The sequence below is a fragment of the Mya arenaria genome, chromosome 17, assembly GCF_026914265.1.
Source record: "Mya arenaria isolate MELC-2E11 chromosome 17, ASM2691426v1".
Taxonomy (NCBI): Eukaryota; Metazoa; Mollusca; class Bivalvia; order Myida; family Myidae; genus Mya; species Mya arenaria.
This window is the reverse complement of record NC_069138.1, coordinates 21,592,282-21,736,460: the sequence shown is the minus strand read 5'-3', so window position 1 is coordinate 21,736,460 and position 144,179 is coordinate 21,592,282. Positions and strand designations below refer to the sequence as shown.

The 144,179-nt window shown below is 33.4% G+C and overlaps 1 protein-coding gene and 1 long non-coding RNA gene across 4 annotated transcripts; one reads left to right on the top strand and one right to left on the bottom strand.

Annotated features, from left to right (window-relative positions):
- The first annotated feature begins 4,263 nt into the window (after positions 1 to 4,263).
- Positions 4,264 to 11,358, top strand: LOC128222878 (uncharacterized). Of its 2 annotated transcripts, none has more exons than XR_008259243.1 (6): positions 4,264 to 4,278; positions 4,547 to 4,613; positions 7,192 to 7,346; positions 8,423 to 8,506; positions 10,152 to 10,268; positions 11,247 to 11,358. It is a non-coding gene; the product is annotated as an uncharacterized LOC128222878 (long non-coding RNA). The 2 variants fall into 2 exon arrangements; XR_008259244.1 differs by having other exon boundaries at positions 10,152 to 10,272; positions 11,247 to 11,335.
- Positions 11,359 to 56,094: 44,736 nt separating this feature from the next.
- Positions 56,095 to 113,214, bottom strand: LOC128224808 (uncharacterized). 2 transcript variants are annotated; one of them, XM_052934872.1, is made up of 7 exons: positions 113,046 to 113,214; positions 99,168 to 99,230; positions 64,868 to 64,976; positions 64,096 to 64,228; positions 60,099 to 60,170; positions 58,876 to 58,983; positions 56,095 to 58,154 (listed from the first exon to the last, which is right to left on the bottom strand). In XM_052934872.1, exons 3-7 carry the CDS (start codon positions 64,956 to 64,958, stop codon positions 58,025 to 58,027), a joined length of 534 nt encoding a protein of 177 aa, XP_052790832.1. In that variant the 5' UTR covers positions 64,959 to 64,976; positions 99,168 to 99,230; positions 113,046 to 113,214; the 3' UTR covers positions 56,095 to 58,024. The 2 variants fall into 2 exon arrangements, with proteins under 2 accessions (XP_052790832.1, XP_052790833.1); XM_052934873.1 differs by having other exon boundaries at positions 58,876 to 58,968.
- Positions 113,215 to 144,179: the final 30,965 nt, after the last annotated feature.

Below are 144,179 nucleotides of genomic sequence, written 5' to 3'. Positions count from 1 at the left end.
GTCTATAATACCGTAATTTAACATTAAAACTGGTATATTAATGACATTAGTTTTAATCATAAACTTGAAAAAAAAATGCTTCGGGGAAATCAACACTAATTGATGCGTTGAATTATTAGCTAATGATAAAAATCACATCTGGTCGTAAATAAAATTATGCTATCAATTAGAAACTAATGCTTAATAACTGAAATTAAAACGACTACTCAGACACATCTTGGATTTAATATCGTTGATCGCGGATATTTCGGTAATATAACCAGACGAAAAATAAATGTTACATCAATAAAACTATCTCAAATTTAGTCATGGTATATACAAATTTGGTTGGTGATGTTTTTATTAAATACTATTTGCATATTTAGTAACATTATTATTATTATTATTATTATTATTATTATTATTATTATTATTATTATTATTATTATTATTATTATTATTTTCAACCCTTGCAGAAATACCTGAAAAATAGATGAAACCGAAATTTGAAACTGGCTTTCTTCACACACTTTGTTTGGCAATGTTATCCTGGTGCCGGATGGTATACGAAGGCATTGGACTGGTGTGTGTGATTTTCTTTTATCTCATGGCCACAACCTTCTTACTTGTTCCCACGACTTATTGTGTCGCTGACAAGGCAAAGTAATACTGTGGCCACGAATAACTTACATATCGTCACGACTTAATATGTTCGTGACCACGACATACAGGTAAAAGAATCGTGCAAATCCGGTCACCTCTGTGCCCACCGGAGAAGGTCGAAGCTTCGCTAGTTGGTACCTTTCGGATGTTTAATTATATAAGACACATACATTTCTGTGATTTTGCGCACTTGTGCCAAGTAATACTGACATGACTTGTACAGCAGCCAATATAAAATGCCTGTCTGACCTTAAAGTGATGTTCGTACATACTAATAGATCTAAACGTGTTCCCTGCGTGTCGATATTATTGTTCTAAAGAGATTAAAATATCCATCTATTGATCGGAGAGGTAAAGAGCAGACACAATAAATGACATTGTGTGTCTTCCGGAAATATTGTAGTTATTGTAACAAAATCCTTAGGAATCAGTTTAACTTAATGATTCTTGAAATTCATATACCATAACACCAGTGTATGGCGATATTGCAGTGTAGTCTTGCCCTTCAGGGTGCAGACATACTCTCTGCTTCACAAACGAACTGAAACACATAAATAAGTTCAGAGAAATCGACAGTCGCACTCAATAATGGTTAAAGATGCACTATTACTCCAAAATCAGATTTACCACAATTATTAAAATTGTTTTAATATTCCAAAAATGATAAATTAATGTCGAAAAAATGGTTCTTATGAAGGATACCGAGTTTAATTTGAAAGAAATGTGCATAAATCATGGTATTTCTACCTTATACTATAGCAGACCACAGTAAAATTTTAAGCATTCACTAATCATTTAATATTTTTACGCTTTCTGCTATTAAATACATCATGTTATCTATAATTAATGTTTTGCATAAACGCATTATTAAGTAAGTAGTTAAAGGTTTATCAGTCAATATTGAAGTTTGTAATACATGTGTATGTATTGATTTTGAATAAGAGTGTCACTTTAAATTTGTTTTCCTAGATATATGCTTCCATACAAAATAAAGAAATACGTCAAAACGTAGACAACCATAGTTACAATATGTACAATATGGAAACAAAGCTTGGACTACCGCATTACATACTTTCTGGCCAAAAACATACGTCAGTAGGGTAAAAAGGGGACTCTCGCGGCCATCTTTGGCGGTTTCCCGCGTTAGCGGCCATCTTTGGCGATTTCCCGCGTTAACGGCCATGGGGACTCTCGCGGCCATCTTTGACGGTTTCCCGCGTTAGCGGCCATATTTAGCGATTTCGCGCGTTAGCGGTCATATTTGGCGATTTCCCGCTTTTAGCGGTTATGTTTAACCATTGTTTAAAATCCAAGACAAAGGGTCATTGTTTAACTGGGTCTCCATTGATAACAGTATTCATTTCAATATAAGGGATATAAACAATAGCATTGTCACACTAACCACATCAGTGTATTGTATGTCAAAGGACAACTCATCCAACGTTTCTAACATAGGGTCATCGACCTAGGATCTATTTAATGGCATTGTTTTCCCTCATCAGACGATGGACTTATCATAACCTCCACCATCTTTATATGTGATCAAACGGATTTTTTTATATGTAAGATCACAGGTCATTGACAAACAAAAGTTCATCAGAACCCAGCCATCGCGTGATCGAAAGTGATTTCAAGAAATTGAATGACTAAAGCCTGACCGTTTAGTGTCAATTCGTACAACAACACCATATCTAATAGCCACCCAATTACTCTCCAACGTACCCATTGTAATAACCTAAAAGTGAAGACAGTTAAATGAGCTGCTGATGGCTCAAAAGACGAGATTGTCGTTATCATATATCTAGTTTATCATTCAGGGTGACTAAAGCTCTTCCACTGTGGTGAGCTATCACAATAAATCACTTATTAAACCATTGTCAAATGCCAGCGCTCGATTCACTGGACTCTGTTTATCATTATGGACACCTCCGTTGAACCTTACAATGACATGAAAGTTTTTCAAACAACTTACTAGATAATCTTTTATTTTGACCACCAAAAGAAGGTTTTGAAGATATAACAATTTTGTCCTCTCTTAGCTTCTTTTGAGTTTCACTATTTTTATTAAATCGGTAAAGGATTCACACAATTTCTTTATCAAATAACCTCATACCTTAAAGGTATGATGTATCGTTTACATTTCATTAAATCAACCCTACAGAAATGTTAAGATGTGTTCGATCTTATTTTAATGAAAACGTGAATGTTTTTTATTATTTATTTTTGTGTATAACTATTTCATTCCATTAATACAATATTTTAAAATTTAACAAGACCAAATTGAGATTTATAAGTTGAGGACATGTCTGACGAGCTATTTTATACCATTCCGGTATGTTGTATCAATAAATAAAATATCAGACAAGATTTTAATATTTATTTTCTTATAAGTACAATGCAATGCAAATACAAATAAAGTTGATTATAATTGAATTCAAACAATTTGTTTAACAAAGATCATACATTTTTATTTATTTTTTTATTTATTTTAGGTTACATTTCAACAGTAGAGCAGTAGATAACATCACATGAAATTACATGAAATTAGATGTAATTTGGTATAAAACATAGAAATTATATGTCTTGTATCTTATAATGTCCATAAGCATATGATTTAATTCCATCTTCTAATAAAAATCTTTTGTCATCAAAACTAGATAATCCTACTTTGCTGATTGTTTCCAGATAAATTTTATGGTTATGACTTCTTAATGAATGCATTGTTGAGTGCATTTGAGAATTATTAAATAATACATGTTTATAATCATTAAGAGTCAATGATTTTTTAACAACCGCTTTTGATATCCCTTTTGCTCTTTTCTCGTCTATATCATCACACTTAAATGCATACATTTTCGATCGCAAACCGCAATATTCACTAATACATTTCTCATTTGTTTCACTTTTCATTTTTCCCATTACTTTTTTGTTGAAGTCACTATATAAAAAATGATCTTTAGGGAAATCTGAAGTGTCAAACAAATGTGAATAGGCCAACATATCTTGGAAAATGTCCGGTGTTGTACATGATACTAAAAATGAATCTGTGTCCGTTAATTCTAGCTCAACGTTGCTACCATACACATTTTTCAAATGATTATAATAAAAATCGTACATGGTATATTTGGACAAATCAAGGATTCTCATTCCAACAAAAATTGGTTTATTTAATTTAATTTTTTTGCGACTTAATTCAACACCAACAAGGTCTTCAGAAAAAATCCGGTGCATCTTATAAGTGGGTTTGGATGACACCTTCTGTAGTCGTTTTTCTGTATGAACAAGTTCTACGGACCGATGCTTCCGAAGATTTTCCATGGTTTTTCCTGAAAGTAAACAAAAATTTTGGTAAGTAACTTTTCATCATGTAAATCTTTACTCTGAACTGCCCAATATATGTTTTTATGATGGTATCCGTCGTTATCTTAGATACCTGTGTTTTGGATGAGGGATATGAAAATGGGACCGAAAAATACACTTTTTACTTGCCGGTAGTTAGTTTTGGTCAGTTTTACTTTAGGTTCCTAATTGTACATGAGCACTTGTAAGCGTCTGATTAAAGATGAATGAAATACCAAAAAGTGAAACTACGCCTGACAATTATTGAACAGTTGTTTTTGTAGATAAGTATTAGTGGTATGGAAGTGACAATAAATTTATTGTATAAATTACATACGGGCAGATCATACAAAAATGATAACAAGGTAATAATTAACACGAACCCCCCAAAAAACAACAAAAAAAAACAACAACAACCTTACCGAAGACCGAGTTGTTCATGAGTTTAAAGAAGTTCTTCTCGAAAGCAGTCTTGGCTTGTTGTCGCATTTTGGTGTTGAACTCAACGTAGGGTTTCATGAAAGCCTCTTGTTGGAACACTTTATGTATTTTTTTTCAATTTTAGACCGAGTTGGAGATATAGTTGCAGGTTGCGATAGTGAAGTACATAATTCTGTTTGTTTTCTAAAGTGGTGAGTAATTTTTCCACCTTTGCTCTGGGTGGAAGTTCCTCACTGTTGTGTAAATGTTTCAACACATGTTGAGCATAAGGAGAAAATTTTTCATTGGGTGTGAATTTACGTTCCGGAGCTAATGGGTAGTCGTTATGTCATGTAAATGTTTTGGATATTCTAGATCTACTTCTAGAATATACCCCTTAGATCCATCCTCTGGTATTTTTTCAGGTTCAAAAGTATCAATTTCTTCCTTCTCTAAAAACTTAAAGAAGCCTGTTGGTAGTTGTTGTGACATACTGTAACCATAAAGATTATTGATATCATAATAAGCTAGAAATGAGGTTTCTTTTGTAGGATCATAATCATTCAAATACTCATTGTTTGCTTTTTTGTATCTATTTGATAATTGACTAATACCACCTCGAATACCTTTTTCGATAAATAAAATTTGATCACTCTCTGTCATGAGCCCTAGAGTGACTTCAGTCATTTTCAACATTGCCTGCCAGCTCAATCCAGGACTGGTGTAAAAGTGACAAGGGTCTAAACCATAACACTTCAGTGACATATCACGAAAATTTTCAAAAACATCAGCTAATAACAATATGTCTGTTTTTAAATAGAGATCATGGTATTCTCCAAGACTTTTTAGTTTAAATGTTTGATATACTTGCTTTGCATGTTCATAGTCTTCTTTTGATATATTTTCCTCAGTCAATGAAGAGTAAAAATTCTCTATTGCTGGAAGATCAGCATCTTCAAATTTATCCCAGTCAGTCATGAACTCGTAAGGATAAACACCCTTTCTTAGCAGGAGGTTTCCATGATCTTTGATTTCTGAATGAAAGTGATGGAAAGACTGTGGGCCATTTTGAGCTAAGTTATCTACAAGGGTCCCAAGAGATGAAGGGAGAAAACCCAAAGAGTCAATAAACCTAAGATTTCCAATACTAAAACTGATATACTTTTCAACTGACTGTGGGATGCAATTGATTTTATAATTTTTAAATGTACCAATGCTTTGACAAAGCAAGTGACCATCAAAATTTTTAAGATTGTGGAAGATGACTGGGATGAAACTGGGTTGTTTACCGGTACATTGTAAATTACAATTCATATGTGCAGCTCCTATGTATTTCCCACTTGTGTGATCATGATGTCTTGCTTTCTTTTCCTTGTTACCAAATACTTTTTGACATAAACAACATGTGTTTGCTTGTTCGAACTGTTTTTCTTCACTTTCCTTTAAAACTAGGGGTTTGATATTTTGCATATGTTGCTGTATTTCATGACTTTCTCGTAAAAGACATTCTAACAATTTTTTGGGTGCATCTGGACCTCTGTAGATAACAGTATCTTTGGTTAATTTTGAATCAGTTGAAATAACTTTATATCCAAAGGAACAGGGTTCTAACAATTGATTTTTTGATGTTGAAGCTGTTTGGTTGTTAGTCTCTATTGGTTTATTTAATGTTTCAAAATCAGCCACAATAACATAAGGGACACGCAGTGTTTTTTCATTATCTTTAAATTCAAGAAAGCAGTCTACTCCTGATGGAAGTTCAATTTTTTGAGCATCATGGACTTGACAGTATGAAAGGTGATCATCTAATAAACTTTGTTTACTAAATCCATGGAGGCAATATCGACAATAGTAATATGCACGATGTCCTTTCTTACCATGACTAAGAAACCTGTTTATGTTTTTTATAAGCACATAATGTGAACTGTTTTCTGATTGCAAAAGCAATAAGTCAATATGATGGAGTCTGTTTTGGCAATTTGTAATGCGTAGTGGAAGAACATCATTGTCTTCAAAAGTAAACACATTTACAGACAAAAATAGGTTTTGCTTCTCAAATTGATTTATTTGATTCAATGACATTGGAAACAGCAGACCTTTTGTGTTTAATTCATTTTCAAATTGTTCATAATCACTCACCAGAGGGGAATCCAAGGGATGAAGGGATGCTAAACAACACCATAGAAAGCACTTTTGGTCAAGATTTCTTATGTTTAGTAAACTTTGATAGTTAATAAGAGGCTTTGGTAGCTCTACAAAACTAGATCCGGACACTGGAGAATATTTCACAGTGTGCACAGTTATACTTAATACTTGTTTGAGAACCCACCCAGAGCTTTCTCTTATGTACTTTTCAAAACTTTCAAACATTTTTTGAAATGCTTCATTTAAGTTGTTTTCATCAAATGTTATCAAATTTAAACTTCTATAACTCTTAGATCTAAAATGTGGAGTTGATGTATTGTCTCCATCTTTTGTGTGTTTCACTAGCTCAACCTGCACTGATAAATACCATTTAATAGGATACAATTGAAGTCTTTTTTCTAAAATATTTTGAATGTTTTTATTGGCATTGGCAAAAAATGCCAGCAGATCATATTGTTCATGTTGATTTGGTTGTATGGTGAAATCTTGAATGTTTTCATTAATAGCATGTTAATAACTGTGGTTCATTGTTGTAGATGATGGTGTTCTTGCAGTGGAAGTTGGTGTTGATGATGGTGTTGATGATGGTGTTCTTGCAGTCGAAGATGGTGTAGATAATTGACTGTAGTTGTGTTCATTTTGAAGGTGCGAACTTGGAGAGAGCGGTGTTCTTGCAGTAGAAGATGGTGTAGATAGCTGACTGTAGCTGTGCTCGTTCTGAAGTTGTGAAGTGGTGAGAAGTCCTGTTGTATGATCTACATTGCTTGTTGAAGAGGAGCTTTGGGTGTCGCTGCTTGGAGGTATTTGATTATATGGAGTTATTTTTCCACCAGTTTGTTGATGTTTTCTAGACAAGTGTTTTTTAAGATAATCTTTTCTTTTAAATTTGTCTCCACAAACTTCACAATTGTAAAAACTTTTGTGTGTGAGCGCATGAGATATCAAAGAAGTCTTGTTCTTAAAGTGTTTTCCACAAGTATCACACTCAAATATTTTTTAATCCAATTTTATCCTTTTTTGTCTCTGATATTCCTCATATTCATGCGCATATTTTGAAGTAAGGTAATCACTAAAACTTTGATCATCCATGTTTGAAGGTTAATGTTAAACTGATCCCACTTCAAGTCAGAAATGCTTTAAATATTCTACCTTTTCCCGCTTATACATTGTAAACGATCCACTTTTCTTGGGTTGGTTTTTTCCTAACAATAGCTTTTGTCGTTTTAAGCTCAATTTTCATTTTTTTCTTTGGTGATTGTTCTGTCTTTGTAGTTGTTCTTTTACGACCTTTTGTTTCTAATAAATCTTTTGTAGTAGGCCATGCTTTTTCAAAAACAATATTTGATCGTTTTACAAACTTTTTTTTCTTTGGATTTAAAAGTTGTCCTCCTTTTTGATGTGAAGTATCCTTAATATCTCTTGTATCATCGTTCAATTTATTATGTATTGATGATTGTTCCAATTTTTTATGATGAAACTGGTTATTGTTATCACTTTTTGTAAATTCCTTCCTCATATGTTCATATTTTGATTTTGAAATCAATACTAGTTCTTGAGCCATGACTCACAAGGTTGTATTAATAAAATAAATTGCTTAAAATGTTTTAGGAGGAGAGCTCTTCTCTTTTTTTGTGAAAGCCCTTTTACCACAAACTTACGAATGACATTCCTATATCTTTTCAATGACTTTTTGATATTGTCGGAAATTTTTAGATTTCCAATGAGAATATTGTAAACCACTTCCACAATCACACTCATTTGTGATTTTGTTAATGCTTTTATCAGCATTTTTTTGTCGATTTTCACTTGTGTTTAAGAGAAATTTTAAAAAATACTTTTCCTTTTCCATTTTTTCACTCATATTTTTCTTTTTCAGGTCGAAAGACAATCAACGTCTGAGAGGGAAATATGTTGGTGCGCAATTTATACAACTTGTTTGAATGTGGGCTTACATCAACGAGTAAGTAAGAGTATTTGTTTTGTGTTGCTTTTTTATAGGCATCCATAAAATATTTTAAATCACCTGGAAACATTTGACGAGCAAGTGTTTGAATCTGAAGTTGGTCTCTCTGGTTATTAAACAATACAAAGTAATGACTATTCAGACTAATAGTTCGGAAATTCTTTCCTCCAGAAAACAGATTTTGTACCACAAAAAACACTGATTTTTTTTTGTGGTGACTATAAATCGTAAATAAGTTCACAATGTCAATACTTTCTGAAGCCTTTTGCACTAAATCATCAATGACTAAAATCTTAAATCCAGAGTCGTATGCCCAAAGATCCATATCTTCTTTAGATGGTAAACCTTCAAAGAATTCTATGTTTTGCACATGTGGTTTCATGCTGTCATATAATGGTTGATAAGTTGAATAACAGTAAATAATTTTTCTTGGAGCATCATTAAACATGGAATTTGCACTCTTAAAAAGTTCAAAAAGAAAGGTAGATTTTCCGCTTCCACTCGCTCCAGCTATAATGCAAGTAGCTGGACTTTCAAAGTTCACAACAGTGTTTGTCATGATGTTAATACGAAGACTTCAGCAATATAAATGATCTTAAGATTGAAAAACAACAACACTTTTAATGTAGTTATACATTTTTATTAATGCTCTACATGATTGGTTAAAAACACATTTGTACACAGTCATTAAACATGCTACTGACATAATTGTATACACATAAATCATTACTATGAACATCATTGGAAAACATATTTACAATATCATAAAACAATACACCATTCAATCTATGAATCAAGAAAAATAAACAGTACATTCCACACACATCACTATACAAACTTTGTAATTGCTTTGAATTTGTTATAAGTGATGAAAAATTTGATGTGTATTGAGGGAAATAGTCATTAAAGTAGTTGACAGGCATTCCATAACTATCAAAATATTCTATGGTGGTAGAGTTTGGAAAGTCAAAAGTACCCCCATTGTTTACCTGTCTTTGTATGATCATCTGTATTTGCTATAAATCCATATAGAATATTCATTTCTGTAGGAAGTTCATTTGCTGCATAAACACCAAGTACAGACTTTCTTAGCAAAGGGAAACAATCTAAACAACACTGAATTTGAGATGTATTCATTCTGTAATTATGTCTCTTTGTGAATTGATTTGAAAAAAAGCAGGAGAGCTACTATGTACAATACAACTTGTTGTATCTGTCAATGATGTCTTAAACTGAACCTCTAAACGCACATTGCCTGTTTTAACAAGAGAAAGAAATGTGTTGTCATCTAAAAAGTTTGGTTCTAACTGAAACGAAAAAAGTGTTGATGATTTGGCAAAGTCCTCTCTATTTATATCCAGTCCTGAGTTTTTACCCCACTGTCCATTTGTTAGAAACATGTTTGTGTAGGCTCTCATAAAAGATTGCCCTTCAGATGCATCAAAATTTAATTTTAATGGGCTACCCCACACTGGAACACCATCCACATATAAACATATGCTTTGAATGTTACAGTTTAAGAAATGAAATGGATTGGATTTATAATCACCAGATAAAGCCTTTGATTTTACAAATGCCACAACTACTTTGTTTGGTTTTTGTCCTTGAAACAAATTATCCCATGTAAACATTGTACTTCCAGCAGCAAGACTTTGCGATCGACACTCTACTCTGTCAAATGGATATTTAGCTGTGCTGTTTTTCAACAACTCTGCATGAGCTACAATAAGAGCTGGATTGACTCTTACCTTCTTTGCTAGTAAGTAAATGTCTATAATCTTTATTTTATAGTTGGGAGATGCATCCCCTGCTGATAAACAAAATGCTGGAGAGCTTCGGTATAATTTCAATTTGACATCAACTTGATTTAGTAAATAGCGTTTAATAGTAAATAAACTGTGATATATTGGTCCTTGAAGCTCCAGAATCTTGGAGCCTGTAATGTATCCTGATCTTAAAAAGAGACCATTATTACCAGCGCTGGCATCCGTAATATCTGCTCCAGTACTGTCATTATCATCTTTAATATATAATTGAGATAATAATTGCGAATGGCTAGCATCATGACCGCTGTGTAACAAAGTCTGAATCATTGCATTATGTGGATTGTAATTTGAAGAAATTACAGCTTTGTTTTGTAATGAGACTTCAGTGGCTGAAAATAATGCTTGTAAGAATAAATTTACAGGTCCCACTTTAACACATGTAATATCACTACCATCTGGATTAGTAACTTTTAATTTCACACATAATTGTGTTCCTCGAAGATCGAGATAGTCCATTGAATTTTGTCCACTTATTTGGAACTCGATAGGAGTATCATCTGACACTTGTGATAAAGGTCGAATTTCTTGGTAATGCACATCACTGACAGCAACTTGTGTAGGTGGTAAATCAAATAATAATAGTTCATTTGGAACACCCTCAGAAAATCCATCTTGTAAAAAGTATGACATTTTTAATAAGTGAATATGTCCTGGACTGGTCTTGAAGTTTTTCTGTTCACTTTTGTAGCACCGTTTTTAAAGTTTTTTTTCTGTAGTTTTTGATGTCTTTTTCACGGATTTGATGCTTTTTTCAATCCTTTTTTAACGTTTATTTTGGTGGTATTTTGATCTATTTTCGCTGTCTTTCCGTGTTGTTTTACCTTTTTGATTGAACCCTTAACGTTTGACTGATTGGATGATGTATGCGAAAAAGATGATACTTCAGGTGTTTTTATACCTTCTCGTTTCAGTTCGCTTTTCGCTTGATTTACAATTTGCTGTGTGGGGGAAGTCACGTTCAATGTCAAGTCATTGCTCTCTGCGGAAGCCTTATGAGGTATGGCAAATCCTTTACCAACCTGTGATTTATTTTGTTTAAAGTAATTAATCCATTTTTCTGGGTTTGGTACATACAACTTAGAGCGATTCATAATTAGGGTAAAATGAGTAACGTTTGAAGTGAAGTGTGAGGTAGACCGGTGAATCAACAAATGTTGCAAAATTGTTGTCTACTGTCTTTATATCAAATTCCATTTCCCGAAACTCTGTTTTATTTAATGGTAAATAAAATGGAGTATCAAACACATAACTCCATTTTTTATCGTAATTTTTTTCCACTCTTCTCAGTAATGCGTGTTCACTGCCATTTACAATGCTTTCTTTAGATATATTCGAATAAATAAATATGGTGTCAGTTAAATCCTTCTTTTTAACTTTATAGTCTGCTTGTAAACAGATTTCTTTTAAAGCTACTTTCCAATATCCATCAAAATGAAGTGGTAACTTCAACTGCACTTTAAAGCTATACGGTTTATTATCAATAAAAATATCATTGCTCTCATTGTCTCTCACAAACACATAACGTTCCATTATTATTGTTCTTGAACTTGATCTGCATCAATCCAGCTATCAAATGATTTTGGAAATCCTTCCCATCGAACAAAATACTCTAATTTCCCTTTGACTTTTCTCTTTTTTAAAACTTTATCAACATACCAAAGACTGTCTGCATCTTTATCAACAGGAATTATTTCATTTTGATTCACATAACCTGATATTGGTTCTTTATTCAAGTCTATGATCTTATACAATGGAAAACCTTGTTTGAAAATCTTGCTCTTTATTTTAAAAATTCTGTAGTATATTGTTGTTGATAAGCTCTTCTAAAGGGATGTTTCGTGTAACTTAATCTAACCAAATCACCAACTTTATATTTAAAGCGAGGAGGCGTTTTGGGGAATTTTTTAGGTTTTAGATACATTTTACTCCAAAGTTGTGTCTCGTTTTTCTTTGTAACATCACTTGGTGCTAATCCATCCAAACTCCGATGAGGGGAATTATTGTAACTATTTACAATATCTTGAAGGTGATCTATATATCTATAATTTCGCTGATATCTTAACATTCTAAATATCATACCGCGAAGGGTACGAATGACTCGCTCTGCATAGTTTGCTTTAGCGGTGCTTTGTGTATTAAATAAATAAACTCTCTTCTTTTGCATAAACGCTTTTAATTCACGATTGATCAATTCAGAACCTCGGTCCGTTCTTAACTTTTTAAACTTATGAACACTAAGAATATCCTTGATTGCTGACAATACCGTGTTAGATTTTTTATTAACTAAGGGTCGAACGGATAGAAAACGTGAAAATATATCTATAACAATGAGTAGGTATTTAACTCCATCATTGTATTTAGCAATGTTATCAACTGCCATTAAATCCATATCACCCTGATCGTTCATACCCGCCACTTCAACACGTGGTCTTTTATATGTATGTCTCGCCTGACGTTGAATGGCATACGAATCTTGATTGTTGAGCCATTTCTGTATGAAATAAGAAGTAAATACTCTTGGATAGTTTTGGTTTAATATCCTGTGTAACTTTTTTGCACCCAAAAAGCTGCCTGCGTTTTTAGAATCAAAATAATATTGTGATAGGATATGTTCCTTCTGCGTTTTATCCATGATTAAACATGATCATCGTTGTAAGTAGTTTATATTATGGGGCACATGGGTTGTTAATTAAACTAAAGCAAGGAAATGAAAACATGTATAGATATAAATACATTTATTTGAAACTAACATGTATAAAATAAGTCAGTATATGATCATACAAGCATATACATACAATGACATACATGTACATAAAGTGAATTAAATATTTATGTGAAACATGCAAAAAGGAAATTCGTGAAGTAATAAATATAACAAATCATTTTACGCCACACAATGTCAGAGTTTTTAATTTCTCATGAATTCTTCTTTTGAAGAAAAAAATGCAGTAAAACATATACAACATTGCATAATATGTCCATTTTGTTGTGTTGTGAATATTCTTTTGCTCAACGTGATGGACGAAACAATCGATCTTCAATGCGATTGATTGTCAACACCATTCTTTTTATTTTTTCACACCACCGCTCGGTTTTCATTATCTGCAGATAGTCATTGCTCTCTAGCAAATGTTTGTGTAAATCAATCATTTCAGAGGTTCGGTCCACGTCCATGATGCTCGGGATGAGTCAATGGAGGACGAAGATCGGGTGTCCTTATGCTGCCATGAAATGTCGTTTTTATGATGTCCAATTATGTTCAAAAATAAACAACTTGGAGAATGTGTTTTATGTTCTAACAACGACTCGTCTCCTTTCTGCCACTGATGTAATCGCAAACCGCAAGAAAAACACTCTACTGTGTCATTTCTGCCAGTATAATAAAATCCTGCTGAAAATAATTGGAACTTGTTTAGTTCTATTTGAGGTGGCCACATGTCGAACGTTTAAAGTCTGTCTTGAAAGAATAGCATGCTTGGAGAACTATATTCAAACTCTAATAGTTTTGAAGTTGTCATTTCGACTGTCCGTGTAAGAATGAAGCCAATAACTGAACACTTTCCTTCATATCACAGAGAGTTTCAAAAATATCAAATGGTAATTGAAAACTTTGGTGACCCTTTTTAAATATTATTTTAATGCGTTGCTGTCTCTCTTTCACAACTATGACAAATTTATCACCAAGTGTGCATGTAATTTCCCTTCTTATTGGTGACCAAGAGACATTTTCAAAACCAAAACCTCTCAAATATGTCTGCAACTCGTTAGAAAAACGTATCTGAGCTTGAGCCATTTTTTAAACACTTTAGACAACTGTTAAAGCACAGACTTACAATATCCAATTTGTTCGGTTTGTTATATAGCACTATTGACAATCCAAAAAAAAATGTCTTGGACGTTGATTATTCTCGTACTATGGGCTCGTCTTTAAGTCCTGTATATGCGGTTAAAAAGGGAATGAATTAACATCTATCCGGATATTCTTCAATCTCTTGATGGCTATTGTACTGATCAACTATGGTTTGAAAATTGTTAGTTTGTCTTAAAAGTGTTACCATTTTCTGATGACTCTCCTTAACCCACAAATATATACAACGAGCTTCACTATCTCTTGTCCAGGGTAACATATTACCATTCTCATCCCAAAAGGAATCAAACATTCTCCTGTTTGAGTCATATGGTGTCAAATTATAACTCATATTAGCCGGTAAAACAATGGCTGCCAACTTCAATCGCAAAAAGATTAATACTGTTAATCAATGGAGACCCAGTTAAACAATGACCCTTTGTCTTGGATTTTAAACAATGGTTAAACATAACCGCTAACGCGGGAAATCGCCAAATATGACCGCTAACGCGCGAAATCGCTAAATATGGCCGCTAACGCGGGAAACCGTCAAAGATGGCCGCGAGAGTCCCCATGGCCGTTAACGCGGGAAATCGCCAAAGATGGCCGCTAACGCGGGAAACCGCCAAAGATGGCCGCGAGAGTCCCCTTTTTACCCTACTTACGTCCCTACGTAGACAGCGAAGGTAACGATGTGTGCATTTAGGAAGCTTGATCTACCGGGTTACCTGTATTTTAGCCAAGGAAATATTATTAGCCAGTTCGCCTTCATCAATTATAACATTTTTTGATTAATAGTCATGACATCATACATGAAAAATGAACGTACATTTTTCACTACAAATGTTTGCCTACGATATTAATTTGGGCCAAAAGTTATAATACTTTACTTATATATTGTTCGTATAAACAAAACATATTGTTGGAAAACTTTGCTTTGTCTTGTTGTAAAACACACACGAGTATGTAACGTGATTATCTAGATACTTGTTTAAAACGAAACACACTTTGACAAAACGTCAAAATATATGTCAGGTCAAACAGCGATGAGTTTGTAAACTGTAATGGAAATTTATCCAAGGCGTCTTGTGCATGATTCATGGTCAATTAGCCTGACCTTCTGCTTTTCTCTACGTCAATGTTCACATTAAAGGAGCACAATTTGACTTTTTATTAAGACAAAAAGCATATGATTTAGGTACATATTAAAAATATTTCCCTTTATAAATGCTTTTTCAATTAATAGCTACATAGCCATAAAGTCTCCAATTAAAACGCGCAAAGATATTGCTTCTCTGTTGTTATCTGTAAGTACCAAAATGGTATTTCTTTTTTATTATTAAAATTATTTAAACATGATAATTCATTAAATTAAATTGTATTGTAAAGAGCCAATTTTGCAAAAATGCATGCAGTGATTTAAGACTGCTGACAAAAATTCAGATTGAAACTTTTCATATGTATGTTCAAAAAAATGATGTTTTATGCTTTTCTCTTAAAAAGTTAATAACCCTTTAGCCATAAAACATAAAGAAAACCTTTTCGAACGGATATATGAACAACTGCGATTTGATCTTTTGTCAGCAGTCTTATATATTTTTTTTCAGATATTTATAAAAAAATTGGCTCATTCAAATATAAAAAATAAAAACAATGTCAAAACGGTTTATCAGTGAATGTGCAGCTTTAATACATATAATTTGGATATTGTATGTCACAATAAAAAAGGCATCAGAATCATACTATAAATATTAAGTGAGCATGATTTGAACTTACACGTGAAAATTGTCACATTGTGTACTGTGAAGGGACGTGGTCGCTGTGTTGTGATTAACGAAGGAGAATTTATATGTCTGGCCATAATTGACATCCCAAACCGCGGAACAAACTGAGAAATTAGTCTTTTTGAAGACCATCAACTGGGTTGTTTATATAAGCTGCTTTCAAAGAGACTGCTTGTTTCTTTGAAGAATAGCCAAGCCATTTGATCATCAGATCTATTTCTTCTTCTGGAGAAGCACCTATGTCTGTACACACAGCCTTGAATGTACATTTCCATGATGGATATGTCTCTGGTTGTTCATTAAATTGAGAAAGTCTGGATGTTAGTATATCTTTCTTCAGTAAGAACTTTGTAAAGTCACTTGTAGATGGAGAATGTTTTTCGGGTGGGGGTACAAATTCACGTGCTAACGCATCTAGTGGTTGTTTTATAGACTGCTGAACAAACTCAGCTGTTCTCACTTGCGGATCTGAACTAGGTAAACCATCAAACTCTGTAATGTCATCTTCAAGGTCAGCTTCTGCCAAAGCCACCTCTTTCTTATCTTCAAGAAGTTTAATGTCAATATCGAGATTTACTTTTTGGCGTAAAGCGCCTGCAGCGCGAATTTTTTCTTGCTACTCAAGTTGAGCTTTCTTTCTCTCTAGCTCTGCTGCTTGTTCTGCAAAGGCAACTTTGGTTTTGGCAACCTGTTATCTAAGATGACTAGACTTGGTTGATACACGACTTCTTGATCCAACCGATGAGGTTTCGTACTTCAGTGTCCTTAATTTATCAAGAAAATCATTGGTCACTTGTCTATTATTTGACGCTGTTTCTATAACAGTTTTTAACAATACTTCACTCTCTGGTGTTCTCAGTTGGTTCAAGAATCTCTGAAATTCTGTTGCGACGGCATCAAATTTACTAAATTGTTCAATTACTTTGGTTTTGATAGTTTTAACTTGTATTTTATCACATTCAGAACCCAACTTATCACTTTCTTCAAATATTCTAGTAAGAGGGTCCCACTCATTTTTAAGTCTTGACTCAAGTATCTGTATTCTTTCCTCGTAGTTAGCCATAGCTTTGGCAGTCAATTTTCTTGATCGCTTTTCCGTCATGAACAGAACGGATGACAAATCTTGCTCGTTTAGATGACGTGTAGAAAAACATTTTTTTACTGTACTGCCTCATATATATGCTGAATATACTCGAAGCAAGTATTAACCATTTCCCAAGGTGGAAAATATAAAACGAGAGGTGGATTAACTTCGTTTATTCCAGTCTTGGTGAACACATGTACGTTTGTGTGTGTGCGTGGTAAAAACTGTAAATATACAAATAGAATGTATCACTAGAATGTCAACATTAAATTACATATAGTTTTGCCTTTCATGATAAATGTATACTTAACATCTCAATGAAGATATAACGTCTTAAGTACAATCCTTATCACTAAAGAAATTAAATCTAACAAATAAACATTTTTCTAATGATACGAAAGTTTTGAGTACGAATGCTTTCGACAGAAAAATGACGATTATAAAAAATATCAAGACGAATTAAGCAAGACATTTATAACAACAGTCAGGGAGTTTAAAATACATACATTGTTGTGAACGTCCAAGCATCTAAGGCCAAACAGGACCTGAATTTACGGTAGAAAGGAAACCAAAAGCCTCGTGGTATAATTTACCAGAAACTCCAAAAAACTGTGCCGAATAGCGAAGGTTACACACAACTAAATTAAAAGAATCAGCATACTGTCTATTTTGGTTATTGGTTTTGATTTATAGCCTTTTCATTTCTGAAAAAATCATTTCCTCTTTGGAGTCATTTTTCTGTTAATTTTAGGAATTTACTTGGACTTTATACTCACTGAGAATTTAACAACATGCTTCATTTTCACCAAGGTTTAGAACCACTCGTGTCAGGATATCACAGGATTAAATTCCAAACGTTACAAAAAAATCCAGGATGTTTCTAACAGTTTCAGGACATTTAATATGTGGGCTCTTGGTTCATATTCACTTACAACTTGAGTCTGAGTCAGAGACTTAGACTCCAACAACTGAATTTTTATGTGTTTCAAATGATCTTAACATAATATTTTAATACAAAATATGTGTGTTAGATTGTATACAGATTATTTGTTACATGAACAGCAGATTTAGCACCTTTACTTCTATAATAGCATTTTACAACACAATTAAGATTTTGCTTTCTTGAGTTTGAGTCCAAATTGTGAAAGAACACTCCTTTTAGTTGTTAACATTTCATTTAATCAAAGCTTTTTGTTGTCTGTGGCATACGGATATTATGTTACGCGAGAACATTTTCATTTAATACGATTTTTGTAGTTTAATGCTTTTACAGAATAGATAAATACTCTTTTTTTTGTAGTTTGATCGAAGGTTTCGTCAATGTAAACAAAATATAATGACAGATACCTAAAAATAAATAATTCCATTACATTAATTTTAAAAAGAGAAGAAGATAAATTAAATTGAAAATTAATTTCACAGATAAAGTGTTTTATACGTTTTTGAAGAAAAATCGTTCCAATATCTCGGTATGATTGAATATGTTCCTACGTGGAAGGTAGATTCTCTAGATAAATGCAAAATAGAATCGTATTTATTTAAATCCAGGATTTGACGTTAGAGGGGGCGTATCTTAGGCGCGTAATATTTTGACTCTCCATCAAAACTGAAATTAATTATGTTTAAGGCGTTGTCAGAGTGGATTAATTTTGTTTAAGGCGTTGTCAGAGTGGTTTAGGGTAAATTTTAATATTTTTCACAGTCCGCTCTCCATTCCAACTCAAATTTCAGATGTTGCTGAAAAACAAGAATTAATCTCATTCCATATACTTTTTAGTTGTATAATATTTTTGTCAGTTTCAGAGTATGATCACAATTTATTTCATGCATACCGGTGAAAGAGTGAAAAAATATAAGTGATTGATAACTTGATCATTTCACTCTGGCTCGAGTGAAGTGATAACCCTTGCTCATTCCACTCTGGACAGACAACTCTGGACTAATTTTCCCATCTTTTATAAGATTTTCTTCCCTTGACTTTGAAAAAATACATGTATATCACAAGTACATGTTTGTTGTCGTCTGTAGCTCAGTAATATACACATCGAATCGTATTGAATTGTCAAAATCAATTATGCAATACTAGTAGTTTTAATAAAACAAACATTTTTTGCGATTGATTATAACTATTAAAAAAGAACAAGCTTACCAATGTTCGTATGTATGAACTATTTCATGGATCATACTGTAACAATTAACTCGCTTGGTAGGTATCGGTTGAATATTAACTTGGCCACATGTGCAAGTAGAGTTGATAGATCATTTCTTCCTACAAACTCTAACCGCGTACATGTATGCACAAGCATTTTGAGTTTGACCAATTTCCTGTTTACATTTATCAGTTCAACAATTCATTTTTCTTTTTAAAAAATTTCAAAGTCTGCGCTGAAACTAATTCGCTGTCTCAACAACAAAACATCCTTCGGCTGCACTAAGCATTAATTCACCCAGAAAAAATACCGTCAGATCCAGAGTCTAAGAGCGACAGTGACTATATATACACTACGAAAAACACTAAACACAGACTTCCGTTGCTTTTACGAATACACACTTAAGTCCATCATTGTTAATTTAAATCTGTTGAAATTGTTTTTGAATGTACAAAAATGTCACATGCTCAAGTTTCATTGAATTGTATTTCTACGCGATACATTTTTTTATTTTCGAAATGCTTTTGTTTAAATACTTGTTTTCTGCCTCATTAAATGTTAAAAATGATATGTTTCGTTGATGGAAGTAGGGTTTTATCTAAAATTAATTTCAATTCAAACAACCATTTCCATTAAGTGTGGAACTTTCTTTTTAGTGGACGGACTGCTCGCGCGAAGTGGAGGAACTTTGACATAGCGGTTATGCGGCAGTCACTTCCCTTCTCAAATAGGCCACAGAAATTTACACTAGCGGGGAAATATATTGAAAAAAAACACACGATATATGCATGAAATAAAAAGAAATTTTGTTGAATTCAGTGTAAGATCGTATTTTCTTTCACAAGTGGTCACAGAAACAATATTTTCACGAGTGGCGTAGCCACGAGTGGAAATATTATTTTTCTGTGACCACGAGTCTTACACTAATTCAACAAATATCCTCTATGTTTTTCACCTCGTGAAAACCAAAAAGTAAAAATTTCCTTCAGGGCAACGCAAATCGTGAAATAAAGCTTTTGGCGCTCACTCGGTGAAATAAATTACTCAAACAAACAATTATTCTCTCTCTATGAAAATGCTATCTTAATTCAAATTCCTTAATTTCATGTCTGGTTCTCCCGTAATAATTCGAAAGGACAAATAGATAAATCAATTTTAGAAAACATTCCATTTCTGTAAAAGATAATTTCACTCTTGGGAATCATTTTTCTGCAAATTCTTAGGAAATAACTGGGACATAAAATTTTAAAGCTCACTGGGAATTAGACAACATTCATCCTTTTAACCAACGTTTTGAATCACTTGTGTCAGGATAACAGATGATTTAAAACAAACGTTACAAGGAATTCTATGTTGTTTCTAACAGTTTCATGACAATTTGATATGCGGGCCCTGGGTCCGTCTTCACTTGCATTATGAGTCTGAGACTCAGGCTCCAAAAACTTAATTCTTAAGTGTTTCAAAATATCTGTTACATAATTATCTATTACAAAAGATATGTGTTTTATTGTAAAACATATCATTTGTTACATGTGCAGCAATTTTTAGCATCTTTGCTTGACTGATAACATGATTACAACAAAATCAAACATAGGCTGGAGACTTGTGTTGATAATGCCCATGTTTTATCACTCATATGGTGTTTAAGGTGGGTAGACTTAACATCTCAATCCATATTGTGACAGAATACTTTCATTGTGAAGCATTTACGTTCAGTTATTAATAACACCATTTCTCTTTGTTTTGTTTGACGTGACGTTGTTCATCAGCTTCGGATTTGCAACAGCCTTTTTAATACTTGTCATATATTTGTCTTATAAAGATACATCTTCAGCACAATCAGTTTCGCATTTCCTTTACATATCTGCCTTTTCATTTTCTCGATTTTCAGTAGAACGTCAAATTTATTTGGTGTTTTTGATGCATTCGTCAAAATTGATCTACGTAATTTTAATGAAGAGGCCATTTTTAAAAAGCACCTATTATCATTGGCCCACACAAATATGCAAACACCAAGCTTGGTTTTGCCTTCTTGGTGGAATGTTGAATTAATATTCATGGGAAAAGGGTAATAGATCAAAATTAGTTACTGACATATATATATATATATAATATATATAGCCAGACATATAAATTCTTATTTACTTTTCTCAACGACCTCGTCTCTTCATTATACATTGTGTGGAAATCTTTACATGCTTTACGTGCAGGAGTGTTAATGTAATAAAATATAACATCTTTGCATTTTCTGTGGCTTCAGTGACCATTTATTCTATCTGGCCAATATTGACAGCCACTCTTATTTTTCGAAAAGGGTAACCCTTTGGCAAATATGCAATTAATTGCTTCTTTTTTGCAATCCTAAGTTCATATTTCCTATCTGGGCAAAAACTATTATGACTTGTTTTCATCAAACATAAATCGTGAAGTTTAACACGGGCGAGGATCTTTAGATGTTTCTCTGTTATTCGTTTTAATATAACAAATGATTACGTCTGAATAACTGTGCATGTTTAATTTCGTATATAATTACGAATTCAAAGATCATTGTTAAATCATATAACATGTTTATAGTTCATCATTTAAACTCAGGTTAGGTTATAGTGATCAACAACGATGCTGTTAAATATTTAGGTATTGTCACCGACCTCGTTAATCACTTAAATGTTTATTCCTTTTTTTTTGTCATAAATGGATATTTATAAACGCAACCCTTTTGCCATTTAAGTTTAATGAAGCCATAAATGATATTACAAGTGCATCTTTTACTTTTTCATTTCCTTTAAAGATGCCATTTTCCAATATATTCATCCTGAATTCAAGTTGAAACTGACTCCTCATAACATTTATTACTTATGTTATTGTTATCTGTCACATGACATTAATGGATCGCTTAAATATAGAATAGCACTGATACATTGTGATACATTGGACAATACAGAGAGAACCCAAGTAGATGGCCTTGTTCATGGACAATATTGTAACAGATTATCAAACATTAAACGACTGATTCAATGCTAATTATTCATTTATAAAAAGAAAATGAGTGTGCGTATAATTAAATTATTGATCAATATAAAATAGTTAAATATGAAATCACGACATGTTTTGTTTTCCTTCAATTTAATATCCTCAAAAGAGGATGACGTGTCTGGCAGGAATATATTTATCTTGACTATCAAATCAAATGGGCATTAGGATGTATTGGTCTTTAAATGGTTCATTCTTGCTATCAACAAACTTTTTAAACTATGTTCTTGATGTTTTTTAATTTGAAAAAAAAAAATGTGTTCTCCTTTCTTTCTTTTGCAACAACAGAATCGATGAACAAACGATGAAAACAAATCTTAATATATTCTGCAAAATATCTTAAATCATGAAAAACTTCCCCTTATATATAAGACTATCCCTGAAGTGATTATTGATATGCCACAGATAAAAGGTACATAAAAAATGCATTTATCCACACATTCATCAATAAATTAATCATTACTTATTTCTAACATTCCATTACAGATGCTCCGTTGTCGGTTAAGTTAGAGCAGCAACATACAAAATGGGCTCGATAAAATGCGTGTATATGAAACATTTTATTCAGAAGGAATAACTACAATGTGGCACTATAAAGCAATAATCAAGATTTGTGTCCCCTGGTTAAGTTTAGATTAAGTGTACAACAAAAGTCTTGTTTTTCCTAGATTAATATATGTGGCCAAAGCCAAAACATGAACAGATATTTCTATAATTGTTTTAAAGTATATTACTTTAATTAAAACTGCAGGGAGTAGCCCAGTAGTCGAACATAAACCATTTTTAGACGCAAAAGAAACCAACCGAGAATGAACTACAAAAACATATAAACACGATATGCACAACTACAAACCCAACTCGCGGATCACACATTCATCATAACATTATGAATGTTTTGTGTCAAGATGTTTCAGACTATCCAATTAAGAATGAGCTGTGTCAGCTTAGGGATATATTTTCAAATTTATCAAAGTTATTGACTAAATAAGTTTAAAAATGCTGACTAAAATTCATTTTCTTGTTGCTAAATGAAAATATCCTTCTTTAAATAGAAGCATTCTTAACAAAGCCACACTCATTGTTGATTGGATAATGTCAAACTGTTAAGCACCTAAAAGCATTCATAAGTTTGTTGAGTTTATGCTTAGTCTGATGATTTTTGTTGGTTGTGTTGGCTTTACTATAAAATACCTTCACATGTATTAAAGGATACAAGTTTATTTTGAGCCTTAAAATAGACAAAAATATAGTGTTCGTTGTCATTCTAACTTTCACACTGTGGAAATTCCATGACTAAATTTGACTAACATTGGTGTTACTCCCTGCAGTCTAAAATACTCGAATGTGCAAGGTGCTGTGTACCTGTTACCCCATCAAGCAGATTTTAAAAACGATATGTTTGTCTTGAATAAGAAAAAGCAAATCGATTTAACGCATTTTATCGATTTTTTATCTTCAGAAAGATTGATGCCTGTACTACTGTTTCAGCAGTTCGCTCCATAGACGCTAGTATAGATAAACATTAGAAAATAATACATATTTAAGGGCACGTTACATTTTAGCGAGATTGCAATGAGTCTGTTATCCAATGAAGTAGAGTTTGCAGAAGCCAGCATTTTTACTCATCATGTGTACGTGAAAACAATAAAGCAAATCGTTTTCCTTGAAGCTATGCTGGAGCATGTGTTTAAATTCAATGTTGTCCTTAAACAAGAAATCAAAAACATTTTTGGAATAATGTTATCTCGATTTGCATCAACGGTGAACATCTATTATACGATATGTTCGTCCTGACTTAGAGACAGCATCTCAATTTAATGAAGTTCGTTCCATGTTCCCAGTGTATACAAGAGTTAGAAAATAATTAATATTTAAAGGCACGCTACTCTTTCGCGAAATAGACTTGAGTCACTAAAGTGACTACTCGTTATGACATAAAATAAGAGTGATACCTCTAACGCAATGGGAGAAGTTTGCTTCAATAACTCCTTTATATAGCCATATTGTATCGAAAACGACGCAACGCGCTACTACCCTTCATGATGGTAATGTAGTGCGAGTGTCAGAGTGATACAACCTTAGGTGGAAGTAGTATGCGCAACATTTATTTGCTAAATTAAATTTGCTAATTTGCATTAATTTACTACCTCCCGCCCGACCAACCTATTGATACTATTAAGAGACTATGTTAACTATACCTTCAATCATGAATATATCTCTTTCCAATGCACCAGTCAATTGTAACCACGCTCACTCCCAGGTCCGGGGAAAAGCGGGGACTTCGACTTTCGGTCCAAGCAAGCTCGAGTAAGATCCCCTGCGGGGACGAACCGCTGTTAATGCACTAGTCAGCCCCCGCACCCCAGGGACCATAGGTAAGGCCCATTCCCTGCTATTTTGACGCGAAGACAAAACCACTGCATTCAACCCGGCACTGCGGGGCCACCTGAAAGGTAAAAACACGGCCCATTTTCCCGGCTATCCCCGGTATACACCCGGACCTGCGGGGGCGTGTTTTTTGGCTGGTGCACAAGTGCGACAAAGGATAGTTTGATATCCACTATCAAGGAAAAGGTGGTAGAAAACAAAAACAAATAAACGTGAGATAACATTGAAAAACGTCCCTGTCTGCCTATTGTCGCCAATGAGTGATTGCATTAAATGACATATCAACCTAATTAAACCATGGAAACTACAGTGGAAGGCCAGCAGTCTAAACTTCAGCCATTATTCTGTCTATAACTATTTATTAATTACGATTCGTCAAAACGCATCCATCGAGACGCTTTTTAGCATCATCCACATAGGCCAATATTATTATCATTTAACATAAAAGTGTTGTCAGATTCTTTGGCCTCAGTACTCTTACTAATAAGGTTGGTGATGATTAGTAGTTGTTTTATTAGTTTTAGTCAGTACTGAAATAAAGGTCATGGTAACCTCGTTACAACTTAACAACAGCTTAAGCTTAATAAGTTAACTTGTAAGTACCCTCATGTTAGCAGCAGTTAATATATATTGATATTCATGAACACCCATTTATTCGCGTTTTTGTTGCCTTGCATCAAAATTCACCTGGTTTTGTCTCAGTATTGCTAATATATTGCTTAACATAAACTGAATGAATACAGAAAAATAATGCTTGTGTTGTCGTTTCGCTTTGTGATATCTGATTTGTATATGTTATGCAAAGTAGCATTTTCCGAAAACGATCGGAAGATGAAAGATGGCTAGCGATATCAAAGTATATCATTTCAAAAAGTGGATATACGGAGTTTTCTCCACCTTTCTGTCACATTGAAGACGGTATCACTTCATAGGAGTGACAGAAATAAAAACGAGAAAAGACAAATAAGTAGAAAATATTTGCTGATTTCAGTGACGGAACGTAAATTATTTTAGGTCACGAGTGAAAAAAAATCATATTCTTAAGAGTGAAGTATAAAAAATATCAATATTATGATCAAGAGCAAAATCAAATACGATCTTACACTGAAGTCAACAATTGTCTGTTTCTTTTGTGCTTATTTTCGAAGTGTTATTTGTATTTAATTTTTTCTGGATAGCCCCTTATTAAAAGAATCATGCAGTTTAGAAAGCTGATGGCGTAGGCTCTTTATATATATAGTCATTTATATTCCCAGCTCGTGGAGAAATAAATCTTAATGTTTCTTTTATTGTTTATCAATAACTCGTTTTTAGTGCAAACATTTTATGACCATTCATTAATGGACTTTTATAAAAGCAAATAATATGTTCCAATTACTAACAGTTAAGCATGAAAGCATTTTGAATTGAAATTGAAATGGCATAAGTACATGACCAAACTAACACTCGCCTTTTAATGGATTGAAAATGTCAAACGAGTAAATACAACAGTACCAGAGTTTATTGGCGAATCGTCATGTTTGACATTTGCCATTTACACGCTTAACAATGAAACAAAAGAATAATACTTTTTACACTTTTAAAGGCAAAAACATATTCATATATTTACAAAAGCAATATCATATTTATATATAAGAAAATATAAGCACTATTATTACGCCCAAAAGAAGCAGCTGCGGCCTTCTAGCTGATCTTATTTCAATTTCATAGCACTATATACATACGTAGTTTTGTAAAGATAAATCCTTCTTTACTGCGATAAAACATTCAATTTAGCCATACTTGACCAATTATGTTTAAAACAATATTTATGTGTAAGTTCTGAATAGGCTGTACATCAAAGTAGAACTAATATTCAGATTCAACCGTATTTTGTGAACATTGTTTAAGTTTTCTGTTTTCTTTACAAATATTAATCAATTGACCAATCTTTATTTCCAGTGATTGGGAGAATATTCTAAATCTTGATGATTCTTTGCGATGGTTGTCATTTTCAACATACGCTTAATATTCTTCAGTTAAAAAATCTTATTTGAATCAACACTCTTTTGCTATTTTTTAAGGCGTTTATTTACCATAATAGAATGACAATAACCCATAATGTTTACCAAATCTGATCTAGCGGAGTAACAATAGAGCCTTTAATATTAATGATAAAGAAAATGTATAAAAGGGGAGGTAATGGCTCTGCTTGTTTAACACCAAGTGATTTATCAAACATATCTGCGTCAGACATTTAACTAGCATCATTTATACAAATCTTAACACTACTTTACTCAGATATTATCATATTCATCATCTTGGAGTCAACGCCAGATTTTGCTAATTTTATCTACAATGCATCATGGATAACACTATTAAATGCTTTTTCGTAATCAACAAATGCACAATATGGTTTATGTATGCTCAGAATAGTATTCTAAATTAATGCATGCATGATAAAAATACAGAAGTACTATGACTATTTCTAAATTCTAACTGCGATTCATATATGCATTATTAGTGTTCGCACCATACATCAACTCTATTTCAAAGGACCAATGAACATATCTTGGCAGTTATATTAACTAAAGTTATCATTCTATAATTTGACGAATCTGAATGATCTCTTTTTTGAAATTAGGGACAATATCCCCTTTACTTCATACCCCAGCATAGACATCATTCTGTTATATGTAATTAAATATTTTTCTCAAATACGGAGCAATAAATTCTTTGGAATCTGTCAAAAAACAATCAGCAACAACATTAAAGATATCATTGCTTTTATTACGTTGCAGACTTGGCTTAACAGTACAAGTTTCTAGCAGTCAAACTTTATTATCTATCAACATGTGTAGGAATTCTAGAATACAGCCTTTTACCAATGTAAAAAAATACATTGCTTACACGTGTTGTCAAACCAAGGCGACTGTTTTATGTCCGGTGAACTATTAATATGATATATTTAAATAGTTTTATTAAGTTTAACCATACATTATCTATCAGTGTAAGCAATTTGTCAATAAACGTGTTTAAATTAGCAGACTCAGTATCTGACCTCTGGCCTACCCTGGAATTCAAATCTCCAGTCACAAGTATATCTCCAAGTTGACCACAACGTCTTAAATCTTGTATGTATTGACTGTTGATAAGAGTGTCACTTTATGTTTTTCGAGGAAAGACATCATGTGATGATTTTCCTTATTTTTTTAATAAATCCAATCCTGCAACCAGTGCAAGTTTTCTTTTGATCTTTCTGTTGACATATTAACTTACGCAATGCACATAAAGAAGTTCTTTTCACAACATTGTGAATTCAATGGGAGTATATATTAAAATGACACTCTTATTCAAAATCAATACATACACATGTATTACAAACATAATTTTGAGTAATAAACCTTTAACTAATTTCTGAATAATGCATTTAAGGAAAATTTTAATTACTGATTGAAACCGTAAATTCAACAGCTGAAAACGCAAAACTATTAAATGATTGGTGAGTGCTAAAAGATAAAGTGCGATATATTATCCCCATATAAGGTATACCGTGTTTTCAACACCTTTCTTTCAGATTAAACTCGGTGTCCTTTATAAGAACTGTTGTTTTCGACATTGATTCATCCTTTTTGGTATATTTAAACAATTGTTTTAATTGTGGTAAATCTTCTTTGGGAATAAGAGTGCATCTTTAAGCGTACACAGTGTAGCTGAAATATTGAACAAACATGTACTTTGGATCAGAAGCTCGAAGTTTACTTCCAACAGACAATGTTTTACTCTGTTAAAAGTGTTGTACTGACCATGTTTGTTTTGCACCCAAAAGCAGGTTTCACGACTATTTGGAAATGCTTGAGAGTACCTTCATGTTTACATTTTATGTCTGTGATTGCTTTTTGACTTGTGGTCCTCTATCAAGTTTGTTCCAAGTGGACGTCTATTATCTCATTAACAGCAATGAAACTCAAGAAAACTAACTCGGGCCATATGTGTCTCTTTTACACAATGCTTTACAATGAAAATGCCAAATTACATGATGTATGTACAATACAATTAATGTTTACATTTTAGTAACCACATTTGAAGTAAAGAATGGTTTATGTAACAAGAAAAAACGGTTCTAATGTTATATAATATTTTAAACAATGTCAAAGTAAAACATTTATCACGTAAAAGGTTTAGGTCACATTATTTCTTTCTCTCCCTTCGACGTTGTTTAATCTGATACCAATTATACTTGACCTTGGTTGACTGCGAATGTCAATCGACAAAAACAAGCAGAACTTGTCATGGAACGGCTTCGCCAGTCGCTTCCATTCCTGTTTAAACATTCTTCCACTTACAAAATACAGGAAAAAGTTAAAAGTGAAATTACAATACAGCAACAACACCAATATAGTCTTGCACAAGTTTGTTCTTGCTTTAGCTATTGGAGACTCGTTCTCAGTGTTCCCTGTTAGCACAATAAATACGGTAAAAGGCAATGTGGTTAGCATAAAAACTCCAGACAAAACAAATAGCATTTTCGTTGTGGATGTTTCCCTTTTACGTCTTACACTTTGCACTGGTCTTTTTTTAACGGCGAGTGTAGCGAATATCGTTATATTTCCTACAATGACTGTTATCACATGAATGATATTTATTAGCATCATGACAACGTTCCATTTAGCTGAATAAAAACGATCAAAAGCATCGGTAGTCGGTGTGCAGCGGTTATAATCTCCTACGACCTCGCTGTTATTTCCGTGTCTGGACAGTGTTTCTAAATGTCTTCCAAACAAGTTGTGAGACGAAAATATCAAACACATTAATAAAAGAATACCAGAAGCTGTGCCTGCGTTTTTCGTTGAGAGTCGTGTTCTTGCAATAATGGGCCACTTGGTAACAACAACTCTTTCTACAGTTATAAATACAAGAAGCCAACCGGAATACACAGCTGAGGTATCCACTAGAAAGAATAAAACCTTGCAACTTAAAGTTGACTGATCTTCGAAACGTGTGCCAGTCAGTTCAAGTTTAAACTTTGGAAAATTGGACGACCACAAGAAGACAATGTCAGCGCCAGCTAAGGATAGCAAATACACGTTAACCGATAATTTTCGCATATTTGGTCGGGAGAGGATGATGATACTTATGATGTTACCAGATGTTCCAACTGCAATCTGAATGGCTGGAACAATCAACCACAACCAATGCTGGATGTGGCATTCGGTGAATTGATGGGGCTCGCAGTTGTTCATTGTTTTCTATCGAGCCTACTAAACATACAATAGTTTGGCATAGTACCGTCCCTTTATTATTTCCTTTTTTCTTCATGTCAAATAAATGTCAAACTTTAATGATTCCGACATGCAGAAAAGCTGGCGTATAAAAGCTTTTCCTAAGGTTTAAAGGGTGAGGAATTCTTTTAGCTGTTTTGTTGTCTAGAAGATCTTTCACGACTTCAATGTTCTTACATTGTGACATAAAATTAAAGCATTATACCCAGACATCATTGACCGCGTAATTTACATACTAATCTTCGGAAGTAAAACAATTCAATTTTCAGCATTTTCAGATATTGTAACGATTATGTCATATTCGCTTTGTCCTTTTTTTGACACAACCAGAATTTAATATATTGAATTTATTTATTTCTCATCATGCTTATCGCTTTCTCTATACTATTCTCTGTCACTTTCATATAAATTGTTACGTCCATTCATATCACATCATAGTATTGTTACGTTAAAAGTTGTTTCACATAGGTCATAATCATTTCATTGAGAAGCACTTGGTTAAACTATTTATTTTTCACATATGTATTTTCACATACGTCTTTTCACATACGTCTTTTCACGTACGTCTTGAATCGCACCACTCCCTTGTCGTGTTTTCCCCCTTTTTATTAAGCATAGCCCTTTATTAAACTATGTCCTCTTAAGCACGTTTATGTATTGTGTACGAATGTGTAAATAAAAACTGATTGAGACTTATAAAAGAATACCATTTTACGTGTGTGACATCCAATATATACAGGAAGGCGTAAGCAGTTTTCCTCATATTCCAGCTAAATCCTATACTTTAACCAATAGTGGCTGTTCTTTATGAAAACTTAGGAAAATATTCCATTCAATGCCAAACCTTAATAACGAATTTATGAAAACGTCTGCTTAAACACATCTAAGACATCGATGTATATTTGTTTTCTCCGTACTAGATATAAACTGCATCCAATTAGGTCTTAAAATAAAAGCTTTTTGACATGTGGCAGATCGTGCTATTTAAAATTCCAGACGACAGTAAAATGTGATGTCAAAAACTAGTTACAGAAAGGCTTCCACTCAGTATTTTTTATATATAATGTTCATACTTCGCCCCTATATATTGAACGACATTTTATATATGTTATTTTGCATTAATTCTTCGAGTAGCACTATGTTAGACTTTTTTGATATATTAGTCATATATTTTTTTATAAAAATAATTTCAACTTTTTGCCATAAAAATGTTTCGAGATGTTTTTTGTCTTTCAAAGTTCATAGTAAGCGGCCACTTCATATCTTTTCAATCCAGCCACTACGCCCTTTAGTTTAAATATGGTAGTGATAAATAAATTAGGTGGGATAGTTAGTTGTTATATATAGTGGCTGCGCGTTAAAGCATTTCAGTTTGTATGTCCTTGTTGATAAGCCTGCTCGAAGTTTGACATGTAGTAAGATGCTGGGCTGAAACGAGTGTGTTTAAATAAAAACAGTGCTACTTTACAGCATCGAACATCATTAACCGAGTGGTATGAGGATAATGGCTGCACATTTTAATGTGTAAACTTTTGTCTTTTTTTATTGTAAAGATATTATTAAGTCGCACACATGTAATACGTAACTTACCTCTTAACGGTCGTAACCTTGTGGAGGGCTATGAAAAACGCTGTGAAGTGTGCCAATCCGATGACACTTAGTCAGAAAACGTTCATATATTTATTAATGCACGTTGTTCAAAGAACAAATAACGTCATTTGCTTTGACATTATAAAATGCAATTTTATGATGTATTATAGAAAAAAATCACATGTTTACGTAGTTCAATTGAAATAAGAGATTATGTTCAAAGTGACTCGCTCATGGTTTTGGAACAAAAAATAGTTTTCCCGGTAATGCATCTGATAACACTTATTTAATCATTATTTTACTCTATAATATCGAAAATGCAGAAAAACATAAAGTTAAAGCATAAAAAAGTAGTTTGGTTTTAGTGGGATTCGAACCCACCCCGGTAATGTCAAGAAAAAAATAAACATCGGCTAGTCCACAGGGCCACCGTGAATTTAAAGATGGATATGTTGACTACGGATACATTGATAACATCTCGTGATAATGTCAATCAACTAATCTCGCAACACCACAGCCGTAATTAATTTTCTATCACGTTATAAACGCTAATAAAAATTGTGGTTTTCAAAGACGATATTTTAGCAAATATTAACATTTGCTGAAGGGTTCCAGCTTTTCGTATTTTTGTTTTAACACGCCTTATGATTTATCACACTTTAGTCAGTAATTACAAAAGTGCATTTTACAAACCATGAGCGAGTCACTTTGATATTATAACATCGTCTAGTCGAGATATTTTGTTTAACATCATATTTTCTGCGTTTGTATACGTAGTACATTATCGCTATTAAAGAATTATACATGATTTCACAATTCATATCTGTCTACGTTGGTATACACAATTTATTTAAAAATCCATTTAAACGCATTACCGGGATAAGAATCAAGTTTGTAGTTAATATCTTGTAGAATACTATAATATGTTTTATATGCTTAACAGTGGTTAATAGAAATTTCTGTGTGAAATAATAATGATATTTCACTGTTTCAAACAGTGAAATAACATATTGATATTGTTCACTTTTGAAAGCTTAGCCCGCTCTCACTTCCAAATCAAACGTCAGCCCGCAAAAGGAGAACACAGAATTCCAAGGACTGTATTGAAGTTAAGTTCGCATATAATTTCACACGCCCTGCTGACAACAATTAACGGTCATTTTAAATACCTTTTATGCATATAATAAACATATAGATAAATAGACACTTTTGCAAGCTTTAAGAGTTTCTCAGTAAAGTGGCTTATTAATTCAGAAAGAAGAGCTAGTATGATTAATAAAGCGTTCGTCTTTTGTTAAAAGCTACCATTTCTTATTACATTAGATTACATGTATGGATGATGCTGCTAATGGAAATATCATTGACCGGTTCTTAAACTTACCTAAATCTAGTTCATGTGAATTAAAAGAAAGATGGACTGATCAACTACAAACCAATAATTACCGTTTGTATATACACACATGCTTCAAGATGAACAACAACAGCATAATTTATCATTGTATCGCACAAATACCGAGTACACATCTAAATTAGAAATACAATTGCTAATCTACGATACCCATTACGATAGTATTGTTAATGACGCAAGTAATGCAATAAAAACTAAAGATTCGAGCCCGGAGGTAAAACTTTTCAACAGTAACCAAGCATCATACAGACAGGCAGACAGACAGACATAATTGTGTTTTGTTGTAAGACAAAACAAAAAATGCATCAGAACCATTAGATGCCATTAGATTTCTTGACGATGTTTTAAGCTTTCATTAATTCAATAATCTTATACATACTAGGGTTTCTTATCGGAAAATAGTGTGATCAACTCCTATCTGATATTATTCACAGGGTATAATATGACAAAGTGATAATCGTCTTCTATGTTGATAGAGTTCACGCGGACCTTTTAACTGTCGTTTCTACGGTTGTATTCTTCAGTGTATGTATACCACGTGATAAAACGCCATATATGCTACGTCAGAAGGTAAAACTTTGCTTAAAAGGATGATTTAAAACAAAGATACCTTCTTTTTTTCTACACCATTTTAAATTAAACAAATAATGGCAGTCTACGCAGCTTAAAAAGCCCCGCCTTCGTGTTATTACCGGAGATTGGTTAAGTGATTCGCTTCTTCAAACACTTCACATTCCTGTTTCCAAAATAATGTGTTGACATTGCTCCACCAGGCAGCTAGTTTGCGAAAAGGGTTGTCGAAGTGTTTTAAGAAACTTAACTCTCAATCAAACTCAGGTAAAAGACCGAAGGCGGGGCTCTGTAAGCGGCGTAGACTGTGCTCATGTTTCGTTTAAAATGGTAAAGAAATATTTAAGTTTTCTTTGTTTAAAGTTTTCACTTAAAGCAAAATATTCCCTTCCTACGTAGCATTTATGACGCAATTTCATCACGTGGTATACACACACTGCTCGTTATCGAATGGCAATGCATATTTTAATGTATATTTAATATGTGATGTATATATGTTGTATTGATGAGACTTAAATAAACTAATAAACTTATCGAGTTAAGGTGACACTGAAAGGTCTTGCTTTTTTACTGATTCAAACCTGCCCTTAGCGCTACCTAAGCAAGCACTCTCTTAATGTTGTCGTAAGTATATTGTCAGTATTAAAAATCGTTTTGCATCAAAGAGAGTGTTCACTTGTTTGTATCAAAGGCCCATACTTTTCAATGCATTACGGCGATGTAAGAACGAATATGGTTTACATAAAAGAGTTGTTGACTCGAGAAAATGTGTTTAAAGATATTCGACACATCAGAAAAGTCGTATCAGAATCCAGGACCCATATCATATTATTTATATTTTTCTCGTTGGGTCTGGGAGGTTTTATTCAATTCTAGTGGACTCGACTAGCATACATTGAGCAAAAATTCCTACTTCTCATGACAATAGATAAATAACTTAAGTTCAATTAGTAGAGGTGTACATGTGTACAGGTGTACCATACTTAATAAGTTCTTTTAGCGGATGAAACGAATTTCATTACTAATTTTTAATTCGTTACTATTTAATTACACTCTTATCATCTACTGCTTTCCTAACAAGATTTAAAGCAACTGCTTCAGCTGTACTTGTATATATTTAGATATTTTAGCACATTATCAAATAGTTAACGTTTACAAGATTAAAACAATTTCTTAAACACGGTTAACTTCAATAAAGTTCTGAACATTGTAAAATATTATTGCATCACATACATATAGCATATATACAATAAGACGTTCACAAAAAGCATTTCTCATATTAACAAAAATTGCCTCACCTCCTTGTTATCTGTTTAATCTAAAAAAGTTTTAACAGTAACATTGCAATAAGAATACTATTGCAAAACATATGATCGTTCTGTGCATGTCTGCTTATGTTGCTAGTTTGGGTATCATGCAGGAAGTCACGTGACTGCTGCGTACTCTATCCTCATAATGATAAAACCATAAAACAGTCTCAATATTTAATGTGAATACATTCGTTTGACAATATTTTAGATATTTAACATTAATTGCATTATCTCGATTTGTAAACACAGTAGCCATTATTACCCTTTATTTATTGATATTATATGTTTGCACCGAACGCTATTCACGTTGTGATGTGTACAGCATAGCTTCCTTGACAAATATTTAAATATTATTAATAATAACGATACATTCAAGTAATGCTGAAATTCAAAATATAGTAATTTATTATATTTTGATTTTCAGCATTACTTTAATGTATCGTTATTTAACATCATAACTTTTCATTCAATATATCGAACTAGGAGCGAGGATAAATATAACTAATGGAAAAATAAATTAACAGCAATAGCGAGCACAACATTGAAATCGCCGATTACAATTATCATTATTATTTCAACTAAATTGTCTTATATCGTTACATGATTAACGAATACAATCCGGATATAAAATATACAGTTCAAGGTAACCTCTATGTACTTTTTCCTAAATATTGGAGAAAAAGCTCAACTCTGTTTGATCTGATGTTCAGTCAATGTGTGTTTGGATTTTAACAATACTCGCGATAAGCCCGATGCATGAGTTCTAACATTTTGTTTTTGTTTATATGAGCTTTGTTTTAATCAATTGCTATTACTATTGGCCAAACGTAATGTCGCATAGTAGAGGCAAACATATTTTGTAACATGTTTACGTCCATTTTCCATGGAGTATGAAAGGTTGTTACTCCAGTGTTGATGCCAATACCCTTTGTTTGCTTAACATGATGTCTTTCATCCGCTTTGGTTATACATTCGCAACAATCATTCGAATATCTAACTCATATTTGTTACAAAAAGATGTATTTTCAGCACAGTCAACTTGGCTTCTTTTACATTCCTTCCTTTTAGTTACTTTTATTGTCTATGCATTATGTTAGAGTTCAATTTTGGCAATTCATGGACAATAGAACAGGCGTACCTCGGCTGCGATCGTCAAAATTGGACTCTTACGTTAATTCAATGAAATAGAAAACTAAAAAAAAATCTCGATTGTCATTTGCCCATACAACAATGCAAACACCAAGTATGTGCTATCTTATACTGCTGACACGAGTTAAACAAGAAGGCCTTGCTGGAAAAATAGACGGACAATGAAACTATTTTTCGTACATTGGTCAGAATTGATCAACGTAAAATTAATGAACAGACCATTTTAAAATTCCCCGATTAATATTTGCCCCCATAAAAATACCAAGTGTTGCCTTCTTTATGGAAAGCTGAATTAATTTTGAATTGAAAAGTGTTATAAATTAAACACAAATACCGCTATATTAACAGACAGATGAATAATTCAGTCTGTTCTATGTCTTGGGATGACTACAATGGCAAGACATATAATTCTTAAATGTTTATTTCAACGTAGCGATCACATCCTTTTTCAAAACACGATCGGGTAATATTTGCATTTTTTCTTATTTAGTACTTATGTTATTCTACTTATGTCTGTTCCATTGTGACAAAGCGTCAAGAAAATTCAAGTAGTATGCATTAATGTGTACTTTGGCATTGAGAAAACAAATGAATCTCAAGCGAATCGACCATGAATGAATCATGCATCAAACGCCTTCGGATGATAAATATTCATAACAGTTTATAATTAACTAACATGAAGATGGCTTTTATGTTTGACAGGAAAACACACCCTGACTTCCACACCTCAATCAGTGAATGATGTATTAACATTTATGCACCTAGAACTCCAGGGGTGGCTTCAATGGTATTTTATTTAGTATACTCAATACTGTAATCTCATACCAAAGAACATATATATTTATTTCTGGGAAAGGTTTTAAGGCTTCGGCAAATATTCAACTAATTGTTTTGCTTTGGTCATACAATGTTCATATTTTCTATCGAAAAACTAGACATCAGTAGCTGTCTCTATGGAATGATTTCATATAAATTAATTACGTCGGCATTACTAAGTATGTAATATTTCATATACTAATACAAGTTCAATGATTGCTTGAACATATAACATGCACATATTTAATCATTTAAACTTCGTTTCAGTGATCACCAACGTTTCTGTTAGATATATGTATATTGTTACCAACGTTGTTGATTGTGATGTTGTTATTGCTATTCATACTAAACCCTTGATCACTTAAACATGTCTTTCTTTTCAAATTGGTCATAAATGTATGTTTTAAACGAAATTCCATTGCCATTTAAGTTAAACGAAATCAATAATTATTTCATAAGTGGTTCTTTTACTCTGCTATATTCGTGTAAAGATACTCATATATCCCTCCTGAATTCAAGATAAAATGGCAATAAATTCACAATACGTGCAAAATATGTTCCCGACGTAAGTGCATGCCTATTTACGGGAACAATTTTTGTATTGCAATTGCAACATACGTATGAAGTTTTATTAGTCACTTGACATTAATTAGTTATACCGAGTTTAGCAACATCACAATGAAAATTACATTGAGAAGACCATGAGTATCAAAACAATATACGATGACCTTCTTGAAGGGCAAGCCTATCACAGATGTGCAAGCAATTAAGATTTCATACATATCCTTTCCGCTACCATAGCCGCCTAATGCAGACCCTAAATTCGGGTGTCCCCATTACCTCTATCATTCACCGGCGAACTACCACAGCAGTGTAAACCGTACTCAAATATTTGGCTTCTGATTACCGCTATCGTACAGCGTGGGAATACCGCTTATTTTTATAATCTTGTACATGTTTTGCTAAAAGCAGAGACTTAAATCTCCCGATTAAAATGCGTTAGCAATTAGGTAAAATGTTTATCAATTTTGAAACAGTACAAATTTATAACACAATTAAAGAAATTAATTACAAACATTATATAGTACATAAAATTATATAACATAACACCCTTATAAATCAAGTTTGCATTTCACGACTTAGTGACGTATACATTATCCCTAATAAGGTAATGTTCTAGTGAAAATGTACATTTTTCCATTTACTTAAACCCTTTAATAGACACATTAATACAATAAAATGCATTTTATTTGTTTTATAATGTAACGGCAATTAAAATATTCACTTATTAATAAATATGACATATCGGCATAACTACGCTCTGGTTGACTTCGGAAAAATACAAAACTCTCATTAATACTCTACGGATATGATGAATTTTGAACAAATGTAGGAATAACCGTAGACGTGTGTTGTAGTAATTTGATTGAAGACAATCATCAGTAGGTAAACGCACATGCAAAACAGCGCAATGGTAATCCTGTGATATGTAGGTTGTGGTAATTTTCATCTTCGGTATTGGCTACTTTTTATTGTTTATAAAACTACTATAGGCGAGTTTTGTAGATATGAATTACTTCTTTGAACAATGTGTTAAGTACATAAAGGATAATATTATGCATTAATACAATCTGGTAGTTCTAGCACAAACATTTCAGGTATATGTATTTCAAAATTGCCGGAGACGTTTAATGTTATGATCAATCTTGGAATTATACCACGTGTGCATGCATAGATACACTATGGCAGTTTTAACTTTTGTAGTAACTCGATATTTATGTCTGTTGTTTTCCTCATAAATACGCTACGGCTTGTATTTGATATTTCTAAAACAGCAATTTTGTACTACAGTACATAGTAGAAAAAGGTTTTCCAAAATATTTCAAAAGTACAATGCTTAAAAAGATGTTTTTAAGGCAACGTTGCGAAATGTTTTTATTATTTCAATCATATCATGCACGTGTGTGCTTGAATTGGAGTAAATTGAAAAAATCCACATAAATACTCTCTGGAATGCCAAGTGTGACTAAACTATGTATGTATAAATACGCTATTTTAGCCGTGCTTAATTTTAATGCAGACATCACATTATCACAGTTTTCCAGGCACGTGTCATTCTATGTAAACTTCAGTAATAAAACAGAAAGTGAAACTTATGATTTAAGAAGTGGTGTAACAATGTTTGTGTCTCTAGTTCATTGTTGTTTGTGTCCTTGACGTGTACCCCTTAACAGGGAGTATTTTTTACTGTTCGACTAATGGGCTTGTCCCTGTAGTTTTCATTATATTATACATATTTTTGTTTATTTTAGTATTTACACATGCATAGAGCGATTAAAAAGCAATATGTTTTTTTATCAAATAAATCAGAAAGGAATTAAAATAACAATTCTCTATCATGATATTTTACACACATGTTCATTCATTTCCTACATAAATGTATACTTATAGGACTAAAATCCAAATACGGATTCATAATTCATTCATATATCAAGGTTATAAAATGTATAGATCATTTATTTACATCATAGGAACTTGAGGAAAACATAGGGATAAAATCAAACATGACGAAAATCAATAATGATAATAAATTTTCTCCTATCAACAAAGAACACATGTACATAATTATATAATAGAAAAACATAGACCAAAACATAAATCAAAATATTTGACTGTAACCATTATATTGCTAGAAATATCGCATGATTTGTCACGGGAAACAACACCAGTATAATCACAGCATGTGATTAACGAAACGGCAACAGAGTCTAGTGGAGTTTCTGGTGTAATGCAATAGCATCGGTCTGTAAAAAGAAATCACATATTGATGAATATTTGTTATAAAGACACATTGTTAGCGACAATTGCATTGTATATGTGTAATTTCGAAAAATATGTCCTCATTTTAAGCATGAAATGTTTAATTCTGTAAAAAAAACATTAAAACAAACATTATTCGTCCCTTCAGGAACAAAAGGTTAACACCTGAACAACATTTTGTTATGATTATTTCATCAATACTATATTGAATATTTATTTTAATACATGATTGATCTAAACGGCGCTTACTTGTACTAGACTCTGAAATTTAAGATGTGCCATTAAACAGTAGAAATAATTTAATGTATGCATTTTCATGAACTTCAGAGGCCGTTCATTGTTTCGATTTAAGGGTTATTTCAAAATGCAATTATATAAAAAAACATATATTATTGAAAATGTTTTACATACATGAGTTGTTGTTTTCCGTTCCTCTGTGTTTCTGGAGCCATAGTCTTGTTGGACTTGACCTCCATTTGGCCTTTCCTAGAGGTAATGTCACGATACGAAATAAAACATTCCCTTAAATAAAATAACATTTCATTTGAGTTTTATTTTATAAACATTAGAATTATACTTGTGCAAGCTGACTCTGCACTGCACATCGCCAAAGAGGTCAGGTTAAAAAATGTCACTTGATTGTTTGGATTTCCTTATACGTGTGCTTTTCCCGCCGATAAGTTGTTCTGCAACCTAAAAACAGAAACATAAAACATTAAACAGCTGATTGATTTTAAAAGATGTTGTTCATGTTTCATTTGGGTGGTACATGCAAGGATCAATATGTTATTTAACCTGATTATGATTACTATTTAACATTCTACAGCCTGTTTGTAATATACTGTAAAAAAGTATTACCATTCTCTCAAACAGCTTATAGGTAGCCGGAGGGTTGACGCTTTATACATGATGAATCACAAGCTAGATGTCCACGGCAAACCACACACATTAGGTCCACAAATAAGCACTTTGCGTTGGTACACTGTAAATGCTGACTGTCTACAACACCTATGCCCTTTTTGAATTAAAAAATAACTTTGATGCATGTTTTTTCCCCACTTTCCTTTTGTATTTACTTCTTCGATCGGCTATTTATTATAGTATAGGATTGAAACATGTCATCGGGTTGCACACATGTTTTGATTATTCCCATGCAGTGGACATAAGCTTCCGGTCCGAAATATTTCATGCCATGTGTTCCCCTCTGCTGAGCATCCTAACTTTGCCATCTCTTTTCGTGGACTGATTTTGCGATTGACCAAGTGATATGTTCTTCCGGTGTTTAATGCTGACACGACTGTATAGATTTTTTTCCAAACGCCAGAGGAACTGATGTTTTAAACTTGTCGGCAAATACAACATAATCATCCTGTGATGTTTTCTCTTCAGTTCTCTACAACTGTTTGAGTCAACCTTACTTTTATCTTTCGACTTAAGTACGCCTGGTAATTCCTGAGATACCCCATGACACACGGAGCACCAACGATTCTTGAATGGTGACCGTGACATTTGATCATTGCTTCATCGACAGATATGTATTGATGCACGTTGTATTAAGTCATGCTCCTTTCCCATACAACTTTCACAACAGGGGTCACTGTGGTTCCAATGTAACCTTGATGCGACCTTGTGATATTTGTCCGGTTGGTTTATTGTCTATTGCAGTGGTTTTCATGGCAACTGTGACAGCTACTTTTTAATAGATATTCTGTTGATATATTGATATATTTGCAGTCACTATTGGTTTCCATGATAACGACCACGTATTAGATGTCCGGTTGGATTTATAAGAAAGTTATAGCATATATTTCAACAGTTTTAAAAGGAAGCGTAACTAGTGTTAAATGAAATTCAAAAGGCAACGTCGCCTTTGAAATGGGTTGTGTTATGTTGATTACGTATTATGTTTATACAGGAAATACCGTTGCGTAGTTTTGCATACTTCTAGATTCAAGAACGCTACCAAAGTGCAATTAAGTGACTGATTTAGTAACATGAAATGTCTACCTTATCAAGTTAACACACAGTCCGTTAAACAAATATCACAGTAATACCACTGCGCAGTTTTGCTCATTTCTTAAATTTAACAGTGATACCACAGCGTACTTCTGATACAAGAGGAGAAGCTTAAGCATGCTGTTTTATTAAAGCAAATTTACAAAAGCCAGAAGCGAATAATGTTGAATGGCGATTTTTAAAGAAATACCGTTGCTTATTTTTGCATGGTTATTATATTTGAAAGAAATACCGTAGTGTAGTAACTGTTTCTAAGACAAAGTACCATAGCGTATTAATGCTGTTTTTAAAATTCACAATCCTTCTTATTTCAATGAAAAACGTACCACAAATTTGTGGAAAATGTGCATTTTGCGGCTTTGGAACTGGACGTACCTACTTTTTCGGTACGTTTCAGTCGTCTACAGTATTCCTACAGTAAAACAGTAGCGGTAACCAGCACCCTTGAAAAATTGGTCTGCATAAGGCGGCTACGGTAGCGCGTCGATGTACGGTAGCGGTATTCGAAAGGATATACAAATATGAATTCATAAAAAATTTGTTGCATATTGATAAATTATCTTTTAATTAAAAAAGTTTAATGACAAAATTACTTTTTTTCTTAAATTCAATATTTTTTTAAAAGGAAATACCGTTTAAGTTCTTTGAATTTAGTTATACCTGTAAAGGGAATATCGTTTAAGACGGGTCTGGCAGGAACGCGTTTATCTTTACTATCAAACAAAGATAACCGTTTGGACGAATTTGTGTTGTAAACAGATTTTCTTGCAATCGAATTTTAATAGACAAAATTGGCGGATGTTGGTTATTTACCCTTTATTTCCTGTACACCGACATAACCTATTAACAAATATATAAAAATCTTTAATTTACTAGAATCGTGAAAATGCTTGCCCGGATTAGATTATTAATATGAAGGATATAGGATTAAACGGAAATGTAAAGCAGTTTTGCAACATTTACCAATAACAGCAATAACTTAATCTACACTCACTTTTTATCAAAATATGTTGTCTGTTATACGTATTTTGCAAATTATTTTTAAACACAGTAACAAGTAAAAAGGCCTCGGTATAAGAAGATCTCAATGGAGCCTTTTTACACAATCGTCCAAATAAATACAACAACTTTGAACATGGTATATACACCGTGATTATTTGCGTCTTAAATATTACGCCGGAAGGCAATATTTTGCTTCGAATGAAGACTTTAAACAAAAATAACTTTCCTATTCCTTCACCATTTTAAATTAAACATAGCGCAGTCTACGCTGTTTTAGGAGCCCCAGTCTTCGGTCGTTTACCAGAGTTTGATTGTGGATTTTCTTAAAACACTTTAAAACCTTTTCATAATACGGTCTCCTGACGGAGCACTATCAAAACATTATTTTTGATACGGGTTTGTCGAAGTGTTTGATGAAACTAATCACCTTATCAAACTCCGGTAATAAAACGAAGGCGTGGCTCTTTAAGCGGCATATACTGCACTTTGTTTCATTTAAAATGGTGAAGTAAAGGAAACGTTATCTTCGATTTAAGTCTTCATTTTAAGCAAAATGATGTCTTCTGACGTAGCATATATGACGTAAATTATCACGTGATATACACACACTGATATGTTAAACAGTAAATTCAGTATGAATAACAACGATGTAGACTATAAAGCAATTATCGAGATTTGTGTCCCTTTATGATGTTCAGAAACAAGTATGTAACAAACTACGTCCTTGTTTTGCCTGGATAAATATATATTTTACAGAAGCCAAAGACATGCTCAGACGTTTCTCAATCTTGTTTACAGATACAAATAATAATATAAACAAGCCCAATAGACGAAAATAAAGCATGTTTAGTGACTCAAGGTAAGGGCCAAAACGGTATAGAACTATAGACGAAAACATAAACACCACATACCCAAATACAAACACCGCAAATAAACCATAGACTTATCGACACAGCTTTACCGATAAATGAAGGGATTACCGTCTAGGAACGGTCAATGGAACCCGAGTGAACTGGAGGCTTAAATAAGTTCGCATGGCGCCATAACCACACATTTGTCTCCACGCGTTTCCCAACGTTTATCATTTATTACTAGATGAAAGATATAATCCTCATTTAGTTCACAACCATGCACAAACAGCATAGAAATTCGCTTGGCTTTGACCGGGCACTCAACTTCGCACTCGTTCCAACAAGTGAAGTGAAGTTTTGCATTAAACCAGCTTACGACTGATCAAACTCACATGGGTGTTTCTTGTTGGTAATGACTTTCTTTCTCTTATGTCATTGGTGACCTGTATAGTTTTCCAAATGTATGGATATTTGAACTGTCCGAATAAGAGTGAGGTTTGGCAACTGTATTGTGGTTTTATCGCAAACGTTTTCACTGACCGTAAAACACTATAATTCCAAACAAATATTGCATAATAATTTACCAATTAACTTGGTTACTGCGTGCTTTCAGTTTCGCGTTTGTATAGTATATCATGTCCCTTTCAGGGGACTTACATTCGTTTCCTTGTTATTAAATTGAGAAATATTTCCACAACGTCAAAATACATTAAAGATTGGATAGTATTTAACTCTTGCTCACGTAAAACAATTCGAAATTGTGTTTTATGCGTACAAATGCAAATTCTTTGCAATCAAAGACCGATTGAATCTTCTATCGTAATTTCTCAAATTATCTACACATTTATATGATAGAATACACATGCTATTTCTACCAAATTGAAACCCCCCAAAAGATTTAAAAGATTTAAATCTGCCTTTTTCGTTGGTCCACTTTCGCACTGTGAAAAAATATATGACAAGAAATAAAAAAAAAACATTGTTGAAAAAATAACTCAGTTTTTTTTATTATAAACGGTTAAAATCAATTGAGTTAAGAGTGATACCTCAAAAATTGTGGTAGCTGTTTGCTACATTAGCTCCAATATAGATGTAAAATGAAGGCAAAAAAAGATAACAATTATTCGAACATATTCCCTTCCCATTTTTTTTACTGTCGAATAATTATCTTTAAACTCGTCGTCATACTTTAAGACGAGGAACAAATACATATGTTTCTTTTTGAATAAGAAATATCCAAGGCAATCATCGTTTATCGGTAAAGCTAACCTGGTAGGTTTGTGGGATGTTCGTTGGTGTGCGTTTGTATATATAGTTCATTATCGTGTGAACCCTTGAGATATACCTCTCATATTTTCATTGTATTATTTTGACAACAACTATCAGGAGACAGAAACATGAGCCAAAAAGATAATTACGATAAAAAAAGGAAAATGATTTACTTCAGCTAGTATATGCACACAGTAGTCAAGAAAAAGTCATCGTCTCTCTTTCGTCATCAATGATTACTGTAAATTTCCTATCTACCTTATAAAACCATTGACACTACAACTTGGTTCGAGCAAAGTTAACCAAAATGTTTATTGATAGGTCAATCAATTACTATTAACCTATAAATCACCTGAAAAGGGTATGTTCACGAAGGTTCATTTTCAGCCCATCAATTTACAAAAATAATTCAAATCAAACGTAATCGCTTAAAATCTATGTTAGGATAAAATATATTGGCATTTTATAATGCAAATATATACAAAACGTGTTTTTCTTAAATAAAAAAATGCAAATTCTTAATAAACTATAGGTTTAGAAGGTTAAATTGGACATTTATTTAAGTCCAGTATTTTTCACGTCAAAAATATTGAAACAAGATACTATGTTTGTGAAACGCTAGGCAAAGACAAAATACGAACATTGGTTAAGGATAGGGCAACAGGAAAAATCAATAAAATTGTTCTCAAAATAATGAAAAATGACAAAAACACTTTTTTTAATCTATACCTAATTTTATATAATATTTGTGTATTGTTTGTTGAAAAAACAGTACTCATTTTTATTTATATTAAAGTTAAACAATTGTTTGAAACATCACAATGAGAATTTGCGGGACGTCGTTGTTCTTCACAATGAATGTTTGCTTCTATAATGCGACATGCATTTGGGGCAAAAGTGATAATATTTAACTTAAAAATCATATCAAGAAGTTAAGTTTATAAAGGAAGACAGAAAACATAGGTAAAACACATTGTTAGAAATACATAAACATGTGTCGGGGTTTTCGGGACTTTTATTAACAACGAAACACATATTGACTAAACGTCCACATATCCGTCAGATGAAAGAACATTGAGGTTGTATTCAAGAAGCAATCATGGTGCATGTCAGATGACATGTTTCATTATCAGCTCCAATAAACCTTTCCCCATTGAAGTGATTTAAGTGCCAAATTGAGTCTCTGGTGCATCTTATTGGCGATCGACCTCGAGTTATAGCAATGAACATTAATCTGTAATGTCTCCTTCCGGCTTATATCTGTTAGAGAACATGACGCGATTAAATGACAATGAAATTGCAATAATAATGCTAATTGTAATTGGAGTTGTCAGTATCGTGCTCGCTTTTGCTGTTTTTGGGATGTGCTGAATTTATTTAAACTGTAAAAATGCATTAGCTATATTTATCCTCGGTTCAGATTCGGTACATTTACTGGATTTATGATGAGGTATATTAATGACATTAGTTTTAATCATAAACTTGAAACAAAATGCTTCGGGGAAATCATCACTAATTGATGCGTTGAATTAACTAATGATAAAAATCACATATGGTCTTAAATAAAATTATGCTATCATTTAGAAATTAATGCTTAATAACTGAAATAAAAACGACTACTCAGACACATCTTGGATTTAATATCGTTAATCGCGGATATTTCATAACCGTAATATAACCAGACGAAAAATAAATGTTACATCAATAAAACTATCTCAAATTTAGTCATGGTATATACATATTTGGTTGGTGATGTTTTTATTAAATATTATTTGCATATTTAGTAACAATGCATATTTATTATTATTATTATTATTATTATTATTATTATTATTATTATTATTATTATTATTATTTTCAACCCTTGCAGAAATACTCTACCTGAAAAATAGATGAAACCGAAATTTGAAACTGGCTTTCTTCACACACTTTGTTTGGCAATGTTATCCTGGTGCCGGATGGTATACGAAGGCATTGGACTGATGTGTGTGATTTTCTTTTATCTCATGGCCACAACCTTCTTACTTGTTCCCACGACTTAGTGTGTCGCTGACAAGGCAAAGTAATACTGTGGCCACGAATAACTTACATATTGTCACGACTTAATATGTTCGTGACCACGACGTACAGGTAAAACAATCGTGCAAATCCGGTCACCTCTCTGCCCCCCCGGAGAAGGTCGAAGCTTCGCTAGTTGGTAACTTTCGGATGTTTAATTAGATAAGACACATACATTTCTGTGATTTTGCGCACTTGTGCCAAGTAATACTGACATGACTTGTACAGCAGCCAATATAAAATGCCTGTCTGACCTTAAAGTGATCTTCGTACATACTAATAGATCTAAACATGTTCTCTGCGTGTCGATATTATTGTTCTAAAGAGATTAAAATATCCATCTATTGATCGGAGAGGTAAAGAGCAGACACAATAAATGACATTGTGTGTCTTCCGGAAACATTGTAGTTATTTTAACAAAATCCTTAGGGATCAGTTTAACTTAATGATTCTTGAAATTCATATACCATAACACCAGTGTATGGCGATATTGCAGTGTAGTCTTGCCCTTCAGGGTGCAGACATACTCTCGGCTTCACAAACGAACTGAAACACATAAATAAGTTAAGATAAATCGACAGTCGCACTCAATTATGGTTAAAGATGCACTATTACTCCAAAATCAGATTTACCACAATTATTAAAATTGTTTTAATATTCCAAAAATGATAAATTAATGTCGAAAAAATGGTTCTTATGAAGGATACCGAGTTTAATTTGAAAGAAATGTGCATAAATCATGGTATTTCTACCTTATACTATAGCAGACCACAGTAAAATTTTAAGCATTCACTAATCATTTAATATTTTTACGCTTTCTGCTATTAAATACAATCATGTTATCAATAATTAATGTTTTGCATAAACGCATTATTAAGTAAGTAGTTAAAGGTTTATCAGTCAATATTGAAGTTTGTAATACATGTGTATGTATTGATTTTGAATAAGAGTGTCACTTTAAATTTGTTTTCCTAGATATATGCTTCCATATAAAATAAAGAAATACGTCAAAACGTAGACAACCATAGTTACAATATGTACAATATGGAAACAAAGCTTGGACTACCGCATTACATACTTTCTGGCCAAAAACATACGTCCCTACGTAGACAGCGAAGGCAACGATGTGTGCTTTTAGGAAGCTTGATCTACCGGGTTACCTGTATTTTAGCCAAGGAAATATTATTAGCCAGTTCGCCTTCATCAATTATTACATTTTTTAATTAATAGTCATGACATCATACATGAAAAATGAACGTACATTTTTCACTACAAATGTTTGCCTACGATATTAATTTGGGCCCAAAGTTATAATACTTTACTTATATATTGTTCGTATTAACAAAACATATTGTTGGAAAACTTTGCTTTGTCTTGTTGTAAAACACACACGAGTATGTAACGTGAGTATCTAGATACTTGTTTAAAACGAAACACACTTTGACAAAACGTCAAAATATATGTCAGGTCAAACAGCGATGAGTTTGTAAACTGTAATGGAAATTTATCCAAGGCGTCTTGTGCATGATTCATGGTCAATTAGCCTGACCTTCTGCTTTTCTCTACGTCAATGTTCACATTAAAGGAGCACGATTTGACTATTTATTTAGACAAAAAGCATATGATTTAGGTAAATATTAAAAATATTTCCCTTTATAAATGCTTTTTCAATTAATAGCTACATAGCCATAAAGTCCCCAATTAAAACGCGCAAAGATATTGCTTCTCTGTTGTTATCTGTAAGTACTAAAATGGTATTTCTTTTTTATTATTAAAAATTATTTAAACATGATCATTCATTAAATTAAATTGTATTGTACAGAGCCAATGTTGCAAAAATGCATGCCAACCAGTGATTTAAGACTGCTGACAAAAATTCAGATCGAAACTTTTCATATGTATGTTCAAAAATGATGTTTTATGCTTTTCTCTTAAAAGGTAAATAACCCTTTAGCCATAAAACATAAAGAAAACCTTTTCGAACGGAGATATGAACATCTGCGATTTGATCTTTTGTCAGCAATCTCATATCATTTGTTTACAGATATTTACACAAAAATTGGCTCATTCAAATATAAGAAATAAAAACAATGTCAAAACGGTTTATCAGTGAATGTGCAGCTTTAATACATATAATTTGGATATTGTATATGTCACAATAAAACAGGCATCAGAATCATACTATAAATATTAAGTGAGCATGATTTGAACTTACACGTGAATATTGTCACATTGTGTACTGTGAAGGGACGTGGTCGCTGTGTTGTGATTAACGAAGGAGAATTTATATGTCTGGCCCTAATTGACATCCCAAACCTCTGAACAAACTGAGAAATTAGTCTTTCTGTCTATATTTTGGTTATTGGTTTTGATTTATAGCCCTTTTATCATCAAGATTAATTTAACAGTATACTATATAACTAAACGGATCAAAAGTTTATATCGTGTTCAAATGTTCATTTGTTTTACTTTCTGTTGTGTTCATAACTTAATCCTGTTATATAAACTGACACTGTATGTTCTGTTGTATACTCATGAACATAAAAAGAATGATGAATGTTAATTGTATGTTTTCCGGTGTTAATAGAGTTTATCGCTAAATCATTATAGTTCACTGTTTCAAACAGTTAAATAGCATTTTGATATTTTTCACTGTCCGCCCTCAATAACAAATCAAATGTCAGATGTTTCTGGAAAACATGTAATTAAACTAATTTCATATACTTTTTAATTATATAATATGTTTTTGGCAGTTTCAGTGTAAGATCGCAATGTTTTTCATCTCTTGAACACCAACAAATAAATATTTCACTCACGGCAACGCCTCTCGTGAAATTTAGCTTTTTGTGCTCATTCGTTAAAATAAGTAACTGAAACAAACAACATTTTATCTCTCTATATATATAGGTATTCTTATTTAAATTTTATTTCCATAATTTCATATATGTCTTTTTCTTTTATCACAATTTAATAAATCATATTAGAAAACATTATTTCATTTCTGAAAAAATCATTTCCTCTTGGGAGTCATTTTTCTGTTAATATTAGGAATTTACTTGGACTTTATACTCACTGGGAATTTAACAACATGCTTCATTTTCACCAAGGTTTAGAACCACTCGTGTCACTAAATTCCAAACGTAACAAAAAAATCCAGGATGTTTCTAACAGTTTCAGGACATTTGATATGCGGGCTCTTGGTCCTTATTCATTAACATCTTGAGTGTAAATTTAAGACTTAGACTCCAACAACTGAATTCTTATGTGTTTCAAATGATCTTAACATAATATTTTATTACAACATATGTGTGTTATATTGTATAACAGATTATTTGTTACATGAACAGCAGTTTTAGCACTTTTCTTCTATAATAGCATTTTACAACAAAATTAAGATTGTGCTTTCTTGAGTGTGAGTCCAAATTGTGACAGAACACTCCTTTTAGTTGTTAACATTTCATTTAATCAAAGGTTTTTGTTGTCTGTGGCATACGGATATTATGTTTCGCGAGAGCATTTTCATTTAATACGATTTTTGTAGTTTAATGCTTTTACAGAATAGATAAAAACATTTTTTTTGTAGTTTGATCGAAGTTTTCCTCAGTGTAAACAAAATATAATGCAAGAATACTAAAAATATAAATAATTCCATTACATTAATTTAAAAAAGAGAAGAAGATAAATTAAATTGAAAATTAATTTCACAGATAAAGTGTTTTATACGTTTTTGAAGATAAATCGTTCCAATATCTCTGTATGATTGAATATGTTCCTACGTGAAAGAGAGATTCTCAATGTCTCGGTATGATTGGATATGTTCCTACGTGAAAGAGAGATTATCTAGGATTTGACGTAAGAGGGGCGTAACTTAGGGGCGTAATCTTTTGACTTGCGCTTTTCCCTCAGAACTGAAATTAATTTTAAGGTGTTGTCATAGTGGTTTTGGGTAAATTTTGATATTTTACACAGTCCGCTCTCAATTCCAAATCAAATTTCAGATGTTGCTGAAAAACAAAAAATTAATCTTATTTGATATACGTTTTAGTTGTATAATATTTTTGTCATTTTCAGTGTATGATCACAATGTATTTCACCTCGTGAAAACCAAAAAGTAAATATTTCATTCAGGGCAACGCAAATCGTGAAATATAGCTTTTGGTGCTCACTCGGTGAAATAATTTACTCAAACAAACATATTCTCTCTCTATGAAAATGCTATCTTAATTCAAATTCCTTAATTTCATGTCTGTCTCTCCCGTAATAATTCGAAAGGACAAATAGATAAATCATTTTAGAAAACATTCCATTTCTGTAAAAGATAATTTCACTCTTGGGAATCATTTTCCTGCAAATTCTTAGGAAATAACTGTGACATAAAACTTTAAAGCTCACTGGGAATTATACAACATGCATCCCTTTAACCAACGTTTTGAATCACTTGTGTCAGGATATCAGATGATTAAAAAAAAACGTTACAAGGAATTCTATGTTGTTTCTAACAGTTTCAGGACAATTTGATATGAAGGCCCTGGATCCGTCTTCACTTATATTATGAGTCTGAAACTCAGGCTCCAACAACTGAATTTTTAAGTGTTTCAAAATATCTGTTACATAATTATCTATCACAAAAGATGAGTGTTTTATTGTAGAACATATCATTTGTTACATGTGCAGCAATTTTTAGCATCTTTGATTCTAAGATAACATGACTACAACAAAATCAAACATAAGCATGAGACTTGTGTTGATAATGCCCATGTTTTATCACTCATATGGGATTTAGTGGGATAGACTAAACATCTCAATCCATATTGTGACAGAATACTCCCATAAGTTGTTAACATTTTATTTAATCAAAGTGTTTTAATGTCTGTGGCAAACGGATATTCTTTTCCTAGAAAACACATTAATTTCGCACGATTTATGTAGATTAATGTATTTAAAAGAGTTTATAAATACTTATTTTTGTAGTTTTATCGAAGGTTTCGTCAGTGTAAACAAAATATAATCCAAGAATAAGATAAATTAAAATAATTCCATTACTTTAATTACAAAAACACGATAAATTAAATTGAAAACGTATTTCACAGATGAAGTTTTTAAAACGTTTTTGAAGAGTAATCATTCCGATGTCTCTGTTTGATTTAACGTGTTCGTCTACATTAAAGGTAGATTGTCTAGATAAATGCAAAAATGAAACGTATCTATTTTAATCCAGGATTTGACGTTAGAGGAGGCGTAACTTAGGGACAGCAATATTTAGCATCTTTGATTCTAAGATAACATGACTACAACAAAATCAAACATAAGCATGAGACTTGTGTTGATAATGCCCATGTTTTATCACTCATATGGGATTTAGTGGGATAGACTTAACATCTCAATCCATATTGTGACAGAATACTCCCATTAGTTGTTAACATTTTATTTAATCAAAGTGTTTTAATGTCTGTGGCAAACGGATATTCTTTTCCTAGAAAACACATTAATTTTGCACGATTTCTGTAGTTTAATGTATTTAAAAGAGTTTATAAATACTTATTTTTGTAGTTTTATCGAAGGTTTCGTCAGTGTTAACAAAATATAATCCAAGAATAAGATAAATTAAAATAATTCCATTGCTTTAATTAAAAAAAACACGATAAATTAAATTGAAAACGTATTTCACAGATGAAGTGTTTAAAACGTTTTTGAAGAGTAATCATTCCGATGTCTCTGTTTGATTTAACGTGTTCGTCTACATTAAAGGTAGATTGTCTAGATAAATGCAAAAATGAAACGTATCTATTTTAATCCAGGATTTGACGTTAGAGGAGGCGTAACTTAGGGACAGCAATATTAAGCATCTTTGCTTCTATAAAACATGATTACAACAAAATCAAACTCAGACCAAAGACTTAATAATCCCCAGGTTATATCATTCAAATGGGATTTGGTTGGTTAGACTTAATATCTCAATCCATATTGTGACAGAATACTCCCATTAGTTGTTGATATTTTATTTATTCTATGTTTTTTATGTCTGTGGCAAACTGATATTCTTTTCATGAAGAACAAATTAATGTCGAACATGTTCTTAAGATTAATGTTTTTACAGTATTTATAATGCTTAAATACTTGTGTGTTTTTTTTTAAATTTTGGTAGAAGGTTTTATCGGTGTAAATAATGAAAGAATACTAGAAAATAAAATAATTCCATTTGATTAATTGAAAACAAAAGAGATAAAGATAAATTAAATTGAAAACTTATTTCACAGATTAAGTGTTTAATACGTTTTGGAGTAATCGTTCTGAAGTGAGGGTTTGATTGAACGCGTTCGTCTCCATTAAGGTAGATAGTCTTGATAAATGCAAAAAGAAACGTATTTACTTGCATTTCAATCGAAACCCGTTGGCTCGATATCGCTTAGGTTGATTTCCTCGTTGGATTGAACTGGATGTAGGGTCAAATTTTGTTTTACCTTTTTTTAAGCATTCCCTCTCGATATTCAAAAAGGCATATGTTTTGTGTTAAGGTGAAACATAATAAGCCTTTGTAAATGGGGTTTTCCATTAATGGCTGCGTGTCCATACCTTCCCATATAAAACGCACCAAAATATCGCTGATATAGTTTTATCTGTGCGCAAATTCATATGCATTTTGTTTTGACCAAATGAGTTAAATTAAATAATGAATTAAAATTAATATGTTTCTTTTGTCCATTTATTTAGGCTTTCTACCATTAAGGATAAGGACATCCCCGCCAACAAACAACTCGTAGAAACGTCTTCAACGGAACTCTGTTACAAGAACCATTTAACTGAATGATTCTGACCCTAAAACAAATAATAATTCTAAATCTAACTTGATTTAGACTGGTAAATAATATATGCAATCGACTTTCATAAATAGATATTTATCTGTGTATAAAGTCTAAAATGCTTAAATGTCTATTGTAATTATGTGTATGCGGTGTTAATATGTTTGCGTTTCTAGCTCAATGTCGCTTGGTCCCTTGCCTTGTGACCCTACACAAGGTTCATTTTTGGATTTTCGATAACTGTGCTGGTCCTTGTAGTTATCATTGTATTATCGTTATCCTAAAGTCTAGCGACTCATTAATTCATTCATCTGCAATCAACTGTATATAACTTGGATAAGTTATCCAATAAGTATATTTTGCTAGTTGGCACATTTAAATGATTTGGTTAAAAGTAAATATTGATCAATTAATTAACTTTACGGCTAACTCAAACCAAACGAAAGAATTAAGAAGGACAAACACAGATGGCGCTACAATTCTCCTTTCATTAAAAAGCAGGAATTACTAAACGTTATTGATTTCTTGGCACATTAATTGTTCCGATATTATCTCCGCGTTGTTTCGAATTTCAGGACAGTTTAATGGCTTCCATTGGCATTCTAACTCGAAATCAAAAAAGAAAAAGGAACGCTTTTATACTAATAAGTGGTTTCATTAAACTCAAATGACAATGGATTTTTTTTTCGAAAACATCCACCTATGACCAAAATATAGGATAACAATACAATCAAGGACGGTGGTAACAATACTCATATTTCTTACAACGACCCTGTCACTGAAATGACGACGACGTAGATGTCACGTCAAACGGTCAGGCAAATACGCTTAACGCTCAAAAGGTGGTAATGACGCCAACGGAACGATTACTTGTTGAGTGCAATGCTTGGTATAGTGAATCGATATATCAAAACCATACCAAACAGTATCTTTCGTTAGAGTCACATATACATTTAGATACTATCTCTATACATCTAATATCAAAACAAATTACAAAGTCGCGAGAAAGATTATACAGTTATAGACTATTGAAACCTAATCATATATGCCACACAATAATGAATAAATCTAAAGAGGCTAAATGAAACGATACACTGTAAATGGCAGTTCTGAATTATATTTTGGAATCGTAACTAAAATGACTTAAAAAAAACAAAGACATAATTTTTATGTTACAAAATATACTTAAATCTTCATGCAGGTTATTAAATATTTACAGGTATTTTAAACCAAAAATTCTTTGAGGCAAAACTGTTTCCTTTTTCGTTTTTAAAAATGTAAAACTGTTTAATAGTTTTCTTTTCTCTCTTAATCAAATACACTTGGCCATTTAACATACAGATATGTGTGAAGCCATTATACTACCATTTCTTGAACGTCTGACGTTGAAATACTAGATTTTGCCTGAAGCAGATAATAATTACAAATACAAGAAAATGTTAATTTCCGCCCTTGTGAAACCTTTGTTTACCGAGAGTGTCCATCGGTATTGCTCTTATATAGGACACAATGCTCTACATTTGATTACAATAAAGAATCGATTAATGACAAAAAGATAAAATGCCTTAAACCTTTCCCAGAAATAAGAGTGTCCGTCTTTGGTTGAGACAAAATATTGGCTAGACAAAATGAATCACCACTGAAGCTTAAAGCAACCAGCAAAGGCACAAACCAATCTAGCACTGATTGAAATATGACAGTCCATGTGTGTTTGCTTGCCGGCCATAAAACACATCCTACTACTATTTTTTCCTAAAGTTTGCCCTACATTTTCACTCAATCAGGGGTGCTAGATTTTAAAATGTTTCTTATTTTCGAAGAATCGTTACTTATTGCCGAAGACGACTCTTCGTGATTAGGTAAATTTGCTTTAAATGAGCGTGTGCATATGCCACCGCATTCTGTTCGCATATGTAAAGGCACAATTTCAGTGTCAACGCTGATTTAAATGACGTCACTTATCACCAGTCAGTGATTTATATGTCTTTTTGACAGACGCATGACGTAATTTTTAAGCTGATGCAATTTGGGAGGGCTAACACTAAGTTGGTTTGAGTTAAATTAGTAATTTCGTCGTGAATAAAATACCAAGATAGCTTCGCTACGCTCCACCTGCTAATGTTACTTAATCACGAAGAAATTACAGGATGCATACTACTTGTATGGTCGACACTATTCACAAAGAAACTGGCAAAAGGATACAAATAAAACATTTCAGTGAGAATGTTTGCAGGTAAAACATGTGAATATCACCACATTGTGTACTGCAAAAGGGCGTTATCATTTCATAAGTGTGTTCCTTTTTGTTATATCAATCCATTGAACAAACCAACTAATGGGTCTTCCTGTCAACATGTCGGTATTTTCCCCATTTGTATTCGGTTCCAATCTTCAGAGAATCGAACTTTGGTGAATAGTTCGTGTATTCTGCATTTCAGCAGTAATCATTTTTGAAGAGAAAAACTTATAGAAATGCCATTAATTGGAGACCTCATTTATAGGAGAAAATAATCAAACACCATACTTTATGCTTTATCTTTATTGATATTCCTCTTTCATAAATACAATACAATAATAGAAATAGTTATATGAAAAGCTACAGAAACAAGCTCAGTAGCCAAAAAATTAAATACAAACCCTGTTTAATGGCTATGTAAACTAAAAAAAGAGAGGACACAATCAAACAAATGGAACACAAGCAACAATCGTACAATCAATTCATTAAATAAGAAACGATTTACGGTACTTTCATTAACTATGCATACAGGAAGGACTATGCCGGCATCCATAATTAAGATTCCCGGCATCCTAAACAATTTTTGTTTATATTTGGTTGGTCATGATGTCTAAATAAAAATGACAACGCAATGATTACAGAGACACGAACCAGCCAAAACATATATTGTGAAAACTAAATGATTGGGCTATGATCATTGTAATTCAATTCAAGTAAACGATTTACTGTTCCCGTTTAAGTTCTTTAAACATTTACCAAATATAGGGCTTTAAATGTTGAAGAAAAAGTTCAAGTTTTAATTCGCCATGATAAAATGATATCACTTGATAATAAAATAGCTATTATAAAGCAAACAATGTGTTCTTATGCACATTTTGATTGCAGCAGCAATGATATTTTTTACAAGCTTAAAACAGGCTACAGCAAAATTTCGTTTTAAATCTTACAGAACAGTAACAAATTACATCACAAAAAGAGACATGTATGAGTAGAGTATCGCAGAATATTAAGAATAGTATATATTCTTCGCAAAAACACATTTTCAATGCTCTGTTGAATTGCTTGTATTCATTTAACGACAATATCAGTCACTAAACAGGCTTACTAATGAATTGCGGAAAGGGTCTTTTAAAAGAAGATACAGGTAACTATCAGTTAGGTGCAAGATCGAATGTTTTATCTGTCGAACATTGTATTTGTTTAATAACTTAATGCGAATTTTGGTTATGGTCTTTAAAATAAAGGAAAGATATTACCACATTTCAATATCTCAACGAACATTGTATTCAAATAGGAGAATGATATGGAGGGGGGGGGGGAGGGGGTGAAACAGAATCTCATAAGATATTCTCAGTCGTATCTTAGCAAAAAGATAAAGAAAGTAAGGGTCTTCAAAATAGCGATAAATCTTAAGAAGATTACAATTCCTTAATTGGTAGCTCACGTGACAATAATTCAAATTTGTATGCGTTACATTAAGTCGTATCAAGTCTTGTTTCAGAATGCGGATGGCGTTCGCAACAGTCAAGTTTCAACAATGACATGTAAATAATGGCGAGTGCCTTTAAAATAACAACAAAATATAAACAATAATCAAACCATAGAATATCGTCAAACACTGTTTCATTACATTAGCACCTTTGTCCAGTAAGATATATACCACTATCATTTCAATGCAGAAAGCGATAGGAACTATTTCAGTTAAAACCTAATAATTAAATGGTTAGTAAAAGGTTACGACAAGGATCTTTACTGTAGCGGTAGCATATTAGTATAATTCTAAATCTGAGAAGCAAAAAGGATATTTAAAATATCGTTTAAATCATCATAAGCAGTATTAAAAATTGGACAAATTGTCATAAATAGTTTGCATTCAAACCAGGATGAAGATAACTGTCGCAACGCACTTAAAAGCAGTGTAACCAGCCATAAATGTTGTCTCAAGAACATTGTATTCAAATCATGAACTTGATAAATGTCTTTGAAATACATTAACATTCAAGCCTTATAAATCAATGTACGATCCACTTTGTAATTAAAGCTAAGTACAAAGTACAAAGGTATGGTGAACGTATCTCGTGATTATAATACAATGCAGATAACATACATAGCAGTCCAGGAATCTCAATAATAACATGGTCATTATGGCGAATATTTTTTTTAAAATAGAGATAAAATATAAACAATGTTCAAAATCTAAAACCTTGTCAGACAAGCGTTGTGGTAGTATTCAAACATTTGTTTAGTTAGCTATGCTGTGCAACTCCCAAGGGTTTTATCACAGTGCGGATAGCGTTCGCAGCAGTCACGTGACTTCCTGCAAGGGTGTCCATACCAGCAGCTATAGCAGACATGCGCAGAGCGATCACATTTGCTGTACCTGCGATAGCAAAAATATAAATAGATCAAACGTGATAAAACAATGTCATAATTGTTTTAAGTAAATTATGTGACTGTATTCATAAACCCATTTTGCGATAAGTGAGAGGAGATGTAAGCATTTAATCATTTTTAAACTATCACTGTAACGATTGCTTGCAGTAACTTCCATAAAGAAAACAACAAAATTTTAAGATAATATACTATTTTCATGTTCGGAATAAGTTTGTTTACTGCATTGATTGCATTTTACATCAGTAAAACACGTTCATTATTACTTATTCGAAATACAATATAAACGTGTTGTGATCGTTGTATTCTTTGCTTTACATACATGGAGATCATAAGTCTCTTCCATGGCCGAGAGTGTAAGATAGGTTTATCCAACCCAAGCGTAGGTTTTATTGCGGAAACGAGGTTTACCATGCGCGAGGATTGGGATGAACTTACGTTACACGAGCGCCCATTGTAGATACATTTTTTTCCCAACCCAGTTGAACAAAATGTTGTGAAATATTTTTCGCTTGATCTCTTTTGTGCGTAGTGAAGAAATAAGTTCCCAACGGAACCTGCTTCATCTTTGCCCGGGTTCATGATAAGGATTTCCAGCATGACCAAACATTTGGATCTACTTATCTGGGGTGGGAAAAATGTATTCACGGTTTGTTCTATCATAAAATACGTGGATTGTCCGTTTCCGCAAATGGACTTTGTTTAAATACCTTCGACAGCAGTCATTATCCATCTGGCATTGTTCTCGGAAGCACTCCCTGTCGTCTAGATTCATCCAGGGCTTATGGTAGTTTTGGTAATATCTAGAACGATAATATCTGAAAACGTACGGTTTTACCCGTCAGCCTGATGATTTACGTAATGGTGTATGTTGTTTGGGAAAAGAGGGAAGGGAGGTAACTGGTATCTGCCAAATCTTTGTTTTCAATATTGTATTTTATTTTTTTAAATCATATATGCAAAGAAAAGCAAACTAACACTAGCTTTAAAATCTGTATATCTTCTGAACCTACAAGTATACAGAAAGGTTACATAGGTACAAAGGTAGCATATATATTTATAATATAAATTTGTTAATTTCTAATCAAATACATAGTTTCAACATACAATAAAACACGCGTTTATTCATAGACGTATTGTTAGCATTCAAATTCAAGCTTTTTATGGCTTTGCTGAAGTTAAACTTGAGATGCGTTTAAAGGTTTGGCAGAAACGTAAGGATATGAGACTACTGTTCTAAAATGAGATATGAATATCTTGAACGTCTAACTAAGTCTTAAAAATGACTCATTTACATAATGGAGACATACAATACATACATGCTTCACTCATCAGCTACCTTTGCATACAAAACAGATGAATATTCACTGGTGTGGTATACGTATATATGAAGGGTCAACTGAACGCTGTATTCTAGTCGTGTAACAGAAACATAACAAAAACATCCTATAACGTTATCACTGTCTCGCAATGAATACTAATCTGATCCTATAATAAAAACATCCGCATTGCCTCCTCACGAAATCCACCGAGGAATTATTGCTCACGAGAACTTAGTAATAAGCATATTGATTTAAGAGACTCTTTCACCTTATTTCATGACATTTTTCAAGATGAGTTCGAATAGAGTTATTGTTTGCTATTAACAATAGCAAGCAGTTACTTACAGAAACTTACTTATGATAAATTAGCCAATTTAAACATAACTCACCCAAATTTGAAAAACGTTAATAATGTGTTTCGCAAAATGGAGTTTTTTTTTAAAAGTTTTTAATACTTAAGAACTAAAGAACTCTTATATGAATTATTTGACGACGATAAACAAATGTTACAAGTAATTTGTTCACATTATACACGATCTGAAACATATCTTCGTTGTATGCCCCTGTCAAACGTTCAAGAGTACCTGTAAATGATGGAAAACAATATTTACCTGTTATGATAGTATCTTGGAGAGCCTTTATTTCTGGGTCTTCCGCCATAATAATAGGACAAGCTGGCGTATCTGAAAAAAAAAATATTTTATATTTTTCTAATTTTATTTTCTTGAACTTGTTTGTTAAAGTTCTTAGATGGACTTAACGCGCTGGGTTACGGCAATCTTCGCTATATTAGATCATCCCTCGAATTACAGCGATTAAATTTGATTTTAAACAAACGCTTTGTCAGTGGCATGTTCTGTTATATTTGACAAAGGTTGTCGAAAATTAACACTGTTTTTGAGACATTCAATACGGTTTTATTAAATTTACTATTTACGCAAACGCTATGCCTTTGGAATGTATTTTTGAAATTAACAAATGATGTCGAACTGTTTCTGAGACCATCCCGCTAGGATTTTCCCCATGCGAATCTAAATTTAGAGAATGCATGAGGTCACATGACTTATCTTCAGGTTAATATCTTTTTTATATAATTCATTCGTGCTAATTGATTTAAAATGTTTTGGTATGATTCTGATTGTTTTCTTTTACATCCATCGTATGTTGGAATATACGATTTATTAATCAAAGTAAATTTGATATTATATTTCCATTTGAGTAGTGTTTTCTTCATAGGTTAAGAATTACTCGCTGATTTACCAATAAACCGTGACAGTTTAATGGCTTTTCGTGAAACACGAGCTTCGGGAAAAGTTACTTGAGGGAAATCATTATTAAATGTTACGCTTAAAAAATGTTATGCATTAGCTAATGATGAAGATTGCAAACAGTAATACATTAAACCAGATGTTAATTCAAACTAGTTGATACCTAATTACTGCAATGAACATGTCCACGTCAAAACTGCTTCAAGATAATATCATAAATCATACATATTTTATGATTTTTAGAAACTGTTTATTAAACATATTGGATTAAACAACAATAAAACCAACCATTATTTAGAAATGGAATCAAGAACCTTTCAAAACGGAATTCCAATAAGACATCTTGACAATGTAAGTACAGTTTTGTACTATGTGTTGTATGGTTCTTGTTTAGTTAGATATGCTCCCAAGTGTTTCATTGACCACTATAGTATGTAGGAGGATAATTCAGTATGTAGTTAAACTGACGCTAGTTATAGAGGATATCGAGTGGCTTAACTGACCACTGTAGTATGTAGGAGGACCATGCAGTATGCAATTGGACGGAAGCTCATTATAGAGGATATCGAGTTGCTTAACTGACCACTGTAGTATGTAGGAGGACCATGCAGTATGCAATTGGACGGAAGCTAGTTATAGAGGATATCGAGTTGCTTAACTGACCACTGTAGTATGTAGGAGGACCATGCAGTATGCAATTGGACGGAAGCTAGTTATAGAGGATATCGAGTTGCTTAACTGACCACTGTAGTATGTAGGAGGACCATGCAGTATGCAATTGGACGGAAGCTCATTATAGAGGATATCGAGTTGCTTAACTGACCACTGTAGTATGTAGGAGGACCATGCATTATGTAATTGGACGGAAGCTAGTTATAGAGGATATCGAGTTGCTTAACTGACCACTGTAGTATGTAGGAGGACCATGCAGTATGCAATTGGACGGAAGCTAGTTATAGAGGATATCGAGTTGCTTAACTGACCACTGTAGTATGTAGGAGGACCATGCAGGATGCAATTGGACGGAAGCTAGTTATAGAGGATATCGAGTTGCTTAACTGACCACTGTAGTATGTAGGAGGACCATGCAATATGCAATTGGACGGAAGCTAGTTATAGAGGATATCGAGTTGCTTAACTGACCACTGTAGTATGTAGGAGGACCATGCAATATGTAATTGGACGGAAGCTCATTATAGAGGATATCGAGTTGCTTAACTGACCACTGTAGTATGTAGGAGGACCATGCATTATGTAATTGGACGGAAGCTAGTTATAGAGGATATCGAGTTGCTTAACTGACCACTGTAGTATGTAGGAGGACCATGCAATATGTAATTGGACGGAAGCTCATTATAGAGGATATCGAGTTGCTTAACTGACCACTTTAGTGTGTAGGAGGATCATTCAGTATGTAGTTAAACTGAAGCTCGTAAAAGAGGATATCGAGTTATTTTATTGGCCACTGTAATATGTATGAGGGTCATTCAGAACGGTATTCAGTATGTAGTAAGTGAGAACTACTTTCAACTCCACCACACTCGCAAAGAGATGTGTTAATCATATTTTTACAATAAAATCATATTTTTACAATAAAGCTGAAAGTTAAGACCACTACAGCTAGTACGTAGTCGAGTGTGAAGTACTTGCAATAGGCGGTTACCGTAATAATAGTAATGCGGGCAGACTGGCAATTGACTACGAAGTGCATACTTAAAGGACGCAATTGAACGGCAATCCGGTACATTCTGTGGAAGTTCATTTCAAGCTCGTACAGTTGAAGGTAAGACAGAGGAAAAGTAAGAATCAGTGCGTGACATAACCGTTCTTATGTTAGATGTATTACATAGTGGATAATTTTGTGAACAGACATTTTAAGTTGCTAGGGATGACAGATATTCTTGGGCAAGGCCGTTTTTCATTTTGTAAAAGAGACATAATTTGTGATTAATGCTACTTTCTGACAGAATAGGCCGACATAGCTCCACGCGGAGAACATTACTCGAAATTAACTTAGTCGCCCCACAGACCATTCTACTGGCTTCATTTTAAATCTTATGCAGTTCGTTTTTACGTAGTAAGTACAATTATCACAGACAATATCAGCATACTCAAGAATCGAACGGATAAAATAAATAGTTTCCAGACATTTTCTGTCCAGACGAAACTTGAGCTTTCGCATGATGCATATTCTATAAGGGCTTTACTTCTGATGTACTCAAAGTGTTCATGCCATGTAAGTCACTATAAAGAACTAAACCAAGATGTTTATGCGAATCGATTTCTGAGATTTGTTGACCATACATAGACAAATCTTGATAAATACGCGGTAGTCGTTTTCTGGAGAACAAAATTGAATTAGTTTTTCCACAATTAAAGGTGACTAGCCATTTATGAGGATCTCGAGTTACTACATGACTTACTGTAGTATGCACGCCATTACAAGTGCAGCCATTATGTAATGCAACTGAAACTCCGTTTTAAGAGGTGATGAACTCCATCTGATATATTGTTTGGATTCATATTTCTCTTATATAACATAAAACACTTAATAACATTTTTTTTTGTTTCTTTATTCCGTTAGACCTAATCTTTATCAACTTGAACGCCACTGAATCGCGTTTGAAACGTGACTTTTCACCCAAAATTAAGGTATTCATTCAAATGTTCGAACGATAAAAGTTAAGTTATAAACAGGTTGTCTGATATCTATACTATAACATATGTACAGTACGTTTGGTATGGCATGACTTTCAGAATATAACTGACCTTCAAAGATCACGGGAGTACACACATAAAACTTAAAATGACATATTCGTGCAACAATACTATGTTGTCTTGTCATAATTGATTTCCCTTGAATGCTTGAAGCAGACCAAAGAAATTACTTTCTATTTATTTCTTCGACAGTGTAGTAATTTATTTCGCGTTCGATCATGAGAGTAAGGAATGTTTCTTAAAACTAGAATACAGCCATGAACGTGGTTAGGGGTTGGCAATGTTATACCTACGAGTGCAAATGAACAGTTTAAAAAGTGAGACTGTATATTATATGTTAGTTAAAGTTTAGTTATGGTTATCGATCGTCTACATTTAGTGCCGTTTGCATGTTCAAAGTCACCAAAAACATGAAAATATACATTTACATATACATCGAAGTTTGATACTTAAAACAGAAAACACTTATGCATTGAGACATATATGACCTTAAATTATATAGCTCATTCAAGGTAAATGTAGATGTATGCTATGGTATGAGATGATTATGAAGCACGAATGCAACCTATTGTAAGAAAACGGGATAAAACTAATGATTAGTTCGTTTATAGCCTCTTGTTACCTTTTATCGACGGGAAGATACTCGTCTTCTTTGTTGACGTCATATTTGTTGACGTCATCATACCCAGATTGGGGACTAAACAGGTTTCTGATATCTGAGCTACTGTAAGTCTCGTATGGCGAGTATTCTGAGACTGTAAAGAAAATAAGCGGTAAAATGATTATTTTATCCATATTTATATATTATATACTTTATATTAAGATCCGATTCGAATTGTACTGTAGGGACATCTTTTGGGACTGCTTATAGATTGGTTCGCTATACTTGACTAATATGTCAATCCTTTTTTATTGTTTCGCATATAGAACAACTATACTTCAAACACTCTAAAAACTGTTCCCCGATGTTAATTGGGGATAGAGGCTCAAATCGTATTAACTGACATGAGGATATATTTAAGGCATGCGCTTCCAAATACGACTATTAAAATTAGTGTTTGTTGAATGCCTGGCATGTTAATCCCCAGGCCATGTTTGATTGCCCTGGTTTTAAAGCAGGATGCAAAATTCCCTGTGTTTTGTTAGCCAAAGAAAACGTCTATACTTAGCCATTGATCACATATGATAGGAGTCACCATAGCAGAGAACAATGAACAACCAGTGTAAAACACATGTAAGAGGTGGGAAACATTTATAGAAAGCTTGAGTAAGACACTTGTTTGTCGCCTGTCAAACCCGAATTATTATAAGGAACATATCTTCCTATTGTACACGCATAAATAAAAATTAAAATGCATATGAAGAGCAATACAATTATGCAAATTTGTTCATACCTGTATAAGACACTTGGCATAATATACATAGAGAAGCTAATGCACATGACAAGCAGGTGTATTGAGCGATGGTCTGGAAATCGTACATCATTGTGAACAGTTATAGCACCTGAAAATAGATGTTAATGGGCATTTGAAGATAACATGCAACAGTTCTTTAAGGTTTGTGTTTATAATTGGACATCAAACACCATGTTTAGTTTGAAAACAACGCTGTCTGCGAAGTTTCAACATATATTGAGCAAAACATTTCGATAAATTAAAACGTTTAAAACCAAACCTGTTGATTATTTTGTTATTGTCAGCAATTTCAATCACATGAATCAACTAGCAAATATATCAATTTTTGAAAAGAGTTTTAAGCGTTTTAAACATGACATCAATTTTTCTTATCTTAAAGAATCAGCTCAACAAGTAATCTGAATAGAACACCAGTTTTCTTGAATTTATAAATTATTAAAAATAATCCTTTCGAAATCAAGCTATTACATTTTTTTAAATACCTGCAAACAAATCACATAAACGTGTTTCATAAAAATTTACTGAGAATATGTTTGAGGAAAGGTTTTAATACAGGAAAATATATGTGATGAAAATAAATAGCATCTGAAATGAGATATGATGAAATTTTAAAGCACCTGAAATTATAAGAAATGGAAAGTGAGAGTAGCTAACAATGAATGTGTTTTTAAATAAATGTTGTCAGCGTTTTACATTTGTTTGAACAACGTTTTCGGGCTTTAATGTTTTAGTTTATTTCTTTTCAAAATTAACATACAATAAACATTAACAATATTACAAAAAGTAAGGATCGGAAAACAAGTAAATAAAAACTGTATGTAAATTCCTTGCCTTATGATATTTAGTCATGTAAGCGTATTGTGTAAATTTGATAGCAAAATGCCTGGAATTAGAGACGGGTTAAAATTACATGTAATGATATAATTATACTATTATAACGTTTAATAAATGTAGTTTTATACTTAGGTTCAGATTTCATGCATGACACACAATCCCTTTTAATTAATTATTTGTTTAAAAAGTGGATTTATATCACATGTTTCAATTTTAATTTAAATATCTACTTTCTGAACACCGGAGTCATACGTACGATTCTGTCCATGCTTTCGAATGAACATTGTTTGCTTTACAGACACAGAAACTCATTTTCAATTTTCAGCTCCCGTTAATTCATTTTTTTACTGATTGTAGTTAAAAAAATATTGAAGACAACATTCAATTATTTATATTTTAATTCTGAAAAACTAAAAAAAAAAAAAAGAAAATACTTGAAATCCATTGAAAAATTCTCCTCTTTTATTATCCTTTGTACTCAACGCTAATTTAACTCTGAAACAAGACTGAATGTTATTGTAATGCACGCCAGGAGTTCAAGAACATGCAAACAATTTTTTATTATAATTTGATATTATAAATGGACGAAAAATCATTATTTAACAGTTCTGATAAAATATTTATACGTCCTTATGCATGTAATGCGTTTTCCATTTCAAGACAAATGTACCGGATAATGGATTCTTTCACCATGCAGACCGAGTACAAAACTGCAATTTCAAAAATGTTTAATAAGTTTTAAGGAGCAATCCTTTTCGTGAGTAACACATACGGTGCAACGTGGTTTGGGGTATTAGGGAGTTTAACATATTTAACGATTTTTCTATCAGATTCTGGAAAAAAAGGCATTTGAATATTTTTCGGTAGTGTTTGCCAACTAAATAGCTATGTTTTTTGTGTCAAAATGTCACACACTACCTGATATACAATGTATTTTGGTGTCTTGATGATATATTTGCAAATAAGAAAGATATAAAATACTGAAAAAAGTGGATTCAATTCATTCACTAGTTACCAAAATTTGAACAACTTCTTTAAAATAGCTGCAATCACCACAAAACCACGAGACAATGTTGATTGGGTAGTACTGATAATTTTGACAAAAAAAAAAGAACAACACAAATTTATTTTGAATAAAGAAATTTTCCGGAAAATGTATTTTGATTGGAATTCTGATAAAATCTTCTTTCGTAAAATTTGCTAAACTCTTAAAGGCCTAGTTTAAGGAATGTTTGGCATGATGACTCCCTGCTGTGTATCGGATGGATATGGACGGTTAACAAACTTTAGTAAGAATTCTTTTCATTTACCTATGTAGAAAGTAGATCGTGTAGTTTCTTTTAAAATTGCAGTTTAACTTAAGGAACCATAACTATTTATGCAACAATACACTTCACTTGGAATCAAACTTGATTATACGAATCAAACGTTAAAACGCTACAAATCATAAATGAATTCATTCATGTTACGAACTTCTTCTACTAATGCACCAGCATACACCCGATGCTGTCTTCAAAGGAAAATGGCGTGGGGCTCCGTTTATCAATAACCCTATTAAAGAGGAACAAAGATCAAGGATCAGGGCGGACTTTTCAATGCCTATAGCAGTGACACTATGAGAAGTTTTTTTTTTTGCCACAAAGAACAAATCAATAGCTTAATTCATTAGTAGTATGGATACTTATTATATTGAACAATTGTCAATGCATATTTGCGATCTTGTATCATTTCGTCCGTTTATTGGTGAAGTTTTACACATTGGACAATCACATTTAATATCATTCTTGAAAACTTAAACTCGATTCAATGAACATTTTCACTTAAGCCGATAATCTATTATTTCTTTCATATTCTTGAAACTATCGAAACAACCCCAGGATGCGGTTTCGTCGGTTTGTTTCAACCGAAAAATAGCTCGCTTAAAATAAAACATAAACATGGTGGACAGTGATCTAAACAAGTGTGTTGAAACATCATTAAGGTAAAACAGGTACATTGTTTGAAGAAATTCAGAAGTAATGGCTATAGATGCAGAAGCTCCATCATGTTGATGAATTTGTACACAAAACCATGCATTTTTTACTTCAAGCAAAACGTTGTATATAGGTTTCCAAACCATCGAAACCCTTGAAACCAGTCAACAAAAACGCCCTCAGATGTTTTTAATTAAGTCCTATAGACAAACATAATTATCATCTCCTAAATACAATAACTCAGAAACAGTTTCTTTTTCCTTATTCAGGTTTGGAGTTCTTGCAACAGGGTGATTATATGCTGTCGTCATGGCAGTTTCAGATGCGCACTAGCAAGCATGTTCGTAGGCTGATAATATTCTTCGCGCATTGTGGGATTTTATCGCAATTTAATCTTAAATTTCATGTGACAATGGTGAAGAATATGGCATTTCAACACGGAATTAGAAAAGAAAACTACACTTTAAAACTCATTAAGGGCTTCACTGAATTTGATTTCCTGGGAGATTTCGTTCGAAAATATAAGATATATATATATGAGAAACCAACAGCACAATGCAATTCAGGCAACTCAACTTATATCAACAGAACAGAACAGAACACAATTGATTCGGACGTCAATTGGATTTCGGACACTGTTCAAACACTACAGTTTCATATGGTCAGCTTACTTTTTATCGATTTTTAACCAGTTTGTATGTCACTCACACGACGAAAATCACTCAGTCGTGTTATTTTATAAAGAGACATAATAGCTTCTTATCAATATGCTTACTATTATGTGGCGATATGCACCCATGCCTAGGAACTTTTTATGGCAGTAATACCTTTGACAATTAGAAGGCATTAATACCAAATATGGCCTTCATTTTAGTCATGTTTATGTGCGAAGCCTCCTTCTAAAATTGGATGAAATTCGGATTATTTCACTACAAACAAAAGCAGCAAATATTTGTATCACAGAAACATGGCTGGACGACGCGGTTCTGGGTGCAGAAATCTCACTCGATAATTACTTAGTCCAACACGACAAGGCGTTGGAGTACTCGTTTATATACGCAAAGATTTTTCTTTTAACAGTCGCATCAATTTACAGCAAGAAGATATTGAAGCAACTTGGCTGGAAGTCCTATTGCCGAAATCCAAACATATTCTGTGTGGAGTTGTATATAGACCACCTCATTAATCAAACATTTATAGTCTTCTAGACAATGAGTGTTCATCAATAAGTCCAGCAATTGCCTTATTAATCACTGTTCAAACAGTGACGATTTATCGATGTAAATCTTGTTTTTAAATGATACTAAACCCCTGCCAACGTTCATGTTTATCATGTAAATTTGATTTATATTAACATCAACAAATAAAAAAGGGTCTTAAGAATCACCTGCAATTGGTTTTTCATTCGAGTATATACAAACATGAAAAATATAGCAAATAAGAGTGTCCGCCGTTTGGTGTTTTTTCAAAATATTGGCTTGACAAAATAAATCATCCCTAAAAACCACAGAAGATGCACAATGCACGTAATCTAACAGATAAAGTTTAATCTAATATCACAACCCCTAAAGTCCTAGAACAACATATGCTAGCAAAAGAATGCTCTGATTGAAACGGAAATTCTATGTGATTGCCGGATAAATAAATATTTATTAGAAAGAAATCTAATGTATATTCGATCCATTTATTATACAGTTACTAAAACAAACAATTTTATGTTGGAATTTATGCTTATGTTATAGTAATGTATGAAGCTTTTGCATTGATTAAACACGTAACATTTATTCACTCGGATAGTAATAGTGCTATATACGATAGTTAGATGAGCCTTTGTTGTAAATTCACGTCCAGTGATTAGTGTATACCTATTCCACAACCACTCGCCTATGACGCGGAATACATAACGGCCAATGATAATAATAACAGTTGACTAAAACACATTTAATAGTGTATGTCCTGTTGTGAAACACATACACTGGTATGTGTCGGGACCGTCACAAAGATTGATAAATATGAAAGAAACATTTTAAAAAATAGTCCTATCTAGCAGAACAGACAACTTTGTGTGGAATTCAGGAAACAATCATGGAGCCATGAAATGAATCACCAGGTGCATCGTTGTGCCTCCTGCATTAAAGGGTTAAGGTGTCGCGACGCATCATATTAACTGATTAGCATCTTCCAATTACAGGAATGGACCTTGGTCGGTAATCGGTCAGATTAAATTTGCTAATTAAAAAGAGTACATGTCGTCGTTAAATTACACTTAAGTTTTCATGGAAAGCGTGTAGTGGTTTGACCGCCGGTACCGAAGTATTATATTTCTCCGCATTCAGCAATAGAGAGAATGCAAAACCCCAGTTCTACGTATATGTCAAATATGGCACACTTTTTTAGCTTTTTCTCATGAAGTTAATATTTTGAAGATGTCTGATAAATCTTACAAGCAACAACACATGGTCCAAAATTCAACTGAAATATTTTGCTTAACTGTTTATATACCTGTCCAATTGCTAGGGGCGCTGACATTTGAAGAGGCGTTTAGTAAATCGCACTTTGTGCCAAGCTTTAAGGTAAAATTGGTGATTTATTTCGCATGGCCAATCCAATAACAGCCACAAGTTATTTTTCCTGAGAGAAGTATTGGGTATTTGTCAATATGCCATTAATTGTTTTTCATTTGTAATCTGGTTACAGAACACATTCTGCTTAAATCACATATAGCTGGCTGGACAATCCAATCTTTATATGTATCACACACATATGTTTTGTACTGCACAGAACCGTCGACATTTATTTCCGGTGAACAACAATGCTTGCGTAATTTTAGATACTGACATTCAACTGTCGATGTTTGATTACAGCGAACAACTCAGATAAGAACATTAAACAGTAAGGGAATAATGTTTTAAGGTTTATTTTCGGTGGACAGTCGAAGCTTACGAAGTCTTTTATAGGCTGTACAATATTCGATTAAAAATGATGATAAAGAATTGAATAATAAATAGATCGTAGTCGCGTTTGAAAGGTAGTCGTGTAGTTAAGTTAAATAACCGTTTATAAAAGCTCGAGGGATTTAGAGCGGCCGTACAAAGTAGTCGCTTGTAAAAGGTTTTCGGAAAGATAGACTGTAAATTGAAGAATGTATTTATTTACTTTAAAGGACAAAATCGACCATGGGAAGAATGCTTTTGGCAATAAAAAACGTTACTTGGAAGAAGTGCGCTATAAACTGGGTAAATTAACTAAGTCAGGCGCTAAAACTTTCATGAACGTTACACTGCATCGAGGGAACCAATTAAAACCTGGTAATGGATATGCTTCATCTGGGCATTATGAATTTCTATCATTAAAGTTTTCATTCCTGAAATTCCTCTTTGCTGCACCCTATGGAGTATTCTCTGCCAAGTGAATAAAATCGCGATTTCGTTTTAATTTTTGAAAGTGCGCGGTGAGCATAATTAATGTTTAGTACCTTTGAGAAAAACAACAACACCAGAAACTGAATCACATGTTATTCGTTTCGAATTCAGCTCAGAATGTAATGCACTTTAAGATGCCTAAGACTAGGGTCAGTATCATTGTTAATGTAAAAATCAATGAAGTTTGTCTGATAATACTATCCGAAAAGGACTGGGAACGCCGCCATAACTACAAGTAGTTCCAATCATTGCGCACTCAGTGAACTTTGATTACTCAATAATCAGGATGAGGGTATATTGTCAAAGTTCAATGCCTCCAGTCGAGTGCTCTATCGTATGACTTGGCCAGCAGTTGAAACATTTTTTGTTTGATTACGGGATTTCTCCATTAACTCTAGAGGATTAACTTAATACAAAAATACAAAGATATTATGAATCAAAATGAGTTTTTCGTTAATGTTAGGTGTATTACAGACATGCGTATAGTTTCGACTTCCCATCTTTGCTCAGCTTAGAGGGCCATTTTTATTCTTGTACTTTCATTTGAGTTATTATTCATGTCTGTTAGCTGGATTGTGACGAAAGCTATGATCGTATAGTATCTACGTTTTTATTGTTTGTCTTGTAACGAGTAATGTCCTGCGTGAATTTCTGCAAACCAATGATAAAAGATTGCTGACAAATGATTAGATCGCAGATGAAAATCTACGATCTGATTTTCTGTCAACAATCTTATATCATTGGCTTGCAGATATTTACGCAAAAAATGCTCTTTCAAAGACAAAAAAATAAAAAAAAGTTGTCAAAACGTTCAATCTGTGAGAGTGCAGCTTTACATTTAATATCTACGATCTGTTAGCTGGATTGTTACGAAAGCTATGATCGTATAGTATCTACGTTTTTATTGTTTGTCTTGTAACGAGTAATGTCCTGCGTGAATTTCTGCAAACCAATGATAAAAGATTGCTGACAAACGATTAGATCGCAGATGAAAATCTACGATCTGATTTTCTGTCAACAATCTTATATCATTGGCTTGCAGATATTTACGCAAAAAAATGCTCTTTCAAAGACAAAAAAATAAAAAAAAGTTGTCAAAACGTTCAATCTGTGAGAGTGCAGCTTCACATTTAATATCTACGATCTGTTTTTTGTCAGCAGTCTTACATAAATTGTTTCCATGGATTTGCGCCAAAATTGGCTTGTTCCAAGTCAAAGAGTGCAGCTTTAACGCGAGAAATGAGTTACAGTTTCTATATGTATATTCAGTGATAGGGTTCTTGTACTAGGATGACGATATGTTGTCGTCATTTTCCAATTTCAGTTGCGCGCTAGCAGGTATATACACAGGCTGATAATATTCTTGGCGCATTGTGGGGTTTTATCACCACTAAATCTTGAATTTCAGGTGACATTGCAGAAGACAATGGCATTTTAACATGGAATTAGGAAAAGAAAACTACACTTTAAAACGCATTCATGGCTTCACTAAATTTGATTTCCTTGGAGATTTCGTTCGAAAATATTATTTTATAGAAACTATATAAAATAGAGATAACAATGCGTCATTCAGGCAACACAACCAATATAAACATAACATAACATAACATAACATAACATAACATAACATAACATAACATACTGACTATTTAGACTTCTGCAACGTACATTGACTTCACTACATGATTTTTCGTAAATTTTGGTCAACGTGAATGTACAATGCTTTAACATATACAAATGCTGTATTACAGCACATAATGCAAAATTGTTTTTGGAATAAACAAAATGTTATAAGGTATTTCTTATAATCAAAGTTTAATTAACATGTAAAGAAAAGTTAAATATTTCATTTTTTTCTTTTGATATGAATAATTGTAGAACAAATGCACACAGACGGATGCTTGTAAAAATATTGTTTTAAATATTTCTGTCCAAGGTCAGCATAACATGAAGGTATACAAGTAATATGACTTCAGTTTTAATTCAATGTCCTGCGAAAGCTTTATTAAACGCTGTTCAAGCAATTACGGTTTAATCTAAATTAATCTTGACTTTAATGGTAGCATAACCACGCCAGCGTTCAAATATATCTTTGAAATCGTATTATACCTCAACAAACAGAAACGGGCATTGAGTGTCACATGCAATGTCCTGCGAAAGCTTTATTAAACGCTGTTCAAGCAATTACGGTTTAATCTAAATTAATCTTGACTTTAATGGTAGTATAACCACGCCAGCGTTCAAATATATCTTTGAAATCGTATTATACCTCAACAAACAGAAACGGGCATTGAGTGTCACATGCAATGTCCTGCGAAAGCTTTATTAAACGCTGTTCAAGCAATTACGGTTTAATCTAAATTAATCTTGACTTTAATGGTAGTATAACCACGCCAGCGTTCAAATATATCTTTGAAATCGTATTATACCTCAACAAACAGAAACCGGCATTGAGTGTCACATGCAATGTCCTGCGAAAGCTTTATTAAACGCTGTTCAAGCAATTACGGTTTAATCTAAATTAATCTTGACTTTAAGGGTAGTATAACCACGCCAGCGTTCAAATATATCTTTGAAATCGTATTATACCTCAACAAACAGAAACGGGCATTGAGTGTCACATGCAATTTGATATACGTATGCGTATAAAAAGAATGTCAAAAATGTTATATTTAAGAATTCAATCCGTGTCACGCTGCCATTCTTGTTTCACAGTTTGGAATTGCAAAAGCATTATTATTCGCCGAAAATATATCGACTGTAACATTTTGGCTCACTAAACGATAAGATCGTGGACTTTTATGGTCAGATGAATCCATTCTCTCCTTAAACGAACAGGTCCTTGTTTAGAACCAGAGGCAAGTACTCGTTGACTTTACAAATAGACAGTCCCGTATTTAAAATTTAAGGACAAATATATGAATATAAGTGTAGAGCGTTCTGCACCCGTATAACAAAAAAAGTCATTTCGATGTAGAAGAACAAATAACAAAAACCTTTCCCTAAAATAAGTGTCAGCCGTTGGAGATTATAATATAAATCTGACAAAAGATATTACTCCTGAAGCTAAAAGTAACAAACGATGCATAGTGTGCTTAACCTAATATATAACGTTAAATCTAATATTACAACCCCTAAGATCCTGGAACAGCATATGTTAACAGAGGATTGCACTAATTGAAACGGAAATTCTATGTGATTGTGGTTGCCGGACATAGACATCTTCTTCTTGCGAAGAATATTGACCAGAAAGAATTCCGATGTATATTCGATCCAATTGGTCTCATCCTTTTCTCAACACCAAAGTACAACAAATTGCATGCTTCTCTAATATTGTTGACACAATGGGTCGGTTGTTTAGATCTTTGTCAGCGTCAACAACGGTGTAAACGGCATCGTTAATTATTTAAAAAGGTGTTACTGTTTATAGTGTGCTTATGTCTTTGAATAAAACAAGTACATTTGAAACAGTTGTTTCAAATCTTCTTAGAAAACTGCAGATTACAGGGGTATTCATCTACATTGCAGAGCAATAACGTCTTTTAAGTTAACAACAATGACGTTAACAACGTAGGTTCTCATTAATAAAGTTCTTAACACATGGCCTTATATCACATTGATCGTATAAAGCAATAATTTGTTTTGTGTATGTACTTTTGTATTAACGAATTATAATTGCGCATCATATAAATTTCCGCCTGCTTATATTCAATACAATGCTGTGTGGCTTTCTACATGTGTCCATTGATTTTTATTTGCATTGAATTGACAGAGGTGTCTATCTATATTAAGAATCAGACCCATGCTTCCAGGTCCTTAGCTTGCTGAACAACATTAAAAAGACTTGTATATACTTTCTCACCGCATAAAGGCAATTATGTACAACATTTGAAAGACATGTATATAGTTTCTCACCGCATAAAGACAATTATGTACAACATTTAAAAGACTTGTATATACTTTCTCACCGCATAAAGGCAATTATGTACAACATTAAAAAGTCTTGTATATACTTTCTCACCGCATAAAGGCAATTATGTACAACATTTAAAAGACTTGTATATACTTTCTCACCGCATAAAGGCAATTATGTACAACATTTAAAGGACTTGTATATACTTTCTCACCGCATAAAGGCAATTATGTACAACATTTAAAAGACTTGTATATACGTTCTCACCGCATAAAGGCAATTATGTACAACATTTAAAAGACTTGTATATACTTTCTCACCGCATAAAGGCAATTATGTACAACATTTAAAAGACTTGTATATACTTTCTCACCGCATAAAGGCAATCATGTACAACATTGCAATGTTAATATAGTATTTCTGTCCTTAAAACAAAACAAATCCTCTGGTAAGGATGTTATGTCTAGCAAAAACTGTCATCGTAAACAAAGAACAGCCATAAGAACAAGTCTATATGTTGATAAATGTTGTTTTTTTCATATGTAGCTCTGTTCCGATCAACATTCCAACGACCACAGCAAAAAACAAGTAAAGGATGATTAACCTTACTAGCACATGTGTTGGAATATATATTTATGTAATAATACTTGAGTTTTTGCATTGATTAAATACGTTTCACTTGTCCAGTCAGAGAATAATACTGATATAATAGATGGTTAAATGGTCCCTTGTTGTAAATGTACATCCTGTTGTCATAATTAATATAGTTATAGGCCGTAATAAAAGGTATTTTGATTGTTTTAAATATAAACAAGAAAACATTATTTTTCTTGTAGTGAAACACACACCGTGGTATGTCTTGGGAACGTCACAATGACTGATAAATACGAAACACACATTTTAAAATGGTCGGAGAGTCTATCAGATCAACCAACGTTGAAATGTAATTCAAGAAACAATCATGGACATGCCAGAAGATATGAATCACCAGGTGCCTCATTGAGCCTCCTGCATTAAAGGGTTTACAGTGTCGAAGCATTATCTTGATTTATTTAGCATCTTCCAATTACAGGAATTGACATTGAACTGTTATTTTCCCTGTCGGAATGAATTTGCTAATCTCGAAGAGTACATTTCGTCGTAAAATGGCAATTTAGTTCTCATAAGCGCGTAGTGGTTTGACCACCGGTACCCAAGTAATATATTTCTCCTCATTTAGCAATAGCGATCATGCAAAGCGCCAGTGCTACGTTTATATAAGTATGTGGCCTACCAAAATGTAAATATGTTGAAGCTGTACTTATCTATGTCCTACCAGCAAAAACAATACTTAAAAATAAATGCTTAGTTTTACTGTTTATATGTCTGTTTGGGTGCGGTGACATTTGACGAGGCGTTCAGAAATCGCACTTTGTGCTAAGCTTAAGCTAAAATTGGTGATTTATTTCGCTTGGCCAATTCAATGACAGACACAAGTTATTTTTTCCTGAGAAAAGTATTAGGTTTGTGTCAATATTTCATTTATTGTTTCCCATTTGTAATCCGGTTACTTGAAACACATTCTGCATCAAGTACGTCACAGATAGCTGGCTGGACAATCCAATCTCAATATGAACAACACACGTATGTTTTGTCAGCGCAGAATCGGCGAAATTTATTTCCGGTGAACAATAATGCTTGCGTACTTTAAGATACAGGCATTCAACTGACGATGTTTAATTACAGCGAACAACACAGAAAGTTTAACAGTACGGGAACAAGTTATTTTTTTTCTCCCACCTCAGATAAGTAGATCAAATAATTTAACCATGCTAGAAATTCTTATCTTGCCCACGGGCGGAAGATAAAATGCCCGTATGGAACTCCTTTTTAATGGTCACCACATTGTAATTACCACCCTTGTTGAAGACTGTCGTCTGTAGCATCTTGGAAAACTTGTCTTGTGGCAATATTTAGAACACTTATTTAATATTTCTCGCGTCAAATGTCACCATAAAACAGTTTTCACGAACCTTTAAAGAAATAATGCTTCACTCTCCTTAGAACTATTTAAAGACCGATTTGACTATTATCATAATCTGAATCACTGCGCGCATATCCATGACAACCACGAATTATAGCATATCCGTACGCAATTATTTTCACTAAGCACTAAGATTTCCAGCAAAAAATACATTTTGACTTAATTTTGTTTAACTGAGATGGGAGAAAAAGCATCTACCATAGCCGCTCGTGTAAGATATGTTCATCCCCACTTTCGTGCAGGGTGTTTTGCGGAAACTAGGTAAACCTAGTTTCCGCAAAACAACCTACGTTCGGGTCGGAAAGAACCTATCTTACACTCTCGGCCATGGAAGATACTTATAATCGGGTGAGCCGAAGGCGAAATTCCGCATGATAAATCCCGCAGCCGAGCCAGATAAACTTTCTCCATCCACGGCACTAACCTAGTATTCTATTTATCCTGTTACTTCGTTTATTTAAACACTAAACATAACCTTAAAATTATTAAGTTTCTTTAAAAATAAAGGGGGCAACTGTTTTTCAAACGTCACTCGGTATCTATGCATAAATCGTTCCCGAAATAATTCTCAAAACTGTTTACTTTTTTAATACGCTTGCAGTCAAAGTAATTGCATTTTAATACGTCAATATCAGTTCAAAACATAGGAAAGATTTTAAAGATTCAAGATTCAACACATTTATTAAGTAATTTGAACACAATCGTATTCCTTATTACATGATCAAAATATAATTCAATTATAGATATATACAATGATAACATAACAGGTTTGAATGTGAGACACGACAGATATAATATGATCACTATTAATAATCAGTATTTTGCACATTAGATATGTACTAAATAGTGTTTAAATTGACATAGAGGATGGACAAACAAGCGTTAAGCAAAATATTTAAATTCTATTTGTCACGAAGGGTGGCATATCATATAACAATCATGTACTTTGTAAACAATCAAATTTTAGGAAGAAATATTATAAGTATATATATAAATCAAGTAGAGTTAAATTCTGAACGTAAGGTGATAGTGGTTACGAAACAATATTTACAATGTTATGACGTCGTTCGAATCCTTTAGAAATAAATTTGCACAAATTAAGTTGAATGGTATGGTTCCTGTTTTGCATAAGTTCAATGAATTTCATCATGCTAGGCCTAACAAAGTATTTTCGTTTTAAATGTAGTCTACGTAAATCAGTAAATACCTTACAAACACAAACAAAGTGAAACTCATCTTCAATATCGCCACTATTACAAATGGTGCAATAGCGTTGATTATGAGGAATTCTATTATTGCCATAACGCCCAGTTTCAATACGTAACTGATGAGACGAAAGTCGCAATCTAGTAAAAGGAATTCGATACTCAGCACGTTCGAAAGATATTTTAAAAAGTACACAAAACGGGGCTGTTACTAATAGCGTTGTGCCAAGATTGTTTAAACTGATCAATAAGTCGTTCCCTATAAACTAAATAAAAAATTTCATATCGACACAGCTGGGATTAATCCAAACATTTGAAAAACCAGCTGAGTCCAGCAATATTTTTTCATGACTAGCCCAATTGGACTTTCCTTTCATAGAGTCTGCTACAAGATCATTATACATTGTGCGCACTATGATATTATTGTTATTGAGTGTTTTACACCAACATTTTATAATTCGTGTATACCTTGTTATATACAATGGAAAGCTACCAAGTTCTCCATATACAGACATTGTTGATGTTGACTGTTTTACATGTAATAATAATTTACAAAACTTAAGATGGGCCCTTTCAATCTCTTTGTTTTTTCCAACCCCCCAAATTTCACACCCATAATTTAAAACTGGTGATACAAATGCGTCAAATAATTGACATGTCGTACTTGATTTTAGAGGCTTGTTTTTTAAGTTTTAAAGAAGGACATTAAGAGCCTTTAAGCCTTTCCCGATAGTGTTGTTTGGTTCAGTATAAAACTCCCGGTATAGTTAAAAACAGTCCCAAGGTAATTAAAGTTGTCAACAGCTTCTAAGTTATAACCATTGTATGACCACTTTTCAGTATTTTTGATAGGGCCGCATTTTCTAAACACAACAATCTTACTTTTATCAGGGTTTACTTCTAATCCCCATTTTTTACAATATGAATCTAACAAATTTAAGCTATTTTTCTAGTCTTCTGGGGAATGTCCCATTTTTACGATATCATCTCCAAATAACATAAGTATAAAAGATATCTCTCCTAAAGTTATACCAGAATTAACACTATCCATTAAAAACAACTCTAGATCTTCTAAAAATAGAGAAAATAATATCGGGGACATAATTTCTCCTTGCTTTAAGCCTATGGAACATTCAAAGAAGTCAGAAAATGTGCGACAGTTTCTTACACGTGCTTTTATCTTGGAATACATATCTCGTATGAATTTTTGCCACGTACACCTAGGTTATATAATTTCAACCATAGACCATTTCTATAAATACTGTCAAATGCCTTCTTAAAATCTATAAATGCACATGCTAAACGCTTATTTTCATTCAAATATTTACTTACGGCAGCATTCGATACAAAGATAGCATTTACAGTTGAGCGACCTCTCCTAAAACCAAATTGGGCATCGCTTATGACGTCGTGATTTTCAGCCCACTCTGTAATGCATTTATTTATAATTCCTGTAAAGATTTTAGAAAAACATCTAACAAGCGTTATACCTCTATAATTGTTAACATCAAGAGGATCGTTTTTCTTAAATAAAGGAACTAGAACACCTTCCATCCATTGGTCATGTTTCATTTAACAACGAAAAATATCGAAAAAAAATCATCAGTGCTTATGTCACTATGAGTAACTTTCTTCTTACTAAAATGCCTCCAATAATCCTTAGGTTTACAATGTTTCAGCTTCTCAATTTCTTTTATTTTATCTATTTCACATCGCCTTTTCTTCTTTTTAATAAGGCGATTATAGTAAGTTTTAGTATCGCAAAATTCTTGCCTATTATTATAATTTTTAGAACTATTATATTTATTATATTTATTTAGAGCTCTAATATACAAGCATTTAGCATTAAGACATTCTTCATCGAACCAATCAGCCTTTTTACAAATACCTCGGTCAACATAAGGCTTATCAGTTATAACAGTAGTTTTGGAGAACAAGGGCTCTGCTACTGAGTTAATGACATCGGTAAATTTCGATATACAACCATTAACATCATCCTGACTATTTAAAGACGCAGCAATAGTAATCGAATTAAAAGTTGACAATTTCGCAATAATATTGCGCCGAAAATTTTCACAAAGCTCATTATTCCAACGAATCTTGATTTAACAGATTTCTGGGGGCTATGTACTAAACTATCCCTTAAAGGTATACTAAAATAGATTGGGGCGTGATCAGACCATTCGTTGAAAGAACCAATTGTAAAATTCCGGGCTAGGTTGAGATCATTTTCATTTAACACTAAATAGTCAATGACACTAGCGCCTGTAGAACATACATATGTAAAATTCCAAATATTAAAATCGTGGCCTATTCTACCGTTGGCAATACGCATCGAGCATGCTTTGCATAAATCTAACAGTTTGATCCCATGACCGTTACAAGTATTATCTTGTGAACGGCGCTCAATGGAAATACTCGTCATTATCAATACTATGAACGGTTCTATCGCACTCAATATAATCCCTTATGTCCCCGTTTCCTACCCTAGAATTCCAATCGCCAATTAACATAATTTTACCAAGTAATTGAAAAATACTTCATTTTATATCATTTTGTACAAGATCAAACATATCTTCATTTATGAAATTATATGCTGGTGATCCTTCGACCCATATATATGTACACCCGCTAGAAAAATATCTGAATCGAAATTAAAATACGATTTACTTATTTTTAACCAAACGACTGTATCGAAATGATTTTAACGATAGTAACGCCCTTCGATATGTTATTTCGAATATAAACAACAACTCCCCCGCTATTTCTTTTTGCTCGGCGATTTTTAAATTTCCTAAACAAATTGTAACATTTATAACCATTTAACTCAAACTTCGAGTTTTTGTTCCCCCACGATTCAAAGAGAAATATTATATCATGTTCACAAATTTTGTCAATAAAATCAATATCATTCAATTTATTACTAGACAAGCATTAATATTCCATGACAGTATGGAGAAATGCAGCAGCCATTTATATTAATGTGGTTAGTTCTTAAGTTTGATCTAAATTAGCCAAAGAGAGTATTGATTGCTCAATATTTACCGAATAATTACTATAAACTGTAATTACTACTAATCAGTTAAAAAAGCATAAACGTGCAACTGAAAGGTTACCTGTGGCCAGCTGTTTCATACAAATGGCTCAACACGGATAATTTTATTTTTAGTTCTTTTAATTTGTAATTCATCAACTAAAACTTCATTTTAAATATACATTGAAACTCATGGCTGAATAAGTAGACACTAACTTATAACTTCAGATGTGTTCATTGAACACGTTAGATACGGGAAACTTGCCATTAAAAATGTTAATCGGGAGCAGTGCCCTATAAGCTTTGTTAGTTAACTGATATTGATATTTTTATAAGCCTGACACTGCATCGAGGGAACCAATAAAAGCAAGTTACATGGCATTCTTCATTTGGGTGTTATGAATTTTCATCATTTACAGCATCCGATATAAGTTTGCAAATCCGGTTTACTTGCAAACTTAGTTTTTTTTATAATCTTAATGACAGTTTTCATCCCTAAATTCTTCTTTGTTGCACCTTATGGAGTATTTTCCTCCAAATAAATTCAATGGTGACTTTTTTAATGTGCACGGTGATGTTTAATAAGTTTTAGATATAAAAAAAGAAACTGAATCACATAATTTCGATTTCAGCTCAGGATGTAATTATCTTTAGGATGCCTAAAATCAGGGTCAATGTCATAGTAATTATTAATTATATGTCTGCATTCTAACGGTCTCATTCATGTTTATGTTTGCATCCCTCTGACCAGTGTCTTATAAAAGCAAAGAAATGTCTGATGATACTGCCCGAAAGGACTGCAAACTCAGCCATAAGTAACAGTAGCCAGAATTTGCCTAAACATTTAAAGGGACTCGTCCATACTTTATTAAATGCGCGTTTTACGAAAAATACTATTTTAAAGAAATGCAATACATTAGAAGTGTTAAAACTTAGATTCTCACAGATGGAACCCTTTAGCAAATTTTGATATTTGCTCAACTATTGTCAATAAACCACACCTACCGTTACAAACGGGATCAATTAAGGGGTTTCAAATACATTGACAGGATTTTTTTTTGGTCCAAGAACATGCGCGAGTCCCTTTAAGGTAGATTAGCCAGCATCATCGTGTTGTCAAGATTGCAGACGACACAATAGCGAGTTAAATAATAGTTACTCAATAATGTTCAAATGAGAATTGCAAAGCCACCAGACAATCCTATGAAAATTAATACAGACTGATTATTTACTTGAAAACAACATTTAAAAAATACTAAATTTTAGTAAGATGGGATCTTTTTCGACTAAAAGCATACTAATTATACTTTTTTAACATAAACTACAAAACAAAACAGGAAAATAAATCTTACTGCACCAATTTCATGTTACAAATATAAATCCCAATTAACTTCTATAATTGAATATTTAGTAAACAATACAACTGCTATTATTTACTACTATTTTTGTTTACTTTTAGCGCTTTGCATACGACCATATTGTAACCATACTGACCGATTTTTAACTGGATTAATGAAACAATACCAGTTTTTTTTCTTTAAAATGATTATTTAATTCAATATACACGATTAAAAGAAGTTTCAATCATTGCGCACTCAGTGAAATTTGATTACTCAATAATCAGGATGAGGGCACATTGTCAAATGTCAATGCTTCTAGTCGAGTGCTTCATCGTATGACTTGGCGAAAGAGTTGAAACATTATTTGTTTGATTAAGGAAAATCTCCATTATCTCTAGAGGATTGGTTCAATACAACAATGTCAAGAAATTATTAATCAAAATGAGTTTTCATCAATGGTAGGTGTAATACGGACGTGCGTATACTATCGATTTCCAATCGGTACTCCATTCGGAGCTCCTCGGCCATTTTATCGGAAACAACCTCGGATGTATGCCGGTACATCAGTTGAAGTAGTTCGTAAAATTTTGAATTATATCATTAATTAATTGTAGTGTTTTAGAGTTGTATTTATTGATCTAAGTTTAAATTGATTGCCATTGAATTATTATTATTGCAAACATAATTAAGAATCCCAAGAGTTTAGTCACAAAGTTTAACTGCTAAATAAAATTATTACGCGATCTACTTGCAGAGGACTTAAACGTACCACTTTTTGAGTATGTAAACCGTCCAAATACATCCGAGGTTGTTTTTGAAAAAAATGGCCGAGGAGTTCCGAATGTCGGTACTCAGCCGTGGGGGCCATTTTATGCTTGTACCTTTACTTCAGTTTTTAATAATAACCATGTCTTTTATTTCGTTTGTGACGAAGGCTGTGAGCTTATAGTTTCTTACGTATAATAACGAATATCATCCTTTTGAGAGGTCATGAGAAAAATAACCCTGGCAGTGCTTAAACCCTGAACTTCTTGGATGAGAGGCGGACACCTTTGCAACTATAGCACTCTCATACTTACTAGACCCCTCTCACACTATATTACTTTTATTTTGTGCATCCAAACGATATTTGTTCCAGAAAGCATGCGTGAAAATATATAAACTTTAAAGAAAAAGACACAATTATCTATATCATTCAAACTACGACTTTATGTACGCAACATGGAATACAACTTACCAAACCAAAGACACAATACAATGGTATACTTCTCGACTTGCGTTATAAGTGTCAATATTAGTCTGTCAATGTGTATGCTCCATTACTTTAGATGAAACAGAAGTGACACAATTACTACAAACAATAATGGTTCCCTTACTAGACAAGAAAAACAAACAGTTTACATCCAACTTAACCACGTATTTATATTTCGAACAGTTTATTGGAATTTCTGATTTTCAGGTTGCATTTCTGAAATAACAAAACACACGCTGTCCTAAAATCCTGGACAGTCACACTATGCAGGGGTAGATTCAGGACTTGAAGTTAGAGGTGGGGGTGGGGGCGTAACTTAGGTGCGGAACATTTGACTTGCGACCCTCTCTCAGATCCGAAAATTATTTTGGTTTAAACTGTTGGCAGAGGGTTTGGGGGGTACTTCACACAGATAGTTGTAACAATTTCTTTTCCTAAATAGTTTATTTTTCATCACCCTCACTGAAACACAATGTTAAGTTGGACGATTTAGTAATCAATTATTTTATTAATTTTTATATTCATTTATTTATTTATTCTCGGGGAGGGGGGGGGGGGGGCTTAAGGACGGGTATACATATTACATTTAACTCACGATCATTGTCGTCTACCTTAATTTGTATTTACAAAGTATCTTTATTATGCTTTAGAAGACAATTGTAATTGTAGTTAATTGCCTAAAAGAAAATAGTTCGCTGTTTTGGCATTATATTGTCAATGCTTCGGTGGTCAATGCATGAAATTTATAATAATTTGTAAGCACATTATCTTAGTTGCTCGAAATTGGATATACCTAATATAGGGACCGTCCAAGACAGATTCCATAGCAACACAAGGTCGGGTAATCGCCCAAATATGCAACATTGAACCAACTACATGTATAATTACAGTTGCATAAAAGGCTAAAACCCTTGATACCAGATGACAATTATATTATTCATGATCAAAGTGGATCGCATCATTAACATGGTGTAAAAGTTGAAACATGAAAGTATTAAAACAGAGACAAAAGACTACTAGCACTTAAAATTGACAAAATTAGTGTGCATGTTCTATAACTCATGGTGAAACAAATGCCCCTTCCATGTAGAGAAAGTGTACTCTTTTATTCTCTAAACAAAATGACGACCATCGGCTAAGTCAAAAGAATTAAAAGATAGAAATATATTTAAAGTTGAAATAACATTGACGTTCGAAGCAAGTTTGCGCTTGGACTCAAACGGAATTCTAACAAAACTGGGATCATATATTCTTTCGACTAAAATCGCCCAACTTCTTAACACAGAAAATCATGTAGCAGTAGCAAAGGATACCTGTTTTACTTATGCAAGAAAGAGTACCTCGAGAAAAAAGGATTTAAGTTTTCCAAAATTCTAAACATGTTTGTTTGCACGTTCTAGATATATTTCATCACTAATATGTTCTTCCACGGACCCTTAATCTTCATACCAGCTTCATGTTACCAGAAAGAATAACGGTACTCTGTCTATCTAATCAATGTCAATAATAAACTCAAAACATATATAAAGATAGACTTTGGCATTAAAAGTATTAAGTTTGCGATTGTGTACCAAAATACTTGGTTAACTTGTCCAGTCAACCTGACCATTAAAAATGTTAAACCGCGATCGCCCGGGGACGCCGGGGTCCGAGCTTAAACCTCGAATGATCCGATAGTTCGAACGACCCAACTTTTCATTTTATTTTGTTATGCAATGAATAAAAATGTTGTTTTGTTTCCAAATTTGAAAGTCATCATACCACTTGTTTACTTCTGCACCGATAATGTATTGCGTTGTGGAAACCGCTCATGTGCTCGAAGGCAGTCGTACACACTGTGTGTTTCTAGTAAATTGTCTGCTAGGCATTGAATCTTGTGCCTCTATACTTCCTGTTTCATGAATAATACTCACATTTGCAGGGTGACCTGCGAGGGGTTTTCACATGGGACACCACGGGTTATTACTGATGTTTACAAACAAGCAAGAGATGTTAATTTCTAAATAACCTTTTTACCAACAGATATGAAAATAGTTCTTAGCCTATAAAATACTTTTCTATTTTCTGCTTCTAAACGTGTGAATTACTTCAGATTTGTTTATAATTTAATGCCGCAATCCTTGGCCAAAATTTCAAAGTTCACAAAATAATTATGTCCATCTCAACTTTCAAGGGGGCGTGGGGGTGTCAGTCGCTTCCTTTGCTTGCTTTAAGCTAAACTCGTTATTTATTTTGTCTGGCCAGTATCCAATCTCAAAAAACCGGGAAAAGGGCATAAGTACTTTTATATCCGAAAAAGGTATTAGGCTATTGTCAATATGTCATTAATTGTTTCTCATTTGAAATCCAATTACCGCACAACTGTTACTTTTCATGGACGGGGATAGTGAGATGGACAATTCAATCTTCATACCAAGTAAGCTGACATGATTCGTACGGATATAAAACTGTCGAAGATAAATTTCCAACCAAAACTGTACTCTGTCTATTAACAAAAACACTCGGCCGGTATTCATAAAACACCTTAAGTAATTTCTTTACTTAAATCAGTTCCCCGCGTTAAGTATCTCACTACCCATATGATATAATAACTTTAAATTGCCTAAAATAATTCATTTTCATGAATTGTATTTTATATTCATGTTTTTATGTTACACACATTTTGACTTTTGAGCTAAGAAATGATTTAAAATGTTTTATGAAAACGAACCCTGGTATGAACTATGGCCAAGAATCTTTCGAAAGGCGTGCAACCGAAAAAACCCACTTATTTTTACATTATTGTGTTTATACGGATGGAGCACGTTCGAAGTCAGCAAATATAAGGTACGTTGGTTTTTTTAACTATACACAGAGACAAATTCTAAGTGGACAACAAACACAAGTATATGCTCCATTCAAAAGAAAACAAATATTTCGTAGTTCCGTACTGATTTCATGTGGGTGCTAACCATATAATGTATATCCGGCGAACAATAGAGCGCGTGCAGTCGCTACAGTCTGATATGTCCCGCAAACCATAAAGCGCGTGCAGTCGCTACAGTCTGATATGTCCCGCAAACCATAAAGCGCGTGCAGTCGCTACAGTCTGATATGTCCCGCGAACCATAAAGCGCGTGCAGTCGCTACAGTCTGATATGTCCCGTGAACCATAAAGCGCGTGCAGTCGCTACAGTCTGATATGTCCCGTGAACCATAAAGCGCGTGCAGTCGCTACAGTCTGATATGTCCCGCAAACCATAAAGCGCGTGCAGTCGCTACAGTCTGATATGTCCCGCAAACCATAAAGCGCGTGCAGTCGCTACAGTCTGATATGTCCCGCGAACCATAAAGCGCGTGCAGTCGCTACAGTCTGATATGTCCCGCAAACCATAACACGTGTGCAGTCGGTAAGGTCTGAAATGTCCCGCGAAAAATAAAGCGCGTGCTGTGATATGTACCGCGAAAAAAATAAAGCGCGTGCAGTCGCTACATTCTTATATGTACCGCGAACAAAAACACTCGTGCAGTCGGTTTAGTCTGAAATGTCCGGCGAACAAAAACACATAAGTAATCTGTACGGTCTGAAATGTCCGGCGAACTAAAACACATGTGCAGTCGTTACAAACTGAAATGCCCCGCGAACAAAAACACATAAGTAATCTGTACGGTCTGAAATGTCCGGCGACCTAAAACACATAAGTAATCTGTACGGTCTGAAATGTCCGGCGAACTAAAACACATGTACAGTCGTTACAAACTGAAATGCCCCGCGAACAAAAACACGCGTACAGTCGTTACGATTTGAAATTACCGGCGAACAAAAACACATATTTAATCGGTACAGTCTGAAATGTCCTCATATCCGGTGAACAATAGCACGTGTGAAGTCGGTACGGTGGACAATAACACGTGTGGACAATAACACGTGTGAAGTCGGTACGGTCCGATATATCCGATGGACAATAACACGTGCGAAGTCGGAACGGTCTGACATATCCGGTGGATAATAACACGTGTGAAATCGGTACGGCTTGACATATCCGGTGGACAGTAAAGCTTCTGTAGTCGGTTTTGTCTGAAAGCGTCGGATAACTATGCCTGCTTGTGAACAACGTACACTTAAACAGAAATAGAAAACAACATCCAACGCGACACGGACATTTTTGGCAAAACCGTCGAGGTCTTATATACGTTTAACAAAGAGATGATTGGTATGGAAGCCATAATTGAATAAAAGCAATTTTATTCAATTTCATCGTTTTTGAAATTTTCTGTTTAAAAAAACCCACTATATTATTAAACTATAAAATTTCATTCACATGTATTGCTGTGTCTGTTTTCACTCTTCAACTTTTGAATTATATATAATTTCACAGCATTACATATTTATTTCTTATGAAAACATGTCTGTTCTACTGAGGACAGTGTTGCAAGCATTTGAAAAATAAAAGCCTTTTAAAATGGTCAATAAACTAAATATTAAACAAATAGTATGTACCATATTATTAAATGGACACTATCTGTAACAGTTCTGTTAAATAGGGTATAGAATTCCACCAAACAACGACATCAATATCAATAAGTCGCACAACATCCTTGTTTTGCCCAGATACATCAAACAGCCAGCGCCATTAAGTTTTTAACGTCATAACGTGACAGGCGTGTGGGCGCCTCGTAGCGCGACAGGTAGTGGTGAGAAAACTGGTAAAGGAATTCTGAAAAGCATGACTTGCCTCAGATGACAGGATCAGGACGCTGAAAAGTTCAACGAACCATGTCCTTGACAACACGTGTACAGTAGCATGTATCAATACAAAACCTATGATATGCGGTTAATCAAATGAGTGATGGCCTGGATGTTTCACAGATGACTCAAGTGCCATAACTAAGCCCAATGCATTTTTGACGACATTTATCTAATCACGGTTGTATTTTTGTTTGGATGAATAGGGTTGTTAAATAAACACGCTGGAGTTTCTCGATTTAGATTATTTTTGTTAAATGTCTACTACATGCTAAGTGATATCGTGTTTCTGTTTACCTATATTATAAATGGTGTTGTCTCATAAAACGAATTATCGGGGTTGTTTTACAAAATGCGATTAAACGCTAATAGATAACACGATGAAATAATAAAAGAAAGTTTATTCAAAGAAATATAACACACTATACATATTTGAAATAGGCAAACATTACCCGTGATCAAATTATATCATATTTTCTTTTAGTCTGATTGGCAATAAATATGAATGGTGTACGTCGAATACTTAGATAATAGTTCATAATTAGCTTCAATGTTATAATTTGGGAGCGCAAAGCGACCGCAGTCCAGGGTAATTTCATCAAGTTTTAACGCATGAACTATAATTATCTAAACGTAAAGCTAAGGGATTACAAAGCAGATTATATATTTCAATGGACAGACAGGCTTATGAATTGTCCATTAGATACTATAATTGATTGAACTTAAAACTTGATTGCTTGAATCAAAATTAAGTGGAACTCACCCGAGAACACAATTTAAAGGTCATGTGAACGAGTTTCAAGATATCTATTTTCATCATATTTTCTTATTGTGTGTAGCTTATTGCATATTTCCATTAACTTAATTAGATTAAGCTAAAATGATGGAAACAATCGAATTGTGGTTTTGGGTTTTCCTGAATCCGAGTGAAAGGAACTGTTATTTTGAAACAAATGGAAAAAGTCGGGTCCGTTCTTCGGTAACAGTTCTTATCAATGGGTTATTCTTTGGATCCCTTCAACCAGTATTACTTCAAACAAAAAACAAAGTTTTAAAAACGAATGAATTTTGATTGATATTTTCCAAAATTGACTACCAAATGTTGAGCTATATGTACCCTCGAGAAAGGTTTTACTCATAGCGTTCACGTGTCTTTAAAGGGACTTGCTCATGTTTTGGATCAAAATATGTTTCCCCGATAAAACATCAAAAACGCTTATTTGAAGTATTTTGGTTTTAGTGGGGTTCAATCCAATGCCGGTATAGTCAAGAAAAAATAGAAACCGACGCCTACACCACCACGCCACGAGGACTTATCCTTCTAACAATACATTGATTACATCACATAATAATGTAAATCAACCAATCTCGCTACAGCAAAGCCATTTTAAAAGCTAATGAAAAATGTCGTCTTTAAAGACGATATTCAAGTTAACATCAAGATTTACTGAAGGGTTCAAGTTTTTGATATTACACCCCTAATTATTTGCCCTACTTTATTCGTCATACAAAAATGATTTATACAAAAAAGTAATGGGCAAGTCCCTTTAAATTCGTGTAATGGCCATCTTCGGGACCATTCTGAAATGCACCCGAAAATCACGTGAATTCAGTATGAACATAGGATATAATATTGACATTTAAAAGTGATATATTTGAAATTGAGAGGATCGGTGACTTGCATGTACATGAATGTCACCATTCTAATAGTTTGATGGAAGAAAGTCTCCATTGACACAAGATAATTTGTTATTCAATAGTAGCTGGATTCATGACGTGAGTAAAATATTGATTTCCAATCGTTACTCAGACGATGAACAATCATTCCTAAATAACTATCAGTCCGGGTAGATTGCCATAAAATGAATCTTAGATTGCATCGCGTTGTATCAAGGTGCGTGTACAAGTTGTTTGAATTAAATTAGATTCGATAACATTGAAATAATCACCGTTTAGTTAAGGGCAGAGTTTGAATCACTATTGTTTATGAACTTGTCTTAATCAAACAAAGAGAATTGTCATACACTCAAGTAATATACATGTGTGTTTATACCAAACTGTAAAATATTAACAAACGATGATTCATATTAAACCTTTACTTTAATAATCACATGATGGATTACCATCCATTGCCATACATTACCATGCATTGCCATACATCACCATACATTGCCATACATCACCATACATTGCCATACATCACCATGCATTGCCATACATCACCATACATTGCCATACATCACCATACATTGCCATACATCACCATACATAGCCATACATCACCATATATTGCCATACATCACCATACATTGCCATACATCACCATGCATTGCCATACATCCCCATACATTGCCATACATCACCATACATTGCCATACATCACCATTCATTGCCATACATCACCATACATTGCCATACATCACCATACATTGCCATACATCACCATACATTGCCATACATCACCATACATTGCCATACATCACCATACATTGCCATACATCACCATACATTGCCATACATACATCACCATACATTGCCATACATCACCATACATTGCCATACATACATCACCATACATTGACATACATCACCATACATTGCCATACATCACAATACATTGCCATACATCACCATACATTGCCATACATACATCACCATACATTGCCATACATCACCATGCATTGCCATACATCACCATACATTGCCATACATTGTCATACATCACCATACATTGCCATACATCACCATGCATTGCCATACATCCCCATACATTGCCATACATCACCATTCATTGACATACATCACCATACATTGCCATACATCACCATACATTGCCATACATCACCATACATTGCCAAACATCACCATACATTGCCATACATCACCACACATTGTCATACATCACCATACATCACCATACATTACCATACATCACCATACATCACCATACATCACCATACATTGCCATACATCACCATGCATTGCCATGCATTGCCATACATTGCCATACATCACCATGCATTGCCATACATCACCATACATTGCCATACATCACCATACATTGCCATACATCACCATACATTGCCATACATCACCATGCATTGCCATACATCACCATACATTGCCATACATCACCATACATTGCCATACATCACCATTCATTGCCATACATCACCATACATTGCCATACATCACAATGCATTGCCATACATCACCATGCATTGCCATACATCCCCACACATTGCCATACATCACCATACATTGCCATACATCACCATTCATTGCCATACATCACCATACATTGCCATACATCACCATACATTGCCATACATCACCATACATTGCCATACATCACCATACATTGCCATACATCACCATACATTGCCATACATCACCATACATTGCCATACATCACCATACATTGCCATACATCACCATACATCACCATACATTGCCATACATCACCATGCATTGCCATACATCACCATACATTGCCATACATCACCATACATTGCCATACATCACCATACATTGCCATACATCACCATACATTGCCATACATCACCATGCATTGCCATACATCACCATACATTGTCATACATCACCATACATCACCATACATTACCATACATCACCATACATCACCATACATTGCCATACATCACCATACATTGCCATACATCACCATGCATTGCCATGCATTGCCATACATTGCCATACATCACCATGCATTGCCATACATCACCATATATTGCCATACATCACCATACATTGCCATACATCACCATACATTGCCATACATCACCATGCATTGCCATACATCACCATACATTGCCATACATCACCATACATTGCCATACATCACCATGCATTGCCATACATCACCATGCATTGCCATACATCACCATACATTGCCATACATACATCACCATACATTGCCATACATCACCATACATTGCCTAACATCACCATACATTGCCATACATTGCCATACATCACCATGCATTGCCATACATCACCATACATTGCCATACATCACCATGCATTGCCATACATCACCATACATTGCCATACATTGCCATACATCACCATACATTGCCATACATCACCATGCATTGCCATACATCACCATGCATTGCCATACATCCCCATACATTGCCATACATCACCATTCATTGACATACATCATCATACATTGCCATACATCACCATACATTGCCAAACATCACCATACATTGCCATACATCACCATACATTGCCATACATCACCATACATTGCCATACATTGCCATACATCACCATAAATCACCATGCATTGCCATACATCACCATACATTGCCATACATCAACATACATTGCCATACATCACCATACATTGTCATACATCACCATACATCACCATACATTACCATACATCACCATACATCACCATACATTGCCATATATCACCATACATTGCCATACATCACCATGCATTGCCATGCATTGCCATACATTGCCATACATCACCATGCATTGCCATACATCACCATACATTGCCATACATCACCATACATTGCCATACATCACCATACATTGCCATACATCACCATGCATTGCCATACATCACCATACATTGCCATACATCACCATACATTGCCATACATCACCATTCATTGCCATACATCACCATACATTGCCATACATCACAATGCATTGCCATACATCACCATGCATTGCCATACATCCCCACACATTGCCATACATCACCATACATTGCCATACATCACCATTCATTGCCATACATCACCATACATTGCCATACATCACCATACATTGCCATACATCACCATACATTGCCATACATCACCATACATTGCCATACATCACCATACATTGCCATACATCACCATACATTGCCATACATCACCATACATTGCCATACATCACCATACATCACCATACATTGCCATACATCACCATACATTGCCATACATCACCATACATTGCCATACATCACCATACATTGCCATACATCACCATACATTGCCATACATCACCATACATTGCCATACATCACCATGCATTGCCATACATCACCATACATTGTCATACGTCACCATACATCACCATACATTACCATACATCACCATACATCACCATACATTGCCATACATCACCATACATTGCCATACATCACCATGCATTGCCATGCATTGCCATACATTGCCATACATCACCATGCATTGCCATACATCACCATATATTGCCATACATCACCATACATTGCCATACATCACCATACATTGCCATACATCACCATGCATTGCCATACATCACCATACATTGCCATACATCACCATACATTGCTATACATCACCATACATTGCCATACATCACCATACATTGCCATACATTGCCATACATCACCATACATTGCCATACATCACCATACATAGCCATACATCACCATATATTGCCATACATCACCTTGCATTGCCATACATCACCATACATTGCCATACATCACCATACATTGCCATACATCACCATGCATTGCCATACATCACCATGCATTGCCATACATCACCATACATTGCCATACATCACCATACATTGCCATACATCACCATGCATTGCCATACATCCCCATACATTGCCATACATCACCATGCATTGCCATACATCCCCATACATTGCCATACATCACCATACATCACCATACATTGCCATACATCACCTTGCATTGCCATACATCACCATGCATTGCCATACATCACCATACATTGCCATACATCACCATACATTGCAAGAAATTGACTAAATTAGACCTTTTGTCTAAAAGTTTACAAATAACTTGATTTAAGGCGGAATCATGATGCAAAGCAAAACGACATCAAACGAGAAAAATCAACGTCTGAAGACAAAAGGCACATACCAATTGAATATACAGCCTTGTAACGGTCAGTGAAGCAATAGCTCACCACTTAACGAGACGTAGACAATAAAGATAAGTAATCGAAAAAGCATTGCAGAGGTTTTCCTGTATGCTAATATACAAAAGGCAATTATGGCTTTATATTAGCCACTTACGTCCTATTTAGTTATATACTATGATACATATATCTTGCACATCAGATAAGTATTTCCGCTGAAATTGGGCGTAATGGAAAGTTCGATCTGACATCCCAAGTTAAATTTAATGTTTCAATAGAGCGCGATCGAATATATATTTATACATAAAAATCAATACCACAATTAAAATATATAAGCATCAAATAGGCAATTTTAAGAGGAACGTTTTGACGACACCCTTGATCTCAAATAATTACACGTCATGGCGTCAGTAAACAACGTCACACGCATTCTTTATTGAAAAGTATAAAAATACTTGTTCTACGTCAATTTCAAACATAGTGATGATTAAGTGCGTCCAAGATAAAATATAAATAATGTGAAAATCCCACCCTCGGACACGCTTGACGGAAGCTTGGCGAGCCTCGTTACCGGATTGTGCGCGTGAAATTTGATCGGATTTTGCGTTACGGGCCGCAAAAACATAAAAAATATTATTATGCTCTTATGTGTTGTTCCTTATTTGAAAAAATATACATGTACTATGATATTCATATAAACACACCCAGTAAACAGACTCAATGACCTCATGCGTATTACTAGTAACACCGAAAATGAGTTCAAATTAAGAGGTAGCAATGTTCAATTAATAGAGTACAGGCATTTTTTTATGAATTGGCGAGAAGTATGACAATTAGTCATTTTAGAAACTGTAGTCATATTTGACAATTGTTTAATATCAAACCAGCTTTCGATTCACACGATTATTGAATCTCAATTGTCATCATACGACGACATGTACTCTTCAAGATTAGAAAACGTAATCTGGCTGGGGAAATTAGAGTTCAAGGTGTATTTTCTATAATTGTAAATGTATCACTACTGGGAGCCAACGAGGCACGTTTCATAGCATTAAATCATTTTGTATTAAGGCAGTTAATCTATAGTGTTGTGGAAAACTGTCACTGCAATGCAACTAGACTGCTCCCCGAAGTCAATGTCACTGATATTTCATATTTGCCAAGAAAGCGAATATGGTGAAATATAACAGCTTTGTGGTCAATATAATTCCCGCAAAACGATATCAAGCTAAACCAGATCGACTTCCATTTCAATTCTTTCATTTTGGTTCCATACATGCCCGTCTAAACCGTTGGAATGTTGACAAAATATTGTGTGGAAGGTCAATTGCATTTTTTGTCAAACACTTTCCTTTGCTCGAAGGCACAATGGTGATTTATTTGTGTCTGGCCAATATACAATCTCAAACCAGAAGGCAGACAAAAACACTCTTATTTCCGAGAAAGGTATTAGGGTTTTGTCAATATGCCATTAATTGTTTCTCATTTGTAATCCAGTTATCACAAAGTATGCTAAACAAGTCTGAGAATGGCCAGTCTGGTTATATCATATATTCCGTTAAAATACAAAAAGGTGCTATAATTGTTCCGACCATTCGAATACATTTTTGAAGAACATAATTGTTATGCTAGTATTCATTTACGGGCATTGATGTATATGTTTGGCAAATAATAAAACTTCTACATTTACGCAAACCATATAGTTCTGGTGTCTGGCAACTAAGTGGACTTGCGTCGTTTGAAAGGTCTGACCATATCGGGTAAAAATGTCAAACGATCTATAAGCAAACAAATGTATAAACTGTGGGCCACAAATTCCCAGTTCCTCCCTTAGGGGAATTTATTTAGTATGATGTTCCTTAAAAAAACATATCAAAACTTATCATTTTCCAGTTTTTGTCATTTAGAAATTGGTGCTATATGCAACAAAGTGAGTGTTGTCTGTGAGATATTTGGTATTAAATGAATACATCTATTTTGAAGCTGATGAAAAAGTAAATTAATTTTACACTACATCATAGCAAGTTTGTTGGAACACAGGGCATTAGTTAACATGATTTGATAAGTTCTCAATAAGACACTATTTAAAGGCATAAACTACACAATTAAGAACATCTTAAACATAAAAACCATAGGCTATTTCAAATCAGGAATAAAACAACATTTCTTTAACTTAATGTGCATTGTGTTACGTATATTGCATGTTGTTTGTTTTGCTTGAAATATATTAATGTTTACCAAATTAAGCATAATTTAGCATGTTATTACATACAAACATTACGGGCTAAGAATATTTTGGTGGAAAAGGCTTTACAACCCATACAGTTCAAGGTAACGTACATCAGGTTAAGACCATTTCATGCCTTGGTTTGCTTGAAATAAAACTATTGTGCAATTTGCATAAATGAAGCTTGCTTCTTCCTATTGAGGGACACTAAATTTCAGTTAAATATGCTTCTTTAAAGCTGCACTCTCACAGATTGAACGTTTTGACAATTTTTTTTAAATTTTTGTCTTGGAACGAGCAATTTTTTGCGAAAATCCATGGAAACCAGTTATATAAGACTTCTGACAAAAAAAAATAGATCGAAGATTTTCATATTTAAGTTAAAAAAAATATGTTTTATCCATTTTCCAGAAACGGTTTAGGCCATAAAACATTAATTTTCGAACGGAAATATGAAAATCTACGATCTGATTTTTTGTAAGCAAACTTATATCATTGGTTTGCAAATATTTACGCAAAAAGTTGCTTCCTCCAAGACAAAAAATAAAAAGTTGTAAAAATGGTATATCTGTGAGAGTGCAGCTTTTGAGGGTTGACAAGATAGCTAAGTGAGTAGCGCTAATAGCTAACAATCTGGTGGTCAGTGGTTTTAATTACAAATGTATGAAGGCAGTTATTTTTTTTAATCTAAAACATATTGAGGGTAACCACAGTTATATCCTTTTAAACATTTGTGATGCATCAACACACAAAATAAAACAGGATGTTACATCCGGCGCCATGGTGTTTTAGAAGGCGTTATTAATTCAATGACCCGGCAAGATGCTCTGGGCTCTGTTTGCCTGCACACTATTGAATTAACTATAAAGATTAATAGTAAAATGCAATCACGTAGTTTACAGTTCATATTATTTTTTCCGAGGAAGCTAATAGCGGTCCAACCTAGTGAATTAATACAAGTTATATGTACACAGACTTTTTAATCTCCAACGCTAAGTCATTACTGTGTTGATCACGTTATACAATGTCACAGCCTTATGAAGTATGAGTCATGTCCGTTAAGTTTGTGGACAATGTCAATAAATCGCAAATGTGTTGAACATTAAAAACATATTACCATGTTATGCAGTCGTACTTGAATAAATGGCAGAGATTCTTGTGTTTAATTGTAGTGTATACAAAAGCATTAGCTAACATACCATTGGTTGTCCGGTTAGCGTAGTGGTTAGCGCACTCGCTTCTCACCTAGGCGACCCGGGTTCGAATCCTGGCTCGGGCGCATGTGAGTTTGGTTCTTGGACACCAAGCCGGACAAGACCACACTCTCGCGTAAAATCGGGCCAACGAGAGTGATTAATATAATGTTGTAATGACTTGTTTCACAATCGTTGTAAAATAAATATGTTTAAACTAAACTAACATACCATGACACCCCTCCCCCCACACATACCAGTTACTTCGGGGCAATGGTAATAAAGCGTTTTGCCAATAGCGGTCACTTCAGTACGATATTATTTCAGATACGGTGAAATTCATTGAAAAGCAAAAACAATTAAGAACGTTACTAATGATAGATTAATGCAAAATTGTTTTAACTTTAGCGTTAAAATGATATAGCCTATCATTGTTATTTTCGTTACCTCGACAGACCAGCCGGATTACCTTGGTCATTTCAGTGAATTGAAATAACCAAAATGTTACCGATATTAAGCATAAACACTCCCAATATGACCGACCATTTAACACCAACATGTATCCGATATTAAGCATAAAAACCTGTGACCGACCATGTAGATGTCAATAATTTAGTTTTTCGAATTGATATTTATATGAAAAGCTACCAAAACAAGTACAGCAGTCGAAAGTTCAAACATAAACAATCACAAACAAGAAACACGGAACAACAACACAAAACACCACAAACATCACACTATATATACGATAAATACACAAAACACCACAAACATCACACTATATATACGATAAATACACAAAATACTATGGATGTGTTTATCAAGTAGGTACCGCCAAAGAGTAAAATGTAAATTTATTGGAGGTTTAAAGTAGTTCATGTGCACAACCTCACTCTTCTTAACAATACCCAATAAAGTTAGTACGTAAGTGTAAAATCTTATCAAGGTATGAATTAACTTAAGGAACCTTAATAATAAAACAAATAACAATAAACGTATAGGTAAACCCGAAGTACTTCTATGATTAGGAATCCCGACTCTATCTGCAGGGTCTAACATTTTATATATCAAAGCTGTCCACGTCTCGTGTATGTGCTTTCTAATGAGCTCTTTTCACTATTACATGCTCTTCTACTCGGAGAAACGAGAACACATCTCAAATACTGCGCACAATATATGCTCGTTTTCTAACACACTCAATATACATACAAACGAGACTCACCAGTTGATTTTAGTACTGAAAGGAGGTGGACTAGACTTTCTGATCGTTAGATTCTTCAGTTTTCTGAAACGAAATAAACGAAAGGAATAATATCACTTAGCATACCTTTCGAAACAGCTAATCGGATATGTTCGTCCTTTCCTGAACATTTTCGTATCATACACGTCTTGGAATGCATGTTTTAGTAATCAATGTAAATCTCAACTGGAGAACTATGTTGATGTTAAAAATTTGGTAAATCTTACAATAATCATTTGTTTGTTTTTCATAGAAGAAGCCCACGTTTTAGCCTTGAAGATAATATTCAATCATGTGGTAAAACTATGACTGCTTTCAAAGAAGTGGATTACCAAGTACACGAAATAAATTCTATTTTGGAAATTCCTGCAGTGCGAAAGGCTACCTTAATACTTCGAAATAAATTAGAGCTGCCACTGGAGGGACTTTTACCCCCAATCACCACCTGGACATAGGAATGTAAAGGAATTATTTGAAAGGGTGCCATAACTCCGCCAAACATTGTTGGATTCTAACCAAAGTCAAACATAACCTATATTTTATAGTGTAAAACTGGTGTAACAAAAATATCTAAATCCATTCTTCTCGTCAAAAAAGTATTATCCGGAAAAAACATATGTCGGCAAAAAATGTTGGAAAGGGACCAAAAATATATATAACTCCGTCAACAATTGTGGTAAGTATATAAAGTGAAACTGACCTGTATTTTATTGAGGTAAACATGTGTACATATTTTTAAATCCACTTACATAAATAATCGTCCGGACAACCATTCCTGAGTTTAATTGTCCGGAAACCGTATTTTTGGCAAATTCTAAGTTGAAAAGTGTTCATCAATCCGTAAAAAAGTGGTTTGCAACAAAAGTCGAACTTGACATTTATTTGTATGGTGTAAAGCGTGTGTTCAACAAACCGAACTTACCGTTGACACTTTTATGTTTTATCACCTGGCAATCAACAAAAACACCTAGCAACAAACCGTCGAAAAGTTCACTAGAAAGTGCCCCCATCAAACTGGTTAAAAAGTCGCAGCTTTGAAACCATAAAACAAGCTCAAAACATTGTCAGTTGATACAATATTTCTCTGTTGTTGAGTTGGCAAATGAATTCAGCACGTCCCGTTGAGATAACAGACATTATAACAGAAATACTCATATAGAAAAGGAGATCACAGTGTATCAATGGATTGTAACATCCAAACGAAGTCAGAGAGGAGTGTTGTTACATAATTGAGTACATTAAGACGCCCATTGCGACTGACTTATGATAGTATAAATACTATTTATTACTGATAAAATCAAATCCCCGATCCTGCAGACGTGATTTATTGCATCCAACAACCAAATAAATGCAAATAATCACAAATATATCAAACCAATTAATAGATAGACAAATTAAAAGTGACTTTGCTTCGACAATCCAGGACATTAAAAGACCACCAGCGTTACTACAAAAATCCATTAACCGCGCAAACCGACCGTTCCTTGTTTTCTGTCACGATATGCAAATGGAATCAACCAAGATATGCTGCAGGCTCGCAGGCATCATGCTGGCATTTTAGAGGATAAAATAATGTCACCCATGATTGAAAAAACGTTATCTAAAGTATTTTATTCCATATATCACTGGCCTATGGTGCTGTCACTTTATGACCCTGAAGTCTCAATATGTTTGATTTTTTAACAATGCCTTTCGAATTTAATATGATAAGATACAATTAATACATTTACTTCTATTTTTCTAAAGTTAATCTGCAATCATAAGTGTATTATTGCATGGTGATCATGTTTTAACAAGCCTGGTGGAAACAATGCAATCATTCATTCTGTGCTAGATTTCAAAATCTTCTGAAGGATGATAAAGAAACTTTAAAATGACATTACAATGGACGTTTCCAGCGCAAAGCACGGAGCAATACGTCGGAGTGTTATGCAAGCATTGAATAGGAGTTCAAATGCCACCCAAAAAACTGTTACCGGTTATTTTGACACAAAATATTCAAGGGGCCGCAACTGGGTGGACCAATGTTAATATCTTAAACTAGTTTTACATTATGAATTAGTTCTCCACAAAAGTGTTCTTAAAAGTGCATTCTCTAATCGAAAATAAAAACATTGGTTAAGACTCCAAAGAAAGCATATATGTACCACTAAATGACTAATTATGAGCAAGTAATAAAAAAAGGTTTGGTCCTAGAATTAGGTTATTGAAAAATAAACAAAATAGTTTTGTTTATCAACGCAGTTACAAATACCTCTTTTACAAATAAGCAAGTGGTGAATATTATGACAGATGTAAGCGACGTTGTGTCTTTTCAAAAATAATAATCTGAAAAGGTGAAGATTGTATGCGCACTTTTCCATTTATGAACACAGTCTCTGGACAGTCCTCGTGTATTCGAATAATCAAGGTGCTGAAAGCACTGATGGAAAAGCAGCTTTGATTCGAATACTCCGAAGTAAAGAAAATGCTAAAAGCAAAGATGAACTAGGAGTTTAGACCATGGAACTGTATGAACAACATTGAACATCCTACGCAGTTGGCATCAGAATGTGACCGATTTGTACTGCATTGGCAGGGTTATTGCACTGTAGCAGTATTTTAGCTATTTTATGCCAGACAGATGAAGTGTAATAAGTGTTTATGAGCAATAACCAGTACTAACGGTATCCCCATATCGTAACTGTCAACTGTTTATCTTAAATCTGTGGTGATCTCCAAACATAATGTCTGAGGTTAAGTTGTCTTGCGATTGCTGGATTGATGCATTAATGGTATACCTATCGATGTAAACGGACCGATGCATCCATTTCTTGGCTCTGTTACTGTATGTCATAGTTGAAATGCGTTATACATTTTATAGACGGGTTGCATTGTCGGAAACGTAGGAATTGAGGACTTGTGACATTACTTAAACAAAGACTATGCGTGTTGTAAAAATACCTGCCCGTTTAAATAAATAAATGGCACATTCGGAGCTTTCATTTGTGTACAATTGCTCTTTACTAAACACAACAGTTTTGTTTTGTTAACACCAAGTGAGTACCTAACACTAATGAACAAGGAAATGTAAGATTCAATCCCGAACAAATAAGATTCTCACTTTAATCATTCCACCACATAATATAATATAAAGGAACTATTTGTTCACGATGTTAGCGTTTACTGTTTCATAGCTTCCAAGATGGATTAAAACAGGAAATTGAAATTAAATTTCAGAAAGAAGTAACCCAATTCGTTTGTAGCAAAGTAATTAAAATGAAACACAGTATCTCACGGCCTCCAGATAGTGCCTTATACGCGCGTTTCTTATCCCTCTTTCATGGAATAAAATCTATTTATGGTCTCCAATCATTAAAAAAACATGTATTGTTTCAATGGATGTTTACACTTGCTAAAGGATAGATGGGTTATTTAATATCATAAGGTACTTGTAAAATTGCGAAATGAGACTAAAATCGCGTTTATATATACACCCTGACTCGTGTGCATCTTAAATCACAAAATACGTGATTTTTCTAAAAAAGTCCTCAAACTGTAATATGTTAAAAGTGACGCCCTATGAAGGTGGTAAATAAAGGTCCAATGGAAGATATTAAAGACACAAATCAAGACAGACGCATAAAAGAAACGTGTTAATTTACAAACCATTACTATGTTTCACGCATTTGAATTAAATGATGATTCCCCCCCCCCCCCAACATACTCTCCCCCCCCCCACCCCCCACAAAAAGTATGTGTGTACAGATAAAACAATATTAGCTTTTAACGCATTTTCAACTTAGGATCGATTGTATAGCCCCGTAGCTTTTCATTAGAAACCCCATTAGAAAGGCTTTTTTATTTGTACACAAACCATTTTTTTTGTGTTTTTCTTTTTATAATTTTGAAGTTAAAAAAAGTCAAAAGAGTTAAACATAATAATGCACTAAAATTAATCTCCCTAGATATTGTATCTTTAACAAAATACGTGCCTCACAGATCAAACGGATATTAATCATCAAATGTATAAATATCCTGATTGGAGAAAACAAAACAATTGTACAAGATACATTCTGCGTCCGCTCTATCACGGCAATGTTTACATAGAGTGATCATCATTTGATACTGTATACGTTCTGCGTCCGCTCTATTACGGCAATGTTTACATAGAGTGATCATCACTTGATACTGTATACGTTCTGCGTCCGCTCTATCACGGCAATGTTTACATAGGGTGATCATCACTTGATACTGTATACGTTCTGCGTCCGCTCTATCACGGCAATGTTAACATAGGGTGATCATCACTTGATACTGTATACGTTCTGCGTCCGCTCTATCACGGCAATGTTTACATAGGGTGATCATCACTTGATACTGTATACGTTCTGCGTCCGCTCTATCACGGCAATGTTTACATAGGGTGGTCATCACTTGATACTGTATACGTTCTGCGTCCGCTCTATCACGGCAATGTTTACATAGGGTGATGATCACTTGATACTGTATACGTTCTGCGTCCGCTCTATCACGGCAATGTTTACATAGGGTGATCATCACTTGATACTGTATACGTTCTGCGTCCGCTCTATCACGGCAATGCTTACATAGAGTGATCATCACTTGATACTGTATACGTTCTGCGTCCGCTCTATCACGGCAATGTTTACATAGGGTGATCATCACTTGATACTGTATACGTTCTGCGTCCGCTCTATCACGGCAATGTTTACATAGGGTGATCATCACTTGATACTGTATACGTTCTGCGTCCGCTCTATCACGGCAATGTTTACATAGGGTGGTCATCACTTGATACTGTATACGTTCTGCGTCCGCTCTATCACGGCAATGTTAACATAGAGTGATCATCACTTGATACTGTATACGTTCTGCGTCCGCTCTATCACGGCAATGTTTACATAGGGTGATCATCACTTGATACTGTATACGTTCTGCGTCCGCTCTATCACGGCAATGTTTACATAGGGTGATCATCACTTGATACTGTATACGTTCTGCGTCCGCTCTATCACGGCAATGTTTACATAGGGTGATCATCACTTGATACTGTATACGTTCTGCGTCCGCTCTATCACGGCAATGTTTACATAGGGTGATCATCACTTGATACTGTATACGTTCTGCGTCTGCTTTATCACGGCAATGTTTACATAGGGTGATCATCACTTGATACTGTACACGCTCTGCGTCCGCTCTATTACGGCAATGTTTACATAGGGTGATCATCACTTGATACTGTACACGTTCTGCGCCCGCTCTATCACGGCAATGTTTACATAGGGTGATCATCACTTGATACTGTACACGTTCTGCGCCCGCTCTATCACGGCAATGTTTACATAGGGTGATCATCACTTGATACTGTATACGTTCTGCGTCCGCTCTATCACGGCAATGTTTACACAGGGTGATAATCACTTGATACTGTATACGTTCTGCGTCAGCTCTATCACGGCAATGTTTACACAGGGTGATCATCACTTGATACTGTATACGTTCTACGTCCGCTCTATCACGGCAATGTTTACATAGGGTGATCATCACTTGATACTGTATACGTTCTGCGTCCGCTCTATCACGGCAATGTTTACATAGGGTGATCATCACTTGATACTGTATACGTTCTGCGTCCGCTCTATCACGGCAATGTTTGCATAGGGTGATCATCACTTGATACTGTATACGTTCTGCGCCCGCTCTATCACGGCAATGTTTACATAGGGTGATCATCACTTGATACTGTATACGTTCTGCGTCCGCTCTATCACGATAATATTTACATAGGGTGATCATCACCTGATACTGTATACGTTCTGCGTCCGCTCTATCACGGCAATGTTTACATAGGGTGATCATCACTTGATACTGTATACGTTCTGCGTCCGCTCTATCACGGCAATGTTTACATAGGGTGATCATCACTTGATACTGTATACGTTCTGCGTCCGCTCTATCACGGCAATGTTTACATAGGGTGATCATCACTTGATACTGTATACGTTCTGCGTCCGCTCTATCACGGCAATGTTTACATAGGGTGATCATCACTTGATACTTATTATGTTCTGCGTCCGTTCTATCACGGCAATGTTTACATAGAGTGATCATCACTTGATACTGTATACGTTCTGCGTCAGCTCTATCACGGAAATGTTTACATAGGGTGATCATCACTTGATACTTATAATGTTCTGCTTTGTATATGGGCATGTCAGGTAGAGTGTACGTTTCCGGGTAGACCAATAGACCCTAAATCGCTCATCATTACAAAAATGTTCATGCTGTTACCGTAGGAAGCGCGGGAGTTAATTACATTAAGCGCGCTAGAGCTTCTTCAGATTACAGAATGAACAAACGAAAAATGCGACCGATCGTTTTATTTACATTTTTTTAACCGATTGAAATAAGAAAAGAAAATGTCTGCAACTGACTATTGTCCGTACAAGAATAAATATTGGAGACATACCATTGTATAAAAAATAGCGCTAATCTAATTGCTCCAAGTCTTGAAATAATTAAGGACAGCATATAATTCCCATTCGGGTTATACATGATGGCAATTAAATGTTCTCTACACCAAACAATATTAGGAGAATAACGGTAGAATTATTTCTTTCATGATTATCGATGAAATATGGATTGTTCTCAGTGTAAAAACAATAGTGAAAATATCAATAATATGTTTATCTATGATCATTATTTGGGTGAAATAAAATACGATCTTACACTGAAATCAACAAATATCTTCTGTGTGTTGTGTTTGTCTGTGTGTATAAAGTACAATGGAGGGCATTTCTATCCTAGAAAAACGGCCTACTCTTTAAGTGGTGTTCAATGATTTCGGATTAAAAACAATTCGGCTTAAATACAATTTATTTCACAATGAAATGATATCTGCCACATGAATCTTTCGAAAAAGAAACACGTAGTCTATAGCATGTCACACAAAAGCTAAAAATAGTCACAAATTGACAGTTTGCATGTCAACGGCTGTTGCTTAATTATTGTTTATTGCCGGACAGGATTGCGAATGGATGGCTTATACACTATTAACTATATATGACTATATTTGAGATCGTAGTCTAACGATGATAGATTCAATACGTCATTGTGACGGATGGCGTAGGTCGACATTTGAATATATTTCGGAATGCGCGGTAATTAAAAAAATCGGCATTCCGTCAGCAAACTCTCAAAAACTTTTATATGTTAAGCAATATTTGTATACGAAGGAGTACTCAGTATGCACAGTGAGTGGGGTTACCGCAGTTCTCGGCTATATAAATGTATCACCAGCATTCATTGTATCGTGTTTTATAAAGGTCAAGGTTGTCCGGTTAGCGCAGTGGTTAGCGCACTCGCTTCTCATCAAGGCGGTTCAATTCCCGGCCTAGGCGCATGTGAGTTTGGTAAGTAGTCACCAAGCAGGACATTTGTGTTTTTTTCTCCGAATACCCCCACAAAAAATGACAACACTCGCATTATCGCGCAAACAAGAGAGACTAAATATAAGTCAATCTAATTTTAATCACAATCGGTGTAAAATAAATACATAATTGAAAACTATAACTTACTCATCGTGGAAACTAAACCAAGGTAATGACGTATACGTTATGGCCAATGACGTCAAGTTGGTCATGGACACCAATAAACAAAACGGAGTGCACGAAAACATTGCAGCAATTGGAGAGAAATATCTATAATAATGTTAATTAACAAATTTTCTTTAACACACTTCCAGATCAACTTATGGTTGATTTTTAGCATGTTATTGGACTTAGTTAGCATAGTTTGATACTTACAATTGAGGCATAAGTTTCATTGCAACAGAGTAAAAGTGACAATGTAACCATATCCCAATAGAACGAAGTAAAACAACCAGATCATGAATTCCTTAAAGATAATAGCGAGGCTCGGCTTAATATTCTCGATTTTTCGATTGAAATAACATAACATTGCATAACATTCTTAGGTATTAAAATGCATTTAGCCAAATTATTAATAAAACTAGATTTTACCAAAAAATATTTATCGCGATTATCAAAATTCCTTTAAAAGGCTTATTACTCTTCCTAATGAGAATTTAACTCATCAATAATACCAGAACAAGAATAGTGTGCTTAGCTTTATCATGTTATAAATGAATTAAAATTGTTCGAGTTATTTGGACCAGGGACTATCAAATGGCATACACAAAACGCGATTTTGAGTTTTACTTAGTTTTTTTTTAAATTTAACTCTTCTGTGCTTTTCTATTCACATCCGACTATTCAGCTGAAGTGCATATCAGCTGACATTTAAACTTACGTAGAAGAATTACTTTTGATGAAACAATGACCCATGAATATTGATTATCTCCTGTTTATTTACAACGTGATCTTCTTTACAAAAATATCAATCATTAATGAACAATGAATTAAAGATGGTGTGCAAATGCCATCAATATGCAAATAGATTGGCAAGGTAATACACAAGCTAGACTCTGTTGACAGACACATATTAAATGGATGCGTTAATTTATGATGATTAAGTTTGTAAAGAAATGCGTTGCAATTTCACTGTCAGGGATTTTACGAGAGTCTGGCATGTTATAAGTATAATTGATGTGTCTTTCAATCCCCTCATGATGTTATCAGTTACCACATATTGTTCAAATGGCGTATTCACATGCAAACAGTTCTTGAACACAATTAGAGGCGTCGTGTTGTATTTCAATGTCTGTCAAATATAAATTAAGGAGTTATTTGAAAAGTTTTTTAGAAGAAGTACAAGGTGTATTTTGCAATATGCTGTAAAAACGGTTTCAATAGTAGATCTGGGTCATAAATCTTAAACTGAGTGAGAATGCTCAGGTATACCCGTTACGGGCGGAATCAATGCAATACATATCCTTACATTTTTATATTCAAACGCAGTTTACGCCCAAAACGGGCTTACTCCCTATGGAAATTAACGATTGTCACCCTTACGATATTTATTGAAATATTCAAATGAGTTTTCGAAAAAAGAATGCCGCGATGCAAGAGACAGTGTTGAACATACTGAAATTGTCTTTCTCAATGTGACCGATACTCAAAGTTTCAAATACAAACATACTTTTCAAAGTGTGTTAAATACTTCTTGTTATGAAATACAAACATAAAGAAATGTATACGTCTGAGATCCGTGTCATTTAAACATGGGTTAAGCTGTGCTTGTCTTTGCGGAGCCTATTAGATGATAACGTTGTATGTACTTTATGTAATGCAATGGTATCCATTTTCTAGACACGGTTTTTTTTATTTAGTTAGAGTGTCATATCTTTTTTGAGAAATTAAGGCCATGGTGATAATATTAGTTGCATATTGTATCTCAAATCGTACTTATTTGAAAATGCATCGTCAAAAAATCATAAGACATTGTTAGTTCAAATATATTCATTGAGAAATAGTTCACATCGTTATATCAACATTTGGTACATGTCATATATATATACAAATAAACAACATTGGATGGGAAAACAAGCTTCTTAGACAATAAATATTTAAATTCCTTTTTTGAGACAGATTTACTAAACAGTGCATGACGTTTTTATAATGATAACATTTATGTAAATAGACGCGTGACTATTTAAAAAACAACAACAGTATATTGTGTAAAGAAAGAACAAAAACAATACTCTTATCGTAATTAGCTTATTATCTAAAACATGTAATGTTACGGTTTACTATTCTCTCAATTGATCATACTTTAGATTTAAACTTTTCATGATATCAATACTGTTGTAAAAGACACACCAGTTCCCGCAGCAAACAACACACACATCGACACTAATCCCGTACTAGACCTATTGAAAGAATGTAGTTAGAATTTCTATATATTTTAAGTACTTACTACAGTTTGGCATCAGCATTTAGAAATATTTTTTAGATTTATTTTAATTATGACCAGATGCATTTCGAATATTTTATGAATGACATACGTTGTGTTCATGACATAAATCCCTCAACCTATAAGAAAAATGCTTTCCAGACATGCCATTTTATAATTAAATATCATTTGTCTCATTAATTGTTATAATCCAATCAATCACAACCCAATCCACTTGGGAATGCCTTAGGTAGGGAAACACTGACACGTGGATTTAGATCGGCGAATGAGACATAAATCTAAACCGAACTGCGAAAAGAAGCAGTTATAAGCTTTTGACACTCAGCCACTCGATATTTATAGTCATACCAGCGCAGCTAAATGTACGTAGCTGTTTTGTGGAATTAATCAGGCGATCAATATTCACTCACGTAATATAATTTTCTTTCCCCTATTTTTCTTGAATATTTTAGCATATTTTAATGTTTTACGAGAATTCGCCAACGGATAAAGTATTATTAATGGAATAACATCGAACGTCGTCGTTGAAACATACAAAACAGATTGCAGGCACTAGCATAAGCTTAATATTTAACGAATATCTCGCGTAGAACCACAGGGTTTAAGGCCTGGTAGACATCGAGCCAGGCAAAGCGTCACATTTCAACGACAGTTAATATCAAAATATCTTTAATAATTCTTCATCAATCAAAAGATCATAGGGAGAGGTGGATAGTAAACCGGTCTACAAGTTCTCAAGGTAAAACTTGTCCCGCCATTTATCAATAATTTATAAAACTATATATGGTTGACAATGGCTTTTGGGTGATAATTGCCCCGATGGGAAGAATAATTCGCAAGCAATAAATTGTCTTAAAGCCAATAATACATATATCTGTCTTCGTACTCCATCTAGTGCATTATGGACGTATGCCATTCAGCTGACGTCACGTCATGACAAGTGTTATTGTGCGAGCTTAAATATATCAGAAAACAATAATGAACGTCATTAAAAATATAGCTTATTGCACTATAACGTGTCTTCCTTGAAATTTGAACCAGTCACATAGCGCCTCGTGAAATCCGAATCTACAAAAATCCACTCATGTCGAATACAACCTCCAGGATCAAACGCAGTACTGAAAACCACTTACATTAAAATTGTAATAGTGATATATTCTTAGCTTTATCAATCAGAAATATTAGAATAGTGTATTATCTGAACCAATGGATACAACCTTTTAAATGAAGTGTAATAATTATTTACTCTTCTCTTGTTTGCATTAAGTGCCGCACAACTGTTTATTCCGTCTTTGAAACAATGTGTTCCAACCCTCTCAATAGTCGTCAGAGTCAGAGTTGCCCAAAACCAAATATTGGAAGGCATTATTTAAGCAGACTTTGTTATGTTGGAACAATGGGATGTCAAAAACGTGTCAGAGCACATGTCTTTGAGAGATCTTGAGTTTGCTTAACGTTTGATTGAAAGAGTTCCATTGACAAACAACAGACAATGGTAATTTCCTATAGCCCACCTATTTGACGTATAAAGGTAAATTTGAAAATGGTTGACGTCTATTCAAGAATCGCCAACTTATTTAATAAAAGCAATTCGTTGATGAATCGTTTTTTACACAAACAGCGTGCAACCAAAATGATTTTCTATTCTATTCACGAATATCTGATTGATTCTGATAACTCTGCTTTTAGTCCGTATTTACACTCGTATCTGAGACGTTATCTCTTGTGTTTGTTCAAAGAGAGTGTCGACCAATATTCCTTTTACGGTTTGTTTGCTATGAACGACAGTTTTTGCGTTATTTACATTATTTTCAATGTTATCTTTTCCTGCAGAGCCTTCTTCAGTTTGAAAAAAATGCTTTGAAATTATTTACTTTAATACCTTTGCAGCAAATAAGGATGTGCTTCGTTGAAATCATTTGCTATGGTTATCATCATTTTGGGCAAGGTTTAAAATTGGGTGTCTAAATGCTTTTAAATAATGAGTGATATAAAAAGTCTTCAAAAAAACATATATATGTTATTTTGTTACCCTAACAAAGTATGTAAAATGAGCTCTATGTGAAGGGGATTTTTTTAAATGCAGCTACTGTGGTGATGTATGCTAATATTTTATTAATGAAATAAAGAGTGGTCGTGATGTTTTGCTTAATGATCAGAATAAGGTATGACATATATGTCGTTTAAAACGTGATATTACTCTGACGGTAATCAATATGAATTTTATCATAATCAAGTCTAATCGTATCAATCATAAATCATCCGCGGAAAACCAATGACATTAACAACTTTGTTTCGAGAAAAATATCAGCAGTACAATTGCTGACAGAAGAATTATTCAGGTGATCAATAATATGCGTAGTAAAACAATTAAGTTAACATTCTTTGAGAAGCCCTCTTAAGCGGTAATCCCATCATTTATCGGTTAACCTTTTTTGATGATGGTATGGTCTGTTTGTGGTGATTGTATTTGTGTATGTGGTGTTTATAAGTTAATGAATTTCTTACATGGTCTTTTGTGTTGTTTTTGTGTTCGTACATGGTGTTAATCATTTATTGTCTCTCGTCCACGGTCTGTTTATGGTGTTTATCGTTGTGTATGTGGTGTCTATCAGTTTATGTCTCTAGTACTTTGCCGTTTTGGCACTTACCGTGTGTCACTAAACATATGGTTTTGTTTCGAGCGACTACTGGGTTTGTTGCTATAGATTTCACTGTATTATTGATAAATGAAGAAAGTTATTTGATGTACATCATGCAATAGAACCTATTTTTCTGGTTATTAAATGTTTTATATTCAAATCACAACTGGAAGAGATGTGTTGTCAAACCTAATCTCACTTTAAATGGCAAAGTTTTATTGGTTATGGATTAAATAAGTAATTGCAAAATTTAATTGTTAAATTCAATATCAATTTTGTATGTGAAATACGGCCAGTCCAGATCCTGCCAATTGATCCGCAACTTTAAGTTAAGACATATGACGAAAACAATTTGCATTTGTATTAAAAAAACAAAAACAAAATTAACTAAAAATGAGTGTTAATTAATTTTTTTTTCAACATTATCCAACACATTGGAACTGATATTCAAGATCAGACTCAGAAATGCGAATTTCCGTAACATTATAATTCAAATTTAATACAAAAGTGTTAATAGTTTTTTTGAATGCAATATTAATAGTGGATGGTAAAACCGCTTTAAATGACTTTATCAGCAATTTTATTTTTCAATGTTCTAGCAGAAGTACAATGTGCACGTTTGTGCATCTGAGTTCAACTGTTTGCCTTTTTAGGACACCTGCTGGTTTTTCTTGGCCTTTTTTACCCTAAGTAATAAACAGCATAACATCAATTGCAATTTGGCAACATATTTTTTTCTGCGTAGTTTTCTGTACTTTTTGAATCAAAATGTTCAAGTTAAGAGATAAATAAAGTTATCAATAAAATAAACACTCGCATAACCACTTGATCAATAAATGAGCAAATCACAGCGGATATAAGCACCTCGAACATCGTTTTAAAATCATCAGTTATGTGTCCATACAGGAACTATGTTACCATTGAACTTAAATTTACAAATAAATTAAATGAATTTAAATTATTGTTAAATTCACAGACATGTGTACCTCTACGCTGTATTCAAATACATCATAGATTAAATAAAAAAGCGATCAGCAATTAAAGAGACTGAGAACATTTAAAAAATGAGTTTTTCTATCAATGTGTTCCTTTTACTAAATGCGTATATATCCTACACATTACTCATTCATATATTTATGTCCGTTTACACTATAACATGATTTGTTTGAATAAGAAAACACCATGTAGGCCTTCTCGAATTCAAAATGAAAATTAACGTTAATAAAGTTAAGACATTAAAACATATTGTTTGCATATCTGTATTCTTGTGAAAAATATTGTTAAAATGTTTTAGATTAAAACTTGCTTTTTTATGTCAAACATCTACAGATAGAGCACATACCTTGTCTTTTCAATTTGTATATCTCCAATTTACCTTTTATAAAGGTACATTTAAAAATATGCCTTGTGTCTAACTGCACTTTCTTATTATTCAAAAATTAGTCATACTTTTTGAGGAACCGTTTTAAACAGGAAAAACTATGACAATAAATAAAAACGTCTAAGTTCTATTTACAAGCATGGCTTAAACAATTCGCTCTTCTAAGACTATCAATATTCGCATTGCAGTTATATTGGACTGGTTCATGACATCACTATAGGAAGGGTATGTTATTGGAATAAGGATTCTACAGGTTTTATCGGATAAACAGATGTCTGATACTGTTGCCGTGCAGTAACACTTATGTAAGGAGAATTGTTTATTTGCTGAAAACTTTCACACAAAAGGATCAGTTCGAAAATAAAAATATGAAAATGGTATTGTAAGATTTAAACTTATTCTCATTCACAACAATGGTACGTGAAATGTTTATGCCATTATTCGTTTTTCATGAATGTCAAATACAACAACGTAGACAACGTCGAAGCATAGGCATCAAGCATAACGGCACTTTAACAAAATAATTTTGCTCTTAAATGCTTCAAATTCATCATTGAAAATAGGAACATTTGTATAGATAGCTCTTGTTCGTTTCATTTGCAAAGCTCTCAAGTATCTTAACAAGACAGACGGATTCATGTATTATCCTTGCTATGGACTGAAACATGAATTTGGTCTTGCAAAAGGTATTTTTTTCTCATGGTTTCCATTTCGATTATGTTTTGCTTATTGTGGAACTCATTAAAGAGAAATTGTTCATAACAAAGAAATAATCAGGGGAAAATTACCCCACCAGCAAATGGTACTTCTCATATATTAAACAGTTTACCACATGGATCAGATGTGTATACTCATATTTAAACATTTACTGTATTATTCACGCCATTTATATGCACCAGACTGTTTAGAATGTTGTTAAGCCAAACAAACCTTGACAAATATTAAACCAATTTAAGTAAAAATCAGTTTTGTCACGACTACTTTTATAATAACATCTTATTTTGACGACCTATACAAATACTGTAGAAGCATATTATGATAAATGTAAAAACTATAGTGTTTCAATAACTGTCATTTTTAAAGATTGCTTGCACAAGCTTATTTTGATGTTTCAACTAAATGCTCTGCTTTGTCATGTTTCATGTTGTCTTGGTAAGATGTTGTACAACAATCAGTAAAAAAACGTGTCCATGTTATTTTATTATGTTTGACATTTATGAAAATCTTGAAAACAATAAGAATCTAGCATGCTTTTATCTGATGTTTTTAAGCTATAAAATTTAAGGAGGCATTTAAAAGCCTTATTCCCTTATATTGATAAGCATTATGAATCCCAAGAAAAGGTCAAATAGCCAAACTTTGAAGAAAAAGTAAAATCTAAAATAAACATTGCAATCAAACAGCTCAGTCTTTTTTATATACATATTGCAGAAAGTATCTAAAACGTCAGAAAGAATAAAAAAAAATGTATTTATTACAAATTTCTTCCTATTTTTCTAATGATAAAGCCGTGCGAGCAAATGAGAACCTCGTACATTGTTAAAACATTTCACATTGAAACTTTCAACGACCTAAATATTTCACCTTTTTACCGTTCAATATTTTTTCAAATATTGTTGTTCAGTATACTTTATTGCTGTTAATTTATATGTGTGTGTACACAACGAAGTTATCCAATAAACACTTATCGAACCTGTTGTACTAAGTAAGACATGCCAAGAGACTTGGGCTGAAATACAGACGGACATGCCTGCATAAAAGGACTTTCTTAAAATTCTTAAACATTGTGTTTATACTAGTGATTTCATATTTAGAAAGTCATACAATATTCCTAACAGGGATTATATACTAAATTTCAAATTCATACCCAAATCAAATCAGGCTGTCTGGTAACTAGTGGGTTTGAAACGTGCATCTTTCTGGACATAATTTTCGGATTTTGAAATCTTGGATCCCCAACTTCCAGGACACGATTTATCAGCCAAAACTAAGATTTATTTGAATATAAAAAAGCGTATTGCTAAAGACTAGACAAATAAAATTAAGGATGTATCGCGAAAGACAATCGAATAATCGATAGAGACAATATACTGCTCAAATATCTTCATAATCAAGTCGTACCATGTGCTGTTTGGCTGTCCGCTAATAGTCGATCTGACTTAAAGTTTGCGCTCTTAATTGACACTTATGTCTAGACAAACTGCTTTTTCATCTGAGCGCTCGGGTTGTTAATGAATTTAGTGTCTGGCAATGCCTTAAAATTGCCTACGTCAACGTTTCTTGTGCAATCTTAATATTAAAATATTATTCGGTTAACTGTCAGATATTTTTAGAAAACATTCGATATTTTGAGGCATTGAGATCTTTACAAGGTCCACATTAATTGGCTTATTCTTATTTATTCAGCTCGATTGTGAAGACGCGTGAGAGCTAATATGTTTTTCACCCCAGAATCCCAAGCTTCTAGGCAGAAATTTCGTCCTTTTTGAGAAGTCACGAGAACGTACCTCTGGTGTTGACCGAGCCCATATACTCTTAATGAGAGGCGGACACCTAAACCACTAGACCACTCCAACCTTCTTACCATCACTGAGTAAGTTGCTTATGTTTATATCGTTTATTCATGCAGTTGCTATATATGTATCATCCTATCACTGACAAACTGGTATGAATCATTGTCTGCTACTTTAAACATGCCATTAGTTATAATAATTGATTGAAATGATGTTCATCAATTTATTATTTTCAAATTTCCCTTAATTAGGGTTAAGGTCAGTGTAAAACTTAAAAGCCCCCTTGCACGGACTTAAAGGTACTGGCTTATGTTTTTGGACCCAAAATTAGTTTTTCCGGTTATGCATCTAAAGGCACTTATGTTGTCATTATTTTACTCTATGATATTGAAATTGCAGAAAAAAAATACAGTTATTGTATAAAAAAAGTAATATATTTTAGTTGGATGAACCTACGCCGGTAAAGTCAAGAACAAAATAGAAAACCAATGCTTTCACTTTTAGGCCACAAGGACGTATACTAAAGTGGTGGATATTTTGACCTTTTAACATTTCATTGATAACATTCTCTGATAATCACGCCACAACAGAACTGCAATTAAGTAACCATTAGCGTTTCTCTTTTGATGATTTATTTCCTCATACAAGAAAGTGCATTTTGCAAAAAAACATGAGTGGCTCATTTAAAGCTTTATACAGTTTAAACGAATACACAGCAATGTTCCCAGTTAATATACACTGGACTAAAATTACAATGTACTTTTACTCCCACATAATATTTACCACCATTAAAACAAAAGTTTAAATGTGCTAAAAGGATGAATAAATGACAAAATAATGGCTCTTCTTTAATTTGAAAGGAAAGTGCAAAAGACACGGTATATTTTCCTTATGGGTAAACAGTAGATCACAGTAAATCTTTTAGCACTTATCAATCATTTAATAATTTAGCGTTTTCAGCTATTAAATACACGGTCAGTTAAAAGGTCGATGTTTTCAAACATTTGAACACACAAATCCTTAGTTCAAATGCTTTGTGGGATCTTAAAGCTCTGATACTTAAAACAACCTATAGAATAACAGACTAGTGGCTTTCCTACATTTGAGCTTGTCAATAATATGACAATTTAAGTTGATTCAGTATACATTAATGAACAATTATAACTATCTGTAAATATAGATAAAAAGCTTCGTAATGGTTTGTAAAAAGGGAAATAGAATAGAAATGTTAATTTGCTATATGATGGTCATAAATTGGATGCTGTAAACAAATTTATCTATCTAGGTATTACTTTATCACAAAATGGAACCTATTTGCAAGCGCAAAAGAAGTTATCGGAGCAGGCACTTTGTGCCTTGTTTTCATTGAATAGTCTTTTTGATGTTATGCTTTTAGATATACGTGATAAACTGAAACTATTTGATTGTATGATAAGTCCTATTCTTAATTATGGTTCTGAAGTATGGGGCTTCCATAAAGCCAACGATATCGAGAGAGTACAACTAATATTCTTAAAACAAATTTTAGGTATAAGACCGCAATCATGCAATGCTGCAGTTTATGGTGAATTGGCAAGATTCCCATTAAGTTTGTTTTTAGGAAAATACGAATTATCAAGTACTGGTTCAAGGTTAAACGTTATCCCGAGTCTCTTATGTATAAGGTATTTAATATGAAATCTGTTAATGGCGAATATAATAAACACTTGGACGGTTAATCTGAAACAGTTGTTGAACGAGCTTGGATTTGATTATTTATTTACATGTGATAATGTAACGAATATACAGATAGAAGCTGTCGTTAGAAGAATATATGATACTTACTTACAACAATGGTATACAAATGTTAGAAATTCAGACAAGCTACAGTGTTATGTTAATTTTAAACAAGATTTTGCAATTGAAAAGTATTTATTTTGTATTAATAGCAATAAGTTAATGATACTTCTTACTATATTTAGATGTTCGGCACACAACCTTAATATTGAAGAAGGAAGATAAAGAAATATAAACCGAGAAGATAGAAAATGTAATAAATGTTTTCTATTTTCTGAAGCATTTTAAGGCATGGCCTTATTATTGGACAAGTGTATTTATTTATTCAGTATAATTGGCCATTGGATCAATAGCGTTCTCCTATAATGTACATTTACCTAATTAAACAATTAAATGGACTGTGTAAGAATAATGAAGTATTTTCCGTTCAAAGACTATTACAAAAAAACTTATTACCCTATATCAATACTTACATTACACTTCTACTAAAGCCATCATTCTAGTGAATAACGAACATTAAATATCTTGGGCATCTTAATGTTCGTTAAGTTTTTATATATAAGTTTTAATTATCCCATAAGTGAGGAACACGTTGTTGGTATGAACTCGATAGTTCCATTGGTGCCCTTAAAGTTCGCTTTGACCAGTTAAGCCGCTTATCCTTTTTACTATAAAAACAATGATCCTTTCAAAGTTCGTTTTGACTAATACCGTCATTGATCTCGTCGAAGTTTAGTTTATTTTAACTTCTAGTTCTACTGATCTCGTCAAAGTTAGTTTGGACTAATACTAACACAGACCATCCTACGTTTATTTTTGATTTATTGCAGCAAATGTTTAAGAAATAATAACGATATTCTCTTGTGAATTATGTTAACTAACATCATGGCTAAATATTTTAAAAAGAAATTGATTTTTGTTGTTATTTTGGGACCAAACCTTAATGTTTCATGAATACTGACTAACCTTCAATGGGATGGGATCGCGTGAAAATTGTCCTTAACGGCACAAACATCCATCGTCATATTGAACACTAGCAAAATGGCTTTTTCAAATACTCTTTTGTGAGTGTGTTGTCACTCAAACTGCACCCTATGGTGTGCATCAGTCTATTATATTATGTAGTAAATTAACTTCTCTCGAAGGAGCATAAATTGTCTTTTGCAATGCATTTTGTTAATTCCTTTTTAACTACAATGTGCTACTCCTGTATATCTCAGGAAGAAACAAATATATGCAAATAAAGTTGTCGATCGATTAGTAAAAATATATTTTTATAAATCACGACTTTCGAAAACTACAAGGAAAAGCCCTGGCCCATATACATCGAAATAAAACTAAAGTCAAATCTCGATCTCCGTCCCAACACTTTTTACATAAAAGCATCCAAAGTTATTAAAACCGTTTATGCATTAACGCCTTTTAAAAGCGCACTCTTTTATGAAATATGATAAAAAAATATAAAGCCATGTATTTGAGCAAAATTCACAAAGTAGTTGTTTTAATATGATATTCTATTTTAAATTACTAAGAATTGTATTCAACCCCAATACATTCTTGATTGAATCACATTGAATCAATTTTGGTTATCGCTTCGACGTCAAAAGGTTACCTTAATGGTAGGTAAACTTGACCTCGAATTGTATGGAATCGCGAAGAATTTGAGATTCATGTATATAAGAAGGTACGTTTCCATAGCAGATAAATTTGCTTTAAAATTGCCCCTTAAAGCTGATATTTCAAAGATTGACCGTTTCGTCAACATTTTTTACTTTTTTTGCCTTGGAATGGGCCGATTTTTGCATAATAGACTAGAAACTTAAAGATATAAGACCGCTGACAAAATGCCAGATATCAGTTTTTCATATTTACGTTAACGAATTGATGTTTTACGGGTTAAAGTTTTACTAACGCTTGGAGAAAAATGCATCTTTCGGCAGTTTTCCAAACAATTGAAGGGATTGATGCCAAAATCAACTGAAACAAAAATTAAATGAAAAGTCAAAAATGTCAATCTGGGAGAATGCAGATTTCATATGGTAATGTTGATATCATTAAGAATCGAAAGCATGTTTACCATCAAATGCCAAAGACATAAATCACATTGCCGTGTTCGTAATGACATCAATATCACGAACACGGCATGATCTCTGTTTAATAGTAATTCCCAATTCGATTAATGTGTGAACACAAAATGTTGAAATTGTCCTCACAGAGGAACTATTTAATGCCTCAAATGAAATAAAAAAAATCGAAATAGAAATACACAAAGCAACCTAGGACATCTAAGGAGATATTTACGCCTACAAAACTCGTGACAAAGAATTCGAACTGACGTCAAAAGATTTAATGAGATGATATAAATGAACAAGTGTGCTTAATTAAGACAAACCATAAACATGGTTAAACTATTGAGCATAAGGCACAATGTTGAAACTACAGACATACATCCACAAAACATATATATATGGACTAACAATTGGTTTGTTAAGTTAATCCTTATACATCTGAATAAATGGTTACATCTCGGAACATAAACAAACCCATTCATCCGCCTTGGTACATGTTTTACACTGACATCCCGTTTGTGGAATCTAACAAACACCTTGGTTCTTTCCTTTCTGATGATGGCAATTGGCAAACTTATATTAATTACACTATTGATGTATCTAGTAACACTAAATTAAACAATAAAGGATGGACATGTTTCCATTGATAAGATAGGTTACCCCTTCCCACACCTTAATTGCACGATCTGTCAAAATTGACAACGAAGAGAGAACATAACACGATAATGTTATGTTCATTTATCAAGTCAGTTTGATTGACGCAAATAGAATATTTTGCATTGTGAAATTTTCCTTTCGATTAAAAAGCACTCAAACCGGATTCTTAATTCTGAAACTTAAATAATCAGTACACACGAGAATCGTCCAGGATGGATGTTTGCGTGTTTTGAAGAGCACAACTGAATTATAGCCTATTTTGATACTGTTGTTTTTGTCAATGCAGACATTCCAATGCTGTTTTACATTCTGTAGTCAGAATATTATTGATTTATACGTTTTATCATGCAAGGTGCTATAAAAAACCTATTTTTGAAGATTTATTAAAGTGTTGCTATGCAACTTCTCAAGCTTCCTAATTCTCGCGTGTTAGCGTCTTTAATTTGTACCACAACATATTTCACTTCTGATGAATTTCAAACAATTCAAAACTTGTTATCTACCTTAGAAAAACTCAAAGATGTAATGTAATTTCATATTCATTTCATTCATATTTCAAAGTATATATATATTTATTATTATTATAAATTTTATACTATAATTTTTATTATATTATATTATATATAAATATACCTGCTAATAAAGGGAGGACTATAAGTAGATAGAAATTGTAGAATTCACAAATGTCAGATACCGAATAAGCAAATCAAGCTATAAAACAAGACACAGTCAATGTAACACAAGTATTCATAGTTAAGGCGAAAATTGCAGCGCTTTGTAAACACCAACATAGCATCACCCATTTTGAAAGTGTGTTTCAAACACTTTGTGACCATTCTTTTGAAATAATATTAATATATGTATAAAACATAAGAAAGATGTCACAGACAATGACTTTAACACTACTCTCTGTTAAAATATTGAAAGGTGTTTTACCCATCAGATTTTTCTGTAAACTGTTATGCCTAGATAATACTCCAAAATATGTTGTTCGAATTGCAAAGCGCCCGTAGCGTAGCGTTGACCTCCGCAAAACGACCCCACAGTTGCTTTTTTCAAAACAAGCGCATAAGGATTTTATTTTTCCTATCATACAATTTTAAATCAATATAAATCGCTTAAACAACCATTATCAGGGAACAAAAAACGTGATTTCACAGTAACATTTTCAACAGAAATATCAAATCTAAGGCCTTATGAAATGAATGTGGCCTTTTCACCATTGCACACACCATTGCTGCTATTCACCAATTAGAGATACATTCAATAGATAACTATTTTCATACTTAGAGCTTTCGGGGGATCTCTCTTTATGGTTATGCTAGGGTTTTTCAAAATATAATAATAATACAACAGATTCATTGAAGAATAATATTCGGCATATTCTTATTCATAATAAACTCTAATATGGTGGTGTTTGCAGGTAGTGTTGTGGTGCTGCGGAATAGGATAATTAGCCCCTGTTATTTGATATAGAAAGTCTGGTTTATACGGTAGCTAATTTCTGTCACTACGTCTTTATCAAAGCAATACTTGTCTTAGGCGGATTATACACCTACTTATATCTGAAACCAATTCTGTTTCGTCTTTCTAAATAAACACGTTGTTCGCTTTGCTCCACTACCTTGTAACGGAATTGAGAAGTATCCTTATCGCATATTCTATGTTTCTCGTCTGTAATTCTTTAAATAAGTATTGGTGAAGAAATTTGCTTCTGAAATTTTCTCTGTAGATCAAGTTACATTACCGGATGTGATATGTTATGTCAGTGAACACATTGACATTTAAAAACACCATTCGTTACAGCATTAATCCAAATATAGTTATTTGCTGCGTTAAATCTAACACGCCTGGGTAATGTCGTCTGAAATCACATGAAAACATACACTTACTTTTCAGGAAATGACAACTGGCTGTCAAACTATCTAATAATCTGCCTATAAGTCAAGCTTTTTGAAAATTTACAAAGAGCACATTTTGTCAAAATATTGTATAATCGGAGTGTAGCAATATTCGTGTCTGAGAATTAGACAGTGTCTGATTTTACCTCCGAGAGTAAAAAAAAAGCATTGCCATTACTCTTTTCGTTATAACGACAGTTTGATGAAATGCAGCTACGCATTTATTTGATAAAGATATGTACTTCATGCTATTTATCAACAACGTAAGAAGCAGTACTTATTTGCACAAAATAAAACAATAAAATTATTCCGTCTTAGATAAAACTGTGTACATTGGATTCTAACAATATTCTGCTATGGTGTGTTATGTTAAAACAATATCCAAGAGACGTTAGACAAAAAACAAACAAACAAGGAAACAAAAACAATAAAACTTTTCGCCAAAAAATATCTGAATAATGAGACAAATGAGACGGCAAAGGATGATAGTTCAAAAACAATTGTGGTACTTAATACTGGATAAACTGACGTGCTTTAAATATGGTCCTTTCAAAAATGAAGGAGTTTTTTTACGATAAAACAAGTGTACTTTCAAGGTTTAAAATTGTTCAAACATAGAACGTAAGTTGTGACGTACAATAAGTGACAGAGCAAGCACTGGACAGTGGTCATTCATGGTATGCTATTATTGATAGAAATGTAAGCAGAAAATGGTCAAATTATCGCGGTTTTATTTTACCAACTATCTTTATTCTCAGGTGTGATATAATGACTTCTTTTCAGTATTTATCTCAACTATTTCTTTCAGGATTTTTTCCAAGATATTGCAAGCATCCTGGTTTACTATCAACGGAATCCAAACATGAGGATATGGTAGTCAGATATGGTTAAAAGTAAATAAACAAATATGTTCTTGTTGGATCCTTCTTCTAATCACATTTGAAATTCCATCGATCTGACAAAAACAATAGTTTGTCATTAATATGTTCAGGAAAGAGCATTCTCCTTTTTCAGAGAGTTTACCAGACTTTCAAGGTCACAGTTTCAGATAGATCAATTTGTATCGCTTTTGTAAGAGTAAGGAAATTTTCATTACACCAAAGAAAAGAGCTAAATGTCCAGAGTTGATCTAGTAGCTTGATTAAAATGTTGGGGGATGAAACTGAACATAATTGAAAAACCAACAGATATCTTACATTTTTTACCACATACACTAATTGTACTACACGCCAAATTAAACCCATTCCATCTGGTCTGACGATACCCAGCTCTAGTTCAAAACAATATGAACAAAAGAACAATATAATTTATAGCTAAGATATAATATTACGAAAGATATGTGTGGAACTATTGAAAGTCAACTGTACTTCATTAGTACCAATTCTCTCTGGTATATCTTAACCAATAGTGTGTTTTCCGTTATTCATTTTGCATATCAGTATTAGCTTGAATTACCATTTCAAAATGATACAATATATTTATGGGATCCACAGGCATTCAAATTTAGCGTTACACCAAATAACTTAATCAAATGACAAGTTTAAATCTGTACATCTGATACCTGAAATGTCCTCTAATGCAAATATGGACCTGTTTTGAACTGTTGTTTTTTGTGCGATATTTTCGGTAGCCTCCAGTGAACTCGTGTCCATCATTTCTTAAACTGTGAGCGTGGTTTGTTTGTATGTTAATGTCTCTCGTTGTCGCTTCGGTCCTTACTTTGTGTCTCTAAAAAGGATTTATGCTTGAAATTTTGACTGCTGGGCTCGTCCCTGTAGGTTCATTGTGTTATCAATGGGAACAAAAGTGAGCGTGCGAAAAACATATGAGAATTGTTGTTATTTTTCACAAATAACGTGAAAGTGGAAATAAGTTTTTTTTCTTATAGTTGATATTAAAAGAGAAAAATGTAATGTTAAGAAATACGATTTTTGAAGCAAAAGTGCCCTTTTGAAACAATTGAGCACGATCTTAAACATAATTTATGTTGAATAGTAGATGATTTTAGGAATAAGTAATATCTATATATTGTAATCACATGAATGAATAATGCAAATTTCTAAGATAATAACAACAGATTTTAAGTATGATGCTCATTCCTTTAGGAAAAGGTGTGGAACAATTTTTTCCACCCGAATCACGTTAACATCATTTATATTCTGTTTAAACATTTATTTTGATTGATTTTGGGTGTTAAAACATAAAAGGTTAGCTACTTTTTACAGTCATGCAGCATGAAAAATATTCCGCAGTCTATATCAATTTCAATTTCTGAATTTGATTCCATTTTAAATATCGTAGTAAATGCAATGGCATGTGCTTACCAAATGAAAAGTACCAAGATATATATACGATTAAGGTAAAGAAGTTGTATTTTACATCCAGGATCATGTTAAGAAAACAGGTATCAAAGTAGGCTTACCTATATTTTGGTCAGTCCAAACCAGCGTTCCTCTCTTTATTCATCGTTATTTGGGGCGAGATATTTGTTCAAATGTGTTGCTTTAGTCAGTTTTTAGTCAAATATGTCTAGCAAAAATCATTTCAGAACAAACAATCTTTTACATTATCGGTATCACTAAGTCAAATTCTAGTAATTAGTATACTTAATACTTTAATTTTTAGTAAGCACACAACATTACACCACAGACATGTTTACCAGAAACCGCCCTCTTGATTAAAATGATCGTCATTCATGCAAATTTGAAATATTAGATGCGCTCGCACAAACAATAAAGTGTTTTTGTTTTTAAACATTGTCATACAAATAGATGCTGTACAACCATGGAACGAAATATCAATTTGTAGCCTTATCAATTGTATGGTATTATCGCCAAGTTTAATTGAAGCTATTAGAACACGTCGTTTTTGTCTTCATTTGATATATGTAAATAATTTTAAGTATTTAAAAGAACGACGAATACACGCTTTTTGACGAGTGAATTCAGAATATGAGATTTTAATTATTGATCATGATATGAACGTTCTTTTCCTACTCTGTCATATAAACAAACGGACTCTAAATGACACAGAAACCCTTCGTGAGATGTCACTCAAACAGCACAATATGGTGTACATCGGTCTAAATACATGTTTCGAACGGGGCATTTCAAGACCTGCGATACATTTTGTTTTTCCCCTTCACCTTTATATAACTCTCTGACATAATTAAGAAATACAGTGAACCCTTTACTAACGTTTTAAGAAAAAAATCCGATATAAACAAATAATGTTGTCAAATAACTGAAAAAAAACATATTGTTCTATATATCACGAACACAAGACATGCTTGCCATTATTTTCAGGATGTAATTATGATTACATCTGTTAACACGAAAGGTAATGCAATACCATATCGATGTTTTCATTTAAACTCATTCGAAATAAATTGAACCTCTTATCGCATGCGCCCAGTTAAATCGCTCTGATTACTTCGCTTCATACTTGGAATTGAAATTGCTTTCAATGCATTGAATGATTTCACACTTGACGTTACATTACGCAGAACTGAATCATTGTATTCAATCAATATGCAATAAACTGTGTACATGAATCCTGAAGAAAACGAGCTATGTTTCAACTACACTTAATTACAATAGTTGCAATTTATGGCTCGATGTACGACGGAATGGTGTCATTGCTTTGAAATATTGGATGATGCGTCAACCCAGGAGACAGTTTGCCCTACATTAGATGTTGCATGGATATCGTAGGCTCATATTTATTTAACACGTATAAATGATGGCGTGAAGAAACCGATCAGTTGAAGACAATGTCACAATGGTATAAGAATATTTGACAGGTATATGAACGTAAATCAGTGAGTATATATCTGATTACAGCAAAAGTGCTGGGTTAGTGTATGTACTTTTGGCAAATTTGAAAAATAAATATTTTATAAGCTTAGACATCACGCTTTGTCATGTTGATCTATTTTTTTGCTACAGCTTTGTGTTTAAAGTATGACCTGGATTTTGTAGTTTTCAAAGGTTAAAAATGCATCCAAGAATAACTAGGGCCATATTTTTGTTGGGTTAGTATTTGTGTATGTAGTGTTCGTTTGTTTTTGGTGTTTCTATTTCTATCTGCGGTGTTTAAATGTTTGTGTCTATAATTCATTGTCGTTTGAGCCCATGAACTGTGCCCTTAAACGTTTTTGTTTTAATTTTCAACTACTGACCTTGTCCCTGTTTTGTCAATATATTATTATGAAGGATATGAGGTAAACTTAAGAAGAGAAATGAGTTATCAACATTGAAACGGCAGATAGTTGAAGGAGCAAACGATATTGCGCTTGTCGAACGTGGAGAATAACAGCATCGTCATTTGCACTGCAATGCTTTTCATGCAAATTGAACATCAATATTTCTGTGAAGAAGGGACGAGGGCAATGCAAATGATTTTGCATTTATGCCGTAGTATATGCCGTTTAATGCAATGCACTAGCATTCCGTAGTTGCTATTGGGCCATACCACGTTTAAAGGAATAAAGCGAATATACGTATACCACCATTTCTGAACACATTCTTCTTTTTTTATAAGTTTACCCAATATCATTGTTGTACATGTTCATCACTGCGAGCTTGATTGATTTGAATTCAAATACATGTAGTCTTTGTTCTTCAACAAGTGTGTTTCACTTTCTTATAGAGCCTGTAGCTCACTTCTTCTGAATGGTTTTAAACGTACAAAGACATTAGTGCAAGAAAATTACATTTGATTAGGACGATTTTTGCACATATCAAAAGGATATGGAAAGTTTTGTTAGTGATACAAAGTTTACACTTTTTGAAAGCTTGATTTATACAGCATTCACTAAACATAAGTTATATAAATTGATATTCAAGAACAAAGCGCATGACATTTCATTCTTTCAAGATTTCAAACTATATCACTAATAATATTTTGCTTTAAAACTTATAGAAATGAGATGAAAAGTCGAGTGGGTGTTAACACGTGTTAACAAGTGTCTTTTTTCTCGAACGTAGATTTCAGGGAATATCGCACATATTACTAATCAGGGCGGGTAGTCGACATGCACCGTACCCATTTCAAATGTAAACAAAAACCGGCCATCTTTGATCTGAAAAGGTATGTTTTGAACTATTTCTCCATTTTTAGAATAAACTTGAAGAACAAATAAAGTTATGAACCTGCTCCTCACTTTTCAACATATTTTGGTACCTACGCCGAGTAGAAAGTCAAAAGAACAAAAGTTACATGTGCATGGTAAATTGAATTGACGTGAAATGGTCACGATTTGACAGGGTAAAGTGCAGTGCATTTTGCTATTTCTCATCATTTTCTGTCCAAGAAAGTTATTTTATTGGTAAACTCTCCAAATATGTAGTGCCAATTTACATTTCATGTTCAAAGACAAAGTTCCAAATCGAATCAAGCACTTTTATTCAGTTAATTTGTCATATTTTATTTTTGGAACGGCGCAGTGCTATAAAATAAATGATAAAGTGCAGTGCATTTTGCTATTTCTCACTGTTTTTTGTCCAGGAAAGTAATTTTGTTTGTAAAATCTTCAAATATGAAGTGCCATTTTTTATTTCATGGTCAATGACAAAGTTCGAAATCAAACAATGCACTAGTGCCCAGTAAAAGTGTCGTATTTCATTTTTGGTACGGCGCAGTCCTATAAAATAAATGATAAAGTGCAGTGAACTGTTTCCCCGTATAACCAAATGATATTGAAGTCGTTTCTTTCAGACTGACAAAACGCACAGACCAGCACTGATCGCCAGTAAGTTGCCGTACATATATACGTAAATGCACATTATCAAAATGTCTCACGACCAAAAGCGAGTCAAATTAAAACAGATAAATTTGAACAAACAATGCACATACCCCACACAATATTACTTGAGTGCATGTGATTCCCAACCACACTGCACCCTCTGGCTCAAATCTTTTGAGTTTGACATGACTTCGATTCTATAATTTTACTCAGCACTTGCATTCGTTACTCATTTCCGGTTCCAAGGTTAAGTTTCTTTGAAGTAGCGAATTTAATCAGGAATGTCATAAGCCGACTTCAACAGAATAGTTTGGTTTTCGTATTGCAGATAAAGTTATTAAAAATATGCTATGCGAATGCCGACGCATTGAATCAATATTTAAATCAATGGTTCATGTTAAGAACAAGAGAAACTCAAACCAGAGTTACATCCTGTCGGTACACTGTGGCCCACTACCTAACAAGAATAATACTCTCACTCGACCGACCCGACGCCTACGGATGGGATTGCGTTGGCTTACAATAAATGTTCACCTTCCTGTCTGTCCCCAATGTAATTCACCTTTAATGCAAAAATTCACATTTATAGAAATGGTGGTGCCTTCAGCATCATCAGTCACTATAGTACATTTACATTTACAATGTTCAATGTATCTATTCATTATACGACATCATGACCAAGGCCTTAATTATTCCAACGTATCGGAACACGTCATGGTCTACTTTAGTATAAGCAATAACTTTTCATCGGAAGCGTTTTAAGGCATCAACAACACACCGTTATGGACGAGTGTATTTAATTATTCCGAATTTGTGATCTTAGTCATGAGATATGAGATAATACACCTCCTGCTACACTGTCTATTCAATCAGATAAACAAATAAAACAAATATATCAGAAAAGAAACAAATGTAAAAAGATTACATGAACAACAATTAATATGATCATATTTTGTATTATTACGTTTCAAACTCTAAAATTCATGGGCGTTAGATTGTATTATAAATTGAAATTAAAACTGATTTGCATGTAAAAAGTCGTATTTTAACAACATCTTTGCTAATAAATGTTATATTAATGTGCATGTTAAATTAATACACAATCATTTGCAATGTTTTTACGTACAAATATTATCTTAATTTCAGACAAAGAATATTGAATAAGAATTATTAAAAAAACCCGCATTGGTTCTACAGTTCGTCTAACTTGAGCATCGATCCAGCTTAATATCCTTGATTATCATTATATTTAAGATCAATTAAAATCCTGCTACTTTTATTTAATACAAGTAAAGCGAAAAGTAACCATAGGTTTCGGCATCCAATGATAGCACTGATCTGTTTCATCTGACTAATACTACCGCTGATCTCCTCAAAGTTTGTTCCCATTACTTATACAACCGTTATCCTAAAAGTGTGTTCCAATTAATTATACCAATGATATTCTAAATGTTTATTCCAATTAATTATACCACTGATATCCTCAAAGTATGTTTTTATTAATTATACCAATGGTTTAATTAATAAAAGTTTCATTAATTATACCACTGATATCCTCAAAGTTTATTCTCAATTACTATACCACTGATATCCTAATATCTGTTCTCATTAATTATACCACTGATATCCTCAAAGTTTGTTCTCATTAATTTTACCACTGATATTCTAATATCTGTTCTCATTAATTATACCACTGGTATCTTCAAATGTGTTCTCATTGATTATACCACTGATATCATTATATTTGTTCTCATTAATTATACCACTTATATCCTCATATTAATTCTTATTAATTAGACCACTGATATCCTTAAAAATTGTCCTCATTAATTATGCCATTAATAACCTCAAAGTTTGTCTCCATTTATTATACCAAATTATCGTCAAAGTTATAGTGCTTGATAATACCATTTATATCCTACAAGTTTAATTTGACAATCTTAACAGCTGCTCTCCTCAGGTTTTTACTACCACCGAACTCCTCAAAGTTCGTTTTTACTCATGCCATAACTTACCATCCTGCTTTTCGTTTTGTTCAAGTTGTTATGGCGTTCTTTTCTCACCAAGTTGAACATTTAATCTTAATTTTAATGATTGTAGACAAAATGACCTCCGATAGGAAGGCTAAGTGTGAATATTGTCTTCTTTATAGTCCACCATCATACTGAGCACAGACACAGACAAAATGTTATTTTTGAAATACTCAAGTGAGTTTATTGTCACTCAGACAACACGTTATAGACTGCTTTGGTCAATAAGTGTCTCAAAGGGGCAGGAGTAGCCCTTTACAAACACATTTGGTTAAGTTTTAGACATATTCAACAATTACAGTGTGCTTCTTTCATGTGTGCGGGTTTTGCAGTGTTGTTTATTTTCTGAAGCAGAGAACGTTATTATTTACGAGGCATTTCTCATATTCGTCAAAATAGATCGGTTGTCAAAACATCGAACTATATAAAACTGTTTTTAAATCAAGTGCGAAAGCCAATACTCACATTGCCCGTTTAAAATTATAACGGGGCGATCTCTTGTTCTTAAAATTCCATTATGATTCATCTGTCAAAAATAGATTACGCAGACAAGATGATTGTTTTTTTTACTTTATTCGGGATTGGCGGGATAAGAGCGAGGTTATGCACACAAACTAGTTAAAAAACCCAGTAAATCTAGATTTTACTGACTGTTCCAAGGCGGTACATAAACACCCCTTGTTTTATATATTATGTATGTAGTGTGTTGTTTGTGGAGTTTTGTGGTGTTGTTCCATGTTTCTGGTTTGTGATTGTCTGTTTTTGTGCTCTTTGTCATTGCCGTTGACCCTGTGCTACTAAACGGGGTTTATGTTTAAACTTTCACCTACTGGAATTTAGTTTTTCATATAAATATTGTGGTTATTTATATGAAGCACAGTTACGTTTAAACTATTAAGCATAAGGCAACCTTTACTTTCTTGTGAACCATTAACAAACATATTACAATAACAGAGTGGAATCTATACAGACAAGCCCGGTAGAGTGCAAAATCAAACAATGATGTTAATTTATAATTAATTCAATTGGAAATAACTACTTCATTTACACATTAATATGCCAGTTTAGATACATTTAAACCACCAAGTCTTCTAACTCTTCAGGTTCGTTTGGCTGGAATTATTTTACTTTAAATAAACGTATTTACATAAATTGTTGTATTTCTTCCTATCATGCCCCAACATGTATCAAGGCAAACAATATAACCTGGTCACTTTTTAGCCATTTTAACCACTGAAAGCACAAACATGGAAATGTGGATTTTGTTTTCGCCTCTCCGCCATTTAGCAAAGAAAAAGCAAACAAAACAACATGGCAGAAATCAGCAACCATAGGTTAAACCTCCAGTTATGTTTCACTTTTGTTTTGCATGATACACTATCATGTGACACTGTGCATTGTTACGCGAAATACGTATTGTGGGAGAGCCTTTTGATTCAAATACCATTTCTTGAAAAAGAATGCCTACGTCAAAGAGAAAGTGCTATCGAAAGAAAAAGTGGCAGGGAATAGTAACAGGTCAACGTGCACACACGACATTTCAGCGTATTGGCAACGGAAGACGGCGAAATATATACTCGACTATTAAATATTTCAGGTGGCGAATAGCCTAGCTTATATCATGAAATATATTTGGAAAAATTCTCCTTCAACTTATTAGATAAACGTTTAATTCACTTTGTTCCAAAGATATTTTACAGAATTGAGTAGAAGCCTTAACGAATATTCTATGTTATGCTTCTCTGACTCTTTAAATTAGTTTTGGTGAAGATAATGTATTGTTTTCTGGTATTTTCACTTAAGATTAAATTACCGGATTCGATGTTATATTTCTGTAAAAACTTTGACATACAAAACACAATTGCTAGAACATTACCATATATAAAGTTTTTTGTTGCGGCAGTTCATTCAAGCTTAACAATTGTCGTCTGTGTAGATTCAGATAACATGCAAACATTAACCAGTTAATGAAAGTTGTCTAGAAAATGTTTTATAATATGCCTTTACGTGGAGATATAACAAAATTGTCACACAAATTGATGCAAAAACACATTGTGTCAATTCAATACACTTTTGGATTACAGCGGTTTTAGTTTCTAAGAATTTAACAGTATCTGATTTGAGTTGTCAATTTATCTAATCTTTGGATTTAAAAAACTGTTTTGTATTCTTTAACTAATTGTTTTACCTTAAACTCTATCTTGATAACTAGACAATTAAGTACAATTTGTACGCATCAATGATATATAACTCTATATGAATGCCTTTGTTTATAACCATTACAATTGCTTATATCTTCCTTGCTAGGCGTTCGGAAAAGAAAAAGAGGGTTGTTCTAGAACATTTGAGTACGCAATACTGGTGAAACTGACCTTTGTTCCCATGTGGTTGTGCTATAAAGTTGGTCTCTTCCAACTTGCTGTGTCTATTCAGCAAATAATATAGTATTTGAAAGTATGAAAAATGTTCATTCTAGGGTTAATATAGTTTACATGCAGCGAAAGTGGTGTCGTAAAATGGCTGACACTAGGAAGCGTCTGGACTGTGATGCATTATATTTGTGATAGCAATGTGAAAGGAAGATGGTCGAATTATCTTAGAAATATTTCACTGTACAATATTGATGTTCTTAGGTCTGAGACCAAGTTTATTATCCTGGTAATGTTATTACTATATATTATCATCAAACGTTTCTTAGACATATGTTTCGTTTTCAAGATAGTATTAGCATCCTGGTAAATTGTCTGTCTATTCCAAAAGGGTGACCTGTAAGACAGATTTGTTAAAAAAAGTGATTTAAAGATATTCAGGTCAGATGTTGAAATTATATGTTATCAAATTTAAACATCCACATATCTGTTACAAAAAATTACAAGTCTTCAAACTAATGTCATGGAATATAACACTTCCCGCATAACAGTTTCAGATCGATAACATTTTATCAGACTTTTTATGAGAGAAGACGGAATTTGGCGTACTGAAAATAACAAGAATCATCCGGATCTGATGTATGAGTCCCTGTGGGACCAGTTTTTTTCCTCGACTTAAACGTGAGTGAGTGAATTTATAATTGTATTGATTTCAGATTCATAAGTAACAAAACTATTTTTGTGGCAAAACATGATTGGGTTCCGTTAAAGCATTGTACAAAATAGACTTTGTTGACGAACGTATTTAATTATACAATGCACAATATATTAAAGGTACTCGCGCATGTATTCGTAAAAAGCACTTTTTGTACAACGAAATAAAGTCCTGCAAATCATAAGGAGTGTTAAACTGAAGAATCCAAAGGCTTTGTTTTATATTTTCACAGTTATCGTCTTGAATACAACAATTTTCATTATCGTTAACTCTTTTTAACACTTTATCACAGCTTTGTTGTTGCGTGATTGGTTGAAATTAATGACGTGATGTTATCAATGCATTGTTCAGAGGTCAACATATCTACCATGTTAAAAATCCGATGGCCTTTTGGTATAGGCTTCGGAATTGTATATTTTTCTTAACATTACTGGCTTGGGTGTGCACCCACTTAATCCAAAACAGTTTTTATACTATCAGTCTATCTTTTCTGCAATTGCCATATCATAGAGTAAAATAAGTGTAAAATAAGTGTTTCAGATGCATATCCGGGAAAACGAATTTTGGTCTAAAAACATGATCGAGTATCATTAAAGGCAAGTGCCACTTATTCTTCAAACATTTTTAGGATATCTCAGCTCGGTTTTTGAAAATTGTGTTCTTGTGTTTGTAGTGAAAAGGATGTCGTTATTTAAATTCCCTAAAACAAGATTGACTTTGAAGAAAAACCCTGATGTTCCGCCCACAAATTTTGGTCTTCGTGATTTTTTTTTTTGCAAGATCATAAAACACTCAATCACTCATCACTCTCATTTTACGATTATTTCACATTTTAATTTAGATTGGATACTCGTTGATATCCCATAAAGCATTTAAATAAAAACGGATATTAATTCCATTGTTCTTTGCTATAAATCAGTATTTGGGCTTTAAATAATAACACTGATTTCATCGAAGTTCCCTTTTGAATTCTTCGACGCAAGCACGGAACTTTAAATAATATTAATCATCTTACATCTTTTGTTTCGAATTAGATCAACAATTAATTGACGTTTGATGAAACTTGCAAACATTTTTTCTATCAAAGAAGTATTAAAAGGAATTCAAAATGAATGCAAACAAATAGTTTGTTTGATTTGTAGTGAGAAACAGCATTTTTCTATATATCACGAACACAAGACATGTTCGCCATTATTTTCAGGATGTCATTATGATTACATCTGTTAACACGATATGTATTATAGTAATACTATATCAATGCAATTGAAATATATAGTACATATTATCGCATGCGCACAGTTGAATCGATCTAATTATTTTGCTTCATACTTGGAATGGATATTGCTTTCAATGCATTGAGTGATTTCACACTTGACGTTTAATTACTCAGAACTGAATCAATCTATTCAATCAATATGCAATAAACGGTGTACATGCATCCTGAAGAAAACGCTTTTCGTTTCAACTACATTTAATTGCAATAGTTGCAATTTATGGCTCGATGTACGACGGAATGGTGTCATTGCTCTGAAAAAATGGATAATGCGTCAACCCAAGAGTCAGTTTGCCCTACATTAGATGTTGTATCGATATCGTAGGCTCATATTTATTCAACATGTCTTAATGATGGCGTGAAAAAAACGGATCAGTTGAAGACAATGTCATAATAGTGTAAGAATATTTGACATGCATATGAACGTAAATCAGTTATTATATATCTGATTTACAACAAAAGTACAAAGCTGGTGTATGTACTATTGACAAATTTGAAAAAAAATAATTATTTTATAAGCCTAGACATAATGCTGTGTCATGTTAAACTATTTTATTTCTACAGCTTTGTGTATGAAGTATGACTTTGATTTTGTAATTTTGAAAGGTGCATAGCTGTATTCAAGAATATATGAGGTCATGTTTTTTTTTGTGGTGTAAGTGTATGTGGTTGTTTTTAGTGTTTCTATTTGTGTATGTGATGTTTATATGTTTGTGTCTATAGTTCATTGTCGCTTGAGCCCTTGCACTGTGCCCTTAAACAGTTGTGTGTGTTTTTGTTTTATTTTCGACTACTGGGCTTGTCCATGTTTTTTCATTGTAGTATTATGAAGGACATCAGGTAAACTTAAGAAGAAAAATGAGATATCGACATTTGACATTTTATTAAAAAACGGCAGATGTTTGAAGAGACAAACGATATTGCGCTTGTCTAATTAGAAAAATAACAGCATCGTCTTACGCAAACCATCTCGTGCAAATTGAACATCAATATTTCTGTGAAGAAAGGAAGAAGGCAATGCAGTTTGTTTTGTATTTATACCGTTATATAAGCCGTGCACTAGCATTTCGTAGTTGCCATTATACCAGTTTTGAAGGAATAAAGCGCATATATGTATATCACCATTTCTGAACACATTATTCTGTTTTATAAGTTTACCCAATATCATAGTTGTATATGTTCATCACTGCGAGCTTGAATCTGTCGATTTAGATCTATGAAAACACGACAAAAAGCGAGTCAAATTAAATTTAGATAAAATTGCTCAAAAAAGGAACATACCCCTCACAAAATACTTGTGTGCATGTGATTCCTAATCACACTGTACCCTTAGATTCGGCTATAAGTGCATCTCTTGAGTTTGATATGACTTCGATTCTATAATGTAACTCACCACTTACACTCGTAACTCATTTCCGTTTCCAACATTAGGTTTCTTTGAAGTTTCTTTGAATTTAATCAGGAATGTCAAAGGCTGACTTCAACAGAATAAATCACTTTTTTGCATTGCAGATACAAAAAAATAAAAACTTTGTCTATGCAAACGCCGACGCAGATCAAGTTAAAGCAATAATATTTTTATGATACGATGAGATTAAATGAGCATTATATCAAGGAATGATCATGAAACAATGGTTCATGTTAAGAACAAGAGGAACTCAAACCAGAGTTCCATCCTGTCTGTACACTGAGGCCCACAGCCTAGCAAGGATATTACTTTCCATTGATCGATCCGACGCCTACGGATGGCATTGCCGGTGGCTTACAATAAATGTACACCTTTCTGCACGTCCCTTATGTAATTCACGTTTAATGCAATGATTCACAAATGTAGAAATGGAGGTGCCGTCAGCATCAACAGTTACTGCAGTACATTTATGTTTACAATGTTCAATGAACCTATTTAAGTAACTCGCTCATGGTTTATAAAATGCACTTTATAACTACGAAATAAAGTGTGGCAATTCACAAGGAGTGTTCAAACAAAAATAACATGGAACCCTTCAGCAAATGTTGATATTTGCTTAAATATCGTCTTTGAACAACACAATTTCCATATTCTATTAAATATTTGTTACGGCTGCGGTGTTGCGTGACTGGTTGGTCTCATTATCACGTGATATTTTAATGTATCCTTAACATCGCCACAATTGTTAAAGTGGCCGTGTGGACCAGCCGTCTGTTTACTAATTTTATTTCTTGTTTTTACCGGCGTGGGTTCGAATCTTGCTAAAACCAAAATACTTTTAATGCTATAAGGCCTTTTTTTAATTATATGTTTTACGAACGGCCAGAGTTGTGAAGTGTCGGAGGAGGAGGAAATAAAAATAAAAATAAAATTACATTTCTGGAATTTTATTTTTTGGTCGGGAAAAAAAACACCCAGAAAAGCAAAAGCTATGATGTATTCTCTATGATTTTCTATTTTAATGTCAAGTCAATATGTAAGTGTGTGCACATTTGTTTTTGCTTTATCTGACAAGTTCACTTCATATTTTCATTAATCACTCTTTATACTTTGTAAATGCATGTTATAATCGACAAGTGACATAAAAAAATCAACTATTTTCGGTATATTTATTTGCCATTTAGAGTTTAAGGAATCGGCTATCACTTCACTGTGTTGTCTTGGCTGCAAATTGTCTGATACCAATTCACCAACCATGTCATTGTTACAGTTAGCAAAAGAGCTTTTTTGTTCCCTTCTATACAGGGAATATTTATCCGCCAGGAACTAACGATCCAGGAACTTGTAAATCAACTGATTATAGCTGTCTGATAAAACAAAATCTGTATATCCAACAGTGATTCAAATAATACTAGTTGTCCATCACACATTCTGTCCAACAAGCAGTCCAAACAACACTGGTGGTCCAACCAACACTTCCGGTCCAACCATTTATAGTAACTGTTGTTCAACCAACACGTATGGTCCATCCAATATAGCCGTCCAGTAAGCAATATATGCCCAACCAACAATAGTGTTTCAACAGGCACTAGCTTACATCATGTTGCTACCAATCTAGCAGCCCAACCGATTGTAGTGATGTTCTTCATTGAAAGTGAAGGTCTCAGTAGATAAAATCAGCATATCATATCTGTAAAGAAAGGAATGGAACATTAAAAGTATATTTTTTTTATTATAAAAACAAATAAGTTACTCTCAGACTTATTTATAGATGGGTTTTAAGACAATCTGGACACCGATTTAATTCCAGGCCTGGGTGTATGTGACTAGTCCGGTGGCCATCATAATGTTTAAACATAACTTACTACATGTAGTAACTAGTATCAGCAGTTGAGAACACTTCAAAGGTGACAGCATAACATAATTACTCTTTCTAAGTAAAATTTTTATAACAGTAATAAAACACACAGAGCAGTATAAATATCATAATTTATATTGATGATGATTTATATGTGTTCATTCATAAGACTATTACATAGTTATACTGTACCTGGTAATGAACATACAGATTCCTGATTATAGATTATCACTGTCCGATAGTAAAACAGCCTAATGTATTATTTGTGTTAAGTTTCAAAACAAATGTTTAAGAATAGATGATATTTTTAGTTATTATTAATACTCCAATAAGAATAGTAACCGCAGTCTTTTCCATCTACCCCACCCACCAGAACTAAACTGTCCAGGTAAACAGTCAAGCGATTTATAGCTCATGACATTCAAATTATATCACAATAATATAATATAAACTCATTTAAATGACAAATATAATAAAAATAAATAAATAATAACAAACCTGGAACGATAATTAGTCCATAATTATCGCTGTTATTATACTTCGTTATAACCCGGAAATAAACCGGAAGTCACCATGCCACAAAAGATTATCCGGGTGAGCTAAAACCCGGTACCAGGTATCGATACAGAGAAAAGCCGTTATCATAGTTTATCATTTATTTTATGATACCGGATTATGTTGATACCGTGTTATTTAAAGTATGCATTGGTTGTCAAAAAGCAATTAATAACGGAACGTGGAAACTTGGATTTATCATCTGATATTAACCCTGATATCAACATAATTCGGTATCAGACAGTGATACCGGATACCGGGGGATACCAGGTACCGGATACCAGGTTTTTATCACCAGCCTGCAAATCCGATGAATGTTTTTCATTGGCTTAAACTTTTTCAGAAATGTTTACACCAATATGTTACAGCTATTGCGATGTCCTCTGCTTTTAATGATTTGCCGCGATAAAGTTTCATCGGCGGAAATAAAAAAAAACCGAAATCACAATTTTATTTTTATTTCAAAAATGAGTTTTTTTGAGCGGCGGTGTTCGTAAAACATAGAATCAAATAAAAAAGGCCTAACTGTATTTTCTTCTGCAATTTCAATATGATAAAGTAAAATAATGATAAAATAAGTGTTACCGGGGAAACTATTTCTGGTCCAAGAACATGAGTGAGTCACTTTAATTAAACGGCATCGTTGCCAAAGCCTAAATTCTTTCACCTACCGGAAAACGGCAAGGTCTACTTTAGTAAAAGCAATAAGTTTTCATCGGAAGCATTTAAAGGCATCAACAACACACCGTTAAGGACGAGTGTATTTAATTATTCAGAATAAGTGATCTTAGTTAAGACTCACGAGCTAATAAATCTCCCCGCACTGTATTCGATTTTATTGACAAAACAAAAACAATATTTAAAAAATGAAACAAGTAAAATATTACATGTATGACACTTTATAAGATCATATTTTGTATTGTTTCGTTTCAGACTCTAAAAACATGGGCGTTAAATTGTATTTTCTCTTGAAATTAAAACTCATTTGCATGTAATATGTCGTATTTTAACAACATCTTTGCTAATAAATATTATATTAATGTGTATGAAAAATTATTGCAAAATTAGTTGCAATGTTTTTACGTACAATTATTCTCTTAATTTTTGACAAAGAATATCTAATACGAATTAATAAAAAAGACATTTGTTCTACAGTTTGTCTAACATGGGCATCGATCCAGTTTAATATCCTTGATTATACATAATATTTAAGTTCAATTAAGATCCCCCTACTTTCAATACAAGTAAAGCAAAGAGTAACCATATGTTTCGGCATCCAATAATACCAGTGATCTGTTTGATCTGACTAATACTACTGCTGATCTTCTCAAAGTTTGTTCCCATTAATTATACCACTGATATCTTCATAGTTTGTTCCCATAAATTATACCACTGACATTCTTATGATTTGTTCTGATTACGTATACCACTGATATCCTACAAGTTTGTTCTGATTAAATATACCACCGATATCCTACAAGTTTGTTCTGATTTAATACACCACTCATATCCTACAAGTTTGTTCTGATTAAGTATAACACTGATATCCTCAAAATTCGTTCAGCTCAATGATACCACTGATATCCTACACGTTTGTTTTCATTAATAATTCCACTGATACCTTACAAGTTTGTTTTGACCACTAATACCACTGCTCTCCTCAAAGTTCATTTTGACTTATAATACAACCGGTCTACTGAATGATTTATTCGTGCAACAACTGACCATCCATCCTGCTTTTCGTTTTGATGAATTTAAGATGTTCAAAATATGACTTTCGAGTTTGGAATTGTCATTTTGTCACCCACGTTGAACATTCAACCTTAAACTTTAATGATTGCAGACAAAATGACCTCCGATAGGAAGGCTAAATGTGAATATTGTCTCCTTCATAATCCATCATATTAAAAACAGACAAAATGTTATTTTTGAAATACTCAAGTGAGTTTATTGTCACTCAGACAACACGTTATAGACTGTTTTGGTCAATAAGTGTCTCAAAGGGGCAGGAGTAGCCCTTTACAAACACATTTGGTTAAGTTTTAGACATATTCAACAATTACAGTGTGCTTCTTTCATGTGTGCGGGTTTTGCAGTGTTGTTTATTTTCTGAAGCAGAGAACATATCTTCATATTTATTCATTAATCACATGGCCCGTATGTCATGTTATCGGGATGATCTCTTGTTCTGTAAAAAACCATCATGATTCATCTGTGAAAAATCTAGATTATGCAGACAAGATGTTTTATTTTTTTCTCGGAAAACTCGTTAATAATTTAATCCATCCTTTTATTTCTCGAAACAATACATTTGAAAACAAATTTGCGCCTACAATGTGCCTGACAAAGATCTTACAAAGAAGCTGAAAGATATAATATGATGATGAGAATTAACAAGTGTACTCTGAATTGGATTCCTTTGTCTGCAGATATAGTATGGATCCCTTATCATAGAAGTACCTGGGGTTTACCTATTAGTTTATTATCATTTGTTTTACTCTTAAGTTTTCCTCAAGCGAACGTTTGAAAAGATTTACCATTTACGAGTATACTTTATTTGGCATCGGCGGGATAAGAGTGAGGTTGTGCACACAAATTAGTCTAAACCCCCAGTAAATTTACATTTTACTGACCCTGTAAGGCAGGCGGCATCTAACACCCCTTGTTTTATATATTATATATGTAGTGTGTTGTTTGTGGAGTTTGGTGTTGTTTTTCCAGGTTTCTGGTTTGTGATTGTTTTTTTTGTGTGTTTTATGTCATTGGCGTTGAACCTTTTCTTTTAACTTTATGTTTAAACTTTCGACTACTGGACTGTAGTTTATCATATAAATATTGCGGTTATTTAAATAAAGCACAGTTGCGTTTAAACTAATACGTACACACATAAGGCAACTTTTACACTCTTGTGAACCATAAACGAACATATTACAATAACAGAGTGGAATCTATACAGACAAGCCCAGTGGAGTGCAAAATCAAACAATGATGTTAATTTATAATTAATCTATTAATAATTGGAAATAACAGGTTCGTGTAGCAGGAATTATTTTACTTTATATAAAACTATTAACATTTTTTTTGTTTTCTTCCCTGCATGCGCATAAAAATGCATCAAGACAAATCATGTAACCTGGTCAAGTCTTATCCATTTTTACCACTGAATGCACAAATGGATTTTGTTTTCGCGTGTTCGCCCTTTAGCAAAGAAAAGGCAAAAACACGACATGGCAGAAATTATCAACCAGAGGTAAAACATCTGGATATGTTTCACTTTTGTTTTTGTAAGTAACCGCAACATGATACACTATCATGTGACGCTGTGCATTTGTTTACTCGAAATACGTATTGTGCGAGAGTCTTTCGATTCAAACAACATTTCTTGAAAAAAATGCATACGTCAAAGAGAAAGTGCTATGGAAAGGAAAGGTGGCCACGAATGGTAACGTGACAACGGGTAAACGCGACATGTTCAGCATATTGGCAACAGGAGACGGCGAAATACATACTCAACAATTAACTATTTCTGGCGTCGAATATACAAGCTTATATCATAAAATATTTTTGGAAAATCCTCTTTCAGCTTATATTAATATCTTAACAAATAAGTACAATCTGTCCTCATCAATGATAAAGAAACATTCATGAAAAAATGCTTTCAGATATAGTTTACTCTTTTTCAGCTTATTACATAAACGTTTAATTCTCTTTGTTCCAATGATATTTTATAGAATTGATAAGAGGCCTTAAGGAATATTCTATGTCACTCTACTGTAATCTTCAAATTAGTTTTGGTGAAGATAATGTATTTTTTTCTGGTATTTTCACTCAAGATAACATTACCGGATTCGATGTTATATTTCTGTGAACACATTGACATACAAAACACAATTGCTAGAACATTACCATATATATAGTTATTTGTTGCGGGAGTTCATTCAAGCCGAACAATTGTCGTCTGTGTGGATTAAGATAACATGCAAACAGAAACCAATAAATGAAAGTTGTCTAGAAAATGTTGTATTATCTGCCTTTACGTGGCGATATTACAAAATTGTCACACAAATTGATGCGAAAAACACATTGTGTCAATTCAATACTCTTTCGAAATTATAGCGGTTTTAGTTTCTAAGAATTTAACAGTATCTGATTTGAGTCGTCAAATTATCTATTCTTTGGATTTGAAAAAAAACTGTATCCTTAACTTTTTTTGTTTTACCTCAAACTCTATGTTAATAATTAGACAATTTAGTACAATCTGTCCGCATCAATGATAGATAACTCTATATGAACGCATTTGTTAATAGCCATTACAATTGCTTATATCTTACTTGCTAGGCGTTCAGAAAACGAGGGTTGTTCTAGAACATTTGAGTACTCAATACTGGTGAAACTGACCTTTGTCTCCCGTGTGGCTGTGCTATAAATATAGTCTCTTTCAACTTGCTGTGTCCATTCAGCAAAAAATGTATTATTTAAAAGTACGAAAAGTGTACATTCTAGGGTTACTATGGTTTACATGCAGCGAAAGTGGTGTCATACAATGGCTGACACAAGCTAGCGTCTGGACAGTGAAGCATTAAATTTGTGATAGAAATGTGAAGGGAATTATCGAATTATCTTGGAAATATTTCATTGTACAGTATTGATGTTCTTAGGTCTGAAACCAAATTTATTACCCTGGTAATACTATTATTGACAAAAGTTTCTTAGACAATTATTTCGTTTTCAAGATAGTATGAGCATCCTGGTAAGTTGTCTGTCTTAAGATTCCCAAAAGGGTGATCTGTAAGACAGATCTGTTAAAAAAAGAGATTTAAATATATTCAGGTCAGATGTTGAAATTATCTGATTATCAAATTTGAATATCCACATATCTGTTACAAACAAATGACATGTCTTCAAAAATACTGTCATGGAATATAACACTTCCCGCATAACAGTTACAGCTCGATAACATTTTATTAGTTTTTGTGAGAGAGAACGGAATTCGGCTTAATGAAAATAACACGAATCATCCCGAGATTCAAAAGTTAAAATATCCGTCATCCTATACTAGTATAAATCCTTGTGTGCGAGTTGATATAGGACTAGTTGTATTCTTGACTGTACCGGCGTATGTTTGATCCACTCTACAATTTATATTTAAATATGTTGTTTTTTCTGCAATTTCGGTATCAAAGAGTAAAATCATTATAATAGTAGTTTTTTCCGATGCACAAGGAAAACTATTTTTGGTGGCAAAACAGGATTGAGTCCCGTTAAGGCATTGCAAAACATCTTTATGGACGAATATATTTAATTATACAATGCGCGATATCTTAAAGGTACTCGCGCATGTTTTGTGAAATGCACTTTTTACGACGGTGTTGCATATCATAAAGAGTGTTACATGGAGGAAACTTAAAGCTGGAACCCTTCAAATGTTGATATTTGCTGAGATATTGTCTTTGAAGACAACGATTATCATTAGCGTAAACAACGCTTATTATCACTTTATCACTTTATCACAGCTGTGTTGTTGCGTGGTTGGTTGACGTGATGTTATCAATACATTGTTCAGAGGTCAATATATCTACAATGTTAAAGACCCGGTGGCTTTGTAGTATAGGCATATTTTTCACTTGACTTTACCGGATTGGGTTGCACCACACTAAATTCAAAATAGTTTTTAAACTATATTTTTCTGCAATGTCGATATCATAGAGTAAAGTTAAGGGGAAAAGGCGTTTTTAGATGCATAACCGGGAAAACTATTTTTGGTCCAAAAACATGAGCGAGTTCCTTTAAAGGAATGTGACACTTGATCTTTAGAAAATGTTCAGGATATCTCAGCTCGGATTTTGAAAATTGTGAAAACGATGTCTTTATTTTAATTCCCTAAAAGATTGACTTTGCATGTAAAAATATAACTGATGTTCCGCCCACAAATTACGATTTTAGTGATTTGTAGATCATAAAATACTCATTCCTTCTCATTTAACGATTATTTCACATATTAATTAAAATTTGATACTCGTTGATATCCCATAAAGCATTTAAATTAAAGCGGATATTAATTCCCTTGTTCTTTGCTATTAATCAGTGTTTGGGCTTTAAATGATATCACTGATTTCATCAAAGTTCGTTTTTACATTGTTCGATGCAACCACGTAACATTTAATAATATTGATATTTTTTATAACATCTTTCGTTTGGAACTATATCCACACTTGATTAATGCTT

What these genes read in the sequence shown, in the direction of transcription:
- LOC128224808 (XM_052934872.1), bottom strand. Translation starts at nt 64,958, where the DNA reads ATGATGTACGATTTCCAGACCATCGCTCAATACACCTGCTTGTCATGT. An exon ending in ATGCCAAGTGTCTTATACAG is followed by an intron (nt 64,229 to 64,867) that starts GTATGAACAAAT and finishes TTTTCTTTACAG; the next exon opens with TCTCAGAATACTCGCCATAC. An exon ending in CCAAGATACTATCATAACAG is followed by an intron (nt 58,984 to 60,098) that starts GTAAATATTGTT and finishes GTACGTTTTCAG; the next exon opens with ATATTATCGTTCTAGATATT.